Source organism: Anolis carolinensis, unplaced genomic scaffold, assembly GCF_035594765.1.
Source record: "Anolis carolinensis isolate JA03-04 unplaced genomic scaffold, rAnoCar3.1.pri scaffold_10, whole genome shotgun sequence".
Lineage (NCBI taxonomy): Eukaryota > Metazoa > Chordata > Lepidosauria > Squamata > Dactyloidae > Anolis > Anolis carolinensis.
Window position 1 is genome coordinate 14,655,719 of NW_026943821.1, and position 144,179 is coordinate 14,799,897.

A 144,179-nucleotide genomic window follows, 5' to 3' on the forward strand; every position below is an offset into this window, starting at 1 on the left:
ACTGCATATTTTGTTTGCTGGTGCAGATAAGTATCCCAAAGAGGTAGAAGGCTTGATTATGTTTGGGTTCATTGCTATAGATCTTATAGGGCAGGAATAAGCAGCTATTGGAAGTTTAGGGTCCCTATTAGCTTTCCCAGAAGCCCGTGAAAGGGATTTCATTGCCCACAACTGAAAACAAAATATCCCTGAGAAAGATGGCACTGAAAATACTCCTCCATATGTGCTTGAAGACCAGGGAGCAATTTCACTACATTCACTCAGCAAATCATTTTTTAGGTGCAGGAGAAAATTTGCCCAGTTCCAAGGTACAGTACTTGGAACGGAGGAGAGTACGGCCTCTCCTCCGTTGGGAGGCAGCGTGGATTCAGAGGGGCTGCAAGCTCCTCCGGATCCAAGCTCCCTCCCAACGGAGAGGCCTCTCCTCTGTTGGGAGGCAGCGTGGATTCAGAGGGGCTGCAAGCTCCTCCGGATCCAGGCTGAGTCCCAACGGAGAGGCCTGGTAATCCGAGTCATCCGGGTTGACCAAGCTGAGGTTTGCCCGTTTAACTCGGACTACCGGGGTTCTATTGTACTACCATTCAGTTGTGTTTGTAAAATTCTGACTTTAGCCTCTTATATCAACTACAGTATTTTAAGCGCACAGTCCAGAGAGTGGCAGGACTTTCCCCACCACTTTCAAGTTTTTTTTAATGTAGCTTTGTACCATACCATTTTAATACTGTGAATGGTTCAATAGCTTTTCTTCTTCTGAGATTCCTTTTTAAAATCTATCTTAAATGTTTTTGAAACACACTAAGATGTTTTGGGATATCCCAATAACTCATAACAGAAAAATATTTGAGCATTATTACTGTAATTTTGTCTAATGCTGCTGTATTAGGTATTCTGGGTTATTTGGCTGTGTGGAAGGGCCTCAAAATAAATCCATACTTCTAGAGCAGAGCTTTCCAAACATTTATTGTTGGTGACACAATTTTTTAGACATTCATCATTTCGCAACATAGTAGTTCAGTTTTATTAGTAAACTGGAAGTTAAACCAATCTGTTCTAAAAGATATGGACACATACATAAAATGTAATAACAAAATGTATGGGATGCAGACTGACTGGTCCTTTTGGATGCTCTGCCTCTTGCTTACATTCACCCAACACAGTAATTTGGAGTTGATTTCCAAAGCATGACCACTCAGGAGAAGCACAGGCCAAGAGGGAATTATGTGCCAGCAGGCCCCAGAGAAATATGCAAATTCCTATTGCAAGAAAAGTTACTTGCTCACAGCAATGGAGATATTTAATTTGGAGGTTGCTGGCACATGAAGGGAGGGAAGGTTTGTCCTCTCTGGAAGGGCGTCCCCCGTGTGATGGGGAAAGCGTTGTCGAAAGAAGCTGTACATGGGGCAACAGATTCGCACTGCTGCCCCACTCCTTTCGCTGTGATGCCAGGTGAAGCGGAACGCTGCGCCTTGCTTTTCTGATGTGATCCTATGAGATACCTCCTCAGAAGCCACATTGAATTCAATGAGGCTTAGTTTTTATGTAAGAAAACACAGAAATGCAGCTTAAGGATGCATCTCCACTCTCCAATTAATGAAGTTTGATGTCAGATTATCTGCTATGGCTCAATGATTTGGCATTGTGGGAGTTGTAGTTTTACAAGGTCTTTCTTTTGCCAAACAAATTTTCCCCTCTACTCACTTTTTAAAATAAGGCTTTCCTTCACATTTCCAGAGAGAGGAAATGAGGAGGAGACAGGAAGAGGATGGGGGAAATGCCTTCTATTTATTTTCAGGGTTTGAGCTTTTTACAAAGAAAAAAGAGAAAAAAGGGGACAGAGGGAAGTGAAAAAGAGGCTCAAAGGACCAAAAAGGAGGAGGTCAAGGAAAGCCCCCCCCCCCCCGCCCTTGGTGAAAAAAAGGGGTCTCTCTCTCTCTCTCTCTCTCTCTCTCTGAACTCCACCCACTCAGGAACTTAACCCAATACTTGCCTCACAGTCAATCAGCTGCCACCCAGGAGATGGATGAATGGGAGAAAAGGAATAGAAGAGGAGCAAGAGGAGGAGAGCCAAGATGACACACCTAGGGACTGCAGGCAACACACTAATGTGTCGCAACACAGAGATTGGAAAGCTTTGTTCTAGGGCCTAAGTTTAGGCCCCTTCTACACTACCAAATAAAATCCAGATTACCTGCTTTGAACTGGGGCCCCTTCCACACAGCTGAATAAAATCCTACATTATCAATATCTGCATTGAACTGGAATATATGGCAGTGTTGGCTCAGATAACCCAGTTCAAAGCAGATATTGTTTTGCCACGATCGTCTGAATTATATGGCTGTGTGGAAGGGCCCTGGGTTATATGGACACACATGCCCCCTTCTACACTGTCCTCATATCCCAGGATCTGATCCCAGGTTTTCTGCTTGGATTATATGAGTCTCCACTGCCATATAATGTGGGATAAGCAGATGATCTGGGATCATAACCTGGGATATAGGGCAGTGTAGAAGGGGCCTCATATAATCCAGTCCAAAGCAGATAATCTGGATTATATAGCAGTGTAGAAGGGGCCTTAGTGACAGAACAGGGTAGAAGCTCTTGTATGTTCATATATATGATAGTTTACATGTGTCAAATCTCACAAGAGAATTATCTTCAGCAGAATGCAGTCTTTGATATATCTCAAACATTATGAGAAAATAACTGTTTTTGTCTAATTTGTTTTTAAAAAACATTTAGAGTCTGTTTGGCAGCAAACCTGTGAGTACTGAAACTACTTTATGTATTTCCTGGATTATCTTCCCCAGAATCTGATAATGTGTAACAGCTCCAAGTCTCTCCAGCTCTGGAATTCATACATACAATATATTGCTCCCTCGCATGCAAAGATCACTTTAGATGGTTATTACATTTAGGTATATTGGGGAAAAAAGAATGGGAATATTTCTTCCATAGGCTGATAAAAAAATATTGTGATAGGCTTTTGAAACAGAAAGATTTAAAAAACAGACCAAAGAAGCAGGGTTGTTGTATGTTTTCCAGGCTGTATGGTCATGTTCCAGAAGTGTTTCTGAAAAGTTCTTTTGCAGTCATACACATCATTATCATGATCAACAACAGCAACTTTTAACTGAATCTCACCACACCCACAAGATTCAGAATCCGCCACACTTTACAACTTTTCTTGGCAATGTCCTTTTATGTAGTCATCACGTTATGTCTTATAGACTGAATTTGACATTACAAGAGGCAGAATCATAGAAGCTGCTTTATATGGTCACTGTAGACTCATATAATGTAGTTTAATGTAATGCAATTTGGGACTGCATTATATGGTAGTGCAGATGAGGCCTTAGGGCTCTTCTGAGGTAAAGGTAAAGGTTTTCCCCTGACATTAAGTCAAGTCATGTCTGTCTCTGGGGGTTGTTGCTCTTCTCCATTTCTAGGCCGAAGAGCCGGCATTGTCTGTTGACACCTCCATGGTCATGTGGCTTGATTGACTGCATGGAGGACCGTTACAGTGTAGGGCCCCTCTACACTGGCTAAAATGCAACACGAACTGGCATTACAAATGTTCATCCTGCATTTTTTGGCCACACCTTATTGGCGGGGTATGGCCATAAATACCCCCTATACTGATACGCTGTCAGCATGGATAGATATAGCCAGTAGCACTCTTCCATCCCCGTGCCCTGTTTTGCCTCCAGAATTAAGGAAAAGCTTCCTTCCCTTCTTCAGAGGCTCTGCCCCCCCTGGCTGTGCATCAGCAATAAGTGACATGAAACGTTGCAGCAGGATGTCCACTACTGTAAAACTCCCACCCCGTCTGGACATCCCACCTCCCTGAGTAGCCTGCGTCCAGGGATATGGGCCTTCCATCTCCAATTGCAGCCTCCACAGTCTTCTTTGCACAAGCAAAATCTTTCTAAGATTCCTTACTGGTCAAAATAAAATGGTCAGTGTCTGGAGCCTGCAGTGTTAAAAGGTGTATCTGATGAGTCTAAGGCCCCTTCCACACAGCTGAATAAGATCTCAGATTATCTGTTTGTACTGGACTATATGGCAGTGTGGACTCAGATATCCCAGTTCAAAGCAGATATTGTGGGATTTTCTGCCTTGATATTCTGGGTTATATGGTTGTGTGGAAGGACCCTAAGGCATTAGCTGTCTTATATAGTCTAGTATAGACCATAATGCTAAAGATAATTCTGAAAACCTTGTGAACAGGAGATAACATAATGAACCAAGTTTTTTTTACTGAACATTAAAAATGAAACATCTAGGGTGGCAGTATGACTGTGAGTATTGAAATTGCTTTATGTGTTTTCTGGATTATTTAACAGATCCACATCTCCCCAGCATCTAGAATTCAGACATATAATATCCCTCAGGGCCCTTCCAGACAGCCATTTATCCCAGAATATCAAGGCAGAAAATCCCACAATATCTGCTTTGAACTGGGTTATCTGAGTCCACACTCAGATAATGTGGGATTTTCTGCCTTGATATTCTAGGATAAAGGGCTGTGTGGAAGGACCCTAAGACCCCCTTTACACTACCATATAAAATCCAGATTATCTGGGCTGTGTGGAAGGATGCTCAGCATGCAGAGATCAATTTAGATAGTTCTTAGGGGGGGGGAGAGGGGAGAGAGGGGGGAGGGGGAGAGGATCTACACTGGGGGGGGGGGGAGGATGGAAGAATAGGAATGTTTCTTTTTTAACATGGAGAGAGGGAATTTTTCCGCTGTATCTTACATCCCAAATCCCAAAAGGTTGAGATTTTTATTCTCAGCAGAGTAAAATTGGAATTCCTTATCAGTCAGAATAAAAAGAGAGTGTCTAAGGCCCCTTCCACACAGCTGAATAAAATCCCACATTATCTGCTTTGAAGTGGAATATATGGCAGTGTGGACTCAGATAACCCAGTTCAAAGCAGATATTGTGGGATTTTCTGCCTTGATATTCTGGGATAAAGGGCTGTGTGGAAGGACCCTAAGACCCCCTTTACACTACCATATAAAATCCAGATTATCTGCTTTGAACTGGATTAAAATCAGTTTTAACCATAAAGGGCCATAAAACAGCTCCCAGGAATTTCTTCAAAACCTTCAGTTTCAAAACATTTGAACTTTTCCCCACCTCCCTTCCTGACAAAAGCCCCTTTCCTTGCTTTCCGTGCCACCAAATGCCCCCCCCCCCCCCGCCCCAACTTCCTTGCTTCCAAAATCCTATTTCCCTCCCACCGCTCAGAAGTTTTGAAACTGAAGGTTTTGAAGAAAATCCTTTTATGGTCATTTATGGTTAAAAATGATTTTAAGTAGTGTGTCAACTTTTAATTGATTTTTCAGTATTGATTTGACACATTTTAATATTGTGAAGCATTTAATTCTATTTATTCTACACTTTTCCTCCTTTTTCCTGTATTGATTTATAATTCTGGGAGAAATGTGTTATATCAGTACACATTTAATATAATGATCAAATCGTTTGCTCTGCTTGCAACAAAGAGATAAGAATTATATTCCTGCTTGACCAAATGATTTCTTGCTTTCTCTTATAGGTTGGCCAGCCTGACATGGGAGTAAGTATTTGTTTCAGAAAGTGTGATGAAATAATTATTTCCCCTTCCTTTTCCATTCTTCCTCCTTTTCTGTTTCTTCTTTTTCCTCTGTGGGTCCTTCCACACAGCCATATAATCCAGAATATCAAGGCAAATAATACACAATATCTGCTTTCAACTGGATTATCTGAATCCACACTACTATGTAATCCAGTTCAATGTGGATTTTATACAGCTGTGTAGAAGGGGCTACGTCGTCTTCTTTGAAATTTAAGGCAGGGTTAGAGAGTACTGTTAAACCCTACTTGCTAAATGGTTTGTATGTCCTTGTATTTGTTGTTAGAGTCATTAATATTATCAATATTACAGTTAGTGATAAGGTGTTATTCCCAATAGACATAATGGGTCTACTGGGCAATCTCTGTATACTTTCCTTGATTTGGAAAGCAGCTTTTCCACTCCATTCTCATTCTTCCCAGAAACATATCTACTGTATTTACTGTTTCATGAGCTCAGTAAAAAACATAACGTGCCCATGGAAGATGGAGGAGGAATAGTGCTCATTCATACCATTTCTCTAGGTTTCATTATAGTAGTGCCAAATTGTATTTAATGTTACAATTTAGAATCAGCCAGGATAGAGGCTCTTGCATACTTCTGTTCAGCAGAATCCAATCTTTGACGTATCTCAAACAATATTAAAAAATAACACATTTCTTCTAATTTGTTTTTTTTTAAAAAAATAGGGTGCGCTTGGAGGCGTAACTGTGAGTATTCAAAATGCTTCATTGAAAAAACACAACAAGGATGGAGGCCGAATAGTGCTCACTCATACCATTTTTCTAGGTTTCATTATAGTAGTGTCAAATTGTATTTAATACTACAGTTTAGAATCAGCAGGATAGAGGCTCTTGCATACCTCTGTTCAGCAGAATCCAATCTTTGACGTATCTCAAACAATATTAAAAAATAACACATTACTTCTAATTTGTTTTTTTTAAATAGGGTGCGCTTGGAGGCGTAACTGTGAGTATTCAAAATGCTTCAGTGAAAAAAACATAACAAGGATGGAGGCCGAATAGTGCTCACTCATACCATTTTTCTAGGTTTCATTATAGTAGTGTCAAATTGTATTTACTACTACAGTTTAGAATCAGCAGTATAAAGTCTCTTGCATACCTCTGTTCAGCAGAATCCAATATTTGCTGTATCTCAAACATTATTAAAAAATAACACAGTTCTTCTAATTTGTTTTTTTTTAAAAAAAAATAGGGTGCACTTAGAGGCGTAACTGTGAGTATTGAAAATGCTTCATGTGTTTCCTTGGTCATCTTCCCCAGAATCTCGTAGTTACCATGCAACAGATCCAAATTTCCTGAAGTAGATTATATTGCAGTGTGGACTCAAGATAATACAGTTCAAAGCAGATACTGTGGATTATCTGCCTTGGCATTCTGGGTTATATAGGTGTGTGGAGGGGCCTTGAGTCTACACTGCCATATAATCCAGTTCCAATCAGATAATCTGTATTTTATAGGCGGTGTGGATCAGGCCTAAATGCACTCTGCCTGTGCCCTGGGTGCCATTTTGGCTGAGGGAGTTGCTAGGACACAAAGTGAGTGGGGCCTAAAAGCAATGGGCGGGCAGGGGAGGGGCTAAAGGCAGCAGAGCCTACCTTTCTAACTGGCAGTTAGGGGGAGAAAGGCTCTTCCTCATCCTCTGTAATTTGGACTATTTTTCTAGGTTTTTTATTGCAAGACATACCTTGGATGACTATGTCTTTTGTGGCCAAATCTGGTGTAATTGGGTTCAGTGGTTTTGCTGTTTACTCCATAATAAAGCGCCACATTACATTTATATATATATCTATATATATAAAAGGGTAATGAAATTTCGGCCTAGGACAAAACAACAAAAGTGCACATCCCAGAAACACTAAACTTGGCAGCACAACCCCTCATCCATGCCTCTACTTTCATAACCAAAACGAAAAGAAAAATAAAGTCCTAATTAGAGGGAGAGGAATAATTGTTTTTATCCAATTGCTGCCAGTTAGAAGGCTAAGCTCCACCCACTTGGTCTGCTGTCAGTTAGAAGGCTATGCTCCACCCACTTGGTCTCCTAGCAATCCACTCAACCCAGGGCCACTTCAATCAGGCCTCTTCCACACTGCCTATAAAATACAGATTATCTGATTTCAACTGGATTATATGGCAATGTAGTCTCAAGATGAGCACCAACCCCCAGAGTCGGACACGACTGAACTTAATGTCAGGGGAAAACCTTTACCCTTTACCTTAACTACCACCAATTCCTCAATACTTTATTTCCCATACCACCATACTTCGCCACAGCAACGCGTGGCCGGGCACAGCTATATATATAACAAATTCTTGTTCAAATTGCTGTACATTAGAAAAAAAACTGCACGTTATGAATTTTTCACCAGAGGTTTTGTTTTCATCATTTTGCAGAATGCTAAATTAAAGGCCAATTGATTTCTTATATTTAAAGGCTTTTTTAATCCAAAATTTTACTGTAACACTATTTTAATGTCTTTGAATATTGCTGTATTAGATAGAGGAGGAAATGGGTTCAAAGGCCACTATAAGAGCTGTGGCAGTTAAAGTGGCATCAAACCACATTAATACTACAATGTCAAGCCAGCCAGAGTAGAATCCCTTGCATGCTTCCATTCAACAAAATGCAAACTTTGACATGGGTCAAACATTATGAGAATGTTTCCTTTTTCTTTTAAATATACAGGATATGGCTGCTAATCTGATGGTGAGTATTGAATTTACTTTCTGTATTTCCTAGATTATCTTCTCTATAATTTGGCAGTCTAGTGTGTAATAGATCCACGTCTCCTCAGCATCTGGAATTTAGGCAATAGTGCCTCTTGGATCATGATGCTGGGGAAAAAGGAAGGAAAAAGGAAGAGAGGCCGACCAAGGGCGAGATGGATGGACAGTATAATTGAAGTGACTGGCTCGACCTTGAAGGAACTGGGGGCGGCAACGGCTGACAGGGAGCTCTGGCGTGGACTGGTCCATGAGGTCACGAAGAGTCGAAAATGACTGAACGAGTGAGACGACGTCAACGACCTCTTGGATAGTCCTTCGTTTGGAAATAAATGAAAAAGAAAGAAAGAAAGGGACTGTTAATCTTGGAAAGTAGGCAGATTGGCAGCTGGATGTACACAGTGTTGTGTGATAAGAAATGTCCTGCTTTGATGCCAGTTTGTGTCATTCAAAAGCCTTTCTTCCTGCCTCCCTTGTCACCAAAAACTTTCCCCATCTCCGCCAAAAGCCTTTTCCTTCCTCCTTTGCTGCCAAAAGTCTTTTCCCCATCTCCCTTGCTAACAAAAGCCCTTTTCCTTGCTTCCCTTGCCACCAAATGCTTCCCCCGCCCTGCTTTCCTTGCTGCCAAAAACCTTTTTTCCTCACCTCCCTCAGCATTCAGATGCCCCTCCCCCCGACCTTCCTTGCTTCCAAAATCCTATTTCCCTCCCACCGCTCAGAGAGTGCTTTAATTGTGGTTTTCCTACATAAGCAGGCAAAAACCATTTTATTCTGACAGGTTTTCAAACTGAAGGTTTTGAAGAAAATCCTGGGAAATGTTTTTATGGCCCTTTATGGATAAAACTGATTTTAAGTAGTGTTTCAACTTTTAATTGTTTTTTCACTTAGTATTGATTTGACACATTTTAATATTGTTAAGTGTTTAATTCTATTTATTCTACACTTTCCTCCTTTTTCCTGTATGAAATGTGTTATATCAGTACACATTTAATATAATGATCAAATGGTTTGCTCTGCTTGCAACAAAGTTAAAAATTATATTCCTGCTTGACCAAATGATTTCTTGCTTTCTCTTATAGGGTGGCATTCCTGTTGTGGGAGTAAGTATTTGCTTCAGAAAGTGTGATGAAATAATTATTTCCCCTCCCTTTTCTATTCTTCCTCCTTTTCTATTTCTTCTTCTTCCTCTGTGTATTCTTCCACACAGCCATATGATCCGGAATATCAAGGCAGATAATATAATACCAAGGTCCCCCTGAGGGAAAAGAGCGGTATATAAATAAATAAATAAACAAATAAATAATACATAATATCTGCTTTCAACTGGATTATCTGAATCCACACTACCATATAATCCAGTTCAATGTGGATTTTATACAGCTGTGTGGAAGGGGCCTATGTCGTCTTCTTTGAAATTTAAGGCAGGGTTAGAGAATCCTGTGAATCCCTCCATGCAAAATGATTTGTATGTCCTTGTATTTGTTGTTAGAGTCATTGATATTATCAATACTCCAGTTAGCAGTAAGGTGTTATTCCCAATAGACATAATGGGTCTACTGGGCAATCTCTCTATACCCTCCTTGATTTGGAAGGCATATTTTCTACTCCATTCTCATTTGTCTCAGAAACATATCAACAGTATTTACTGTTTCATGAGCTTAGTGAAAAAACATGATGAGGATGGAGGCGGAATAGTGCTCACTCATACCATTTTTCTAGGTTTCATTAGAATCAGCAGGATAGAGGCTCTTGCTTACCTCTGTTCAGCAGAATCCAATCATTGATGTATTTCAAACAATATTTTAAAAACACTGTTCTTCTAATTTGTTTTTTTTTAATAGTGTGTGCTTGATGAGTTTTGAAAATGCTTCATGTGTTTCCTTGATCATCTTCCCCAGAATCTCGTAGTTAGCATGCAACAGGTCCAAATTTCCTCACTGGACATATGATGGCCCTTGGCATGCAAATGTCACTTTGGATAGGCCTTACCTTTAGAATTAAAGGGAAGAAAGAATAGGAATATTTCTAGCCATATCTAGCCAGGTTTTACAGGTAATACTTTTCCTCCTCCTAAGGTTGCTTTTCAGGACTTATCTTAGATTATTATTTTTTTTTTTTGGGGGGGGGGGATAGTTTGTGGCAATGATTCAGCATCACAACTGGAAGGATTTGGAGTTTATTATTGATTTGGCTATGATTTTACATTTCTGTTTAATAAAAAGAGGATGATAATGGACAACCCATGGGTTCCCATTTTGAGACAACTAAAAAAAGGCACACAGAGAGGGAAAGCTTTTTTCCTCAACCTGTTAAGGCAATTAGAAAAGCAGAGATTTGTGAGTAAAGGAGCTTTAAAGAACTTCTGATGAGACTCAGGCTGGATCTACACTGCCCTATATCCCACAGTCTGATCCTAGATTATCTGATTTGAACTGGATTATATGAATCTACACTGCCAGATAATCTGGGATCAGATCTTGGGATATTGAGAAGTGTAGATCCATCCCCAGCCTCACATCCTTTTGCTCTCTACCTAGTACAAAACCAATGAGAAAAATACAGTCTTTTATAAACATAAAATGTCATCATTAAAAATATTCTCACTTAATTTTATGTTAATTTCCTATTATCTGAATTATTCCTGATGAATATGCAGAGTGGGTTGTTCTATACTGATATAACAGCATTACTGTTGCAAAGCTTTTATGTAAAGATTACAAATTCTTGTTCAAATTGCTGTACACTAGAAAAAAGACTGCATGTTAGGAATTTTTCACTCGGGGTTTTTGTTTTTCCATTTTACAGAATGCTAAATTAAAGGCCAATTGATTTCCTATATTTGAAGGCTTTTTTAACTCAAAATTTTACTGTAACACTATTTTAATGTCTTTGAATATTGCTGTATTAGATAAAGGAGGAAATGAGCTCAAAGGCCACTATAAGAGCCATGGCAGTTAAAGTGGCGTCAAACCACATTAATACTACAGTGTAGAGCTATCAGAATAGAATCTCTTGCATACTTCCGTTCAACAAAATGCAATCTTTGACATGTGTCAAACATTATAAGAAAATAACAGGTTTCCCTTTTCTTTTAAATATTCAGGAGCTGGCTGGTTCTACGCTTGTGAGTATTGAATTTACTTTCTGTATTTCCTAGATTGTCTTCTCTATAATTTGGCAGGCTTGTGTGTAAACGATCCACGTCTCCTCGGCATCTGGAATTTAATCACATAGTGCCTCTTAGATAGTCCTTTTGGAAATAAATGGGAAGAAAAAGAAAGGGACTGTTAATCATGGAATGTAGGCAGTTTGGCAGCTTGATGTGCACAGTGTTGTGTGATAAGAAATGTCCTGCTTTGATGCAGTTTGTGTCTTTCATGTAATAATCTCCCAAATGTTGCCATGTTTAACGAATGGTAATGTATTCAAGTCTTCCTGTGTTAGATATTGTGGGAAATGGGTTCAATATGACTTCATACTGCTAGAGACTGAGGGCCCATCCAGACAGGCCCAAAACCGAGACCTGTCTGGGTTTTTATTGCGGGCGTCCAAATGATGCCCCGCTAAAAACGAATTAATTCGGGTATAACCTCAGTTATTCCAAATTAATTAAATAAATACCCATGGCAGTTATAGTGGTGTGAACCTGCACTAGTATGGCAGTGTAGAGCCACCCAAGTAAACCTATGAGCAGAAACATACACAGTCAAAGTGTTGGCCCTCTGCCCTGAACACTTTACCAAACTGAAAATCTTTTCTTACACGGTTTCCCTTCAATTAGCCCCATTCCCCATGTCTCCTTAGAGTCATATCTAAGGCTGGATCTACACTGCCCTTTAACCATAATCTTATCCCAGATTGTCTTTTTATCCCAGATTATCTGGCAGTGTAGACTCATATAGTCCAGTTCTGAGCAGAAAATGTAGATTATTTGCTTTGATAATCCAGATGATATGACAGTGTAGATCCATCTTTAGTGTTAATGTGTTTTGGGGCAAGGAATTGATTTCTTCTTAACAGCTTCTTAAGTATTGTGCACATTTGGTGGTGCTATGCCAAGATTAAGCCATTGTTACAATACCCAGGAGGATCCATTGCCCTTACGATGGTTCAGCATCAGTCCAGAAGTATAACATCTTTAAGAAGATTATTTTGTGCAAACTAAGTAAACTTAAACTCAAGAAAAAACTGATCACATCAACAGTATAGCTTTGCTTATAATGTTTGATAGAAAAAATTTTCTAGAGGAAATTATTTTATGAACTTCAGTTTTAAGTATTTTAGTTTTTCAAATATAATAATTTCCCCTTTTTGGTTTATAATCTTGACACAATAATTGCAAGCACTTAAATGCTTTCTGTACTTCCTGACTTGTCCATGGTTCAGTCAAAGGAGTGCTTTGGGGAATTCTTTCACTTTCATTGCATAGATTCCACTTTTATTGGGCTAGACCTTCCGCAAAGGCCAGTCCAGGGATAATGGATGATGTATTTGTAGCAATGCATTTAAACTTCACAAGAAAATAATGTTTTTTATTTCTTTTTAAATTTAGCGTACTGTTAGTGCTCTGCCTGTAAGTACTGAAACCTGACTGTGAATTTCCTACATTATCTTCTCTATCATTTAGGAGTGAGGCAATGCAATGTAGTGGTTTGAGTGTTGGACCAAAACACTGGGAGGCCAGAGGTCATATTAACATTCAGCCTTGGAAACATACTGGCTGACTTTGGAGAGACCATACTGTCTTAGCCTCAGAAAAGAAAAAAAAAACCAAATCTCTGATCAAATCTTGCCAAAGAAGCCTAACCATAAATAACGAATGACCGGACTGCACACAAGATCCTACAGGCCTCTCCAGCCTCTGCAATAATAACATATAATATCCTGAGACCTGAAAATGTCACTGTGGGTCATTTTTATCTTTAGAAAAAATGGGAAGAATGTGAATATTGTTTTTCTTTAATCAGCCAGATCCATTCAATCAGATGTGTACAATGCAGAATTATAGCAGTTTGACATCACATGAACTGACATGACTCAATGCTATGGAATTCTGGGCTTTGTATTTTCGGAGATATTTACCCTTCTCTGTCAGAGAGCTCTAGCATCACAACAAACTGTAGGATTCCAAAGGATTGAGCAATGACAGTTAAAGTAGTGTTAAACTGCTATTATTTGCCAGCATGGATAGGCATTTAGAGGCATTAGCAGAACGTTGGTGAACTAATCATTTTTTCTCTAAGGGCGTGTTCCATCCCTTGGCATGACATCTTCAGTGTTAAAGCTACTTCAGTTAGCGATGCCCAACTGATGGCTTATTGTTTTAATGAATCAGCTGTACAAATACACGTGGTTAGGTCTTCACTGTGATATAATGCAGTTTGGAACTGTTTTGTATGGTCAGTGTGGGCCCATATAATGCAGCTTATCTACATTGAACTGTGTGATAATGTAGGAGTTTATATCAGGAGAGACTTGAGAAACTGCAAGTCACTTCTGGTGACAGGCTTTCTTTTTATCCTATGTCCTAAATCTCAGCCCAAAATAAGTCATTTTTATTCCATTTCCTATTCGCGGAGCTCAGTGAAAAAATAATGTGCACATGGAGGAGGAATAGGTTGTCCAATATCATTTCCCCAAATTTCAATCAGAAATACATGACATATCTCAGCTACATAATATTTTTCTCTATTAATGCTTAGTTAAGTAGAATTTTTTAAAAAAAATAATGTCATTGCAAGTTTGAAAAGAAAACAATTCAGGAATAGCAAGAATGAGGGATAATGTGGGAAAGAAGGGGAATCCCACCCCTAATCTCACCTCAGTGCCGTCATGTTGGTGCAGTAGCAGCAGTGACTCATCACACAAGGCAAATGATGGGACTTTTTGTTGGTCTGACAACTGTTGATGGTTTTCTCCCATCCACAATGAGGGATTGGTTAGCACACCATCAGTGCAGTGGCATACGATAATACAAATTTTGGGAGAGGGTTCTGTTTTAATGCCATATTGCCTCTCATGCAATAAAGTCCCAAATCTGGTAAGGTTTAATAGGTGATAGCTTTTCGTCCTCTTCAGATTTCTTTTCATAATCCAACTCAGGGCCCATCCACACAGCCATATAACCCAGGATATCAAGGCAGAAAATCCCACAATATCTGCTTTGAACTGGACTATATTGCAGTGTGTACTCAGATAACCCAGTTCAAAGCAGATATTGTGGGATTTCCTGCCTTGGCAGTGGCGTGTTTCTCTCCCTGGCTCTTTTCGACTCCAGGAAGGCAGTGGCCTGCTTTCCTCGGGCCCAGAGAAGAGAGAGAAACATGCTGCTGTCAAGCACACTTGGCAGTAGCGTGGTGAAGTAAAGGTTGCTTATCTGTAACCATGTTTCTCCGAGTGGTCACCTGTGAAATTTGCACATCCCCACCCATCCTCCCCGCTTTTGTCATGCCTCGGTTCTTCAAGCTGCCACTCGTGGCAGAGGAACTGAGGCAGTAGCCTTTCCCACTGGCTATATATACTCTATGGAGAAAGTGGGCGGGGCTACCGCCGTTTTGTACTATAAGAGCTTTCTAGAAGATTCCAAAGCTGTCTGCGCAGGCACAGTAAATACTTGATGTCTGTTCTTAACCCATAAGACTGCTACCGCCCAGCCTGAAATCTAGCATTTGTAGCACTGCGTGGCCTAGCTGCCGTATTATAATTATTACCAAAGTTCCTACAGTAGTATGGAAAAGTTGGCTGTCAGCACATCTTCTGTTGGCCATGAGGCTGAACTGTGTAACCATACTTATGCGCAGCCTGACGTATCTCCTGTCCATGTTTCAGTTTATCATCAGTTTCTGGGTTAAAAGGGCCATCATCATGCATGGGCAGATCTTCAGCTAAGGCCCAGCTTTCCTCAAATAGGATTGACGACCGAAGCCAGGCATGGTGGTTTAAAAGCCTCCAAAGAAGGAGCCTCCACCACTGTCCGGGGGAGAGAGTTCCACAGTTAGAAAGTTCTTCCTGATGTTCAGGTGGAATCTCCTTTCCTGTAGTTTGAAGAAATTGTTCTGTGTGCTAGTCTGCAGGGTAGCAGCAAACAAGCTTGCTCCTCCTCCCTATGACTTCCCCTCACATATTTGTACATGGCTATCATGTCTCCTCTCTGCCTTCTCTTCTGCAGGCTAAACATCCCCAGCTCTTAAGCCACTCCTCATAGGGCTTATTCTCTAGACTCTTAATCATTTTGGTCGCCCTCCTCTGGCCAAATTCCAGCTTGCAAACATCTCCCTTCAACTGCATTGCCCAGAATTGGACACAGTGTGATTCCAGGTGTGGTCTGACCAAGGCAGAATAGAGGGGTAGCATGACTTCCCTGGATCTAGACGCTATATCCCTATTTGTGCAAGCCAGAATCCCATTGGCTTTTTTCCCCACCGCATCACATTGTAGGCTCATGTTTCACTTGTTGTCCATGAGGACTCCAAGGTCTTTTTCACATGTACTGCTGTTGAGTCAGGCATCGCCCATTCTGTATCTTTGCATTTTGTTTTTTCTGCCTAAGTGAAGCATCTTGCATTTGTCCCAGTTGAACTTTATTTTGTTAGTTTCGACCCATCTCTCTAATCCGTCAAGATCATTTTGAATTCTACTCCTGTCTTCTGGAGTGTTTGCTATAAAAGGTCATCATTAAAAATATTCTCACTTAGTCTTATGTTAATTTCCTATTGTCTGAATTATTCCTGAAGAATATGCAGAGTGGGTTGTTCTATACTGATATAACAGCATTACTGTTGCAAAGCTTTTATGTAAAGACTAGCTGTGCCCGGCCACGCATTGCTGTGTCTTATGGGAATTATTTGTTGGCCAGGTGGAATAGCAGTGAATAGCCTTGCAGCCTCAAAGCCTGGCTGTTTTCTGGAGTAGCTGGAGTAGCACTCTCAGTCAAAGAGCTTCTTTGAAGCCTGGCTACTTCCTTTGTAGGGGAATCATTGTTTGGGCAGCTTGAATTGCACAGAATAGTATTGCAGCTTAAAAGCGTGGCCGCTTTCTACATAGGGCATCCTTAGGCCAGGTTAAATGGGACGGAGTAGCCTCGTGACTTCAAAGCCTGGGGTTTTTCACCTAGGGGAAATCTTGGTTGGCCAGGCTGAATAGCATTGAATAGCCTTGCTGCTTGTAAGCCTGGCCATTTTCTACCTTGCAGAATCCTTAGTTGGCCAGTTTGAATAGCAATTAATAGTCTCGGTGTGGCAGGTATGAATGCTGCAGTTAGCCACCTTGATTAGCATTTAATGGCCTTGCAGCTTCAAAGCCTGTCTGCTTCTTGCCTGGAGGAATCCTTTGTTGGGAGGTGTCAGCTGGCTCTGATTGTTTCCTTTTTGGGATTCCCAATTTCCCGGCTTTTTTGCTCTTTATTTATTGTCCTGGATTTAGAGATTATATCATTCTGTATTATTATACCACAGTAATTATTACATATTATATTTGTAATCTTATATTATCTGCTTAGAACTGGATTATATGAGGCCCCTTCTACACAGATGTATAAAATCCACATTGAAGTAGATTATATTGCAGTGTGGACTCAAGATAATCCAGTTCAAAGCAGATACTGTGGATTATCTGCCTTGGCATTCTGGGTTATATAGGTGTGTGGAGGGGCCTTGAGTCTACACTGCCATATAATCCAGTTCAAATCAGATAATCTGTATTTTATAGGCAGTGTGGATCAGGCCTAAATGCACTCTGTGCCCTGGCCGCCATTTTGGCTGAGGGAGTTGCTAGGGCATGAAGGGGGTGGGGCCTAAAGGCAACGGGCAGGCAGGGGAGGGGCTAAAGGCAGCAGAGCCTAGCTTTCTAACTGGCAGTTAGGGGGAGAAAACCTTTTCCTCATCCTCTGTAATTTGGACTATTTTCCTAGGGTTTTTTGATTGAAAGACATACTATGACTATGTCTTTTGTGGCCAAATTTGGTGTGATTGGGTTCAGTTTTTTTGCTGTTTACTCCATAATAAAACGCCACATTACACACACACACACACACACACACACACAACAAATTCTTGTTCAAATTGCTGTACATTAGAAAAAAAAATTGCACGTTATGAATTTTTCACCCAGAGGTTTTGTTTTCTTCATTTTGCAGAATGCTAAATTAAAGGCCAATTGATTTCTTATATTTGAAGGCTTTTTTAATCCAAAATTTTACTGTAACACTATTTTAATGTCTTTGAATATTGCTGTATTAGATAGAGGAGAAAATGGGTTCAAAGGCCACTATAAGAGCTGTGGCAGTTAAAGTGGCATCAAACCACATTAATACTACAATGTCAAGCCAGCCAGAGTAGAATCCCTTGCATGCTTCCATTCAACAAAATGCAATCTTTGACATGTGTCAAACATTATGAGAATGTTTCCTTTTCCTTTTAAATATGCAGGATATGGCTGTTAATCTGATGGTGAGTATTGAATTTACTTTCTGTATTTCCTAGATTATCTTCTCTATAATTTGGCAGTCTAGTGTGTAATAGATCCATGTCTCCTCAGCATCTGGAATTTAGGCAATAGTGCCTCTTGGATCATGATGCTGGGGAAAAAGGAAGGAAAAAGGAAGAGAGGCCGACCAAGGGCGAGATGGATGGACAGTATAATTGAAGTGACTGGCTCGACCTTGAAGGAACTGGGGGCGGCAACGGCTGACAGGGAGCTCTGGCGTGGACTGGTCCATGAGGTCACGAAGAGTCGAAAATGACTGAACGAGTGAGACGACGTCAACGACCTCTTGGATAGTCCTTCGTTTGGAAATAAATGAAAAAGAAAGAAAGAAAGGGACTGTTAATCTTGGAAAGTAGGCAGATTGGCAGCTGGATGTACACAGTGTTGTGTGATAAGAAATGTCCTGCTTTGATGCCAGTTTGTGTCATTCAAAAGCCTTTCTTCCTGCCTCCCTTGTCACCAAAAACTTTCCCCATCTCCGCCAAAAGCCTTTTCCTTCCTCCTTTGCTGCCAAAAGTCTTTTCCCCATCTCCCTTGCTAACAAAAGCCCTTTTCCTTGCTTCCCTTGCCACCAAATGCTTCCCCCGCCCTGCTTTCCTTGCTGCCAAAAACCTTTTTTCCTCACCTCCCTCAGCATTCAGATGCCCCTCCCCCCGACCTTCCTTGCTTCCAAAATCCTATTTCCCTCCCACCGCTCAGAGAGTGCTTTAATTGTGGTTTTCCTACATAAGCAGGCAAAAACCATTTTATTCTGACAGGTTTTCAAACTGAAGGTTTTGAAGAAAATCCTGGGAAATGTTTTTATGGCCCTTTATGGATAAAACTGATTTTAAGTAGTGTTTCAACTTTTAATTGTTTTTTCACTTAGTATTGATTTGACACATTTTAATATTGTTAAGTGTTTAATTCTATTTATTCTACACTTTCCTCCTTTTTCCTGTATGAAATGTGTTATATCAGTACACATTTAATATAATGATCAAATGGTTTGCTCTGCTTGCAACAAAGTTAAAAATTATATTCCTGCTTGACCAAATGATTTCTTGCTTTCTCTTATAGGGTGGCATTCCTGTTGTGGGAGTAAGTATTTGCTTCAGAAAGTGTGATGAAATAATTATTTCCCCTCCCTTTTCTATTCTTCCTCCTTTTCTATTTCTTCTTCTTCCTCTGTGTATTCTTCCACACAGCCATATGATCCGGAATATCAAGGCAGATAATATAATACCAAGGTCCCCCTGAGGGAAAAGAGCGGTATATAAATAAATAAATAAACAAATAAATAATACATAATATCTGCTTTCAACTGGATTATCTGAATCCACACTACCATATAATCCAGTTCAATGTGGATTTTATACAGCTGTGTGGAAGGGGCCTATGTCGTCTTCTTTGAAATTTAAGGCAGGGTTAGAGAATCCTGTGAATCCCTCCATGCAAAATGATTTGTATGTCCTTGTATTTGTTGTTAGAGTCATTGATATTATCAATACTCCAGTTAGCAGTAAGGTGTTATTCCCACTAGACATAATGGGTCTACTGGGCAATCTCTCTATACCCTCCTTGATTTGGAAGGCATATTTTCTACTCCATTCTCATTTGTCTCAGAAACATATCAACAGTATTTACTGTTTCATGAGCTTAGTGAAAAAACATGATGAGGATGGAGGCGGAATAGTGCTCACTCATACTATTTTTCTAGGTTTCATTATAGTAGTGGCAAATTGTATTTAATACTACAGTTTGGAATCAGCCAGGATAGATGCTCTTGCATACCTCTGTTCAGCAGAATCCAATCATTGATGTATCTCAAACATTATTAAAAAATAACACATTTCTTCTAATTTGTTTTTTTTTAAAATAGAGTGTGTTTGATGAGTTTTGAAAATGCTTCATGCTTCATGTGTTTCCTTGAAGGGCTGGGTTGTGGCCCAGGCTGGTGAGCAGCCTGCTGCAATAAATCACTCTGACCATGAGGTAATGAGTTTGGGGCCAGCCCGTGGCGGAGTGAGCACTCGTAAATTAAAAAATAAAAAATAGCCCCTGCTCATTGCTGACCTAGCAACCTGAAAGATAGTTTCATCTATCAAGTAGGAAATAAGGTACCACTTATAAAGTGGGGAGGCAAATTTAACTAATTTACAATGTTGGAATGAGGAAGTGCCATCAGAGTGGATGATGAAGCAGCTACTCCCCCTGTGGCCAGAATCGAACATCCCACCAGGAGAAGGTTAAATTTCCTCTGCATCTGTCCCTGTCTCGGTTCTATGTGTATATGGGCATTGAATGTTTGCCCTATATGTATATAATGTGATCCGCCCTGAGTCCCCTTCGGGGTGAGAGGGGCGAAATATAAATACTGTAAATAAATAAATAAATAAATAAAATTTCCTTGATCATCTTCCCCAGAATCTCGTAGTTAGCCTGCAACAGGTCCAAATTTCCTCACTGGACATATGCTGGCCCTTGGCTTGCAAATGTCACTTTGGATAGGCCTTAACTTTAGAATTAAAGGGAAGAAAGAATAGGAATATTTCTAGCCATATCTAGCCAGGTTTTACAGGTAATACTTTTCCTCTTCCTAAGGTTGCTTTTCAGGACCTATCTCGGATTATTTATTTATTTATTTATTGGGGGGGGGGAGTAATTTGTGGCAATGATTCCACATCACAACTGAAAGGATTTGGAGTTTATTATTGATTTGGCTGTGATTTTACATTTCTGTTTAATAAAAAGAGGATGAGAATGGACAACCCATGGGTTCCCATTTGGAGACAACTAAAAAGGGCACAGAGAGAGGGAAAGCTGTTTTCTCAACTTGTCAAGGCAATTAGAAAAGCAGAGATTTGTGAGTAAAGGAGCTTTAAAGAACTTCTAATGAGACTCAGGCTGGATCTACACTGCCCTATACCCCACAATCTGATCCTAGATTATCTGATTTGAACTGGATTATATGAATCTACACTGCCAGATAATCTGGGATCAGATCTTGGGATATAGAGAAGTGTAAATCCAGCCCCAGCCTCACATTCTTTTGCTCTCTACCTAGTACAAAACCAATGAGAAAAATACAGATTTGTATATACATAAAAGATCATCATTAAAATATTCTCACTTAATATGATGAATATGCAGAGTGGGTTGTTCTATACTGATATAACAGCATTACTTATGTAAGGGTTACAAATTCTTGTTCAAATTGCTGTACAGTAGAAAAAACCCTGCACGTTAGGAATTTTTCACCCAGAGGTTTTGTTTTCTTCATTTTGCAGAATGCTAAATCAAAGGCCAATAGATTTCCTATATTAGAAGGCTTTTTAAACTCAAAAATGTACTTTAACACTATTTTAATGTTTTTGAATATTAGATAGAGGAGGAAATGGGTTCAAAGGCCACTATAAGAGCCGTGGCAGTTAAAGTGGCATCAAACCACATTAATACTACAATTTTGAGCCAGCCAGAGTAGAATCTCATGCATACTTGTTCAACAAAATGCAGTCTTTGACATGTGTCAAACATTATGAGAAAATAACAGGTTTCCTTTTTCTTTTAAATATTCAGGGTATGACTAGTGGTCTAATGGTGAGTATTGAATTTACTTTCTGTATTTCTAGATTATCTTCTTTATAATTTGGCAGTCTTGTGTGTAATAAGTCTATATCTCCTCAGCATCTGGAATTTAGGCACATAGTGCCTCTTGGATAGTCCTTCATTTGGAAATAAAGTCTTTACACTTCTCCAACAAAGAATGCTGTGCTTCACCAAGCTACACCTCTCAGGAGTCTTTTGCATTGAACCATGGCAGTTAAAGTGGTGTCAAACTACATTGACAACCTTATCATTCTAAAGCAGTGTTTCTCAAACAGTCATCCTCCAGGTGTTTTGGACTTTAGCTTCCAGAAATCCCAGCCACCTTACCATCTATTAGGAATTGTGGGAGCTGACATCCACAATATCTGGAGGAGCACAGTTTGAGAAACTCTGTACTAGAGTATGGATCCACTTTAAATCCGGTTTCTGCGTCCTGCAGAATTCTGTGGTTTGTATTTTAGCAAGGCCCAAGATCTCTCTGGCTGAGCAGTTTAAAGGTCTTCCCCTAAACTACAAACTTCAGAATCCTGCAGGTGGCAGAAACTTGATTTAATGTTTAGAGAGTTTCTCAAACTGTCCTCTAGTGTGATGAAATCTAATTTAGATGGTGCTATGCTAAACATGAGCAATTGTCACAATAACCAGCAGGATCTGTTGGCATATGACAATTCAGCATCTTGCCAGAAGTTTTACATCCTTAAGAAGTTTATTTTGTGCCAATACAGTAAAATTATGTCAAGAAAGAACTAATCACATCTACATTATTTTCTTCTTCTTGGTGCTAATGATCATTGCAGCAATGCTCATTGCTAATAATTTTGAATAGAAATACAGTACTTGCAATTTCTCTAGATTTTCAAGTTGATAAGGCCTACAGTTGCTATGCACAAAGACTATGAATGCTGGTTTCTTTTGTATTAATATTGTTGTACTTGAGTTAATATTGATCAGCATAACCCAACAGACATGTTGAGTCTACTTTGATTTGGAAAGTAGCTTTTTCAAAACTAAATCCTTTTATTGTATTCTCTGAGGAGTTCAGTGAATTATGAATGTGCACATGAAGGAGGAATAGGGTTGGTCTATGCCATTTTTCTATCTCAGGTGTGTTTCTAATTAAACTAAGCCTTTAACTGTCTCATAGGATAGTATTTAGCATAATAAACAAGAGAAAACAACCAGTGATATTATGATAGATTGTTGCAGTTCTTTCTTCTAAAGATAACAAATTAAACACTAATCAGATATAAAAGAATAGTGAATAGGTATCCAGCTGAAATATATTAAGCATCTCAGGCCCTTTTTACACTGCCATATAATCCAGATTATCAAATCAGATAATCCAGATTATCTGCTTTGAACTGTATTATATGAGTCTTCACTGCCCTATAATCCAGTTCAGAGAAGATAATCTAGATTTTATATGACAGTGTAGAAAGGGCCTCAGCTATGGAATGTAGAGCAAATGTATATATTCTTTGATTAAAGTGATTGTGGCTGGATCTACACTGCAATAGAATCCAGATTATCAAAGCAAATAATCCACATAATCTGCTTTGAACTGGATTATATGAGTCTACACTGTTATAACCAATGATCATAGCTAATGATTATTGATAGAAAAACATATAATTAACTTTCTCTTTTTTCAAACAAGTCAGATGCTTGAAAAATCTTGCACTGAAAACACTAAAGAGATTTTTTTTACTTGCTTTTTGAGTATTGAGCTCAACTGAATTATATTGGGGATCTCAGCCTTAGAACAGAGATGAAATGTATGTATTGTGTGGTTGATTTGGAAAGTGTCGTGAAATATTTCTTTCTTTTTCTCCTTCTCCTTTGAAATGTAGGGAGGAGTAAGACCTGGTGGAGAAGTGAGTATTCCCAATCCATACTGGCACAATGGTTTATAACCCCTTTTATTTGTTATCACTGTCATTAGTGTCATTGGTATAATTAGTATGCAAGATAACATTACCCACATTAACCAAAACAGTCATAATGGATCTAATCAGCAGTCTGAGGCCCCTTCTACACTGCCATATAAAATCCAGATGATCTGATTTGAACTGGATTATATGGCAGTGTAGACTCATATAATTCAGACCCCTTCTACACTGTCATATAATCTAGGTTATGAAAGTAGATAATCCACATTATCTGCTTTGAAGTGGATTATATGAGTGCCCTTTTTGCCCTTGGAAGGTAGCTTTTCTACATTATGGTTTTTCTAAAAAACCAAACTCATTTACTCTCTGAGGAGCTCAGGTCCCATCTACACTGACATAAAAATATTATTTGCTTTGAACTTGGTTATATGGCAGTGTAGTATAATCCAGTTCAAATAAAATAATCTGAATTATATGGCAGTATAGATCCAGTGTCAGTAAAAACCAGGATTCTGGGGTAGTCTTCACTCCCTTCTTTGCCTTTGCTTTATGAAGGTGAATAATGCCTCGAATGAAGCCCCTTCTTCACTGCAATATCAACCAGATTACCAAAGCACATAATCCACATTATTTGCTTTGAACTAGATTATATGAGTCTACATTGCCATATAATCTGGTTCAAAGTACTGTAGACAACCTAGATTTTATATGGCAGTATAGAAGGGGCCTGAGCAATGCAAATGAACTGATAAGAAAATTTGATGTTATGGAAAACCAAGAGAAAGGGGACTCCCTGGATGGACACCTCCTCTTATGGACCTATTGTTGGCTTCAGATATTTTCTTTTCCTCTCCTGGCCCACCCCCAGGTAAAATTAGGATGAGAATGGTTGGGATTAGGAAATGGACTCAGAAGAAGAATAACTGTTCATTTCTTTCTTTTAGATGTCCTACAGCTATGAAATGCAAGTGAGTGTTTATTTGTCTTTGTTTGTGTGTTGTCCCATCTGTTTCCCAGCATTATATTGAAGATGGCTTACAGTCATGATTTTGAAACATGACTAAAAGCTATTCATGTAACAGTTAAAAGACAATTAGACTGCAAAACCGTTTAAAAGCACAAGTAAAAAAAAAAGAGCTGCCCTTCATCTGCTCAGAAAGCATCTTCGAGTCTGGGGGCTTTTATAGTGGTTGCAGCAAACTCTGGCTCCTTTTACACTGCCAAATAAAATCCAGATTATCTGCTTTGAACTGGATTATATGGCAGTATAGCATCATATAATTGTTTATATATTTCCTGAATTATCCATGGCTATGCTTGGTTGTGTTAGCCTAGATCTACACTGACCGATATCCCAGGATCCGATCCCAGATTATCAGTTTAGAATTGAATTATATAAATCTACACAGCCAGATAAACTAGGATAAACAGATAATCTGAGATCAGATCCTGGGATATACAGCACTGTAAATCCAGCCCAATAGAGGTCTGGAAATAAACCAAATAAGTCTTACTCTTCAGTCAGTTCTCTGCCTTTGCTTCAAGAAAGTCACTAATGGCTTGTTTTCTTTGCTCTCTTCTATGTTGTTCATCAGCCTCCACAAACAGTGAGTATTATGAATGGATTGATAAGAAACTCTTGATGTTGTGGGAAACCAAGAAGAGAAAAGGTGCCCCCTGGCCTTGGATTCAGATAATTTCTTTTCAAGCCCCAGACCATTTGCAGCTGGGAGAATGGCTGGGAATGGCACTGGGGCTGGATCTACACTGCCATATAATTCATTTATCAAAAGCAGATAATCCACTGCTTTGACCTGGATTGTATGAGTCTACCTCCATGTAATCCAGTTCAAATCAGATAATTTGGATTATCTGATTTGATAATCTGGATTATATGGCAGTGTGGTTTTCTTTGGGCATTGAATGGCTGCCATATGTTGGAAACAACCCTGAATCCCTTCGTGGAGATAGGGCGGTCTATAATTAATATTATTATTATTAATGTAGATCCAGCCTAAGAAGAGTGATAACTGCTCGTTTCTTTGTCCGGGCCAATCACAAGTGACATTTAAAAATATTCTGAATGATAACTGTTAATTTTAAGAAATCTCTGTCTTAACCTGCTGACTCAAAAAGTTGCTCTGGGAACAGGTGAGGGAATGGATATCCATTTTGAATTGAGAGTTATATATAAAATGGGGAAATACACCAAAGCCCTGGAATCCTGGGAGGTATCTTAAATTCACTGTCTGCCTCTCCTTCAAGAAGGAGAATAGTGACTTCTATCTGTATTCTCTTTTTTAGGGCGATAGAACAGTCACAGTAAGTATTGCTATTGAATTGACATGAGAAAGATCTTTGAGTTGAAGGAATGGGGCTAGTCTACACTGCCATATAATCCAGTTCAGTGCAACTACATTCTGAAACTATCATATGGCAGTGTAAATCCAGTCCGGGTGTCCCATTATAAACATAAAAAGGGCAAATATGTTGCAGTCCTGGGAGATGTTTTAAATTCATTGACTGCCTCTTCTTTAAGCTCCTTCTGTCTCTGTACTCGATTATTAGTGAATCAAGGATTAGTTGGAATTGCACACTTTTGTCTTTCAGGAGACTGAATGCTGATTGTTGCTTTTAGTTTACCCACAAGTATTTCTAATCATTTTTAAAAAGCAACACATCTGTGTATAATTAAGGAACACATATTTGATTTAATTACTTTCACCATCCTTCACAGGTTCTTCATAGATTTCAGACTCTGTTTCTTCTAATGAATGTGAAAAGCCTCATGTTTGAAAATGGATACATGGTTGTTGTGTGTTTTCTGGGCTGGATACATGCCTTCGTAACACATTTCATAAAACACAAACTGATTTTACATTGTGGAGCCTGGAAATCAGTCTATCCACGGGAGACCTGGTTTAAGTGGGGTCACACAAAGAATGAATCTTTGCGTAAATGCAAACGAATTATGTTAGGTAACTGTTTTGTATTCACTGTAGTTGCTTAGTTGTGATTTTGCCATTGCCATGATTGGAACTCAGCCTTATTTGTAGCAGTTGCAAGGGCTATTATGTGACTGATCACAGTATAGATGAACAAGTGAGGGATTGGGTGTCCATCTTGAACTGAGAATGATACATAAAATACATACATAAAATTTCACCTCTGTGGTTGATTAGTGAACCAGCGAAAAGTGGAAAGGCTGCTTCTTGGTCAGGTTCCTTCTTTTGTTTGCCTTTTCTTGGACTCAGATAATTTTTTCCTGCTCCCGACCACTTGCAGCTAGAATTGAGGGAGGCATAGTTGATATTAGAAAATTGAATTAGAAGAGGAATAACTGTTCATTTCTCTCTTTTAGTATACATACACTTACACAACTCCAGTGAGTATTTATTTCTTTTTGTTTTTTGTATGTATTATCCCATCTGTTTCCTAGCATAGGATTGAAGATGGTTTACATTTTAGAGTCATCTGGTGCGATGTAGTGATTTGAGTATCCAGCTAAGACACTGGAAACCAGAGTTCAAATCCTCACTCAACCATGTGCTTTCCCCCCCACAGTGTTACTCAAGGAAAAAAAATAAATGGTACAAACAAAACACCATTTATTGGCTGATAGTGAAGGCCAGCCCCAGATGCAAGCTTGTAGTGTCTACTGGGCATGGAAATTATGGTGTTCATCACTCACTGCCTGGAGTAATGATATCCAGAGCAATGAGATGATGTGAAAATGAGCAGAAAGTTGACTCCTCATAGCTCAGGATATTCCAGGTGCCAAGTGACAAAAATCACAATTTTCATGCCTGCCAGGCACAGAAAACGCCAGATCAAGGGAAGCAAGGGAAGTGTTATCTACAGTCTTTGAGCTCCTCAAGCCTAGCGAAAATGGGATGTCGGTGTATCCTGCAGTGCCCACTTCCCAAATAGGAAGACACTCATTTGATAGTGTACACATGCTTGATATTGTGGTTTACTCTGGAGTTTTGGGGAAGCTCCTGAGTATCCTACAATTCCTGCTAATGCCGCTTAAAGCTGCATTTTTCCACATCAGTCCATGGGTTGTGCTACCACCATGGCACAAATTTGGTCCCCCCTTTGCACTGAACATGCCAGTGAAGATGCACCCTAGGTTGTGTATCTGGATGCACATTCAGTGAACATAGTGAATGGATTAATAAGAAAAAAATGCTGAGGAAAACCAAGAAGAGAAAGGGTCCTCCCTGGGTGTCCATTTCTTTTGTCAGCTTTTTTTTGGATTTGGAATTTTTTTTTCCTGACCCAACCTCCCCCCAGCTAGAATTAAGAGAATGGCTGTGATTTTGAAATGGAATAAGAAGAGAAATAATTGCTCATTTCTCTCTTTTAGGAAGGGGAAGTTATTCAACTGCCAGTAAGTATTCACCTGTATTAACTTGAGTCTAATGCACCACCGAATTTAATGTGCACCTCAATGTGCACTAAAAAAAATTCACTGATGAATATAATGCACAACAGCATAATATTAATAATACTGATAATACTACTACTACTAATAATAAAACTTTATTTATATCCTGCCACCATCTCCCCGTGGGGACTAGGGGCAGCTTACATGGGGCAAGGCCCGAACAGCATAGTTGAGCAAAAACAACATAAATACAATTCGCAATATACAAAAGGTGCACTCTTTGTAATTTGGTCATTTCATTTGCTGCCTGCTTAGAGTTCCCTCTTTTAAAAAATTGTGTTGGAACACCAAAGCTTTCAGCAATGGAAAAGAAACCTTGGGGTGCATCTATGCTGTAAAGTGAATCCACTTTAACTGCCTTGGTTCAGTGCTATAGAATCATGGGGCTTTAGTTTGAGAAGACCTTGAGCCTTCTCTGCCAAAGAGTGCAGATGCCTTATCACACTACAAATCCCAGGATTACATAGCATTGAGCTGTGACAATTAAATTACAGATGACATCCCTCAAATAGAAATTCCAGTTGCTTCTGAAGCAGCTTCCTCAATTGCTTTGGCTCAAAACTAAGATTACACTATTACGTGAAGGTACACAAGCATGTAGTGTGGAATACTACATACTTGGGTCATTTTTACCTTTAAACATTAATGACATTCCCTGAAATCTGAAGTTTGGGAAGATCATGTTCAATGTAGATAAGCTATTAGTAGAATATTGGTCCACTCATCTTTTTCAGTGAAGGCTTGTTCCATCCTTTGAAATGAAGTCTTCAGTATTAATGCTACTTCACATAATAATGGCCAGCTGAAGCTTTATTGTTTTAATTAGTGTTATACAGTACATATATAAAAGTACACACCTAAACCAGTACACTTCCTCAATTCGTAAACTTTCAGTTTGGCATTCCTAATTCATGATCATTAATACCAATGGCTCTAATTAGACAGGATGGTAGTAGAATCCCACCCGGGGGAGCACAGATGAGCTCCCTCTATCAGCTCCAGCTTCATGCAGGGACATGAGAGAAGCCTCCCACAAGGATGATAAAAACATCAAAACATCCAGGCGTCCCCTGGGCAACGTCCTTGCAGATGGCCAATTCTCTCACACCAGAAGTGACTTGCAGTTTCTCAAGTCGCTCCTGATACGAAAAAAAGTAGAATATTAACTTCTTTTGTGTTAAGTCATCTACAGTATTTGATTTATCCTCTCTTTTTGTTTTCCAAACACCTGGTCTATTTTTGAAACAGTTCATAAATCTGGAAATCTTGCATGGAAAATACTTTTTTTTTTGCAGAATACTGTATATGTATGTCAGAGTCACATTTACCTTTCTAAACACTAGCAATGTTTAAACAATTCTGCATCTGTATGCTTGCCCACAATGCCCTGCCTCATGCACAGAAGAAGAATTGCTTAAAGCCACAGACAATGTGGTTGCTGCTACCCGTTTTTGGTCAAAAATTATTTAGCCACTTGTTCTCCCTCTGTTTTATCAGTTTTATACTTATTTATTTATTTATTTATTTACAGCATTTATTTATGCAATGCTTTTGATATGAAATAAATAAATAAATAAATAAATAAATAAATAAATAAATAAAACACTAGCAATTATTTTTGTTGTTTGTTGGAGATGGTGGCTGTTCCTAGATTCTTGATTCAAGACCCTTTTGAATTAGGAAGCACTAATTGCCTATTTTTGTATTTCAGTCTGGAACCAGTATGCCTGCCGTCATGGTGAGTATTGGAAATGCAAATGGGCAGAGGACTTTCTTATGGAAGTCCTCCTTATGGCTTACTTACTTTTTATTTCATTTCATTTTGTATGTCTATTTAATGTTATGGTTTTCATTTGATGTGCAACTCAAAAAAATCTGAAGTCTTGAAAGAGTGGTGACGGCATACAGAGCATTGGCCACTAATTTTGTGGACTGTGGCTGATTCAAGATTTAGAAATAGGTAGGGCAGTCTTATTAGTATTTACAGTGCAATATTCAAGTTAGCAATGCCTAAGCCAATTAGCCATTACTAATGTAGGACAGCTGTACACAATCCACACATCCCAGGTCCGATTCATTGTAGTGAATATCTGATCAGCCCCAGAATGGTTTAGACCACCAATCTCTTGGCTGCTATGGAGTTTGTTATTCTCATCGCAGCAGCAGGTGGCTTTATATGGAATGTATTGGTTGCTTTTCACCTGGAGTGACATCAGCTAGAGCGCCAGAGTGACATTGAATGGGAAAAGAGGGAGAGAAGAAATTACCCCCTCCTCTTCCCCTTCCCTTCTCCAGTCACCTCATTTTTGCAGCCAGCATAACTTCAGGGATGAGTGACAAGCATGATCTATGTCTCACCCACTGACTGCCATGATGAGATGAACAGGGATTATGACTATGAGTAACATGCCATCCAGTGTCCCCAGGTTACCCAAACCCATAGAATACAGGATGGCCATGTCAAGGCTCCATTGAGGTGACCTTTGCTTATGTTAACCTGGATCATTTCCATTTATTGTTGAGCTGCCATAGCACTAAACAATTCGTAGCCCTTTACATGAAATAATCAGTGTAGATATGTCTATAGTACCATGAATGCCAATGGTTCAACTCTGAGTTTGACTGTAATTAGAAGAGGAGTAACTGCTCATTTCTGTCTTTGAGACATTGCCTGTGAGTATTTACTTGTTTTTGTTCATTTGTGTATTATCCCATCTATTTCCCAGTATAGGACTGGAGATGGTCTTAATCTGGAGACTATCCATATTTAAATTGTTTAAATTAAACAATTCTTGAATTAGCCATGGCTAGGTTTGGTTCAACCCCTGCGGGAGTGCTAAATGCACCAGTGAACAAACAAAAATGAAACATGATGAAATTAACTGGCTGACAGTGAAAGCCAATTATCATCATCATCATCATTTCTACTCTTTCTCCACATTGAGACTCAAGATGGCTAACAATTAACACACTTATATTTTGATGAAAATGAAAACTGACAGATATTGTGGAAAACCAAGAAGAGAAAAGGTGCTTTCTTTGTGCCCCCTCCTCTTGTCTGCCTTTTCTTGGATTCAGATATTTTATTTTCCTGCACCAGCCAAAATGCAGCTGGAATTAGGGGGAAAACAGTTGGGAGTTGTCTGAAATTACTTGTCTACCTCACCTTCAAAAAGGGAATAATTATTTATATCTTTATTCTCTCTTCCGGGCTAATGAAGTGAGTACAGTGTTGCTAATGAATGGATAAGAAAGATCTTTGACTTGCCATTATCTGTCTGCCTTTTCTTGTATTCAGATATTTTTTTCACTACCCCAGTACTCAGTCCCTTTCTTAATCCCAGAATTAGAGTTAGGATGACTGGGATTAAGAAATGGACTAAGTAGAGGAAAGATTTTCATTTCTCTTTTAGAAACATCAAAAGGTATTTGTTCTTTCACCTTTGATAGTTAGTTTATTATCCTATATGTCTTCCAACATAGGACCAAAGATTATTTACAGTCATTAAAACAAAGTACCGCTAAAAGCAATTAGACAAATTGCAACCATGTTAAAAAACCACAAGCCAAGAAAGAAAGAAAGAAAGAAAGAAAGAAAGAAAGAAAGAAAGAAAGAAAGAAAGAAAGAGCATCTGCTTGCCTGCTAAATGTTCTAAATATTTTATTAAATGCAGGAATTGAACAAATGCCTATTTCATTAGAAATGGTACCAACCAGTGGAAGTTTCTGGCTGGAGCCTGGTTAAAGTATCTGTCCAATTTAATGTTTCTGCCAATCAATCTCTCTCTCTCTCTCTCTCTCTCTCTCTCTCTCTCTCCCTCTCCCTCTCCCTCTCCCTCTCCCTCTCCCTCTCCCTCTCCCTCTCCCTCTCTCTCTCTCTGACTGTCTGTCCCTTTCGTCCTTCAGGTTCTTTTATTATACCTGAAATGCTTATTTCTCTGTTTTGAGATTCTAAATCGATTGATACAATTTTTCCGTTTTACTCCCTAAAAATCTGAGCAGACATAGGATATTTGCTTGGTTTCATGCCCCTTAACCCTCCTCTCTTTCAGTCATTCTGCAGCTAGATCTACATTGCCATATAATCCAGATCATCAAATCAGATAATCCACATTATATGCTTTGGACTGGATTATATGAGTCTACACTGCCATATAATCCTGTTCAAAGCAGAGAATTTGGATTTTATATCACTGTGTGGATGGGGCCATGTTCTCATATTCTCCCAGACCCCATCTACACTACCATATACAATCTACATTATCTGCTTTGAACTGGATTATATGACGATGGAAAGGACAATGTGGATTATCTGATTAGATAATCTGGGTTATATGGCAGTGTATATCCAACCCCAATGCTTGCCCAGGTCCAGCATGCTATGGATGAAAAAGCTAAAGTGCTCAGTAACCCTATACTTTTTGTCTTCAACGTATCCTTAAAAATCCTTAAAGTGGTGACAATGATAATTCTGTTCTCCATGTAATAGATGGTGCTCCTCACTTTCTTTACTAGATAATAACTGAAGTGAGGAATTTACTTTAGTCTAAGGGAGGAGGGGAATCCAGTGGGAGAAATAAATTCAGAAATATGTCTCTATTTTGTATTTTCTTTAATAAAAGGATCACATAGGTACACAACAAAAAGTGTCTAACCATTGTTCTAATTCTTTTCTCAAATAGGAAACACGAAAAAAGAGATCTCCAGTAAGTGCACTAGCTTTCTTAATATTCAAAGATATTTGGATTAATCCTATTTTTTTCTCAGGGAAAGCAAAATTAAGAAGTGGGGCTACATTTACTTCTGGCATACCATTTTGAAGCACTGGAGCATCAGGCCTGGAAAACTACAATATTTTTGGGAAAGACTTGAGAGCTGTCACCCCATGTATATGCCATCCTTTCTTATATTCTGAAAAAGTGTATCAAATTAAAAGTTTCCCATGTCATGCTTCTCTATTGGATCATTAACACTAGACCAAATAATGTTGCTAGGAAAGTGCCATCCCTCTTCCAAAGATTTCAAGAAGAAAATCTGAGACTGGAAGGCTGCAGTGATGTCCCAATGGACATGCCCTGGTGCTGTCATTAAGTATCTAGCCATGCCTTTACATTGCCTGATGGTCTCTAAAGGGACTCCGATGGGGCTCCATTTCTGTGCACATATGAAACAGAGCCAAAAGACCATCTTATGAGGTCCTCAGACTGATAGGACAGTTTCTTCTCAGTCTAGGAGGATACAAGTAAAATATCTGAGAAAGGATGGCCCTGGTAACGCCACAGTAGGTGGGCCCAGATGCTGTTGTAAAGCATTTAATGAAATGCAGGAAGAAAATATCCTGAAGTCACAGAGTCTTCAAGAGAGAGATTAACTACACATTTCCCTTTTTCAGAGTGCTAGCAGTAGCTTCATGAGCTGACCCATGTAAGGTTGCTAGGGCAGTTCCTTCTCAGTCTCAAACATTTCAAGCCCAACATCTGGGAAGGGATGGTCCTAGTAACGTCCCAGCAAGTGTGCCCTGTTGCTGTTGCAAAGTATCAAATAAGGCAGGGAACGGGTGTCTGCTGGTGGGTGAGCATGAAATGGAATGAAGAAAATATCCTGGAATCACAGAGTCTGTGAGAGAGAATAACTAGACAGCTTTTTTTTTTTTTGTAAGAGTGCTAGAATATTGCTAGCTCCCTTGGACTCAAAAGTTTTTGTCATCAACCTTTAATACCTATTCTGTTGTCTGGCTGCCTCTTCTTCATTTCTTCACTCTCAAGCAGTTTTGTCTTTCCCTGTTCTATCTGTGGGGTCTCTGCTTGGTGATGTTGGATTTGTCTCCCTTGGATAGCTTGGGCTTGACCCTGTTGAGGCTGGAATTTTTTCTCTTAGAGAACATTGGATGTGGGCCAACTCCTTGGCGTTGGTCTGAGGCAAACAGTCAGCAGCCTTACCTGGGCCCTGCCAGGGGAAATGCTATCTCCATATTGGGAAGGACCAAAGGAAGATAATCTCCTGCAACTTCCTGGGTGGCTAGTCTTCTTTTTAGCCTAGGGAGTGCCTCTCCAGATGTTCCATTCCCATCTGTATAAGTGAATCACTTATGAAGCAAAGATGGGTAGTAATTGTATCTATTTGTCTTTCAGGATGCGGAACCTATCATTGACGTGAGTATCGCTAATCATTTGACAAGGGTCTCCTTCCAATGCACAATGAGAGGTCACTACCGTGCCCCATTTACCCTCCCCAACTTTTTTGTGAAGGACAATCCTTGCATTTATTTTCGTGACATCATTATAGTCTGGTCTTAAGGGGAGAGCTTCTAATGTTATGTCCAGACATCCAGAATATACATTTTCCAATCTTTTCCAAAGAGCGAGCCATCCTTTTAGGAACAGTTGAAAGTAAAACCAAGATGTCCTTGTTGTGTGTGGTAGACACATGCACAGACCCTGAGGGACCACCTCACTCCCTACAAACCCCAGAGATCCCTCCGTTCTGAGAACCAAGACCTACTGGAAGTCCCCAGTTTTAAGACTTTGCATCTAACTGCAACTAGATGCAGAGCCTTTTCAGTAGTGGCGCCATCTCTTTAGAACACCTTGCCACCTGAAGTTCTTGCCTTGCGGGAATTGTTGGCCTTCCGCAGGGCATGTAAGACACACCTGTTTTGACAGGCTTTTGAGTTCTGTTGTTGATGTTTTAAAAAGTGCTTTTAGGATGTTTTTAAAGATGTTTTTAAGATGTTCTTTAAATTGTTGATTTTAGCCGGTTTTTGTAAGCCGCTCCGAGCCCTAGGGGAGTGGTGGCATATAAGTTTGTAAAATAAATAAATAAATAAATAAATAAGCACACATGGTTGTTTTTCTTCCCTTCTGACCAGCAGGGAGAGTCGGGAGTTTCATAATTGAGAAATACCCGCTAAGTGGTTTTGTCAGTGGGGAAAAAAATGTGCAGTGTGAGCAACAATCTCCTTTTCTCCAAATCATCCAACTAACTCTCCTTCCTAGTGGATAGCTAGTCTTCTTTTTAGTCTGTGATGTTCTTGCTGATGGTTAATTTCCTGTCCATCTCAATGAGTGACTGAGGAAGCAAAAATGAATAAGAAATTGCCCTTTTGTTTTTCAGCTTGTTAACGGTCTCCTTGGTGGTGTAAGTATTGGTAATCGTTTGGAGGGGGGCTCATTTCTGTGCATAATAGGAGAACACTGGTCTCCCCCAAGGGCCTTCCCCAGCTTTAGTGATGAAGGGCATCTTTTTACTACTGTTTTTGGGACATCTATGCAGCAGGGTCTAGTGGCCGAGGTTTGAATGTTAAACTCACACATTCAGAATATGTGTTTCTCCAACAAAAAAAAGTGAACTGAAAGAAATTCCTGTCATTGATGGGAGTGGTGTGCACAAAAACGTAAGAACACAAATAATCAATCACACCTTGCATTTGTTCTTCCATTGTCACCAAAAGGTGAAGTCAGGCATTTAAAGATTGAGGAATGTCCGCTAAAGATTTTCGTCACAGGAGAAATGAGTAATGCGAGCAAGAATGTCCTTTCTTCCAAAGCTTTTAAAAAGCTTGCTTCCTGAAGTGTGACGAAGTTGACAGTGAAGCGGAAAGGGGGATCCTCATGGATGATGACATGTTGTCTTCCGCTTTGTTTTGCAGATCTTTAATTATGCCCCTTAAAAACACAAGTAAACACTAGGAATTTGCTAAGGGTTATTCTGTCAACGTGGTTTCACGCCCTTCAACTCTCTCCCAGCACGCCGAGAGTGCTGTTTCCCAATTGTGCCCATGTCTGTCCAGGTCTTGAAGGCTGCGGGAGAAAAGGCTAAAGTGCCTTGTCCTTTTTCCTTTCCACACATTGTGTTAATGCCATAGCCCTTTTTCCTTTCCACACATTGTGTTAATGCCATCCCCCCCACACACATAAACACAATTTGAGTATTTTCAGTATGTGGGCCAGAGGATAGATGGTGCCCCTGAGTCAGCTAGCTTTTTCCATCTTAGATAAGAAATAAAATGGGGATCCTTTTGTGATCCAAGGGGTGGAAGTTCAGTGGCAGAAAGAAAGAAGACCGTGTTCTAACATTTCTTTTGATCTTTCTCATCTGATATAAACAAAGAAAATGATTAAATATCTAACCATTGTCTAACTCTTTTTTTCCCATAGCGTAAAAAGAGATCTGCAGTAAGTACTTCTCTGCGTGGCCTTTCGCTTCTTTTTTTTTTCCGATTTAGTGATATTTGGATGAGTGCTGTTCCCTTTCTTCTGGGAAAGCAAGATCAACAGAAGGCAAAGCACTTATTGTGGCTGTATTCATAATGAGCCCTGGCACCTCATTTGGGGGAGCTGGTGTATCCTAGACAAAATCCCACAATATTTCTAGGGAAGACTTCAGAGGTCACAGTCCATTTATATGCTATCTTTTTCTGCATTCCGGAAAAGCGTGTCTGATCTAATCCATTGTTATATCCCTTGCTTCAACATTGGATCTTAAGTTTCATGAGCTGACCCACATAAGGTTGCTAGAGCAGTTCTTTCTTAGTCTCAAAGATTTCAAGCCTAACATCTGGGAAGGGATGGTCCTGGTAAGGTCCCAGCAAGTGGGCCCTGATGCTGATGGAAAGCATCGAATAAGGCAGGGAAGGGGTGTCTGTGGTGGCTGAGCATTAAATGGAAAGAAGAAAATATCCTGGAATCACAGAGTCTTTGAGAGAGGGGATAGCTAGACAGCCTTCTTTGTCAAAGTGCCAGAGGCTGCCTTTTAATGCCAATGAATGTTGCTATGTTACAATGAATGTTTAATAGCTATTCTGTTGTCTGGCTGCCTCTTCTTCATTTCTTCACTCTCAAGCAGTTTGGTCTTTCCCTGTTCTATCTGTGGGGTCTCTGCTTGGTGATGTTGGATTTGTTTCCCTTGTATAGCTTGGGCTTGACCCTGTTGAGGCTGGATTTTTTTCTCTTAGAGAATAATGGAAGTGGACCAAGGTTTGTTGCATGTTTTCTGGGCTGTATGGCCATGTTCTAGAAGTATTCTCTTCTGATGTTTTGCCCACATCTATGGCAGGCATCCTCAGAGATTGTGAGGTATGGAGAAACTAAACAAGGAAGGTTTATATATATCTGTGGAGAGTCCAGGGTGAGAGAAAGCTCTTGTCAGGTGGAGGCCAGCGTGAATATTGTAGTTAATCACCTTAATTAGCATTGAATAGCTTATGCTAATGGCTTCTTCCTGCCTGGAGAGCATCCTTTGTTAGCTGCCCCTGTTTCCCATGTCTGGAACTCCTCTGTTTTCAGAGTGTTGCTTCTTATTTACTGTTCTGATTTTTGAATTTTTTAATACTGGTAACCAGATTTTGTTTATTTTCATGGTTTCCTCGTTTCTGCTGAAGTTGTCCACATGCTTGTGAATGTCAATGGCTTCTCCATGTAGTCTGACATGATAGTTGTTGGAATGGTCAAGCATTTCGGTGTTCTCAAATAATATAATGTGTCCAGGTTGGTTCATCAGGTGCTCTGCTATGGCTGATTTCTTTGGTTGAGTTAGTCTGCAGTGCCTTTCATGATCTTTGACTCGTGTTTGGGCTCTGCGTTTGGTGGTCCCTATGTAGACTTGTCAATAGCTGCATGGTATACGGTAGACTCCTGCTGAGGTGAGAGGATCCCTCTTGTCCTTCGCTGACAGTAGCATTTGTTGAATTTTCTTTGTGGGTCTGTAGATCGTTTGTAGATTGTGTTTCTTCATCAATTTGCCTATGCGGTCAGTGGTTCCCTTGATGTATGGTAAGAACACCTTTCCTCTGGGTGGATCTTTGTCTTTACTCTCCTGGCTTGCTTGGACCAACTCCTTGGCCTTGGTCTGAGGCAAACAGTCAGCAGCCTTCCCTGTGCCCTGCCAGGGGGAAATGCTATCTCCATATTGGGAAGGACCAAAGGAAGATAATCTGCAACTTCCTGGGTGGCTAGTCTTCTTTTTAGTCTAGCAAGTACCTCTCCAACTGTTCCGTCCCCATCTGTATCTGTGAATCACTTAGGAAGCAAAGATGGGTAGTAATTGTACCTATTTGTATTTCAGGATGCGGAACCTATCCTTAGTGTGAGTATCGCGATCAATTTAAAAGGGTCTCCTTTTGATGCACAATGAGAGGGCACTACTGCGCCCCAATTACCCTCCCCACCTTTTTTATGAAGGACAATCCTTGCATTTGTTTTTGTGACATCATTACAACCTGGTTTTAAGGGGAGAGCTTCGAATGTTATCTCCAGACATCCAGAATATACATTTTCCAATCTTTTCCAAAAAGTGAACCATCCTTTTAGGAACAGTGGAAAGTAAAACCAAGGTGTCCTTGTTGTGTGTGGTAGACACATGCACAGACCCATAAGCACACATGGTTGTTTTTCTTCTCTTCTGTCTAGCAGGGAGAGTCAGGAGTTTCATAATTGAGAAATACCCGCTAAGTGGTTTTGTCAGTGGGGAAAAAAATGTGCAGTGTGAGCAACAATCTCCTTTTCTCCAAATCATCCAACTAACTCTCCTTCCTAGTGGATAGCTTGTCTTCTTTTTAGTCTGTGATGTTCTTGCTAATGGTTAATTTCCTGTCCACCTCAATAACTGACTGAAGAAGCAAAAATGAGTAAAAAATTGCCCTTTTGTTTTTCAGCTTGTTAATGGTCTGCTTGGTGTAAGTATTGGTAATCGTTTGGAGGGGGGCTCAATTCTGTGCATAATAGGAGAACACTGCTCTCCCCCAAGGGCCCTCCCCAGCTTTAGTGGTGAAGGGCATCTTTTTACTACTGTTTTTGGGCCATCTATGCAGCAGGGTCTAGTGGTCAAGGTTTGAATGTTAAACTCACGCACTCAGAAAATGTATTTTTCCAACTGTTCTAAAAACCGAATAGACATTTTAAAGTGAACTGAAAGAAATACTTGTCATTGAAGGGAGTGGGGTGCACAAACACGTAAGAACACAAATAATCAAACACACCTTGCATTTTTTGTCCCATTGTCACCAAAAGGTAATGTCGGGCATTTAAAGATTGAGGAATGTCCACTAAAGGTTTTTGTCACAGGAGAAATGTGCAATGCGAACAAGAATGTCCTTTCTTCCAAAGCTTTTAAAAAGCTTGCTTCCTGAAGTGTGACAAAGTTAGTGAAGTGGAAAGGGGGATCCTCAGAGATGACAATATGGTGTGTCCCTCTTTGTTTTGCAAACCTTTAGTTATGCCCCTTAAAAAAACAAGTAAACACTGGAAATTTGCTAAGGTTTATTCCATCAACATGGTTCCATGCCCTTCAACTCTCTCCCAGCACTCCGAGAGTGCTGTTTCCCAATTGTGCCCATGACTTTGTGTCCAGGTTTTGAAGGCTGCGGGAGAAATAGCTGAAGTGCCCTGTCCTTTTCCCTTTCCACACATTGTGCTAATGCCATAGTCCCCCCCCCCCCCCCGCCCCATAAACACAAGTTGAGTATTATCAGTATGTGAGCCAGAGGATAGATGGTGCCCCTGAGTCAGCTAGCTTTTTCCATCTTAGATAAGAAATAAAAGGGGGATCCTTTTGTGATCCAAGGGAAGAAGTTCAGTGGTAGGAAGACAGAAGGCCATTTTCTAACATTTCTTTTAATCTTTCTCATTTTATATAAACAAAGAAAATTAATAAACGTCTAACCATTGTCTAATTCTTTTTTCCAATAGCGTAAAAAGAGATCTGCAGTAAGTACTTCTCTGGGTGGCCTTTCACCACTTCTTATTCTTCCTCCTCCTCCTCCTCCTCCTCCTCCTCCTCCTCCTCCTCCTCCTCCTCCTCCTCCTTCTCCTCCTCCTCCTCCTCCTCCTCCTCCTCCTCTTCTTCTTCTTTTGATTTAGAGATATTTAGATGAATGCTGTTCCCTTTCTTCTGGGAAAGTAAGATCAACAGAAGGCAAAGCACTTATTGGGGCTGTATTCATAATGAGCCCTGGCACCCCATTTCGGGGAGCTGGTGTATCCTAGACGAAGTCCTACAATATTTCTAGGAAAGACTTCAGAGGTCAAAATCCATTTATATGCGATCTTTTCCTGCATTCTGGAAAAGCGTGTCTGATCCAATCCATTGTTGTATCCCTTGCTTCAACATGGGATCTTAAGTTTCATGAGCTGACCACCATAAGGTTGCTACTGGAGTTCCTTCTCAGTCTAAGATTTCAAGCCCAACATCTGGGAAGGGATGTTCTTGGTAAGGTCCCAGCAAGTGGGCCCTAATGCTGTTGGAAAGCATTGAATAAGGCAGGGAAAGGGTGTCTGTGGTAGCTGAGCATGAGATGGAATGAAGAAAATATCCTGGAATCACAGAGTCTTTGAGCGAGGGGATAGCTAGACAGCCTTTTTTGTCAAAGTTCCAGAGGCTGCCTTTTGATGCCAATGAATGTTGCTAGCTCCCTTGAGCTCAAAAGCTTTTGTCATCAACCTTTAACACCTATTTGCTAGTCTGGCTGCCTCTTCTTCGTTTCTTCACTCTCAAGCAGTTTGCTCTTTCCCTGTTCTATCTCTGGGGTCTCTGCTTGGAGATGTCGGATTTGTCTCCCTTGGATAGCTGGGCTCGACCTTCCTGTTGAGGCTGGATTTTTCTCTCTTAGAGAACAATAGAAGTGGGCCAACTCCTTGGCTTTGGTCTGATGCAAATGGTCAACAGCCTTCCCTGGGCCCTTCAGTGGGAAATGCTATCTCCATATTGGGAAGGACCAAAGGAAGATAATCTCCTGCAACTTCCTGGGTGGCTAGTCTTCTTTTTAGCCTAGGAAGTGCCTCTCCAGCTGTTCCATCCCCATCTGTATAAGTGAATCACTTATGAAGCAAAGATGGGTAGTAACTGTATATATTTGTTTTTCAGGATGCGGAACCTATCATGGACGTGAGTATCGCTAATCATTTGACAAGGGTCTCCTTACAATGCACAATGAGAGGGCACTACTGTGCCCCATTTACCCTCCCCACCTTTTTTGTGAAGGACAATCCTTGTATTTATTTTCGTGACATCATTAAAGCCTGGTCTTAAGGGGAAAACTTCGAATGTTATGTCCAGACATCCAGAATATACATTTTCCAATCTTTTCCAAAAAGTGAACCATCCTTTTAGGAACAGTTGATAGAAAAACCAAGGTGTCCTTGTTGTGTGTGGTAGACACACGCACAGACCCATAAGCACACATGGTTGTTTTTCTTCCCTTCTGACCAGCAGGGAGAGTCGGGAGTTTCATAATTGAGAAATACCCACTAAGTGGTTTTGTCAGTGGAAAAAAAAGTGCAGTGTGAGCAACAATTTCCTTTTCTCCAAATCATCCAACTAACTCTCCTTCCTAGTGGATAGCTAGTCTTCTTTTTAGTCTGTGATGTTCTTGCCAATGGTTAATTTCATGTCCACCTCAATAACTGACTGAAGAAGCAAAAATGAGTAAAAAATTGCCCTTTTGTTTTTCAGCTTGTTTCAAGTCTGCTTGGTGTAAGTATTGGTAATCGTTTGGAGGGGGTCTCATTTCTGTGCATAATAGGAGAACACTGCTCTCCCCCAAGGGCCCTCCCCAGCTTTAGTGGTGAAGGGCATCTTTTTACTACTGTTTTTAGGCCATCTATGCAGCAGGGTCTAGCAGCCGAGGTTTGAATGTTAAACTCACGCATTCAGAATATGTATTTTTCCAACAGTTCTAAAAACTGAATAGACATTTTAAAGTGAACTGAAAGAAATTCTTGTCATTGATGGGAGTGGCGTGCCCAAACACGTAAGAACACAAATAATCAAACAAACCTTGCATTTGTTCTTCCGTTGTCACCAAAAGGTATAGCCAGGCATTTAAAGTTTGAGGAATGTCCGCTAAAGGTTTTTGTCACAGGAGAAATGTGTAATGCGAGCAAGAATGTCCTTTCTTCCAAAGCTTTTAAAAAGTTAGCTTCCTGAAGTGTGACAAAATCGATAGTGAAGCAGAAAGGGGGATCCTCAGGGATGACGGTATGGTGTCTTCCACTTTGTTTTGCAAACCTTTAATTATGCCCCTTAAAAACACAAGTAAACACTGGGAATTTGCTAAGGTTTATTCTGTGAACGTGGTTTCATGCCCTTCAACTCTCTCGCAGCACTCCGAGAGCGCTGTTGCCCAATTGTGCCCATGTCTGTCCAGGTCAAAAGTGGCAGAAAGAAAGAAGGCTGTGTTCTAACATTTCTTTTAATCTTTCTCATCTGATATAAACAAAGAAAATTAATAAAGGTCTAACCATTGTCTAACTCTTTTTTCCAATAGCGTAAAAAGAGATCTGCAGTAAGTACTTCTCTGGGTGGTCTTTCACTTCTTATTTTGATTTAGTATTATTTGGATGCGTACTGTCCCCTTTCTTCTGAGAAAGCAAGATCAACAGAAGGCAAAGCACTTATTGGGGCTGTATTCATAATGAGCCCTGGCACCCCATTTCGGGGAGCTGGTGTATCCTAGACTAAGTCCCACAATATTTCTAGGAAAGACTTCAGAGGTCAAAATCTATTTCTATGCCATCTTTTTCTGCATTCTGGAAAAGCGTGTTTGATCTAATCCATTGTTGTATCCCTTGCTTCAACATTGGATCTTTAGTTTCATGTGCTGACCCACATAAGGTTGCCAGAGCCGTTTCTTTCTCAGTCTCAAAGATTTCAAGCCCAACATCTGGGAAGGGATGGTCCTGGTAAGGTCCCAGCAAGTGGGCCCTGATGCTGTTGGAAAGCATCGAATAAGGCAGAGAAAGGGTGTCTGTGGTGGCTGAGCATGAAATGGAATGAAGAAAATATCCTGGAATCACAGAGTCTTTGAGAGAGGGGATAGCTAGACAGTCTTCTTTGTCAAAGTGCCAGAGCCTACCTTTTAATGCCAATGAATGTTGCTAGCTCCCTTGGACTCAAAAGCTTTTGTCATCAACCTTTAACACCTATTTGCTAGTCTGGCTGCCTCTTCTTCATTTCTTCACTCTCAAGCAGTTTGGTCTTTCCCTGTTCTATCTGTGGGGTCTCTGCTTGGTGATGTTGGATTTGTCTCCCTTGGATAGCTTGTGCTTAACCTTCCTGTTGAGGCTGGAATTTTTTCTCTTAGAGAACTTTGGATGTGGGCCAACTCCTTGGCGTTGGTCTGAGGCAAACGGTCAGCAGCCTTCCCTGGGCCCTGCCAGGGGAAATGCTATCTCCATATTGGGAAGGAGCAAAGGAAGATAATCTCCTGCAACTTCCTGGGTGGCTAGTCTTCTTTTTAGCCTAGGAAGTACCTCTCCAGATGTTCCATCCCCATCTGTATAAGTGAATCACTTATGAAGCAAAGATGGGTAGTAATTGTACCTATTTGTATTTCAGGATGCGGAACCTATCCTTAGTGTGAGTATCGCGATCAATTTAAAAGGGTCTCCTTTTGATGCACAATGAGAGGGCACTACTGCGCCCCAATTACCCTCCCCACCTTTTTTATGAAGGACAATCCTTGCATTTGTTTTTGTGACATCATTACAGCCTGGTTTTAAGGGGAGAGCTTCGAATGTTATCTCCAGACATCCAGAATATACATTTTCCAATCTTTTCCAAAAAGTGAACCATCCTTTTAGGAACAGTGGAAAGTAAAACCAAGGTGTCCTTGTTGTGTGTGGTAGACACATGCACAGACCCATAAGCACACATGGTTGTTTTTCTTCTCTTCTGTCTAGCAGGGAGAGTCGGGAGTTTCATAATTGAGAAATTCCCGCTAAGTGGTTTTGTCAGTGGGGAAAAAAATGTGCAGTGTGAGCAACAATCTCCTTTTCTCCAAATCATCCAACTAACTCTCCTTCCTAGTGGATAGCTTGTCTTCTTTTTAGTCTGTGATGTTCTTGCTAATGGTTAATTTCCTGTCCACCTCAATAACTGACTGAATAAGCAAAAATGAGTAAAAAAAATGCCCTTTTGTTTTTCAGCTTGTTTCAGGTCTGCTTGGTGTAAGTATTGGTAATCGTTTGGAGGGGGGCTCATTTCTGTGCATAATAGGTGAACACTGCTCTCTCCCAAGGGCCCTCCCCAGCTTTAGTGGTGAAGGGCATCTTTTCACTACTGTTTTTAGGCCATCTATGCAGCAGGGTCTAGCAGCCGAGGTTTGAATTTTAAACCCACACATTAAAAATATGTATTTTTCCAACTTTTCAAAAAACTGAATAGACATTGTAAAGTGAACTGAAAGAAATTCTTGTCATTGATGGGAGTGGCGTGCACAAACACGTAAGAACACCAATAATCAAACAAACCTTGCATTTGTTCTTCCATTGTCAACAAAAGGTACAGTCAAGCATTTAAACATTGAGGAATGTTTGCTAAAGGTTTTTGTCATAGGAGAAATGTGTAATGCGAGCAAGAATGTCCTTTCTTCCAAAGCTTCCTGAAGTGTGACAAAGTTGAAAGGGGGATCCTCAGGGATGACGACATGGTGTCTTCCACTTTGTTTTGCAAACCTTTAATTATGCCCCTTAAAAGCACAAGTAAACACTGGGAATTTGCTAAGGTTTATTCCATCAATGTGGTTCCATGCCCTTCAACTCTCTCCCAGCATTCTGAGAGTGCTGTTTCCCAATTGTGCCCATGTCTGTCCAAGTCTTGAAGGCTGTGGGAGAAAAAGCTGAAGTGTCTTGTCCTTTTTCCTTTCCACACATTGTGCTAACACCATAGCCCCCTCCCACTACACACATAAACACAACTTGAGCATTTTCAGTATGTGAGCAAGACGATAGATGGTGCCCCTGAGTCAGCTAGCTTTTTCCATCTTAGATAAGAAATAAAATGGGGCTCCTATTGTGGTCCAAGGGGCAGAAGTTCAGTGGTAGAAAGAAAGAAGGCCCGCTTCTAACATTTCTTTTAATCTTTCTCATCTGATATAAACAAAGTAAATTATTAAATATCTAACCATTGTCTAACTCTTTTTTCCAATAGCGTAAAAAGAGATCTGCAGTAAGTACTTCTCTGGGTGGCCTTTCACTACTACTACTACTACTACTACTACTTCTTCTTCTTCTTCTTCTTCTTCTTCTTCTTCTTCTTCTTCGATTTAGTGATATTGGATGAGTGTTGTTCCCTTTCTTCTGGGAAAGCAAGATCAACAGAAGGCAAAGCACTTATTAGGGCTGTATTCATAATGAGCCCTGGCAACCCATTTGGGGGAGCTGGTGTATCCTAGACTAAATCCCACAGTATTTCTAGGAAAGGCTTCAGAGGTCAAAATCCATTTATATGCCATCTTTTTCTGCATTCTGGAAAAGCGTGTCTGATCTAATCCATTGTTATATCCCTTGCTTCAACAGTGGATCTTTAGTTTCATGACCTGACCCTCCAGCTGTTCCATCCCCTTCTGTATCTGTGAATCACTTATGAAGCAAAGATGGGTAGTAATTGTACCTATTTGTCTTTCAGGATGCGGAACCTATCCTTAGTGTGAGTATCGCCGATCAATTTAAAAGGGTCTCCTTTCGATGCACAATGAGAGGGCACTACTGCGCCCCAATTACCCTCCCCACCTTTTTTATGAAGGACAATCCTTGCATTTGTTTTTGTGACATCATTACAGCCTGGTTTTAAGGGGAGAGCTTCGAATGTTATCTCCAGACATCCAGAATATACATTTTCCAATCTTTTCCAAAAAGCGAACCATACTTTTAGGTGCAATTGAAAGTAAAACCAAGGTGTCCTTGTTGTGTGTGGTAGACACATGCACAGACCCATAAGCACACATGGTTGTTTTTCTTCCCTTCTGACTAGCAGGGAGAATTGGTTGTTTCATAATGAAGAAATACCCGCTAAGTGGTTTTGTCAGTGGGAAAAAATGTGCAGTGTGAGCAACAAGTTCCTTTTCTCCAAATCTCCAACTAACTCTCCTTCCTAGTGGATAGCTAGTCTTATTTTTAGTCTTTGATGTCCTGTCCAACTCAATGACTGACTGAGGAAGCAATGATGAGTAGTAATTTGCCCTTTTGTTTTTCAGCTTGTTTCTGGTCTCCTTGGTGGTGTAAGTATTGGTGATCCTTTGGAGGGGGCCTCATTGCTGTGCATCATAGGAGAACACTGCTCTTTCCCAATGACCCTTCCCGGCTTTGGTGTAGAAGGATAGCCTTTTACTAGGTTTTTTTTTGGGCCATCTATGCATCAGGGTCTAGCAGCCGAGCTTTGAATATTAAACTCACACTTTGAGAATATGTGTTTTTCCAACTGTTCTAAATACTGTATAGACATTTTTAAGTGAACTGAAAGAAATTCTTGTCATTGATGGAAGTGGTGTGCACAAACACGTAAGAACACATATAATCAAACACACCTTACATTTGTTCTTCCATTGTAACCACAAGGTAAAGTCAGGCATTTAAATATTGAGGAATGTCCGCTAAAGGTTTTTATCACCAGGAGAAATGTGTAATGCGAGCAAAAATGTCCTTTCTTCCAAAGCTTTTAAAAAGCTAGCTTCTTGAAGTGTGAGAAAGTTGATAGTGAAGCGGAAAGGGGGGGATCCTCAGGGATGACGACATGGTGTTTCCTGTCTTTTTTTTTTTTTTGCAAGCCTTTAATTATGCCCCTTAAAATCACAATAAACACTGGGAATTTGCCAAGGTTTATTCCATCTACATGGTTCCATGCCCTTCAACTCTCTCCCAGTACTTGGAGAGTGCTGTTTCCCAATTGTGCTCATGTCTGTCCAGGTTCACACATTGTGCTAATGCCATAGCCCTCTCCCCCCACACACATAAACACAATTTGAGTATTATCAGTATGTGGGCCAGAGGATAGATGGTGCCCCTGAATCAGCTAGCTTTTTCCATCTTAGATAAGAAATAAAATGGGGATTCTATTGTGATTTTGGGGGCGGAAGTTCAGTGGCAGAAAAATAGAAGGCCATGTTCTAACATTTCTTTTAATCTTTCTCATCTGGTATAAACAAAGAAAATTAATAAATGTCTAACCATTGTCTAACTCTTTTCTCCAACAGCGTAAAAAGAGAGCAGTAAGTACTTTTCTGGGTGGTCTTCCCTTTTTTTTGTTAGATTTAGTGATATTTAGATGAGTGCTCTTCTCTTTCTTCTGGGAAAGCAAGATAAACAGAAGGTAGAGCACTTATTAGGGCTGTATTCATAATGAGGTCTGGCACCCTATTTGGTGATGTGTCCTAGACGAAATCCCACAATATTTCTAGGAAACACTTCAGTGCTCGCACTCCATTTACATGCCTTTTTTTTTTTTTTGCATTCTGGAAAAGTGTGTCTCATCTAATACATTGTTGTATCCCTTGCTTCTCCATTGGATCTTTAACTTCAAGAGCTGACCCATGTAAGGTTGCTAGGGCAGTTCCTTCTCAGTCCCAAAGATTTCAAGCCTAACATCTAGGAAGGGAATAACTAGATATCATTTTTTTGAAGTGCTAAGGGTAGCCTTCTTCATTCTCAAGGGGTTTTTCCCCCCCGTTCTATTCAATAGTCCCTCTGCTTGGTGGTAGTGGGTTTGTGTCCCTTGGACAGCTTGGGTTGATATTCTTATTCAGGGGGTATTTCTCTCTATCTCCCATTGATTCTAATAATATGCCATTATATTCTGCATTAAAGATTCAATAAGGTAAGGTTAAAGGTAAAGGTTTTTCCCCTGACATTAAGTCTTGTCATGTCCAATTCTGGGGTTTGGTGTTCATCTCCATTTCTAAGCCAAAGAGCCAGTATTGTCCATAGACACCCCCAAGGTCATGTGGCCGGCATGACTGCATGGAGCACCATTACCTTCCCGCCGGAGCAGTATCTATTGATCTACTCACATTTGCATGTTTTTGAACTGCTAGGTTGGCAGAAGCTGGGGCTAACAGCAGGTGCTCACCCCACTTCCCAGATTCCAACCTGTGACCTTTCAGTCCACAAGTTCAGCAGCTCAGTTCTTTAATATGCTGTGCCATCAGGAGCTCCAAAGATTCAATACACATTTTTTAACCCTGTGCTTCTTTTTTTTTTTTTGCTCTTTAGCATTCCCCATTTAAGGTTGATAGAACAGTTCCATCTCAGTTACCAAGATTCAAACACAAAATTTGTGAACGGACCACCCTAACAATGTCCCAGTGAGGAGAGATATACACTTTCCCTCATATAGGAATTTTCAAGATATTGCTCTTGCTTCAAAGGGTTGCTACTCATATTTCCAGGACTGCATGGTTTTTGTTGTTGTTGGGGTTTTTTTTGGGATTTTTTTTGGGGGGGGGGGTTGGGGGGGGGGAGGCTGGTTATTGTAGAAGAAATATTGCTGATTGGGACTCCAGCTTCCATACGTTGTTTGTTCCCCTTATAAAACCTTATTTGCCATCCTTTGTGAAGTAATCATTCCCCACTTTTGTATTACAAAAATATTAGTAATAGTATTTACTATTCAGCAGTCATTTGAAACAGAAATTTTTCTGAGGGGATCCTCCCCACAGGTTCTATGCTGAACTGCCCTCTTTCCTTGTGATCCTAACATTATAAATCCATGCTAAAACTATTTTGGCTAGAAAAAGTGTGCAATATGAGCAACAGCCTGCCTCCTTTTGTCACCCCTTTACATTATTCAGATAGGACATTATGATTCCGCTTGAATTGCTTTAGCAACAACTTACAGAATTGTGTTTTTTGTAATTTGATGATGGAGTGCCGTGCTCAGGATGTGAATTCTCAATGCTTTTCTTAAAAATGCAAATTTTATTTATCTGGATGGCATCAATGCAGTTCAATGGAATCATGGTGTTATATTTGTTTTGTTCGAAAGACTACACAAAGATGCTTTGCTTGAGAATATCATGCCAAGATTTTGCCTTTGGTTGAAACAAAATATAGCCCAAATGTTCAAATTCTATAGATTTTTCAGGGGTTTCTCCTTTTTAACCCAGATCCAAATCTTTTCCAAAAATATATTTTACTGCTTACCATGAAGTTACCACCACACTCTGAGACAGAGAGTTCCACTGTTGAACAGCTCATATGGTCAGGGAATTCTTTCTAATGTTCAGGTGGAATCTTCTTTCCTGTAATTTGAAGCTATTGCTCTGAGTCCTAATTTCCAGGGCAGCAGACACAAACATGCTCCCTCTTTCTTATGGCATCCTTTCACATCTTTATACATGGCTATCATGTTTTCACCCATACTCTCGCATTTGACAAGTTTCCACCTTCCTGAAAAATAATTTTCGGTCTTTGGCCCAAAAGGAGATCATACAGTAATTTCACACTGTTGCAGGAAGTGCTGGCATACATGCTTGTGTCTCCTTGGGCAAACAAAATTCTAAGACATTCAGACTGCCTTTAAGCAGTCAGTGCATGAATGGATGAGTGTCAATGAATTCTGAGATGCTGAACAGTAGTGTTTGAGAAGTACCTTAAAAGTAAGAGGAGTCCAAATTGGAAAACAGAAGAATATTTACTGAGCTTTAGATATGCACACTGGCATTGTCTGATATTTGAAATCTTTGATATTTGAGCCAATGTATCTTGTATGTTGGACATACAAGAAGAACTTCGTCTAGGCCAATTACAAGAGATATTTAAATATTTTCTTTAAAAGAATATTTAAACTTAAAGAATTCAGCGTTTTAAGTTACTGACTATAAAAGCCTGCTTCAGGATGAAGTGAGGGAATGGATCTCGTGCTCCTTCCTCTGTCCAATCTAAAATTTGGGCAAGGATTACTGAGATTAGGAAATAAAATGAGAGAAATCCCCACTTATTTCTTTGTCGGTGCCAAGCACAAGAGATCTTTCAAGATTTTCTTAACAAGAATAATAGACTTTTCAAAATCTTTGGCTTAACATACTGATTATAAAAAGTCTCTTTCAGGAACAAGTGAGGGAATAAGTTTAATCTTGAACTGACAATGATACATAAAATGGACAAACACAACAGAGTCCTGGGATCTGGGGAGTAGTTTGAAATTAATTGTCTATCTCTTCTTTAATAAGTAGATTAATTATATCTTTATTTTTATTCTAGGTTGGTAAAATAGTTGATGAAGTGAGTATTTGCTAATGAATTGATATAATTAATTTGGGGCTTGCTCTTATGGAAAACCAAGCAGAGAAAGAGTGTTCCTTGGGTGCCCTGCTCCTTTTCTCTGCCCATTCTCAGCATCATTCATTTTCCTTCCCTGCACCTGCTCCGGCCTCTGTCCAAGCAAAAACTGGAGCAAGGGTTATTGAGATTGAGAAATAAAATAAGAGAAATCACTACTCATTTCTTTGTCAGTGCCAAGCATAAGAGATCTTTCAAAATTTCCTTAACAAGAATAATAAACTTTTCAAAATCTTTGACTTAACATGTTGATTATAAAATTCTATTTCAGGAACAAGTGAGATTATGAGTGTTCAATCTGAACTGACAATGATACATAAAATGAAGAAGGCGGGGCCAGGAAGACATCTTTCCACCATGTCTCCTGTATCAATTTAATGATATAATAATATATAATATTATTATACTATACTAATATTATAATATATTGTATATACATGTAATATTAATAATAATATTATGATGTAATACAATGTAATAATAATTATAATTCACTATAATAATTGTATATTTATATTACATGCAATATTACTAATAATATTGCAATATAGTCGTATAATATAATATATTGTATGCATATACTCTTGTAAACCGCCCTGAGTCCCCTTCGGGGTGAGAAGGGTGGGATATAAATGTCGCTAATAAATAAATAATAATAAATAAAATGGACAAACACAACAGAGTCCTGGGATCTGGGGAATAGTTTGAAATTAATTGTCTATCTCTTCTTCAATAAGTAAATTAATTATTTATATCCTTATTTTCTGTTCTAGCTTGGTAACATTCAAGAAGTGGTGAGTAATTACTAATGAATTGATATGATTAATTTGGGGCTTGATCTTATAGAAAGCCAAGCAGAGAAAGGCTGTTCCTTATGTGCCCTGCTCCTTTTTCAGCATCTTTCCATTCTCAGCATCATTCATTGTGCTTCCCTACACCACCTTCTGCTTTTGCCTCAGCTAAAATCAGATCAGGAGTGACAGGAATAAAAAATAAATAAAGAGAAATAGCCACTCATTTCTTTGTTGGTGCCAAGCACAAGAGATCTTTCAAGATTTTCTTAACAAGAATAATAAACTTTTCAAAATCTTTGACTTAACATGTTGATTATAAAATTCTATTTCAGGAACAAGTGAGAGTATGAGTACTCAATCTGAACTGACAATGATACATAAAATGGACAAACACAACAGAGTCCGGGATCCGGGGAGTAGTTTGAAATTAATTGTTTATTTCTTCTTTAATAAGTAGATTACTTATTTATGTCTTTATTTTCTCTTCTAGCATGCCGTCATTCCAGTATCAGTGAGTAATTGCTAATGAATTGATATGATTAATTTGGGGTGTGATCCTATAGAAAACCAAGCAGAAAAAGAGTGTTCGTTATGTGCCCTGCTCCTTTTCTTTGCCATTCTCAGCATCATTCATTGTCCTTCCCTACACCTTCTTCTTCAGGGGTGACAGGAATAAAAAAAAGAGAGAGAAATAGCCACTCATTTCTTTGTTGGTGCCAAGCACAAGAGATCGTTCAATATTTTCTTAACAAGAACAATAAACTTTTCAAAATCTTTGACTTAAGATGTTGATTATAAAATTCTATTTCAGGAACAAGTGAGAGTATGAGTGTTCAATCTGAACTGACAACGATATGAATGGATGCAGACAATGATGAATGGATGCGGAGGCTGTCGATAGGATCATGACTGCAACTAGGCCGACCACCTGCTCCCTTGATCCGTGTCCCTCCTGGCTAGTAAAATCTTGCCTGGAGGGATTATGTGAACCTCTGTTGAATATAATAAATAGCTCCTTTGAGCAAGGAGTTTTTCCAGAGGGTTTAAAAGAGGCGATGGTATCTCTCCTGCTAAAGAAACCAGACTTAGATTGTTTGGTTCCCTCTAGCTACCGCCCAGTCTCGAATCTTCTATTTCTGGGCAAGGTAGTTGAGAGGGCAGCAGCAAAACAGTTGCAGCAGTTCCTCAATGACACAGCCGGACTTGATCCCTTCCAGTCCAGCTTCCGTAGGGGGCAAGGGACGGAGACTGTGCTAGTTGCCATCACAGATCAGCTTCGCTGCCAAAGGGATCAAGGCGGATCAGCGCTGCTCGTGTTATTGGATTTCACAGCAGCATTTGATACAGTCGATCACAATCTATTGACCCACCGCCTAGCTATGACGGGGGTTGGGGGATACCCCTTAAATGGGTGTCCTCCTTCCTCCAGAATCAGGGACAGCAGGTGGTGAGGGGAGGGATGGTTTCCAAGTGGTCTCTGCTAATTTGAGGGGTCCCACAGGGAGCTATTCTCTCTCCTCTATTATTTAACATCTATATGCGACTGCTTGCCCGACTGGTGCGGAGCTTTGGGCTCAAGTGCCACCAGTATGCTGATGACACACAGCTCATTCTGAGCATGGAGGGCCGGCCGGACTCCGTACCCGATAGTTTCCATCAGTGCCTTGAGGCCGTTACTGAATGGTTGCGTGCCAGCAGGTTGAGGGTGAATCCAGCGAAGACGGAGATCCTTTGGCTGGGCCATCCGGGTGGGAGGGAGATCCAGCTGCCTACCCTGGATGGCAAGACACTACGTCCGTCATCTTCTGTAAAAAGTCTTGGTGTCTTATTAGACCCTCTGCTCACAATGGAGGCCCAGGTCTCTGCTGTGAGCAGATCTGCATTTTTCCATCTACGTCAGGCTAGGCCACTGGCTCCCTACCTATCTAGGAACGACCTGGCTACAGTGATCCAGGCAACGGTCATCTCGAGGCTCGACTACTGTAACGCCCTCTACATTGGCCTTCCTCTGTCAGTGATCCGGAAACTGAAGCTGGTGCAAAATGCGGCGGCTCGTCTTCTCGCTGGGGTGCCGGCGAGGTGGCGTATCACTCCAATTCTACAACAGCTGCACTGGCTACCGATTGAGTACCGGATTACTTTCAAGATACTGCTACTAACCTTTAAGGCCTTACATGGTTTGGGGCCGGCGTACCTGAGGGCCCGCTTATCCCCCTACCAACCCCAGAGATTACTTCTGTCCGAAGACCAAAATTTGCTTAAAGTCCCTAACATACGGACTTATCATTTGTCTTCTACTAGGCAGAGAGCCTTTTCGATTGTAGCCCCTCATTTATGGAATGCCTTGCTAGTTGAAACTCGAACTATCCGAGACCTACTTGCCTTTCGGAAAGCCTGCAAAACCTTGCTCTTCCGACAAGCTTTCGATGGGTGAAAAACTCAGGGTTATGTCTGTTTTTATTGTTGTTTTTATTGTTGTTTTTATTGTTTTATTGTTATTTTAAAGCTAAGTGTATTGTTTTAATTTATTTCTGTAAACTGCTCTGAGCCAAACTGGGAGTACAAGTCTAATATTCAAATTCAAATTAAAATAAAATGGACAAACACAACAGAGTCTGGGATTCGGGGAGTAGTTTGAAATTAATTGTTTATTTCTTCTTTAATAAGTAGATTAATTATTTATACCTTTATTTTCTCTTCTAGCTTGATGTCGTTCCAGTAGCAGTGAGTAATTGCTAATGAATTGATATGATTAATTTGGGGTGTGATCCTATAGAAAACCAAGCAGAAAAAGAGTGTTCATTATGTGCCCTGCTCCTTTTCTTTGCCATTCTCAGTATCATTCATTGTCCATCTCTACACCTTCTTCTGCTTCTGCTTCAGCTAAAATCAGATCAGGGATGACAGGAATCAAAACTACAAAGTAAGAGAAATAGCCACTCATTTCTTTGTTGGTACCAAGCACAATTAATATTTAAAGGTTTTCTTAAAAAGAAAAATAATCTTTGCAAATTCTTTGACTTATTATGCTGGTTATAAAATCTTCAGGAACAAATGAGGGAATGAGTGTCTATCTTGACCTGACAATAATATATAAAGATCCTGGGAGTAGTTTGAAAATAATTGGCTATCTCTTCTTTAATAAGTAGATTAATTATTTATATCTTTATTTTCTCTTCTAGCTTGATTTAATAGGGGTGAGCAATTGCTAATGAAATGATGTGATTAATTTGGGGATGGATCTTATGGAAAACCAATTAGAGAGAGTGTGTTCCTTGGGTCCCCTGCGCCTTTCTCCCTGCCCTGAAGGCTTGCAGAAGAGATACCTATTTTGGTTGAAATGTGACCATCCAATGAGTTTTGATCGAATTGAAAGTGCATTATTGGTCATCCTTCTTCCCTTTCTTTCATATCTTTGCATGCATGGGTACTGAATCCTTTGCCAAACAGAAATGCAAGGCATTCTGACACTCTTTGAGCATTCAGTGCATTTATATATAAAAATATAATAAAACTGTATTTGTATATTGCTCTACCTCCCCAAAGGGACTCAGGGCAATTTCCAGCATAGATAAAATATTCAATTACCAACACAAAAACATACAACACAATCATAATATAACATCAATATAATTACTATTAATACAACATACTCATATAAAATTCAACCAGTTCAATACTGATCAATTGGGTGAAAATTCAACATGGACAAAATACAGAGGGGGCCTAGACAGTTAGTTATAAGGCTGAGCGAGGGCTAGTGCAACAAGATAACATAGAGATGGGGGTGGGTAAAGTGCAAACTGGTGGCCAGGATAGAGCCTGTGATTTCCAAACTCAGGATCTGTTGAGCAGCTTTAAGAGGGTTAGTCTAGTGGGTGACTCTGGACAAATTCTCAGATGCTGAAAGATGATGTTTCAGGACTACCTTAGGCATAATCTACACTACTATATAAAATCCAGACTATCTGCTTTGAAGTGGATTATATGGCAGTGCAGACTCATATAAACCAGTTCAAAGCAGATAACACAAACAGTCATAGTCTGATATATTTTTCATGGTAGTTACAATACATGAAAATTTAATAATACAGTAGAGTCTCACTTATCCAAGCTAAACTGGCCAGCAGAAGCTTGGATAAGCGAATATGTTGGATAATAAGGAGGGATTAAGGAAAAGCCTATTAAACATCAAATTAGGTTATGATTTTACAAATTAAGCGCCAAAACATCATGTTATACAACAAATTTGACAGAAAAAGTAGTTCAATACACAGTAATGTTATGTTGTAATTACTGTATTTACAAATTTAGCACCAAAATATCATGATATATTGAAAACATTGACTACAAAAATGGCTTGGATTATCCAGAAGCTTGGATAAGCAAGGCTTGGATAAGTGAGACTCTACTGTAGTTGTAATTGTTTACAAATGAGCCAGAATGTTAGAAATGCAACAACAACTTTGTCTGGGCCAAACAAAAGTCATATTTAAGTATTTTATTAACAAGAACAATGAACTTAAATAAATCTCTGGTCGGGGCAAACAAATGTGGTAATACTGTGGTATAATAAAACAGAACAATACAATCTCTAAAATCAGAACACTAAATAAAGAACAACACTCTGAAAACAGGGGAATTCCACACAGGAAACAATCAGGCCAGCTAACACCTCCCAACAAAAAATTCACTCAGAGAGGAAGCAGCTAGGCTTTAAGGCTGCAAGGCCATTACATGCTAATCATTTTGCCTAAATGCAGCATTCATACTTGCCTCCAACAAACAAAAAAAAGCAATCAGAAATATTGTATATTCACAAGCTTTAGGAAATAATATCTCCTGATGGCGCAGCATGTTAAAGCGCTGAGCTGCTGAACTTCTGGACTGAAAGGTCACAGGTTTGAATTGGCGGAGCGGAGAGAGCCCCCACTGTTAGCCCCAGCTTCTGCCAACCCTAAAGTTCAAAAACATGCAAATGTGAGTAGATGAATAGGTACTGCTCTGGTGGGAAGGTAACAGCGCTCCATGCAGTCATGCCACATGACCTTGGAGGAGTCTACGGACAACGCCAGCTCTTCGGCTTAGAAATGGACATGAGCACCAACCCCCAGAGTCAGACACGACTGGACTTAATGTCAGGGGAAAACCTTTACCCTTTACCTTAATTACCACCAATTCCTCAATACTTTATTTCCCATACCACCATACTTCGCCACAGCAAAGCGTGGCCAGGCACAGCTAGTTAATATTTAAATGTTTTGTTAACAAAATATATATACTTTTCAAATTCTTTGGCTTAATATGCTGGTTATAATAGTCTTCTTCAGGAACAAGTGAGGGAATGAGAGTCCATCTTGAACTGATGATGATAGGTAAAATGGACAAACACACTGGAGTCCTGGTATCCGGGGAGTAGTTTGAAATTTTTCTTTAATAAGTAGATTAATTATTTGTATCTTTATTTTCTATTCTAGGTTGATGGAGCTCTAGACAAAGTGAGTATTTGCTAATGAATTGATATGATTAATTTGGGGCTTGATCTTATGGAAAACCAAGCAGAGAAAGAATGTTCCTTATGTGCCCTGTTCCTTTTCTTTGCCTATTCTCAGCATCATTCACTGTACTTCCCTGCACCTTCTCCTGCTTCTGCCTTATCTAAAATCAGATCAGGAATGACAAGGATCAAAAAAAGAAAATAAGAGAAGTAACACTCATTTCTTTGTTTATGCAAAGCACAATTAATATCTAAAGGTTTTGTTAACAAAATATATAAACTTTTCAAATTCTTTGACTTTGACTTAATATGCTGGTTATAAAATTCTTTTTCAGGAACAAGTGAGAGTATGAGTGTCCAATCTGAACTGACAATGATGCATAAAATGGGCAAAAACCTAAGAGTCCTTGGAATCCTGAAGTAGTTTGAAATTAATTGTTTCTCTCTTCTTTAATAAGTAGATTAATTATTTGTATCTTTATTTTCTATTCTAGGTTGGTAAACTTCTAGGCGAAGTGAGTGTTTGCTAATAAATTGATATGACTAATTTGGGGCTTGATCTTATGGAAAACTAAGTAGAGAGAGAGTGTTCCTTATATGCCTTGCTCCTTTTCTTTGCCCATTCTTAGCATCATTCATTGTTCTTCCCTGCACCGTCTCCTGCTTCTGCCTCAACTAAAATCAGTTCAGGGATGACAGGAATAAAAAAACAAAAAAAGAGAGTAATAACCACTCATGTCTTTGTTGCACAAGCACAATTAATATTTAAAGGTTTTGTTAACAAGAAAAATAAACTTTTCAAATAGTTGGCTTAATATACTGATTATAAAATTCTGTTTCAAGAACAAGTGAGAGTATGAGTTCCAATCTGAACTGACAATCTCTATATATAAAAGAGTGATGGCATCAGGGCAGCGGACAAAACAACAAAACTACAGGCCCCCCAACCTCGAAATTTGACAACACAACCCATCATTCACGGCTCTAGGTTGATACAACAAAAAGAAAAGAAAAATAAAGTCCTAATTACAGGGAGAGGAATAATAGTTTTTATCCAATTGCTGCCAGTTTGAAGGCTAAGCTCCGCCCACTTGGTCTCCTAGCAAGCTCCTCAGCCCAGGGGACAGGCACAGTTAGGCCTCACTTAGGCCTCTTCCACAGATTATCAGATTTGAACTGGATTATATGGCAGTGTAGACTCAAGGCCCTTCCACACAGCTAGATAACCCATTTAGAATCTTATATTATCTGCTTTGCACTGGATTATCTTGAGTCCACACTGCCATATAATCCACTTCAGTGTGCATACTAAACATAAAGACAACCATACAACAGACATTCAATACCACCACTACCTCAACAATTTCTCACCAACACCACCAGACAACTCCACAGCAATGCGTGGCCGGGCACAGCTAGTGATGCATAAAATGGACAAAAACCTTAGAGTCCTGGAAACCCTGAAGTAGTTTGAAATTAATTGTTTATCTCTTCTTTAATAAGTAGATTAATTATTTATATCTTTATTTTCTATTCTAGGTTGGTGGAACTCTAGGCTGAGTGAGTATTTGCTAATGAATTGATATGAATAATTTGTGGGTTGATCTTATGGAAAACTAAGTAGCGAAAGAGTGTTACTTGGATTTCCCACTCCTTTTTTCTCAAAAATGTTATTTCCCTCATCCTCTCCTTGTCCCTTTCGACTAACAAGAACAATAACTGCTTTTTTCATTGTATTTGCTATTCACAAGAGACCTTTAAAAGTTTTCTTAATGAGAATAATGAACTTTTCAACATACATGCAATAACTTGCTGACTGCAAAGTCTGCTTCACAGACATGCAAGTGAATGAGCGTTCATCTTAAACTGATAATGTAGATTAAATTGGCAAATACATTAGTCCTAGAATCCTGTGAGTAGCTTGAAATTAATTGTTTGCCTCCTATTTGAGAAATAGATTAATGATTTATGTCTTTATTCTCTGTTCTAAGTTGGTGAAATTCTAGGAGTGAGTTTTTGCTAATGATTTCATATGAATAATTTTGGGGTTGATCTTATGTAATCCAAGCAGTGTTCTTTGGGTGTCCTACTCCCTTGTTCTGCTTATTCTCACTGTCATAAATTTTCCTTCCCTGATACGCTGCCTGTTTCTACTCAAGCTAAAACTGGAATGTGTCTAGAGGAGGGCAACTAAAATGATCAAGGGTTTGGAGAATAAGCCCTATGAGGAGTGGATTAAAGAGCTAGGCATGTTTAGCCTGCAGAAGAGAAGCCTTGTATAAATATGTGAGGGGAAATCATAGGGAGCAGGGAGAAAGCTTCTGCTGCCCTGGAGACTAGGACACGGAACAATGGCTTCAAACTACAGGAAAGGAGATTCCAGCTGCAGATTCCACTTAACTGTGAGAGAGCTGTTCAGCAGTGGAACTCTCTGCTCTGGAGTGTGGTGGAGGCTCCTTCTTTGGAGGCTTTTAAAGAAAGGCTAGATGGCAATCTGTCGGGGGTGCTTTGAATGTGATTTTCCTGCTTCTTGGCAGGGGGTTGGACTAGATGGCCCGCGAGGTTTCTTCCAACTCTAGGATTCTACAGCAACAATGGAAGTAACAGGTGTCCATCTTGAATTGTTAATTCTCCATAAAATGGGCAAATACACTGGAGCCCTGGAATCCTGGGAGGTGTCTGAAATCAATTATCTGTCTCTCCTTTCATGAGGTGAATTAATGGCTTGTAACTTTATTCTCTATTCTAGCTTGTTGGAGTTGTGGGCAGAGTGATTTTTGCTAATAAATTAATAAGAATGACATTTGACTTGATATTATGAAAAACCAAGTTAAGAAAAATGAGCTTACTTGGGCAGACTGCTTTTTTCCTACCTATTCTTGGAAGGAGGATTTCCCTGCTCTGACTAAGCCTCTCCAACTAAAATTACGGCAGAGAAGGAGTGGGTTAGGAAATAAAATAAGAAGAGAAATAACTGTTCATTTCCCTATTTCAGGCATGAAACATTGGAAGAACCGATATTGCGGTGAGTATCATCATTATCTATATATAAAAATGGGCAATGGTGCCCCCCCCCCCACCACTAAACAACAAAAGTACAAACCCTAGAACCTAGAAATTTGGCAACACAATCCACCATCCTTGCCCCTAGGTTCCGGCAACAAAAAGAAAAGAAAAATAAAGTCCTAATTAGAGGGAGAGGAATAATTGTTTTTAGCCAATTGCTGCCAGTTAGAAGGCTAAGCTCTGCCCACTTGGTCTCCTAGCAACCCACTCAGCCCAGGGGACAGGCAGAGTCAGGCTTCACTTAGGCCTCTTCCACACTGCCTATCAAATACAGATTATCTGATTTTAACTGGATTATATGGCAGTGTAGACTCAAGGCCCTTCCACACAGCTATATAACCCATTTAGAATCTTATATTATCTGCTTTGAACTGGATTATCCTGAGTCCACACTGCCATATAATCCACTTCAGTGTGCATTTTATCCAGCTGTGTAGAAGGGGCCTCATATAATCCAGTTCTAAGCAGATAATATAAGATTATAAATATACAGTAGAGTCTCACTTATCCAACATAAACAGGCCGGCAGAATGTTGGATAAGTGAATATGTTGGATAATAAGGAGAGATTAAGGAAAAGCCTATTAAACATCAAATTAGGTTATGATTTTACAAATTAAGCACCAAAACTTCATGTTATACAACAAATTTGACAGAAAAAGTAGTTCAATATGCAGTAATGTTATGTTGTAATTACTGTATTTACGAATTTAGCACCAAAATATCACGATATATTGGAAACATTGACTACAAAAATGGCTTGGATTATCCAGAGGCTTGGATAAGCGAGGCTTGGATTAGTGAGACTCTACTGTAGTAATTACTGTATTTACAAATTTACCACCAAAATATCACAATGAATTTAAAACACTGACTACAAAAACATTGACTACTAAAAGGCAGACTGCGTTGGATAATCCAGAACATTGGATAAGCGAATATTGGATAAGTGAGATTCTATTGTAATATGAAATAATGACTGTGGTAGAATAATACAGAACAATATAATCCCTAAAACCAAGACAGTAAATAAAGAGCAACACTCTGAAAGCAGGGAAATTGGAAATTCCACAAAGGAAACAATCAGGGCCAGCCAACACCTCCCAAGAAAGGTTTCTTCCAGAAAGGAAGCTGAGAAGAGAGTGAAACAGTGTATTACCAAAGTCATTATCATTATTATTATTATTATTATGTTGCTGTGAACCATGAAAATGAATACAATCTGGCTCCAAGTATTCAAAAACACTAAAATCAGAATGTGGTATAATAAAACAGAACAATACAATCTCTAAAATCAGAACACTAAATAAAGAACAACACTCTGAAAACAGGGGAATTCCACACAGGAATCAATCAGGGCCAGCTAACACCTCCCAACAAAGTATTCCCATCACCAAAGTCTGGCAAATCCTCTGTTTTCTGAGGGCCACAGACAGTAGAAGCACATAAAATATTGCAAAGAACACCACTCTGAAAACAAGGGAATTCCAGACAGGAAACAATCAGGGCCAGCTAACACCTCCCAACAAAAAATTCACTCAGAGAGGAAAAAGCTAGGCTTTAAAGCTGCAAGGCTATTACATGCTAATCATTTTGCCTAACTGCAGCATTCATACTTGCCTCCAACAGACAAAAAAAAAAACAATCAGAAATATTGTATATTCACAAGTTTTAGGAAATAACATCCCCTGATGGTGCAGCGTGTTAAAACGCTGAGCTCCTGAACTTCTGGACCGAAAGGTCACAGGTTTGAACTGGCACAGCTAGTGACATATAAAACACTTTTTTCTTTTGTTTTTTCTAGTGAACACCCAAGTGGACACATAGGCCTTGATTTGCACCTTCCCACCTGCACACATATACCCTAAGATGTTTCTTTTGGTTGCAGTTTGTCATCCACTGAAGTGTTCATTTAGATCTCGGGCAGAATATACTTTCCTCCCCCTTCCTTTCGTCTCACTCATTTCGTCTGAGAAAATTAATAATACATTCTACCTCAGATGTTCAGTTTCTCAAACCTCAAATGTTAAGGATAAAGGAGGCCAAAATTTCATTGAAGAGTACTGAACATTGTGTTCGCTATGGATGCTTGCGGATGAATTCTCAGATACTGAAAGTATCCATTAAGAGATAACAAAGATAGGAAAATAGAAGAGGCTCATTAAGCCTATAGAAATTTGCACACACAGATGTACAAAAATATGGTTGTTGTATGATATATTCCTGAAGGATTTTACACCAAATAAAATTTGAGGCATGACCATAAAGTACCACAAGTTGGACATGTAGTTAATATGCAAAACTGATTTCAAATGGCCAGCCACAAGATATATTTAGCTTTTGCTGGATCCTACCCAAATTTTTAAGACAACAAAGATAAATGTTGTGCTCCTTAGTTTCTTGGGATATATTTGTCCTAACTGATGTTGTTTTTTTTCCATCTTCCTAGCATCAAAAAGAATCTGACTCGGACCACGTTGGACCACGTTAACAGATGTTTCCTGCTCTTCTGCATTCTTCACTGCCACCTCAAGCCAATCAAATGAAAATCCAGAATCAGAAATCATAAAGTGTAGTTTAGATAAATTCTGTTAAATTGATTTTGTTCCATTTTGTAATGGAGAGTTGAATATAATAAGAACTCTCCTATTACTATCATGGAGGATGGCAGACGCTTTGCAAAAATAAAATAAAATAGCAACTGCACTTATGATATTTCTGTGTTTGCTTTCAAACTCACTCGTGAAGGAGGCTAATTGTTACTGCTGGGATTGGTTCCAACCGCATGTAAGTGAGGCGACAACAATCTTGTGCTGCTAAAGTTAATGCAGATGGCACTGGAATCTAAGTAGTCACTGAGTGCCTCTGCAAAAATACAGACTGCAGTAATGCTTCATTGATTCTCCCTTAGGTAGGTATTTCATGCCCACTTAAGGATGGAGTCCATCTTTTCAGGCTAGATAATTTACCCCCCAGTCTGAAGTTCTAATCCCATGCATATCAGAGTATACTTGATGCACATAGTGACATGGGGCCCATTGAATTTACAAAATTACAGCATTATGGTTCCACCTTAATTGCCTTGGCAAATTCCTCTGGAATCTTGAGAGGTGTAGTTTGGTGATTCACTAAAGCACTCCGGCTGACATTTCTAATTTCCTGGCCTAAGCCACAATTTCCAGAATTCCACATAGCATGAAAGTGTTGTATAAGTAAGGTTGCATTCATTAGGATTAGTTGAATAATAGAAATAACAATACAGATTTTTTTAAAAGGTGCTTCCACAAACTGAGATCTGAAGTGAAGAAGAAGGCATTCAACCCCATGTTCAGAACAGAGTGTGTGATGTGTCAGTCCTTGGAAGCTATAGGTCACAATGAATGCTCGCACAGGTAGTTCCATGGAAACGCTTTATTGAAAACCTTCTTGCCAAGACGAGCACAAAGCTGTTACTAATCAACTTCCGCCCGGACCCTAGTATATCCTACTACTCCCCCCCAGCCCCCTTCCACATTCACACTTGTCTGTCGATAGTCCTTTCCCAGGTTTGAAAACCAGATCATGGCCATAAATCAATCCTCCTAGCCAGATGGTTCTTATCATTTAGGTTATCTCCACCCCAATTGCTTTTGGCAGGATGGAAATAGTTCAGCTAGTGTGAATGCTGGGCGATCACATCCTGACATGACTCCTCCCTCCGCGAAGATGACCCTGTGGAGAGAGGTAAAGGGAAATAAAAGCAAAAAACAAGACAAAACAAACAATAAAAAATATGAGAATCAGTTAGGGCCCGGGTTTGTGGGGGAATCAACTGTGAAACAGTTTTACCAGTCTTGGGACCTTAACATGTTCAGCCGACACCCACTCGGGATGTAAGGCCTTTGAAATCCACTGGACCAAGTAGGACAATTTCCCACAAGACTTCTTGGAGTCTAGAATGTCTTTGATCTCAAAATGGGTATGCGCCCCCACCATGATGGGAGTAGGGTCTGAATCTGTCTTATTCCATTTGTGGGTGGTACACGCCGGCTTCAGCAGGCTAACAAGAAATACAGGGTGTACTTTGTGCCAATTATGAGGTAACTGTAGTCTTACCGCCACAGGGTTTATCACGGCTGAGATAGGAAACGGCCCAATGTATCATGGGCTCAGTTTCCATGATGGTTGGGTGGATTTCAGGTGTTTGGTTGACAGATACACTAATTTTCCCACCTTAAAGTCCAGGTGTGCTGCTTTCTTTTTATCCGCATGTTTTTTGTAATCCATCTTAGCCGAATGCAGTGCATTTTGAATCGAAGGCCAAGAGGCAGCAATCTTCTCCCTCCAGTCTCCTGGCTTTGCGTCGGCGGGTGGGTCCTTAAGTAATGCTGGAAATGGTGGGAAATCCCTACCCTCTACAACCTTAAACTGTGAGACTCCAGTGGAGGCGTGGTCCGAATTATCAATGCAGTATTCTGTAAAGGGAAGAAGCGAGGCCGATTAATTTTGTTGCTATGTGCTATAGCAACGGAGAAACTGATGAAGGGTCTTCTGGATCCATTCTGTGGCTCCGTCTGTCTCGGGATGGAAAGCTATGCTTAGGGCCCTTTCAGTTCTTAAAAGCCCCAGGAAGGATTTCCAAATGCTGGGTGATCACATCCTGATGTATGTACTTCATACAACATGAAACTATACATACATTTCTGCTAAGATACACAAAACCACCAAATTCATCCTCACTGAAGTTCTGATTTTTCCACTGCCAAGCTCATACCATTCCAGTTCCCTGGGAATCATTCATCCCACTTCAAGGATGTTTGTAGACATCTTTGCCAACATTTTCCAAGGGCTTGAGGAGGGATGAATCACTCTTTGTATACACATGCTTCTTTGATCAAGCACATCCACATATATCTGTACACAGAGTTCTATTCTTTCCTGGTTTTTGATCTGTGCACATACGGAATACTTTTTTTCTTTGTGGAACTGACAAAGGCATAGAAGTTTATCAGTTTCCTACTGCATATTGTGTTCTAGTCCAAGAAGTGTGCACTAACTAAATTTCTAGAAACAACAACACATGAGGGTATAAACTGTATCTAATATCTCTTCAAAATTCACAAGGAAATTGTTTGTTTGGGTCTCAGTCCCACTGCAAACTCATACAATCAGATATCAACCAAAGACAAGATGACAATATTGATAGCACTCAAAGAAGTGCAACAAAATTGGAGCTGGGAATTTTGCATATGTCCACCCCTTCAAAATGGTATGCAAAATGGTATGCAATGTAACAGGATGCCAGGACAGAAGTAGGGAAAGAAACCCACAATACGTAAGAGTCACACTTATTCCTTACGAATTAATAGAGTGAACAGAGCACATGGAAAGCTATCTAAAAAGCAAGATGAATACCACAATTATAAAACAATTGCTTAATGGTCACTATCTTGAAAATGCTAACTCTATATCACTAATCTATCCCTGTGTCTCAGTTCTACCTGAGAATGCTATCCCAAGGCCCATGCTAAAGTAAAATTTAACTGGTAGTCAATTTAGCTCTTGTTCTCAGAAGGTAGTGTGAGTGAGCACTGAGCAGTATATCTTAATGCTTTAACTTCAAGCCATAAAATGTCTTGAACTAGACCAAGAAACAAACAGCGGGTTTTAAAACAACATTACCTTCAAATGTCTCCATGGTCTTTCCCCTCTTATGTGTTTAGACCTTGTGACAACAAGTCAGTGGTCTCTACCGAAAGGGTTTGATACTGCTATGGAGCTTTGCTCCCTGCCTCCCCAATATTAATTCTTTCCCCAGCAAAGAACCTCAACATGGTAGACAGATGTCTTGATCCATATCAACTATCAGTTAAAACATTTTAAATTTCCACTGAGATAAGGGTGCAAGGGCTTTCATTTCCCCATGTAAGACAAATCCACCTTCTTACTCTGCACTGCAATAAGAATAGCTCACAATAGTATACTGCTGTTCTGAAAATGCAACTCCTCCAGATGCAATGGGGGCCTAAATACTTTAAAGACACCAGATCCTGTGTGATCTTGGAGGCTAAACAGGGTCAGACCTAGTTGGTACTTGAATAGGAGACTACTAAGAAATGTCAAATCCTGCAGGCTACATTTCAGAGAAAGGCTTCTGAATATTCCTTGCCATACAAAAATCCTTTGAAATTCATGTGGATTTTCAAAGTTACAAAATTACTTAAAAGTTATGTGCACTTGTGTACACACCAACATGCACCAAATATACTACAGCTCAGCAGTAATCAGGGAAACCACACCATTAGCTCTGCTAACCTAAAATAAGTAAATGTAGCACGTTTAATTGGTAAACCCTGGCACTTTTACAATGGTGTCCACATTTCAGGGAGAAAAAGATCTCACTCTTATCCTAGGATCACCTCTGCTTACAATATTCCACACAATTCCTGGCATATCAACTTCACCTCCTTTCTATCATGTGTTGGTGTTCTTCAGAAAGGAAGGAGGAACTACAATAAATGTACTGAATGTCTATGGAGCTTGGTTGATGTGAACGATTTGTGAAAATCTTATGTTAGATATCATTCAAGAATGACGTCCGTTTATAATTGATTGACTCCTTTGAGAGTCCGAATACATCAACAAGACGCAATAACCCTCCACTGATTTTCTTTCAACCAGTGAAGACTGTTATGCAGATATAAATACCATTCATTGCTCTTGATTGTTGTGAATCAATTGGTTATTGTGTGAAAACAGTACCATTTTTGAATAACCGGTGCTCACTGGTTACATGAAAGGGTTTATCTCTAGATTTGCACACACTTTCAAAGCAATGGCCCTAACCAAGAATACAAAAAAGAAAGATGTTTTGCCAGAAACATTTCACATGTGGCAATGGGTAGTTCTCCCTTGCCAAGAATGTCATTCTTTTTCTCTGGCAACTAATACATGCTACATATGCTGCCAATTCACAGTGACCATAAAGTATAGTTTTCCTGAACAAGTGAAGCACAAATATAAAAAGGCAAAATAACTGTATTCTGTTGGGTTCATAAACATAAGCATATGTTTGCAGGCCTTTGGTTAAGATTGCCCATCCCCATCATAATCATAACTATATTCCTCGACCTTTCTTGCATTGGTCACACTTCTGGTTACTTTAGCTCATGGCTCCTCTCATCCCAAATTGATCTCAAACAAATCTGTAGCACTTTATCTATGTTTTGAGTTTACAACCTATGATGTGCACTTTGCTAATCTACTATTACAACCTCACTGTTTTTAAATTGTATGTGTTTAATAAGTGTGTTTTTATTCTTTTTGGTTAATGTGCAAATATTACAATTGGTGCATGTTATTGTTAATTGATGTATTGTATATTGTTATTGTTTTATATTTGATATTTCTGTGAGCCGCCATGAGTCCCCTCCGGGGGAGATGGTAGCGGGGTACAAATAAACTACTTCTTCTTCTTCTTCCTCCTCTTCTTCTTCTTCTTCTTCTTCTTCTTCTTCTTCTTATTATTATTATTATTATTATTATTATTATTTCATATCTGGTTGTGCTTTTTTTAGTCATTATGCATTCAATTTATGGTGGTGAAAGCAGAATTCCACACTTCACAGGAATTTCAATCCTATTGTAAGTCCAAACTAGGACAAAACAGGGGGTAAATTGCATTAACCTATGTATTGCCTTACCGTTCAACAATTTAGTCTATGGTCTGCTTGTTGGAACTAACCAGCAAGTTCTTGCCATGCAGTTACCCAATTTTGGATGGTACATAGCTAGCTATCCATCAGTACCTTCAATGTGCCTGTTACTGATATTAGAGCAGGGGTCCCCAAATTAAGGCCCGGGGGCCCATCGAAGCCATTTATCCAGCCCCCACGGCACAAGGGCAGAAGGGGGTTGGGCTAAATGACCCAAGGGGTCACTTCTTCTCTTACAACCATTATTATTATTACATTATTATTATTATTATTATTATTATTATTATTATTATTATTATTATTATTATTAACATTGAGGCTGGATGGCCATATGTCAGGGATGCTTTGCTTGTGCTTTTGGTGCACAGAGGCAGATGGGGGTTGGACTAAATGTCCCAAGGGGTCTCTTCCAACCCTCTTTATTATTATTTTATTATGACACAGAAAACAAGATAGATATGCTGGATTTCATATCACAAAATCACAAGTCAAACACTTCCCAAGTGTCTAGGACTGTGTGGTGTATTTTCGGATGATGCGTGCAGATCCTAGTAGGGTGGCCTTTAGCAGTTGGCAGATCGTAATTTCGTCAATGTCTATTGTTTCCAAATGCCAGCTGAGATCTTTTGGCACGGCACCCAGTGTGCCGATCACCACTGGGACCACCTGCACTGGTTTCTGCCAGAGTCTTTGAAGTTCAATCTTCTTCTTCTTCTTCTTCTTCTTCTTCTTCTTCTTCCTATTAACATTGAGGTTGGGTGGTCATCCATCAGGGGTGCTTTGCTTGTGCTTTCGGTGCACAAAGGCAGAAGGGGATTCAACTCAATGGCCCACAGGGTCTCTTCCAACCCTCTTTTTATTGTTGTTGTTGTTGTTGTTGTTGTTGTTGTTGTTGTTGTTATTTATTGCTCAGTGGCCAACTATAGTCTGGCCCTCCAACGGTCCGAAGGATCGTGAACTGGCCCCCTGTTTAAAAAGTTTGGGGACCCCTGTATTAGAGAATCATCTCTATCAATTTATTTTTTGTATTTCTGCATCTTAGAGCAGAAATCCTCCGGATGTTGTTGGGCTACAACTTCTAGCATCCTTCACCACTGGCCATGCTAACTAAGATTGATGGAACTTGCTGCTCAGCAACATTTGGAGAGCTGTCTGAGTTGCATCTGTTTTAGAGGGATAATAATGATCTTTCAGGAATAATTTCCTCATCTATACCAAGAAGTCATCCCTTTATACTGATTGTGTGGTCTTTTGACATCATTTCAATATATTTTCAGATTGTAGCAATCTACCTATTGAAAGATAAGCTAGGAATGGGTTTGGTGTTGACCTTTTTTGGCCACTTGAGGTGCTCCTAATGGACCTGAGTAGATCAAAATTATTAGTGTGGCTACAAAATGGGTATGGTTTGGTTTTCTGGCATGTCTATGGGCTTTTTAAAAAAATCCAGAGCTGAAGACATCTTCTTCAAAATGCCATCCTATATCTTCAACACTGAAATGCTAGTGAAGAACATTGGGCAGAGGTTCACACTGTCATTCAGCAAAACAAGTAATTTATTTTCAGAATGGTGCAATGAGGAAGAATTGCAAGTGATGCTCCTTCCAATTGTTGTAGACTTGCTTTTTGGTATGAGACAACTGGACAATTATCCTGCAATGCCCCAATTGCCAGCAGAGCAAACCTCTATTGCTCACTGCCACAAGAAAACAAGAGATATGGCTTCCAGTATTTTAAAGGCCAATCTTGAGAGATTTGTTGTAGTAGAAAAACAAAGTGCTCACTATCTTAATCACCTATCTGCTCCATCGCTTTCTTCAGAGCATATATCTGGGAAAAATCCGGTTGATCTGCTTGAGAACCTCATTGATACAGAATAATTCACTTTGTTCCTTCAGCACCAAGTTGGTCCTTCTTTGAGAATCAACCATTGCTTTTTGACATAATGACAGTGACGATAAAGCTGACCTCATTGGCACAAATGACTGATCCTCTGGAGACCTGGTTCACTTACACTCAGATTTTTAGATAAATACACACCATAAATACTGAAGCAGAAAGTTTTCAGTCTTCACACTCGTGCCTTGTATTGTATGAAGAAAAAGCCAAGATGATTCTCCAGGTTGTGTCCACTCTGCTTCTCATCTCATTCTTTGGCCCAAAGGAAAGCAGATCGGTAAGAACAGTTTTATTATTTTTAGATTTGCTTTGAAAGTAGAACTGTTTTATCTTTCCAGAACATTTAACAAGAACCCATTCAGTGAACAGTGGAAGGAGGAATGCAAGTAAGAGAAAGTGCATCTATATTGTAGAATTAATGCAGTTTGACAGCACTTTAATTGCCATGCCTCAATGCTATGGAATCCTGGGAGTTGTAGTTTGATGAGGCACTAGCACTTTTTTGGAAAGAGAAAGCTAAAGACCTTATAAAATGACAGTGCCCGTGATTCAATGCCATTGAATTGTGGCAGTTAAAGTGGTGTCAAACTAAACTACTTCTACTATGTAGATACACTCCAAATTGAAATAGGATTCAAGATATGAACTAATCCCTGTCTGTCTCTCTTTTCTCTTAAATGCAGGCTCCTACTGTTGGTTTGCATGACTGGGAACAATGGGTAAGAACTGCAATTTTTCCATGCACTGGAAGAGTAGAGCCCATTCCATACTATTTTAGAATGGTCTGAAAATGCTTGACCTTCTATTCTTTCGTAGATTAATGGTGATGGTGCTGGACTTGCCGAAGAAAGAGTGAGTATGGTATTTCATATTAGATTTATGTGTAAATGTGTAATTCATATTAGATGTATGCGTAAATGTAGTTCCTCCCCATGGAGTACCAATTGGGAAACCCACAAGGGGACACAAAGTAGCAGTCCCTTGCTAAGATTTGTAATTTTCAATAGGACATTGTTGCAGTTCATGTCAAGAAAAGGAAAAGTGTATAACTTTATTCTTAGCTATTTTGTTTCTTAATTCGGTACTGTTCCATTATTCGGACAGATGCCAAAATGGGGCGCCAGACAGAGAAGGGCAATCCATTTTAGGGGGCGGGGGGCAGGTTGAAGGAGGAAAACAATTTCTCCGTTTTCACTGGTTACTCCCCCTCCCCACTTCGTACTTCATCAATGAGGGTTTCTACGACAGCGACATGGGTGGGGAGAATAACAGGAAAACAAGGGGAATTTTTTTTACTCCTTCAAACATTCATCCACCCCAGAAAATGGACTATCCTTTCTCTGGCCTTCTTTTGGCCTCCGCCCGGATAATGGAACAATATCCTTAATTCAATATGGTAACCCCGCCCCCAAAAAACATGAAAGAGTAATGTTTTGCTTTTCTATGTAGGGTTCTGGCACTGGGTGTAGGACTATTAATGTGAGTATCTACACTGCTTTTTGTTTCATTTCTGTTGCTAGATTGCCTCTTTTCATTTTTAATAGTAGATAGATGAGACTTAAGTGACAGGTGACCCATTTTGCAAGTCCAAAATTGATTCCTTCTGTGCATCGCCATTTGACTATTTCTCCTTTTCTCTCCAAATCCTGTTTCTTTTTGTTTAGGATAGCTAAGGGTGCATCTACACCGTAGAATTAATGTAGTTTGACACCCATTTTAAGTACCATCAGTCAATGCTATGGAACCATGGGAGCTGTAGTTGACAAAGTGTCAAATAATGCTGGTGCCTCACCAAATCTAAGTTCCCATGATTTCAAACCATTGAGTCATGGCAGTTAAAGTGGCATCAAACTCTATTAACTCCACAGTGTAGATGCACATTAAGATATCCCATACAGCATATCCTATAATGGCAATTTACAGAATAGGTGAGTAAATCTTTGCTTCTGAAATCCACATGTATGGGTCCTTTGGAGGCTTCATCTCAAGAAGGGAGGTGGACCAGCACTGTGCATAGTTTGAACAGCTGATTCTCAATCATGCTCCAATTCTTAAATAGAGATATACATTCAAAATGTTGGTTGGCATACAGGAGGTGGCAGTAGTAGGAATAAAATAGCCATAAGGTGAATGCCTGGGGCAAAGACAAAGAGTGGAGTCACCAGGACAGAAAACCACCCTTCACCTTCCAAGCTTTCTTTCACAATGAAATTGATTTCCTCTATTTTCTTCTCACTACTATTGCAAGAAGACATTTCAATAGTGTATCCTTCTCACCCTATATTCCAGCCTGAGACTCCTTGTAGAATCATAGAATCCTAGAGTTGGAAGTGACCTCATGGGCCATCCAGTCCAAATTCCTGCCAAGAAGCAGGACAATCACATTCAAAGCACCCCTGACATATGGCCATCCAGCATCTGTTTAAAAGCCTCCCATGGTTCCTTCAAAGAAGGAGCCTCCACCACACTCTGAGGCAGAGAGTTCCACTGCTGAACAGCTCTCACAGTGAGGAAGTTCTTCCTAATGTTCAGGTGGAATCTCCTTTCCTGTAGTTTGAAGCTATGTCCTAGTCTGCAGGGCAGCAGAAAACAAGCTTGCTCCCTCTTCCCTATGACTTCCCTTCACGTATTTGTATATGGCTATCATGTCTCCTCTAAGCCTTCTCTTCTGCAGGATAAACATGCCCAGCTCTTTAAGCCACTCCTCATAGGGCTTGTTCTCCAGACCCTTGGTCATTTTAGTCACCCACTGTAAAGATGTGGAGGTGGAGGTTATTTTTATTAATTATATTATATTTATAACTATATCCGTTGCCACCAGTTATTGAAGATGTTTTTATTTAAAAGCTGCCACCAATTTATAGAGGTTTTATAATGCTGCCACCAAATTACAAAGGGGATCATCAACTGTTGCCACCACTTTTGGAATACGTAGCCACTGGCTACTTAGAGAGGACACTTTTAAATTTTCTTCTTTCTTCTTGTTTATTCTTGATGTGTGTATGTATAGCAGAGACTGAGATGTTTGAGAGAACAACAAGTTTATTCAGGCACAAGCTTAATGGATACAATTCTCACTTAGCGGCACTTTCCTTAAAAATTACAATAAGAGAATGAGGTGATTCAAGCTTCCTAAAATTCCACTTCAATCACAGAATATCTGTTCCTAGTCAGGAGACAGACTACGTTAAAATAAGTCACCAAACTTATTTTATCCCTGATCCCCTAACTTAGGATCAGCCTTCCCTGAGCTTCACCAGAGCCCAGACTACCTAAAATAAGCCACTAAACTTATTTTAGAATGGACTCAAATTTCCTCATTTGAGCCACCCTGATCCTCCAACTGAGAATCAGACTTCCCTGTGGTTCGCTGACCACAGACACTCTGATTGACTTTCCCTCCAAATTCTGTAACTGAAATATTAACCCTTTTTTTAAACACAGTTAAACATGACTTTTAAAAAAACAATTAAACATGACATCTGTAAACTAAAAAATCCACACTTCTTTACACCCTCCTCTAGACACATTCCAGCTTGTCAACATCAATTGTGGTGCCCAGAATTGGACACAGTATTCCAGGTGTGGTCTGACCCTGACATTATACTCCTATTTTTGCAGGCCTATAGAATCTTGTACATAGTCTTCTACACACAATCCTCCACCCATAATCAAATCCCCAAATGTCAACCCTGCAAACGTGGAGGGACAACTGTACTTGCTTCATTTCTGTAATATTACTGGCTGTCAAGGAAACATTTGCTGTTCTAAGAAAATAATATCTTGATTTCAATGTCTTGGTTTCAATTTCAGATTATTAATTACATGATGGTACCTGAAGAAGTGAGTATGGCATATCCAATATGGTGGTCTTTTACTATTTCTACCTCTGCTACTTTCATTGTCATCACTGTTTGTTTACATTAATATACATGGCAATTTACCAGTAAAAGAACTCAAGCTTGGAAACCTTGGGTTCCAATGCACAAACCACTGTACCATGCTGGCTCTCCTTTTCACAAATAGATACAAAAGAAAAGTATAATAATGCAGTCCCTCCTCTCTTTCTGAGTATTGTTTGAATTTTGCTTGTTTTTTAAAAAAGTACTAAATATGTGCATTCTTTTATAGCACATTTAAGGATGACTTCTTTCCTGATCACATTCATCTACAGCATATTGTCTATAATTCTATTAGAGCATTTCTTTCCTCTGTATTGAGAATACTCAAGTTTCTTGCTTACAATAAAAATATAAGAACAATTAGTAACAGTACATTTCTGTGTTTCAGGGTGGAGTCCCGACTGATAATTTTCTGGTGCGTATTACTGAGAATTTTATATGGAAATGACACTTTCTTGAATTTATCATATGAATTATTTTTTAAAGGTAATTGTGTGCTATTACTTCAGAGGATCTTTCTTCCCAATATGCAGAATCAATCCTAATTCTTTGTTCCTTTTTGTTGGTAATACTTCATGCATATATTTTGGGTAGTTCTTAATATAAGCGGAAAAACACAAAATAACAGTGCTGCATTTCAAAGTAGATTTTTTTGGGAATGTTGCTGTAAATTTAGATTGAGAATTTCAACCATTTTAAATGAAGAACTCTTTAGCTTCTTATTTAATGGAACATGCAAAAACAGGTTCAGGAACCTCACAGATATTGAAAGGAACACATAGTGCAAGTTCTTTCATTGGGTTAAGTAGGATAGATCTTCACATGAGGATTTTCTACATATTTTTTGGGAATAAATAAATATATGTTCTTATTTTAATCATAAAGTAGAGCAATGCACATAAGAGTGACATGGGGTTGTTGTATGTTTTCCGGGCTGTATGGCCATGTTCCAGAAGTATTCCAGAATACTTCTGGAACATGGCCATACAGCCCGGAAAACATACAACAACCCTGTGATCCCGGCCATGAAAGCCTTCGACAACACAAGAGTGACATGGTTGGTTTGGCTTTGCTTGTATCCATATTCTCCCTCACTTCACCAGCACCCCAGATAGGTGTGCACTATTCAAGGATATACCACTAGAACCACCAAACAAGCTCAAGGTCCATTTGTAGGAGAATGCAGGGTTATCAGTAAGCAAACAAATAACCACTCGCACATATAAGATGCCAATGGGATTCTGGATATATTATTCTGGCATGGGCACCTCTGTGGGTATTAAGGATGCATCATCTGTTTACCCAACAAAGGTCATTGCTAAACATTCCCTGTCTTTATTTCAGGTTTCTCTGAAAGATTTCATTGGTAATGCCTTGTCACAGGTGAGTGTAGCTTCCTTCCTTCCTTCCTTCCTTCCTTCCTTCCTTCCTTCCTTCCTTCCTTCCTTCCTTCCTTCCTTCCTTCCTTCCTTCCTTCCTTCCTTCCTTCCTTCCACAGTGAGAAGGACCCACTTCAAGCAGCACATTTTGGCCACCGTAAAAGGGCAGCAAACTATTTGTTCAGTACTGTGCTAATTCATAGATTATTTTTTTAATCCACTGATTCGACCATCAAAAAATGGTAATACGAGAACAGTGATAAAACGAGAACAATTCCCAAAATAAAACCTTGATTTTGTATAGAGGACATTTTACTTAGCCATTGTATTCAATGGGACTTGAGTACCCATGGATTTTTGTATCCATCTCCTGGAACAAGCTCAAAACAAGAGCTCAATGTTTAGATTATTTGCCAGTGCTGTTGTTCTAAGTGGAAAGGATACTTTAAACCATACCAAAAACATTTCAGTAGTTACAATATTTTTTGTGCTTACCATCCTGGCCCCAAATATGTGAAGCATCAGAAGAGATGTGTTTTGTTTTTCTTACTCTTTACTTTACTGTTTTGTATGCCTCATATGACCATGCGCCTAAGGTGCCCTGCAGGTCTTTGGCAAAGTTCTTCAATTGTGGAGGTTGAGGATCTTATATGTAACAGAAAACAGAGACCCAACAGTGTATCTGAGAGGGTAGTGCCACAAGTACCATACCAAATTCTAAGGTTTCTTTTTTAAAGCAGAATTTGCAAGTATTGTCGAAGGCTTTCATGGCCAGAATCACTGCCTCCGGAATGATTGGAGGCAAGTGTGAATGTTGAAATTGGCCACCTTGATTAGCATAGAAGCTGCAAGGCTTTTCAGTGCTAATCAAGGTGGCCAATTGCAACATTCACACTTGCCTCCAACAGATAAGAGTTCTTTCTTCCACCCCCAGCATTCCAAACATATATAAATCCCATTTGCCTAGTTTCCAAGAGAGCTCACAACCTCTGAGGATGCCTGTCACAGATGTGGGCAAAACGTCAGGAGAGAATGCTTCTGGCACATTGGCCATACATCCCGGAAAACTCACAGCAACCCAATTTGCAGGTACAATAGAGTCTCACTTATTTAAGCTAAACGGGCCGGCAGAACCTTGGATAAGCAAATATCTTGGATAATAAGGAGGGATTAAGGAAAAGCCTATTAAACATCAAATTAGATTATGATTTTACAAATTAAGCACCAAAACATCATGTTATACAGCAAATTTGACAGAAAAAGGAGTTCAATCCGCCGTAATGTTATGTTGTAATTACTGTATTTAGGAATTTAGCACCAAAATATCATGATATATTGAAAACATTGATTACAAAAATGGGCCCGGGCTGTGGCGCAGGCTGGAGAGCAGCTACAATTAATCACTGCAATGAATCACTCTGACCAGGAGGTCATGAGTTCGAGGCCCGCTCGGAGCCTATGTTTGTTTGTCTTTGTTCTATGTTAAAAGGCATTGAATGTTTGCCTATATGTGTAATGTGATCCGCCCTGAGTCCCCTTCGGGGTGAGAAGGGCGGAATATAAATGCTGTAAATAAATAAATAAATAAATAAATACAAAAATGGCTTGGATAATCCAGAACCTTGGATAAGCGAGTCTTGGATAAGTGAGACTCTACTGTATTTCACATATGTGAAAATTATCATCTTTCCATGAGCTATTATTTTTTTTCCTGAAAAATAACTGGGCTGTCCGCACAGAAAATGTTATGTCAAGAGTTACACTTCCGTTTTGATTTTCTGCTACAAGTTATTTAGAGACAGGCTAAGAGCCAGACAAGACCAGAGTCTGAATTGCCAAACTGGACTAAAAACCAAATTGAAGGCTTTGTACACACATCTCTTCTACCTATTTATTTGCAAACTAGGCATATCTTTATTGTCTTTCATTCTCTCTTTTAAATAGGATGTATCATTGATGGGGTATGGCAACAGTTTTATTAACTTCGGGAATCTAAAATAAAGGATGTGTTGGGACAATCTGTACTTGGGGACCGGGTTCAAGTGTTGGAAACTTCTGGGCTCAAATCCAAGGATATAGATCAGGCATGGACAAACTTTGGTCCTCCCTCCAGGTGTTTTGGACTTCAACTCCCACCATTCCTAACAGCCTCAGGCCCCTTCCTTTTCCCCCTCAGCCGCTTAAGCGGCTGAGGGGGAAAAGGAAAGGGCCTGAGGCTGTTAGGAATGGTGGGAGTTGAAGTCCAAAACACCTGGAGGGAAGGCCAAAGTTTACCCATGCCTGGTATAGATGCTACACTTCATCTTAACATCCTTCATTCAAGCTGGAGATCTGATTGCCCATCCTGTTGGTATTGCACTAACTATTTTGTTTTCTCTCCTAAATATAGAAACTTCGAAGGAAGAGAGACACCTCAGTATGTATACGCATTTCTTTGTCATTTTCTTCACCTTTGATTTTAATATTCAGATTGATCTTGGGTATTTTTTTTCCTGGAAAAATGAGTGTGAAATATGGTACATTATTCTGGTACTGGGTGAACAAGGCACTATGCAGCCTTCTGGCAATGTATAGAGCAGCTGCTTAGTTAGTCTTTTTTTTTCCTTTGGAGGGAGAGGCTTTCTATATACAGTAGAGTCTCACTTATCCAACATAAACGGGCTGGCAGAACGTTGGATAAGTGAATATGTTGGATAATAAGGCGGGATTAAGGAAAAGCCTATTAAACATCAAATTAGGTTATGATTTTAGAATTGAAGCACCAAAACATCATGTTATACAACAAATTTGACAGAAAAAGTAGTTCAATACGCAGTAATGATATGTAGTAATTACTGTATTTACAAATTTAGCACCAAAATATCACTATATATTGAAAACATTGACTACAAAAATGCGTTGGATAATCCAGAACGTTGGATAAGTGAGACTCTACTGTAATGGCATTCTAGTTTTGCTATGCCTTCCCAGTGGAAATATATAGATAGAGATAGATAGATAGATAGATAGATTTTTTTTAAAAAAATTAATTGGTTTGCATGACTTATTTATTTGTTTTGCAGTTTTATTGTTATTAAATTGTATCTATCAACCCATTTAAAGAGCTGAGCTGCTGAACTTGCAGAGCAAAAGGTCCCAGGTTCAAATCCCGGGAGCAGAATGAGCGCCCACTATTAGCCCTAGCTCCTGCCAACCTAGCAGTTCGAAAACATGCAAATGTGAGTAGATCAATAGGTACCGCTCCTGCGGAAGGTAACGGCGCTCCATGCAGTCATGCCAGCCACATGACCTTGGAGGTGTCTATGGACAACACCGGCTTCAGCTTAGAAATGGAGATGAGCACCAACCCCCAGAGTCGGTCACGATTGGACTTAACATCAGGGGAAACCTTTACCTTTACCTATCATCCTATTTAAATATTTTTTTTCCCTTTGTGGAAGGTTTACTCATTTTTTAAACAAATGGATAACGAGAGAGAGAGAGATAAAGAGAGAATGATAACCATAGCACAACTCTATTGCTCATTTCTACCCCAAGCCAAGGAAGTCTCCGGAGTCCTGAACCAGTGCTTGATAGCTATGACGAACTGGATGAGGGCTAACAAACTGAAACTTAATCCAGACAAGACAGAGGTCCTCCTGGTCAGTTGCAAAGCTGATCGGGGTATAGGGTGGCAACCTGTGCTCAACGGGGTTACACCACCCCGAGGACATAGGTCTGCAGTCTGGACATGGACTCAGTGCTGACACTTGAAGCTCTGGTGTTGGCGGTGTCCGGGAAGGCCTTCACACAATTAAAACTTGTGCACCAGCTGTGAGCGCACCTCGAAAAACAAGACTTGGTCCATGCCCTGGTTACATCTCATATGGATTACTACAATGCAATCTACTTGGGTCTGCCTCTGAAGATGGCCCAGAAATTTCAATTAGTACAAAGATTGGCAGCCAGACTGCTTACAGACGCGGGTTGTAGGGAACATACTACTCCCCTCTTAAAGCAGCTCCATTGGTTACCAATATGTTTTTGGGCCCAATTCAAAGTGCAGGTTATTACCTACAAAGCCCTATACGGCTCGGGCCCTGCCTATTTACGTGACTACATCTCTCTCTATGAAACTTGCCCGGACTTTAAGATCAGCAGGAGAGGCCCTCCTCTCGATCCCACCTCCTTCACAAGTGAGGTTGGTGAGGATGAGGGAGAGGGCCTTCTTGATAGTGGCTTCCCGGCCCTGGAATGCTCTCCCTAAAGAAATAAGACAAGCACCCAAACTTGTTAACTTTCAGGAAAGAGCTAAAGGCTATTTAAGCAAGCCTTTGCGAATAGCTTGACTGTATTGGAATCCATCAGACAGGATTTGGAATAACCACGGGATCATTAATTATAACCCTGGATAGCTTGATAGCAGGAATGGTTGGTTAAGTGATGATACAGTAGAGTTTCACTTATCCAATATTCACTTATCCAACATTCTGGATTATCCAACGCATTCTGCCTTTTAGTAGTCAATGTTTTTGTAGTCAATCTTTTCAATACATTGTGATGTTTCGGTGCTAAATTTGTAAACACAGTAATTACTACATAACATTGCTGTGTATTGAACTGCTTTGTTGTAAAACATGATGTTTTCGTGCTTAATTTGTAAAATCATAATGTAATTTGATGTTTAATAGGTTTTTCCTTAATCCCTCCTTATTATCCAACATATTCGCTTGTCCAATGTTCCGCCGGCCTATTTATGTTGGATAAGTGAGACTCTACTGTATATACCCAGACAAATTGCTCTTAAATGGTTATTTATTAATACTTATGATATTATAAATTTCACTAAATGATAATTGGTTATTATTATTGTTGTTTATAGATGACACTATAGGTTATTGGGTGCTGTTCTTAGTTCAAATTGTTGTTTTATATACTCATAGTTTTATCTTGTATTGTACTGTCTGCTTATTTTATGAGTTGTTTTAGGCACCTTGTGCCATATGTAAGCCATCCCGAGTTCCTTTGGGGAGATGGAGGCGGGGTACAAAATAAAGTTGTTGTTGTTATTATTATTATTATTATTATTATTATTATTATTATTATTATTATTATTACATATTATTATTAATGTATTGTATTATTACTTGTAAGCCACCCCGAGTGCCTCCGGGGAGAGGGGGCAGGGTATAAATAAATAAAATTTTTATTATGACACAGCAAACAAGATAGATATGCTGGATTTCGTATCACAAAATCACAAGTCGAACACTTCCCAAGTGTCTAGGACTGTGTGATGTATTTTCGGATGATGTGCGCAGATTCCAATAGGGTGGCCTTTTGCAGTTGGCAGATCGTAATTTTATCAATGTCTATTGTTTCCAAATGCCGGCTGAGATCTTTTGGCACGGCACCCAGTGTACCCATCACCACCGGGATTATTATTATTATTTTAAGAATTCACCCATGTTTGTTATTATTCTGTAATATCCTAATCTGAACGAGAAAGTAACTGCAGAATTTTACATTTCAGGATGATGATGCACAGGTTGTGAGTATTGTTCCTAACTTTGTATATGGAATTCTTTCACTAATGTCGAGAATGTAAGATAGTTAATTAATTGAATGGCTTCAATGGTGCCACAAGGCTTGGTGTCATCTCTATGGATGGAAGGGAGAGAAGGTGAAACAAAGATAAACTGTGCAAATGTGTTTTGAGGATCTGATGGGCATCTGAATTTCTGCAAGGAGCAGGAGAGAAATCCAGGTGAGAGGGAAGAAACAGAAGGAGGAGGATAGATGGCTGTCTATTCAGCATTGTCCACCTCTCTCCCATTCCCCATGGCGGGCGTCACCCCATTTAATGATGTGAAACCCACAATCATCCACACAACCCTAGTGATGCCGCTCTCTATCTGATTGTAGCCTGTAGGCTTCCATAGTCACCCAAATGCAACATTTGTACAATTCTATGTGGAAGTCTTGATCTTAAACATCCCGAGCTATGTTCACCTATGCTGAAATATGAACTCATATCACAATAAGCAAGCATAATTTTCAGTTAGTAACAGTACATTATCAGATTTTCAGATGAAAGCCTAGACATAGGTTTAATGTGCTTATGATCTATCTAACATATGGTGCATCTACACTGTAGAATTAATGCAGTTTGACACCACTTTACTTGATATGGCTTAGTTCTATGGAATCAAGAGAACCATAGTTTTACAAGATATTTAGAATTCTTTGCCAGGTAATGCTGGTTCTCGCCAAACTACAACTCTACAACTCCCATGATTCCATACTTTTGAGCCATGGCAGTTAAAGTGGTGTCAAGCTGCATTAACTCTATAGTGTAGAGGTACCTTTAGTTTGTGATGTGTACAGAAGAGATGCTCAGATATGGATGAATAAATTGGTGTCTCCCTGGCCTTTAAACAGAGAGATGATGATAAGTAGCTAGAGTGGAATCAAAGTGCTATAACTTCATAGCAAGCCTTCGAGTAGTGGCTGTGCAATAAGTTTACTTGAAATCGTGCAATTGACTCATGGTTTTGGATGCTATGTCTCAACATTGTATTTAGATTTGTTTTTATGTATAATTTTAATTTTAATGTAACTTTTTAATGTTTTATGTTGTAGGCACTACGTAGTGCCATTTGTAAGCCACCTTGAAGTCTCCCCAGGGGTTGAGAAAGGCGGGATATAAATATGGTAAATAAATAGTAAATAAATAGTGATATAGTACCCTCTATATTTTTAGGAGCCTGATGCTGCTGATGAGGTGAGTTTTTACCACTGCCAGTGATTACTTTACATTCATTGATATGGGAATGACAGTTATTTTATACCAGTTAGAAAAATATATACAGAAAAAGTAAGCTGGAGTTTCTGTCCTGCATGTTTACTTTCGTGTTTGGATACATCTATCTGATATAGGCTTCTAATGGCATTGCCATTCCATGGCAGTAGAATTGTATAAGTCCAGGAGGCAAGAGGCTATGCTGAGTAAATGTGCTAAATGAGTGTTGGACAGTAGCAGTAGTAGGGATGAGACAACCAGAGGATTGATGTGTTGTCGAAGGCTTTCATGACTGAAATCATTAGGTTCCTGTAAGTTTTTCAGGCTGTATGACTATGTTCCAGACGCATTCTCTCCTGACGTTTCACCACATCTATGGCAGGCATCCTTAGAGGTTGTGAGATCTGTTGGAAACTAGTCAAGTGGGTTTATATATCTGTGGAATATCCAGGGTGGGAGAAAGAACTCTTGTCTCTCATAGGTATCTATCTGTGTGTGTGTGTAGGTTTTCTGTAAACTGTGTGGCCCAATTGTTGATTGGGTTTGCGGATGACTACGAGATCTAGAAATGGCAGTTTTCCTATGTTTTCTTTTTCCACTGTGAATTGGATGTTTGGGTGGATGCTGTTGAGGTGGTCCAGGAACTTGTTTAGTTCTTTTTCTCATGGCTCCAAATGGTGAAGGTGTCATCCACATATCTGAACCATATTGAGGGCTTTTTGTTGCTGTTTCCAGGACTTGTTTTTCTAAGTGTTCCATGTAGAAATTTGCTATGATCAGGCTGAGAGGGCTCCCCATGGCTAATCTGTCTTTTTGTGTTGTCGAAGGCTTTCATGGCCGGGATCACAGGGTTGTTGTATGTCTTTCGGGCTGTGTGGCCATGTTCCAGAAGTATTCTCTCCTGACGTTTCGCCCACATCTATGGCAGGCATCCTCAGAGGTTGTGAGGTATGGATAAACTAAGTAAGGAAAGGAAAGAATATATATCTGTGTAGAGTCCAGGGTGTGGCAAGAGTCCTTTGCCACTGGGAAGCCAGCATTAATGTTTCAGTTAATCACCCTAATTAGCATTGGAAAGGTTTTGTCTCTTGCCTGGGGGCATCCTTTGTTCAGTCATTAGCTGTCCTCTGCCCTCAGAGTGTTGGTTCCCATCTACTGTTTTGTACTGTCTTTTTGTTTATAGAATTAATTGTCCCACTGGAAGTAGCTTATGGTGAAACAGGGCTGTGATGTCTTCTGTAACCAAGGTGGTCAACTGCAACAGTCACTTGCCTCAAACAGACAAGAGTTCTTTCTTCCACCCTTGATATTTGAACCTGTTGAAACCATTCTGTCCTCACCACTGAATGTATGTGGTTCCCAAGTGGTAAATGAAATTAGTTCCTATAGCTTAAAAAAAAAGAATATATGGGAAAATCTGGGAGGTTTTGTATTAATAAAAACCAAACTTGACCTATTGTTCTGAATTAGTAATTTGGTTTCATTTTTTTAAAAGAAAGAATAAGAAATAACAATTCACTCCCATCTCTTTAGGATACTGCTGACAGCACTGTGGTATATTGATCATTTCCAATTAACTGATGTAGAACTGGCTGGTATGGCATGTATTGCAGGAAAAATCATACACAAAAAGGACAGGATAAAAAATAAAGCACGGCCTACTCTTTTTCACTGACAGATAATTGGGAAATGTTTCTAAGCCAAGGTGTGATCCTAGGAACATTTGCTGATTCACAGAATGAGATGGTCACAGCTTCCATATAATTTGCTGGTGGTGGTTCTGCATGCTCAAACATCCTAAAACAGTGGTACTCAACTTGTGGGACTCCAGGTGTTTTGGCCTACAACTCCCAGAAATCCCAGCCAGTTTACCAGTTTACAATCCGGGGACCTTAGGTTGAGAACCACTGATTTAATGCAACCTTGTCCAAAAATTATTGTTCACTTCTGTTTTGTTTTTTAAGGATGGGGCTGATGATCTCAATGAGGTGAGTGTGTACCAGAATCGGTTGTTATTTCAAATTACACTATGTAACAAAATTTGGAAAAAAAAATGTTCCTGGTTTGAAAGTGTTCTTTCCTGTTTAATTGTGTAGTAGTCCCTTTGAAAGTAGTTTCATACACCAGAAACTTTGTTTTTGTGGCTGCCACGTGTTGAATTATTCATTGAAAATCTATAGCAAAATGTGCTGCAGGATGTCCCACAAAAACAAAGTTTTTGCAGTTTAATAAACCTTTTATATGTTTTTATGATAGAACCAATTAGGAAATGACATGTGTAACCCAGGAACAAAATTGTGTTACATAGTAGGCTTGTGTATTTGTATAGAAACACTATCATTTTCTGTTTGTTTCATTCGTAAGCCCCCCGTTTTTGTTTTGTGCACCTCCTGAAACAGGTGCCTTTCTGAATGGGTGTTTTTGTTCCATATATAAAAAAACCCCCAAACCTCAGTTTCAGGGCTAGAGGGGTGAAAATTGCCACACATGGAGGGCAAATCTACCACTTTTAGCCCACTAGAGTAAGAGATGTGGAGGAGGAAGAGGAGTGGGGCTAGAGACACCTTCCTTGAATGTTTGATGTTAGACGATCCTTTGGGAGGCTTCTCTCATCTTTCTGCATGGTGAGCTAGAACTGACAGACACGAGCTCACCCCACTCCCCAGATTCGAACTGGTGACCGTTATTTATTTATTTATTTGCTACATTTATATGCCGGCCTTCTCACCCCGAAGGGGACTCAGAGCGGCTTACAAATTAAATTTACATACAATATTATATTATTAGCATAGTACAATACCGGTAATAAATTACTATATTGTACTGTATCAATATATTGTAATATTATTAGTAATATTACATGTAAAATATAATATATAATTAATATTATTATATCGTATTATTAGTATTAGTATTATTTCAGTCAGCAGTCCTACTGACACAAGGATTTAACCCATTGCACCACCGGGGACTCTACCAGATATAGATGTGAAAACTAAATGGTGTATTAAATGGTGAATTCTGTTCTGTCCTCACTACTTAATATATCTCGTCCCCAAGTGGTGATTGACATTGGTAGCTATAGCTTAGAACAGAGGAGATATGGGGAAATCTGGGAGAGTCTCTATCAGGTTTCATGTAGTAAAAACCAGACTTTGCCTGTTGTTCTGAACTAGTGATTTGTTTTTATTTTATTTTATTTTTAAAGAATAAGGAATAACTGTTTGCTCTTGTTTCTTTAGGCTGCTGCTGCTGACAGCACACTGAATGTGAGTACCAAGCCTTTTCAGTGAATTGATGTAGAATTGGTTGGTATAATATGTATATATTGCAGAAAAAAATCATATACAAAAAAGGCAGGGTGAAAAAGTAAATGATGATCTGCCCTTTTATCATTGACAGATAAATGGCAAATGTTTTACAAGGAACATTTACTGATTTCCAGAATTTGAAATCACAGCTGCTGTATAATTTGCTGGTAGTTATAGAGACCACTGCAACTGTTCCTTAATGAAGACTTTGTTTCTATTTGAAACAAAGAAAAAATAATAATTGTTCTCTTCTGTTTTGTTTTCTAAGGATGCGACTCGTGCTCCCCCAGTGGTGAGTGTGTACCAGAATCAGTTATTATTTCTAATTATTCAGTAGGTTTTTTTGTATCATGTCAGAAGCAACTTGAGAATATACTGCAAGTTGCTTCTGGTGTGAGAGAATTGGCCATCAGCAGAGACGTTGCCCAGGGGACGCCCAGATGTGTTAGCTGGGAGGCTTCTCTCATGTCCCTGCAAGCTAGAGCTGACAGATGGGAGCTCACCCTGTCTCCTGGATTTGAAGTGACAACCTTCAGATCAGCAGTTGAGCCGGCATAAAGGGCTTAAGCTATTGCACGGGTATTTCTTTGGATGAAAATAAACCAGAGTAGTTCACAGAAGATAGCTAAGGATTCATCTGCACTGTGGAATTAATGCAGCTTGACAACGCTTTAGCTGCCATGGCTGAATGGTATAGAATTACATGAATTACAGGAGTCACTAGCACTCTTTGTCAGAAAAAGCTGAAAACTTTATAAAGCCACAACACATGATTCTGTAGTATTGAGCCATAAAACTTAAAGTGGTTTCAAATTGCACTAATTCTACAGAAAGCCATGGTAGTAAACGTAGAACAGTATAGTGTGATATTGTGCTTACAGAGCTGGGCATGTTTAGCCTGCAGAAGAGAAGGCTGAGGGGAGTCATGATGATGGCCATGTATCAAGATGTGAGGGAAAATCATAGGGAAGAGGGAGCAAGCTTGTTTTCTGCTGCCCTGGAGATTACTGAATAGTTCTCACAGTTGGGAAGTTCTTCCTAATGTTCCGATAGAATCTCCTTTCCTGTAGTTTGAAGCTGTTGTTCCATGTCCTAGGGCAGCAGAAAACAAGCTTGCTCACTCCTCCCTCCCTCACATCTTGATACATGACCCTCGTCATGTCTCCTCTCAGCCTTCTCCTCTGCAAACTAAACATGGCCAGTTCTTTAAGCCGCTCCTCATAGGGCTTGTTCTCCAGATCCTTGATGATTTTAGTTGCACATTCCAGTTGTCAACATCTCCCTTAAACTGCAGTGCCCAAAATTGGACACAGTATTCCAGGTATGATCTGACCAAGGCAAAATAAAGGGGTAGCATGACTTCCCTGGATTTAGACCAGTAGTCCTCAACCTGTGGATGCCCAGATATTTTGACCTTATTTATTTATTTATTTATTTATTTATTTCAATTATTTATACCCCGCCCTTCTCACCTGAGGGGACTCAGGGCGGCTTACAAGTGGCAATTGATGTCGTTACACCGTTATACAATGAACTAAAACGTTAAAACAGTTAAAACAGTCATAAAATACAATATACAAAGTTTAAAACAATGCAAACTCCCAGAAACCCTAATAGCTGGTAAACTGACTGGGATTTCAGGGAGTTGTAGGCCAAAACACTTGGGGACCCACAGGTTGAGAACCACTGATTTAGACACTATATTTCTATTTATGCAGGCCAAAACCCCATTGGCCTTTTAAGCTGCCGCATCACATTGTTGGCTCATGTTTAACTTGTTGTCCACAAGGACTCCAAGATCTTTTTCACACATACTGCTTTCGAACCATGACTGAAGCCTTTTTTGCAAGCTCTTGATTAACAACTTAAATGCATTGTTGAAGGCTTTCATGGCCGGGATCACAGGGTTGTTGTATGTTTGCCGGGCTGTATGACCATGTTCTAGAAGTATTCTCTCCTGACGTTTCACCCACATTTATGACAGGTATCCTCAGATATTCAGTTGTGGAATCTCAAAATCCCCTGAAGTCTTCCAATCAAAAAATCAAGCTCTTCCCACTTTTAAATGAAGGATCTGTTACATTCTGATTGTGTTTTGTTTTCAAAATGAATTAACCTTCATTTCTCTGTTTATAGAATGACTCGGAGACAGCTGATGTGAGTATATATTATTATTCATGAGTACTTGATTGCTTACAGGAACATCTAGGACTGAGCTTATTACACCTATCCTAAAGTCACTCCACTGGCTGCCAAATAGTTTCCCGGCAAAGTATGAGGCGTTGGTTTTGATCTTTAAAGCCCAATATGGTTTGGGTCCAGGTTACCTAAAGGATTGCCTTCTCCCGTACAATCTGCCCCAAACACTTTCGTCTTCTGGGGAGTGTCTGCTCCAACCCGCCAGAACTCGACTGGCCACTGTCACCCAGATAATGTTTTTGAATTAATTGAAAGAAAATAGAACACTTTCCTACAATAGATTCAGCATTTGGAGACACTTTACTGAATACGTGAAATGTAGTTTAACATCCTGGTTGGCCTTTTGAAAGTTTGAGCTAAAGTCTAGAGTGAATACACTGCCCTATGAACATGGAAAACAGACACTACAAAAGTCAAAGGAATGAATGGCTGAACCCTTGCTTGCAAGCTCTCAATTGGCATCTTAAACCCAAATGAGTAATCTCATAATCCCTTGAAAACATCTAATAACAAAATCAAGCTTCTTCCACTTTTGAATGAAGTATCTGTGAAATTTTGATTTGTTTTCTTTTCACAATGAATGAACATTCAATTCTCTGTTTTTAGGAGGTGACAGACACAGCTGATGTGAGTATATATTATTGTTAATGAGTACTTCTAATTAATTGAAAGAAAGTAGCCAAGGTGCTGAAAACTAGCATCCAATAGGTTCAGCATCTTGGGAACCCCTTCGAATTTCAGACAAAATGTCAAAGCAATCAATAAGTGTGTTGTCGAAGGCTTTCATGGCCGGGATCACAGGGTTGTTGTATGTCTTTCGGGCTGTGTGGCCATGTTCCAGAAGCATTCTCTCCTGACGTTTCGCCCACATCTATGGCAGGCATCCTCAGAGGTTGTGAGGTAACACACACACACCTCACAACCTCTGAGGATGCCTGCCATAGATGTGGGCGAAACGTCAGGAGAGAATGCTTCTGGAACATGGCCACACAGCCCGAAAGACATACAACAACCCAATCAATAAGTGCCCCCTTGTTTGAGGAAACTTTTCTCTGGTCTCTAGATAGGGAAATCCAAAATAACCACATATTCTCTCAAGGACATCTAATTATAAGATTGTCATTTCCTATCTTCTGAATGAGACTTCTCTTAGCTATCTGTTTTCTTTTCAAAAGGAATTATGGGAAAATTAGGGAGGGTCTCCCAATCTCTGTCAGGTTTTGTGTTAATAAAAACCAGACTTGACCTACTGTTCTGAATTAGTGATTTGTTTTCATTTTTTTTAAAGAAAAGAAAGAATAAGAAATAACAATTCACTCCTGTCTCTTTAGGATGCTGCTAACAGTGAGGTTGATGTGAGTATTGAGCATTTCCAATGAACTGGTGTAGAACTGGCTTGTATAGCATGTATTGCAGGGAAAAATCATATACAAAAAAGCAGGCTAAAAAAAAATAAAGCATGACCTACTCTTTCTCGCTGACAGATAATTGGGAAATGTTTCTAAGCCAAGGTGTGATCCTTTCTATTTACAAGGAACATTTGCTGATTCACAGCATGTGATGGTCACAGCTGCTATATAATTTGCTGGTGGTGGTTCTACATGCTCAAACATGCTTAAACATTGGTTCTTAACCTGTGGGACTCCAGGTGTTTTGACCTACAACTCCCAGAAATCCCAGCCAGTTTACCTGCTGTTAGCCTGGATGGCCATCTGTCAGGGGTGCTTTGAATGCCATTTCCTGCTTCTTGGCAGGGAGTTGGACTGGATGGCCTAGGAGGTCTCTTCCATCTCTATGATTCTATGAAATGGTGTATTAAATGGTGAACTCCGTTAATATACGTCGTCCCCAAGTGGTGAATAAAATTGGTAGCTATAGCTTAGAACAGAGGAATCTGGGAGAGTCTCTCAATCTCTGTAAGGTTTAGTGTAGTAAAAATCAGACTTCAGCCACTGTTCTGAATGATTTCTTTTCATTTTGTTTTTTTTAAAAAGAAATAACTGTTTGCTCTCATATCTTTAGGATACTGCTATTGAAAGCACAGCAGATGTGAGTACCGAGCCTTTTCTGTGAACTGATGTAGAACTGGTTGGTATAGTATGTGTGTATTGCAGGAAAAAAATCATATACAAAAAAAGGCAGGGTGAAAAAGGAAATTATTATCTGCCTTTTTCTCATTGATAGAGAACAGGCAAATGTTTACAAGGACCATTTGATAACTTCCAAAATTTGAAATCACAGTTGCTGTATAAATTGCTGGTAGTTCTGCATGCTCAAAGATACTAAAGAGACTACTGAAACTGTTCCTTAATGAAGGCTTTGTTTCTATTTGAAACAAAGAAAAAATAATAATTGTTCTCTTCTGTTTTGTTTTCTAAGGATGCAGCTGATGCTTCCACAGCGGTGAGTGTGTACTAGAATCAGTTATTATTTCTAATTATTCAGTAAGCCAAAGGTTGCTATTGTGTACTGTTTTTAAAGGGCATATGTAGAAAGAGCATTCCTCTGGATGAAAAGAAACCAAGGTAGGTTAAGAAAATTCATCTGCACTGTAGAATTGACAACGCTTTAGCTGCCATGGCTGAATGCTATGGAATTACAGGAGTCACTAGCACTCTTTCTCAAAAAAAAAGAGAAAAAAAAGAAAAGAAAAAAAAGCTGAAAACTTTGTAAAGCCACAACATCCATGATTCTGTAGCATTGAGCCATAACAGTTAAAGTGGTGTCAAATTGCACTAATTCTACAGTGTAGATGCAGCCTGTGATTATTAGGACAAGATCACACTACACTTTTAAAGCACAGCTATTCAATTTAAACTGTTATGGCTTCTCCTATGGAAGCAATCAATAAGTGCCCCCTCGTTTGAGGAAACTTTCCTCTGGTCTCTAGATAGGAAAATCCAAAATAACCACATATTCCCTCAAATACTTCTCATTATAAAATCAATCATTTCCTATCTTCTGAATGAGACTTCTGTTACCTGTCTGTTTTTTTCAAAAGTAATTAGTATCCATATCTCTCTTTTTAGGCTGCTGCAGGAGTAATTGGTGTAAGTATACATTACTGCTAATTAGTAGTTCCAGTTAATTGAAGTACCAAGGTCTCGTAGACTGGAACACAACAGGTTCAGCACCTTGGAAAATTGCTTTGAATTTCACATATTTTTGTCATCTAAGAAGCGTCTTGTCGCCCCATTGAGAGCATTGTTTTGCCTACATAAAGATCAACACTTTATGTTGGGGCCGGGCTGTGGTGCAGGCTGGTGAACAGCCTGCTGCAATAAATCTGACCATGAGGTCATGTGTTCGAGGTCAGCCCGTGGCGGGGTGAGCACCCGTCAATTAAAAATAAAAAAAATAGCCCTTGCTCGTTGCTGAACTAGCAACCCGAAAAATAGTTGCATCTATCAAGTAGGAAATAAGGTACCACTTATAAAGTAGGGAGGCAAATTTAGCTAATTTACGACGTTGGAATGAGGAAGTGCCGTCAGAGTGGATGATGAAGCAACTGTTCCCCCCTGTGGCCAGAATCGAACATCCCCTCAGGAGAAGGTTAAATTGCCTCTGAGTCTGTCTGTGTCTGTCTCGGTTCTATGTATGGGCATTGAATGTTTGCCCTATATGTATATAATGTGATCCGCCCTGAGTCCCCTACGGGGTGAGAAGGGCGGAATATAAATACTGTAAATAAATAAATAAATAAACACTTGGAGAATCACATTTATTAGTAGCATACATAGCAATCATAGCATCCTTCAGATATTATTACATATTCCAGTGCTCCAAGCCAGCCCAGTTAATTGTGAGAAATAGACTTGGACAGAAAATTCTTTTATTCCTCAGCATTGTATCCTCTTATTTTGTTTTCTGATAATTTACTATTTCCCCACCTTTCTGGACAAGTGAGCTGTGGTTTTTCTTACATAGGAGGAATAAAAGTTTTAGGCTACCTTACAGGGAAAAGAGTTGAACTGCTGTGTCCTCTAGAAATAGTGATAATAACTTGAAATGTTATGCATGAGGGATTTGTTAAATGTCTGCTTTATTTTCAAAGGAATTAACATTTATTTATTTATATTTTAGAGTGGAACAAAGTAATTAGGGGTGAGTATTTATTACTCTGTCTTCCCATTGATAGAGCCATTTTGTTACCAACACTTGAATCATAATTGTCATTAGTATACATAAGGCATAATAATCCTGCTACCTCCCCTTATTTTTGGATTGCAAGTCCCAGTACTAGCCAGCCAGCATAGCTAATAGTAAGGAATATTCTTGTATGGCTACTTTTTGCATTCCTCAATACTGGCTGTTGCAAATCCATTTACTTTGTAAATAAGTGAGCTCTGGTTTTTCTCAGATGGAAGGAATACAAGTCCATTTCTCCTATTTCAGGACACAGCTGCTGCAGGATAAAACTGCTGTCTCCTTGAGCCCCATAATTCCTCTAAGGCATCTAACAATAAACCCAAGCTTTTTTCTATCTTGTGGATGAGAAATTTGTTAGAAATGTTTTCTTTTTAAATGAAATTAACATTCACTTCTCTATTTTTAGGGTGCTACCAGCCTGTTTTGTGTAAGTATACATTACTGCTGATGAATACTTCCAATTAACTGAAAGAAGCTAACCAAGGTGCCAAATGCTGGTACCCAATAGATTCAGCACCTTGGAGAACACCTTTGAATTTTATACATTCTTTGACCACTAAGCATTCCCTTCTTTACAGAGACTGATCATCTCTCCTTCTCCCCACTGATACTGATGTTTTGATCAACACTTCTGGAATCATTAATAGCCCGGAATAGTTATTGTTTTCGAATATAATTCCCAGAAGTGAAATGTGCTGAACTCTGACATTCTTTCTTCTATCTTTCTATGAATTTATGCCCTGCCTTTCTCCTGGGAAGGGACCCAATGCAACTGATTTAATTATTTTAAGGTATAGCACCCATAGGAGCCAGCAGTGGGTTAAACCGCTGAGCTGCTGAACTTGCAGACCGAAAGATCGGTGGTTCAAATCCGGGGAGTGGAGTGATCTCCCGCTATTAGTTCTAGCTTCTGCCAACCTAGCAGTTAAAAACATGCAAATGTGAGTAGATCAATCAATACCGCTTCAGCGGGAAGGTAACAGCACTCCATGCAGTCATGCCAGCCACATGACCTAGGTGTCTATGGACAACGCCGGCTCTTCGGCTTAGAAATGGAGATGAGCACCACCAACCAGAGTTGGACACGACAAGACTTAATGTCAGGAAAACTTTTACCTTTACCTTTACTATAAAGGTAAAGGTAAAGGTTTCTCCTGACGTTAAGTCCAGTCATACTGATATAACACAGAAATCTATATATAGTGTAGAGAAAGGTTGTCCTATTACACACAGTATATAATAGAAACGAAGTAGCAAACATATAATAAACAAAGGCACATAAGATTTAAACAAATATAAACTATTTCACAGCATTATAGCAAACATTGCATTCATGTTTATATATTTTCCAAAGTAACCAATGAAAGAGTTCATAAACTGAGGTTAACACTTTCATTGGTTACTTTGGAAAATATATAAACATGAATGCAATGTTTGCTATAATGCTGTGAAATAGTTTATATTTGTTTAAATCTTATGTGCCTTTGTTTATTATATGTTTGCTACTTCGTTTCTATTATATACTGTGTGTAATAGGACAACCTTTCTCTACACGTTAAGTCCAGTCATGTCTGACTCTGGGGGTTGGTGCTCATTTCCATTTCTAAGCCAAAGAGCTGGCGTTGTCTGTAGACACCTCCAAGGTCATGTGGCCAGCATGACTGCATGGAGCGCCGTTACCTTCCCGCTGGAGCAGTACCTATTGGTCTACTCACATTGGCATGTTTTCAAACTGCTAGGTCGGCAGGAGCTACTCCCAGGGTTTGAACCTGGGACCTTTCGGTCTGCAAGTTCAGCAGCTCAGTGCTTTAATGCTCTTCGCCACCGGGGCTCCTTTACGTTTACTATATCACCCATAATTGTTGCAGTCCCCCAAAAGGCATCACTCTTAAGCTCTATCTTTAAGGCCTTCAGTATACCTATCTTTCATCTGAAGTATAGGAACTAATCTCAATAAATGAATTACTTCTACATTGATAGATTAAGTGCCTTCAGATCTAAGTCACTAAAAATATTTCTGCTCCCTTATTATTTTCCCCCTTATTATTAGGATGATAAATAAGAGTGCACTCTGAAGGCCGTGCACCATGTTGATGAAGCACTCTGAAGATCCTGCACCATGTTCCTGTCCTGATGCATTTCTACTCTGCCACTTTTCACTCCAATGAAATCACACCAAGAATTTTTTTTCAAAATATAGTAGTGCAATGTTTTTTCTGTAAAAATAACTGATTATGTTTACTTTACAATGGGACCAGAAGAAGAAGGTCTCATTTCTACTCCAGATAATGGCAAAAAGCTTTGAAAATAAAATACAGATGGCTCTTCCCATAACATTGTATTTTTGTTTCTAACAGTCTAAGACAGATATTGGATTAAATTTAATTTAATTACCAGTTGCAAACAAAATAGGCTCATTGAATCAATATAATTGACTGATCAAGGAATAATCAGGGAAAGTCAAGGGAGTAGGGCCACTGGAAAAGGTTAGAGCATTTTCAATTTGGATTTTACTCAATGCTGGGTTGTTACACTATCCATAAAACAAACAAGGTATTAACTCCCTTAAGTGGATTTTCATTAATATTGGGTTGATATATCATCTTTTCACTGATCCTCTCTCTCCCCCTCCCCCCCCCCCCAACCCTGTGATAGGCTCACCTTAAAGGCATACAACAATAACAAATTTAATTTGTCCTCAGACCCAAACAATAGAGAAAGGAAAACTAAAAAGTAGAAGAGGGAGGGAAGAGAAGGGAAGTACAATGGTTATAAATGTGGATAGGTATTAGGGCTGTGCAAATTATTGTTAGTTGATTTTCTGCCATGAAGACTGGGAACACAATATGCATCTATATGTGAATTCTTTTGCAATACATACACACACACACACACACACACACACACACACACACACACACACACACATATATATATATATATATATATATATATATATATATATATATATATACTAGCTGTGCCCGGCCACGCGTTGCTGTGGCGAAGTATGGTGGTATGGGAAATAAAGTATTGAGGAATTGGTGGTAGTTAAGGTAAAGAGTAAAGGTTTCCCCCTGACATTAAGTCCAGTCATGTCTGACTCTGGGGGTTGGTGCTCATCTCCATTTCAAAGCCGAAGAGCCGGTGTTGTCTGTAGACTCCTCCAAGGTCATGTGGCCGGCATGACTACATGGAGTGCCATTACCTTACTGCCAGAGCAGTACCTATTCATCTACTCTCATTTGCATGTTTTCGAACTTCTGGGTTGGCAGAAGCTGGGGCTAACAGTGGGGGCTCTCTCCGCTCCCCCAATTCAAACCTGTGGCCTTTCGGTCCAGAAATTCAGCAGCTCAGCGCTTTAACACGCTGCGCCATCAGGGGATATTATTTCCTAAAGGTTGTGAATATACAATATTTCTGATTTTTTTTGGTCTGTTGGAGGCAAGTATGAATGCTGCAATTACGGAAAATGATTAGCTTTAAAGCCTGGCTGTTTCCTCCCTAAGTGGGAGGCTTAGCCTTGTAACTGGCAGCAATTGGATAAAAACAATTATTCCTCTCCCTCTAATTAGGACTTTATTTTTCTTTTCTTTTTGTTGTATCAACCTAGAGCCGTGGATGATGGGTTGTGTTGTCAAATTTCGAGGTTGGGGGGCCTGTAGTTTTGTGGTTTTGTCCACTGCCCTGATGCCATCACTCTTTTATATATATTTAGATATATATATATTACTGTTAACTGGCATTGTTTTAGCTTCTTGCGGGAGCACGATTATGGCTTCTGCTCAGTATCATTGGAGTCTATCGCTCCGAGGGTACTATTGTGTGCTTGCGTTGCTTTTTGTCATGGCCTTGGGCCCGTACAATAAACTATTTTGATTGATTGATGTTGTCAAAAATGGCCCATAGAAAGAAACACTGTGTTTATCTTCCCACTCTTTGTGATAATTTAACGCTTCTGAACAGATGAGTTCTGCTTCTTGTTTGGTTCAAGACATACATGTTCATCTTCTTGCATCAGCCATAATGTAGTGTGTGCAACTGATGGTGCATCAAGCCAGTGGATGATAATCCTTTGCTGGCACATCTCCTTGTTCCTCTTTGCCTGGCAGTTGGTGAGATCCCTGTGGTCATGTTGTTGCTTATCAGTTTTTTTTTTCATGTCAAGAGCAACCGGAGTTGCTTCTGGAGTGAGAGAATTGGCCGTCTGCAAGGACGTTGCCCAGGGGATGCCCGGATGTTTTGATGTTTTTACCATCCTTGTGGGAGGCTTCTCTCATGTCCCCGCATGGAGCTGGAGCTGATAGAGGGAGCTCATCCACACTCTCCCCAGGTGGGATTCGAACCTGGCAGCTTTCAGGTCAGCAACCCAACCTTCAAGTCACTTAGTCCACTACGCCATCTGGGGGCTCCTGCTTATCAGTGGAAAAGGGGGGGGGGAATTCAGATGAAGAAGGAGCTGGTCACAGTACAGAGGAGGGAAGAAACAAGTGTGCACTCACACATGGAGTCCATCCTCCATTACCTTTCCCTCAGGCCAGAGACCAACTGTGCCTTCTACAGTTGTATTTCTTCTCCCTTTTCCCCTCCCTTCCTGTCCATACTGCTAAGAAGGTACAGGGGGTAACTCTGCTTGTACTTGACAGCTGTCAGAGAGGAGTTTCAGATGGGATATGAGACATCTTGAGAGTATCAAAACTTTGAACAATTTTTTGTTTAAAAGACTTCCTTTTTCCTTTGCTCTTTTTGTTTTTGAGACATAACAAATTTTTTTTATATATATTTTCAGATTCCACCTGCACCAGTGAGTATATGTTAACACCATTTGTAATTATCAGCTTTGGAAAAACTGCCTCCATTAGCAATAGGAAAACAACTTCCTCTACAATCCAGTTGGTTTTTTTTTTTTTTTGGTCTGAGAGAAGAAGAGAAGTTTGAGTTTCTATAGGAGCCTCTCTACTATTGCCTGTAGAAAAACCTTTGGTATTTGCAAATTGCAATGCCAATAACCTTCAGCTGAGTCCCAGTCCCTTGATTTCTTTTTCCTTAGATTTCTCACATTGTGGAAAAATGTAGTACAGTAGAGTCTCACTTATCCAAGCCTCGCTTCTCCAAGCCTCTGGATAATCCAAGCCATTTTTGTAGTCAATGTTTTCAATATATCGTGATATTTTGGTGCTAAATTCATAAATACAGTAATTACTAGGTAGCATTACTGTGTATTGAACTACTTTTTCTGTCCAATTTGTTGTATAACATGAAGTTTTGGTGCTTAATTTGTAAAATCATAACCTAATTTGATGTTTAATAGGCTTTTCCTTAATCCCTCCTTATTATCTAAGTTATTCGCTTATCTAAGCTTCTGCTGGCCCGTTTAGCTTGGATAAGCGAGGCTCTACTGTATTGTCAAAGCTAGAAAACTGTTATGGTTGAGCCTTCTGGCTCCGGTACTAGGAGACGGGGTCGTAAGACTCCTCGAGAGTCAGACTCTTTTGAGGAGCGTGAAAGGAAACGGCTCCGGGACTTATTTGCAGAACCAACAGATGAAGACTCATTTGAGGGTTTTACCGAGGGAATGGAGGAAGAGATGGTTAGCTCAGAGGAGGATGACATGGAGTGGACTCGTGTGAGGGAGGATTTGGTGTCACCGGCAATGATAGCATGGGAGGCGATTGGCGGGTTGCAGGATCAGACCCATGGACGGGCTGGAGGGATGGAGCGGGATCCACAGCTGGGGATGCTGTGGGGCGTAGTCAAAGGTGTTTTAGCTCTGATGAGGATGATGATGATGAGGCACCTGGAATTAGGATAGCAGCTGACAGCGATGAGGAGTTATGAACTGGGATAAAATGGGGTTTAGGATCAATGGCTAATTGCGTTGGGCAAGGTAATCTGACGAACGCTTGGGCTCTTGTTGGGGAACTTCCTGAAGACGGGTGTGATTCGTTGCTGGATACGTAAGTTACCAAGGACACTGGGCATAGACAGCGGGAGGAACTGTGTGGGGTTTTTCTGTGCAAATTGTGTTTAATCTTGATAGCTTGGACCTCCGTCGTCTTTTTGACGGACATTAATTACCTACTCTGGATTGACGCTGGACTGACTGACTGACTACGACCTTGGACTATCCCTTCTGTGGCTATCGGTGGAACTTGTGGAACTTTAGACGTCTGCGCTTGGCTTTCGACCTTGGACCGGATTGGGACCCTGCTGACCGCCGTTACCCTGATTGATGTGCCTGGACCCGGATTTCGCTCGTTGCACGGAGGAGTAAACAGCCTGAGTTACTCATCTGTAGCTTTTGAGTAGCAGAGAGGAATCTGCTGCCAGTTTTTTGTGTTCATTTTGACCTCTGTTTACCAACTTTTGTTTGTTTAAATTGCCAGGCTGAAGTAAGCACTTTTGATTTAATCCGGATTAAACTCCTGTTTAATCCGGTTTATTCTTTCGAACCGTTTTAATTCAAACGGAGCTGTTTCTGTTACTTTTCACACTGAAGACAAATGTTTGCCTAGTCCTTTGTTTCCTACGGGCATTTTTTAGTTCTGTAACCTCAATAAACTGTGTTGTTCTCTATTTGGTGGCGTTCTGTCTTTGACAAAAACATTTCAAGGGTAGCCTTTCTGGCATAGAGCAAATACAGTAACACACAAAATTAATTTTTCTGCATCGGTGTATCTGTGCCCCAACCTATAACTCTACACACAATAACAGCCACCTACAGTAGTTGGGACCTCAAAGTCCACAACTTATTTCGTTATTACAGCTAAAAAACAGAGTTGGCAGCCACACATGGGCCCTGGAGCACATCATTGGACAGCCCAAACTTCCACACTGAGGAAAACCCGCGATTAAGGGGGTTTAAAAATCCACTTAAATGTAGGATTTTGTCTCCACACCCCTCCCAAAACCCAGGCTTGTCTCGATGCCCTCCTGTTAACTTACGGTGTCATGCTGCTCTGGCAAGCCTCCTGGCATGTAGAAATGATGCACCAGGAGAGGGGGGGGGGTCAGTCCCCACAATTCTGGGCTCACAGTTGAGTTCTGTGAGCCCAGAGAACTAAGAGGACACCTAACCCCTCCTCAACATCCCCCCCCCCCCAGAGCCTTAAAAGTAAAAAACTTTTTGCTGGGCCGCCATTACACGGATCCTACAAGCCTCCTGACACACCAGGAGATGTGGTGGCAGGAGTGATTTTGCCGATACTCAGTCCCCATTGGCCCCATACCCCATTAGATCTGGGCCTTTCAGGAAGGCCTGGGTTTAATGAGGTATATAATGAATTTGGGACAAAGCAAGGTTTTTCTGCTTTGTCCCGAATTAATTCATTTTACCAGAGGCGTCGTTTGGATGCCTCTAGTAAAAGCCTGATAGACTCCACATTTTGGGACCTGTCTGGATGGGCCCTGACTGAATCCATGGGGAGATGTATGTTACTTGAAGTGAAATCTGAGTATTGAAATGGAATTCTCAGCTTTTCAAGTCTTCTTCTTTCTCCAATAATTCAACATTTGTCCACAATACTAGAAAAATAATGAATTTTGTTCTCTTAGTTAGAGTGTATCTACACTGTAGAACCAGTACAGCTTGACACCACTTGAACTGCCATGGGCAATGGAATTAGGGGCGTTGTAGTTTGGTTTTATTATCATGTCAGAAACAACTTGAGAACATACTGCAAGTCGCTTCTGGTGTAAGAGAATTGGTCATCTACAGAGACATTGCCCAGAGGATGGCCAGATGTGTTACCATCCTACTGGACGGCTTCTATCATGTCCCCGCAAGTTAGAGCTGACAGACGGGAGCTCACCCCATCTCGCGGATTCAAACCGGCAACCCTCACCAGTCCAGCCGACACAAAGGTTTAACCCATTGCACCACGGCAGATCCTTTAGTTTTGTGAGACACCAGCATTCTGGCAAAAAAGGCAACAGACCCTGTAAAACTACAGTTCCCATGAATTATATATAGCATTGAACCATGGCAGTTCAAGTGGTGTGAGACTCCAATAATTCTACACTGTAAGTACAACTTCTCTGTCAAATGTGCTTCGTTTCTTAAATGTAATGGATAACCGACCCCCCCCCCCCCCCCCGAAACTAACCAAGATGAAAATGTTGGTAACGTAAGTGTTCGTGGACCTAAATTTATAGTGGCATGGCATCACTATAGCTTTTAAAGTTTAATTCTTTGATTCCCATGGACAAAAAAATACTGAGCTTTACCTGCCCACAATCTGTCACAAATCCATGGCTCAAATGCTGTTAACCTTAAAGAGATTTTTCAAAGTACTCTGCAACTTTAGGTACCATGGAATAAAATCAGGATAACCTGTTTTATCCTATGTTAAAGGCTGAAAGTTCCTGGCCACTTTCTGGACACACAGGAGTGACTTCTCAGCCAGTTTGGGATACGTAGCCCAGTATAGTACCCTATACTAACACAAAGAGTCATAAAATATGGAAATACCATTAGCAACTTCCCAGACTATCCTCCTGGTTCTCTTTTTATTTTCATCTCCCTCTCCCTTTGTTCTCATTTTCTATCATTGGCCCCATCTACAATGACAATTTAATGTACTTTGAAGTTAGGTTCAAACCACAGCATCTACACAGCAAATAGTCACAAAGACATGAGCACAAATTTTTCTCGACTTTAAAAATCAATCATTTGCTCAGGGAATACTATAGAACAGAGTTTCCTCAAATTGCATTCCTCCAGATGTTTTGGATGTCAGCTCCCACAATTCCAAACTGCTGGGATTTCTGGGAGGTGAAGTCCAAAACACCTAGAGAAACACACTTTGAGAAATGCTGCTATAGAAGGTAGCATGGGTATTTGATATCAACACATTGTCAGTGACCCTCCCATTTGCTAAAGCCAATTTCTGATTACACCGAGAAAGGGGGGGGGGTATCTTCAGAACATTTTTGATATATGTTGTCGAAGGCATTCATGGCTGGGATCACAGGGTTGTCGTATGTTTTCCAGGCTGTATGGCCATGTTCAATCTTCACATATCGGCCATAATGTAGTGTGTGCAACTGATGGTGCATCAAGCCAGTGGATGATAATCTTTTGCTGGCACATTTCCTTGTTCCTTTTTGCCCGGCAGTTGGTGAGACCCCAGTGGGCATGTTGTTGCTTATCAGTGGAAAAGGGGAAGCGGGGAATTCAGCATTAAGAGTATCAAACCTTTGAACATCTTTTGGTTTTCTAGGACTTTCTTTTTCCTTTGCTCTTTTTGTTTTTGAGACACAACAAATAATGTTTTTTTTTTATATTTACAGTTTCAAGGTCTATCAGTGAGTATATGTTTACACCATTTGTACTTATCAGCTTTGGAAAAACTGTCTCTATTAGCAATAGGAAAACAACTTCCTCTACAATCCAGTTTATTTGGTCTGAGTGAAGCAGAGAATTTTGAGTTTCTATAGGAGCCTCGCTACGATTGCTTGTAGAGAAACCTTTGGTATTTGCCAAATGCAATACCAATAGCCTTCAGCTGAGTCCCAGTCCCTTGATTTCTTTTTCCTTAGATTTCTCTCATTGTGGAAAAAAATGTACTATTTTCAAAACCAGAAAACATTTCAAGGATAGCCTTTCTGGCCATAGAGCAAAATACAATAACACACAAAATCCACAAAAAAGACATATATTTAAGGGACCAGTCAAAAATGCACAAAACACATGATGCTAGCTTTCCCATCCCCACTGGGAACTTCATCAGGCAAAAGTGTTAAATATATCAGCGTACGATAAATGCTGTATACTATGAGATAATAGAAGTAGAAAGTGCATTTGTGTGGCTACAAGTGGAATTCTCAGTCTTTCATGTCTTCTTCTTTCTCCAATAATTTAAAATTTGTCCACAATTCTAGAAAAATAATGGATTTTGTTCTCTTAGTTAGAGTGCATCTACACTGTAGAACCAGTACAGCTTGACACCAGTTGAACTGCCATGGGTCAATGCTATGGAATTAGGGGAGTTGTAGTTTGGTTTTATTATCATGTCAGAAGCGACTTGAAAATATGTTGCAAGAAGCTTCTGGTGTAAGAGAATTGGTCATCTACAGAAATATTGCCCAGGGGACACCTGGATGTGTTGCCAACCTGCTGGGAGGCTTCTATCATGTCCTTGCAAGCTACAGCTGACCGACAGGAGCTCACCCCATCTCGCGGATTTGACCCGTCAACCCTCACCAGTCCAGCCATCACAAAGGTTTAACCCATTGCACCACGGCAGCTCCTTTAGTTTGGTGAGACACCAGCACTCTGGTAAAAAAAGGCAAAAGACCCTGTAAAACTACAGTTCCCATGAATCTATAGCATTGAACCATGGCAGTTCAAGAGGTGTCAGACTGCAATAATTCTACAGTGTAGGTGCACCTTCTGTGTCAAATGTGCTTCATTATCTCAAATTTAATAGATAACCGACCCCCGAAACTAACCAAGATGAAAATGTTGGTAAAGTAAGTGTTCGTGGACCTATATTTATAGTGGCATGGCATCACTAATGTACTTTGAAGTAAGCTTCATACTGCAGCATCTACACGGCAAATAGCCACAAAAGTGAACCACACAGACATGAGCAGAGATCTTTCTCTGACTTTAAAAATCAAGCATTTACTAGTTGAGAGTCAATCAACCTTTGAAATCTTTCTGTTTAAAGGATTTCCTTTTGCTTTTTGCTGTTTGTTTTGAAGGATGACAAATAACGGATACCTTTTTTAAATTTTTCAGGAACTAGGTGGTGGACAAGGGGTGAGTATATGCCACAACTATTTGCAATTGATAACTGTGGAAAAAGCTGTGATTTTTCTCACATGGAATGCATCGCAACCCTAAAACTGTATAGATTTCCAAAAATACACAAAAATAAATTCTTTGAACATTTGAGGACATTGACACTCCCAATGGTGCTGATGGTGATCTTAAACTCACAGGATTACATTTTGCAAATATGTTTTTGTTGTTATTTAAAAGATTATGGAGGGACATCTAGAAAGGTAGGGGTCAGTGCTCTCGTGGGCCATGTAGGCTCTGGGAAACAGGTGGCCATCTACATGGACTGATTTGCCACATTTGACACATTGCTGCTTTGGGCCGGCCTCAGGTTCTGCCGAGGTGTTTCCCCCTCTCTGCTCCCAAACCAGGGCAGTGGTGGAGCGGAGCCTTGAAGGTCCAGTTGGAATGGACTTGGTTCAGCCTCCAGAAAGGACACCTTTACTCCAAGGAACCTTCAACTTTTGGTAGCATTGTATAAAATCAGGATAACCTGTTTTATCCTGTGTTTAAGGCTGAAAGTTCCTGGCCACATTCTGGACAGACAGGAGTGACATCTGGACCAATTTGGGATACGTAGTCAGTGTATACTAACCCAAAGCATCATCAAATATGGAAATACCATTATCAACTTCCCAGACTGCCCTCACAATTCTATTTTAATTTTCTTCTCCCTCTGCCTTTGTTTTCATATTCTGTCATTGGCCCCATCTACATTGACAATGTAATCTACTTTGAAGTTAGCTTCAAACCGGAGCATCTACACAGCAAATAGCCACAAAAGTGAGCCACATAGACATGAGCCCAGATTTTTCTCTGACTTTAAAAATCAATAATTTCCTCGGGGAATTATAGTATAAAGGTTCCTCAAACAGTGCTCCTCCAGAAGTTTTCGACTTCATCTCCCACAATTTCTAACTGCTGATAAGCTGGCCGGGTTTTCTGGGAACTGAAGTCTGAAACACCTTGAGGAACACAGTTCGAGAAACACTCCTATAGAAGGTTGCATGGGTATCTGATATCAACACTTTGGCAATGCCCCTCCCATTTGCTAAAACCAATTTCTGATCACACCAAGAAAGGGGTGGCTTTAGCCTGATGTATTTTATAATATGATTTTTATGTAATTTTTTGTCTGTCCTATATGTGAAAGACCTATGGTCTAAGCATTAAGGTAAAGGTAAAGGTTTCCCCTGACTTTAAGTCCAGTCGTGACCGACTCTGGGGGTTGGTGCTCATCTCCATTTCTAAGCCAAAGAGCCGGCGTTGTCCATAGACATCTCCAAGGTCACGTGGCCAGCATGACTGCATGGAGCGCCGTTACCTACTCGCCGGAGTGGTACCTATTGATCTACTCACATTTGCATGTTTTTGAACTGCTAGGCTGGCAGGAGCTGGGGCTAACAGCAGGCACTCATTCCGCTCCCGGGATTTGAACCTGGGACCTTTTGGTCTGCAAGTTCAGCAGCTCAGCGCTTTAACACACTGTGCCACAAGGGCCCCCCCTAAGCATTAAATAAACTATCTGTTTATCTATATATAATACCAGTTTGAAACTGCACTAAATGGTCAGTGGAGATACTGCCTTAGTTTTTCCATCCATACACTCTTACTGTTTCCAACATGCACACACTATGAACCTTTCCTTGGCAGAGATGAATATATCTAATATAATGCCTCCCACCCATATCACCATCAGGAGAAATATAATCAGGAGCAAGGTTTACCTTCTTTGTTCCAAATAAATTCACTTTTACCAAAGTTGTCGTTTGGATATATTTCACTTGTTTTCTTATTTCTAGGGCAAATAAGAAGACACAATCCTGAAGATTCTGAACTATGATGGGGAAGGCTACCTAATCTAATGCATTATGTACTCTCTTGTGCAAAGAATCAAATAACAGAAAATTACAAAATGTAATGTTACAATCTAGCTATTTCTGTAACACAAAGTGAAATTGTTTTCTTAGTAGTAGAGGACTGGAGACAATTCATTTCTCCATTCCTTTCTCATTGATTGCAAACATTAAACCCAAAATAAAATATAAGTGGCATTTATATTGACATGGTTTATTTTTATTAAAGGTTCCAAACAGACCGAATTTGACACTGGCAGCCTGTCAATTTCTGCCAGTCTAGTTCCATTAAATGGTGACAAACTACATGGAATCTACAGAGCAACATGGACTCCCCAGCGGGACCATGGGAGATGCATGGAAACCATGCAGCTATTGATGCACAGCCAGAGTATAGACATTGTGTAAGAAGGCACACCACTTTTAAAAATACTTATGCTGGGAAAAGTGGGGATTATTCCAATCCAACTAATAATAATAATAATAATAATAATAATAATAATAATAATAATAATAATTTTATTCTTGTATCCCGCCCCATCTCCCCGTAGGGACTCGGGGCGGCTCACATGGGGCCTTGCCCAACATCACAATATAAAAACAAATCAAAACACATAAATTTACAACAATAAATCAACAATATCAGTAAAACCATCATAAAAACAATATTGCAGGAAAACGCGTTAAAAACAGATATAAAACACAAGTCTAGGCCAAAGGGCGAATGTGTCAAATTGGGGGGAGGTAGTTACGTAATTGACATAGTCATTAAAGTACTAGAAATGACAATAATGACAATAAGAAGGCGAATCAGTGGGTCTATTATTATGTAGGCAGACAACTTGAACCAACAGAATTCACTGATCAAAGGCTTTCCGGTAAAGCCAGGTTTTCAGGTTCTTCCGGAAGGAGAGGAGGGTGGGGGCCAGCCTAATCTCCCTAGGGAGCAAGTTCCAAAGCTGGGGGGCCACGACAGAGAAGGCCCTCTCTCTCGTCCCCACCAACCGCGCCTGCGAGGGTGAATGAACAGAATTCTACCTTATTACATTCAAATGTCATTTCTAGTCCTAATTAGTAGGGTTGAGCAAATTGTTTGTATGCTTGTTAAATTCATATCTAATTTGGCTCTAAAGCTCTAAAGTTCCGACTCACCTGCTCACTGCCTTCCCAATATTAAGAATTTGAATCAAAAGGCACCTTCGTTTCTTCTGTCTCGGATGTCTTCGGATATAGCGGTGACCAAGCCCCACTGTTGGCATGCCTCTCAGCCAATCAGGGCTGACGGAAGAGGGAGGGAGAGGCGGGGGCATCAGTCTTGTAGCCTTTTCAAATAAAATATTGTTTTGAAAAACTTTGAAAATTCTGAAAAAAATCAGTGGATGGGTGAGACATTATGAAACTTGATAGGTAAAGAGTGATAAAAAAATCTTCTCCCATTGTAGCAAATTTCACCCCAGTAGCTTTAAAAATGAGGGAGAACGGAGCCTCTGAATTTTCCCCATTTATTTAATGGGAAGCGAGAAGCCACATGCCTGCACTAAACTACATTTCCCAAAAAGCATTGGGCCAGGGCAGAAGTTTCCCCATAGTAAGGGTAACAGAGTATTCCCAGATGACCTACTTCCTCTCTCCTCTTAACATTCCCCACCCACTTTTGTCCTCACTTGAACATCTTGACCAAACTTTCATATGTGAATTCTTGGAAGGTATGAGAAGTTTAGAGAGAGGGAGAAAGAAGGAAGAAAGGGAGGGAGGGAGAGGTTTGAGAGCTGGACTCCAATTGTGGCTTGATTCCCCACTCAGCAATGGAAACCCATTGTCAGCTCTTGAAAGCTATCGGACTCAAACAGGCTCACACAGGCAGCTCCGTGGAAACGCTTTATTGAGGACCTTCTTTTCAAGATGAAAACAAGCTGAAACTGACGTGTTCCCACCAAACCCTGAGTATATCCACTTCCAACCTCCCCCCCCCCCCCCCCCCCACATTCACATGTATCTGTTAAATGACCCTTTTCCCAGGCTTGAAAAACCAGAGCTGGCCATAAAACCCGTCTCTGGCCAGATGGCCCTTATCATTTAGATTATCTCCCACCCCCTATTGCTCTGGCAGGACGTGGAGAGTACAGTTGTTATGAATGCTGGGCTATCACGTCCTGACACCCATTGGGTGATCTTGGGTAAGTCACACACTCTCAGCCCCAGAACAGATTGCTTTCTGCGTGGATGCTAATTTAATAAATCTACAACACCATAAAACCTTCCAGCAGCGTGTGGAAGAATGAGGAAGTACTCCATCAAGGAGATTCCATCAGAACATTAGGAAGAACGTCCTCATTGTGCGAGCTGTTGAGCAGTGGAATTATCTGCCCCAGAGTGTGGCGGAGGCTCCTTCTTTGGAGCTTTTAAGCAGAGGCTGGATGGCCACCTGTCGGGGGTGCTTTGAATGTGATTTTCCTGCTTCTTGGCAGAGGGTTGGACTGGATGGCCCGTGAGATCTCTTCAAACTCTATGATTCTATGATTCTATGACTCGGTGTCCCAAGTGGACGGTAAAGCGGCAGCTCCCGATGCGGCTGAAGCCTGGGCAGAGAGGCTGCAGAGGAAGCTGGACAAGGAGAGGGCCCTCCGAGAGCAGGTAGTCTGCCCCGGGTTAGTTACAGCAGCAGCAGCAAACAGGGCACCCTTTCCTCCCTCTTTTCCTTCCATCCATTCCTCACTCCACGTTTTGTGAACAGGGAGGCTCACTCTTGCAGAACAGCCCCTTCTCTTCCTCTTCCTCCTCCTTTTCAGTGCTATATATACCCAGGAGTAAAAATGCTCCAAGCTTGGCTTGGTTTATATGGGGCTCTTAAGCCCAATGCAGGAGTTTGGTTGAAAACACTCATATCAGAAGGTATTCTGAAGATATTCCGAGGATGGGCTTCAACGCTTCAAATTGGAAGGTTAATTCGGAAGCGCCAAACCACCTCAGAACCCTGTTCGAATGTATTACAATTAACAAATTTATTACAATTAACGACAATTCCGATTAATTTTCCCATGACTACTACTTCTTGCATTCCTCAACACTGGCTTTTGCATGTCCGAGCTGTGGTTTTCCTCAGAGAGAAGTCCATTTCTCCTATTTCAGGCCACTGCTGCTATAGGTTAAGGTAAAGGTTTTCCCCTGGCATTAAGTTCAGTCGTGACCGACTCTGGGGGTTGGTGCTCATCTCCATTTTTAAGCCAAAGAGCCGACGTTGTCCGTAGACACCTCCAAGGTCATGTGGCCGGCATGACTGCATGGAGTGCCGTTACCTTCCCACCGGAGTGGTACCTATTGATCTACTCACATTTGCATGTTTTCGAACTGCTAGGTTGGCAGGAGCTGGGGCTAACAGCAGGCACTTATTCCGCTCCCGGGATTTGAACCTGGGACCTTTCAGTTTGCAAGTTCAGCAGCTCAGCGCTTTAACACACTGTGCCACCACCAGGGACCCCACTGCTGCTATAAGCAGGATTAAACTGCTGTCTCTTTGGGCATTTGAATATAAAAATCTGGAAGAGTCCCAGAATCCCCCTGAGGCAGGCATGGGCAAACTTTGGCCCTCCAGGTGTTTTGGACTTCTACTTAAGTGGCTGTGGGGGGGGGGGAAAGGAAGGGGCCTGAAGCTGTTAGGAATTGCGGGAATTGAAGTCCAAAACACCTGGAAGGCCAAAGTTTGCCCATGCCTTCTCTAAGACATCTAAGAATAAAACCAATTTTTCTTCTATCTTGTGGATGAGGAATTTGTTAGAAATGTTTTCTTTTCCTTTTAAAAGAAATTAACATTCACTTCTCTATTTTTAGGGTGCTACCAGTCTGTTTTTTGTAAGTATATATTACTGCTGATGAATACTTCCAATTAACTGAAAGAAGCTAACCAAGGTGCCAAATACTGGTTCCTAATAGATTCAGCACCTTGGAGAGCACCTTTGCATTTTATACATTCTTTGACCACTAAGCATTCCCTTCTTTACAGAGACTGGTAATCTCCTTTTCTCCCCATTGATATTGATGTTTCGATCAACACTTCTTGAATCATTAAAAGCCCGGAATAGTTTCTGTTTTCAAATATGATTCCCAGAAGTGAAAGGTGCTGAACGTCATAGTGGAAAAGAGTGGCTATTTCAAGCACTAGTTGTATGGAATTTTTTCAAACTCTGAAATTCTTTCTCATATCTTTCTATGAATTTACGCCCTGCCTTTTTCCTGGGAAGGGACCCAATGCAACTGATTTATTTATTTTAAGGTATAGCACCCATAATTGCTGCAGTCCCCGAAAAGATATTACTCTTAAACTCTATGTTTAAGGCTTTCAGTATAGCTGTCCTTCATCTGCAGTACAAGAACTAATCTCAGTAAATGAACTAGTTCTACATTGACAGATTAGGTTCCTTCAAATCTAAGTCAATAAAAATATTTCTGCTCCCTTATTATTTCCCCCCTTATTTTTAGCATGACAAATAAGACCGCACTCTGAACATCCTGCACCATGTTGATGAAGCACTCTGAAGATCCAACACCACGTTCCTGTCCTGATGCATTTCTACTTTGCCACTTTTCACACCAATGAAATCATACAAAGAAAAAATTATCAAAATATAGCAGTGAAATGTTTTTGCTGTAAGAATAACAGATTATGTTTATTTTAGCATGGGACCAGAAGAAGAGGGTCCCATTTCAACTCCAGAGAATGGAAAAAAGCTTTGCAAATAAAATACAGATGGCTATTCCCATAACATTATGTGTTCATTTTTAACAGTCTAAGACAGATATTAGATTAAATTTTAGGCTCATTGAATCAATAGAATTGACTGAACAAGGAATAATCATGGAAAGTCAACGGGGTAGGGCCACTGGAAGAGGTTAGGGCATTTTTAATTTGTATTTTACTCAATGTTGGGTTGTTATACTATCCATAAAACAAACAAGGTATTAACTCCCTTAAGTGGATTTTCATTAATATTGGGTTGATATATCATCTTTTCACTGATCCCCCCAAACCCTGTAATAGGCTCAACTTAAAGGCATACAACAATAACAAATTTAATTTGTCGAATTAACTCCAACAAAGACATTGCTACCACCAACTAACTGCTTCAAACTCCAGCTATTTATGCTGATTTTGCAGCTTTTCTATCACAATCACCTCCCACCCTCTCCAGGCTATTAAAAAAATGACTATTGCTGGAATTGCAGTTTGTTTTGAAGTAATAATAAAAGTTAAAGAAATTACAAAGAAGTGGAAGTGAGGGAAAGCATGAGTACAAGGTAATGCAGAAATACAGATGTGATACCCAGACTCTGCCATTCCTAGGCCATTTTGTTCACCTCGGTTACTTGAACCACAGATGAGGGTTTCTGTTCCTGGCCTACACACAAAGGAGGTGGTTGAGGTGTACACCAAAATGTTAATCACTTGCTATTTTCTGCCACAGATTAGGGGCAAGCGTCCACTTTGCTCCTATCTCCCACCATGTCCTCCACCCAGGTCTAATGTCCCTCTGCAAGCTAAACAGGCACTGAGTCTTGCCAAAATCCGAGAGATGGATATCAACCCAGTAAGGTTTAGATATTACCAGTAGTGTTGGTGAGGTGCACGTAGAGTTCATACCTTCAGCCAAAGCCTCTATGTATGGCCCTGTGAACTTTGTTTTGGCTTCACAAGCCCTTTGGCATCACCACTGCCAGGCCACTTGAGACCGGTATGGTTGCAGCCATACCGTATGGGTGCGAGGCAATGCCTACTAATCTTATGGAAGTCAGCCAATGCCTGCCAGGACAATGCATGCCTTTGACAGGCCAAGATATTTTATCGACGTGGATAACCAACAACATCAGGAAGGAAACCATTCCACAATTCAAACAGCAGTAGATACAAACTGTCTCAATGGAGGCCCTTCCTGCCTTCCCATTGAACAGTGGCCAAGTGTAGGCCATGGGGATTCCACAGGTCTGTCACTCAGCCCCAGTGGACGTAGTTGTGCCCACATGTTGGGCCCAGCCTTCTAAGCACCAATGGATCTGCATCTGAAAAACATACACTACAATAACAACGAAACAAGGTGAACGATAAATGAAAGGCTTTGGCTAAAGTCAAAGTAGTAGTCGGCTGCTGCTGGATTAGGCTAGGTTATTGTCCAAATTTGCTATTGTTTCAAATTAATTGGGCTGGGGCTCTTTGGGGAGGGAAGAAGGGCCCATGGTTCCTTTGGAATATTGATTATCTCTCTGGTTGGCCTTGAATGGCCTTCTCTTGGTGCAAATACTGGCAGAGTGTCCTCCATTACATAAATGCTGAAATTTGCAAGCTGTGTGGAGCACCCTCCTTGGGATGAATACTCTCAACACAAGACAGGTTGTTGTTGTTGTTCCTGTTGTTGGGGGGCTGTTGTATGAAAGTTCTGCATGGTATAACCCACTGTCAGCCTTTTCATCCCAAACCGACTGGGCTGGGGTCATAACCTCCATCCAAAGTTGATTATCTATAAGAACCCAACGTAACGTGGGATACTGGGCTGCATAAAACCTAAAGCACTTATAATAAAGCATCAAAGCGTTGCCCGCAAAATTAACATATGCCGAGTATATAATATTGAGATATTGGAAAAGAAGTAAGCCCTTGTCAGGTAGGTCTTTACAAGCACATCCGCATATATCATAAAGCAGGTAAATCATTTGGCCTAGTTCTGATCTACCTTTCTCTTTTTAATTTTTTTCTTGGTGCTTCTTTGTCCGAATCCTCTTTCTTCTTTTTTTTTCTAACTCTCTAAAATAAAGGGAAAATATATCAATATATTTATTTCCAAAAAATTAGAATATTTTCTGTGCCAGGTGAGCACCAGAGGACATGGTGATCATCCTGCGAGGGGCTGGTAGAGGCCAATTAGTTATGACCCAGTATTGGTGGGTGGATTCAGCTGATGAAGCCATGGCTGAAGCAGTCATGCCTACTGTCAAGCTATGTTGATAACTGATAGGAGTGGCGCTAACTAAAGCTTGGGAATCACTGGAAAGAGGCTGGCTAAGTCCCTCTCCTATGAATCCAACTGACCCCTTGGCCAGGTGTATGTGTCATCATTACCTGTTGTCTGTGTGGGATTCCTAGGATGTTGTGTCTGAGACTGGGGTTCCACTGCAAGTAGGCTCCATGGTCCCTGGCATTCAGCAGGTTGAGGCAAGAGTGTTCAGTTTCTGCAACACTTCTTGAGCCAACATTGATGGTCTCCACTGTAATGTCATCTTCAACTGAGGCAGAAATATTGGAGGGGGGGGGGAATAGGCACTTTGCCGGCACTTTCTTAGCCAGGCCCTTGCCCTTGGGACCCCCACTGTTCTTTTTAGATGCCATTCTATAGAAACAAAAACAAACCATGTTATTGATAAGTGCCACCAATGACTGCTGTTATAATAATAATAATAATAATAATAATAATAATAATAATAATTATTATTATTATTATTATTATTATTATTATTATTATTTTATTTTTATACCCCACCCCATCTCCCCGAAGGGACTCGGAGCGGCTTACATGGGGCCATGCCCAATCCACAACAATAAAACAAAGCAATAAAACAGATAATAACAATAAATACAAGCCATGAAAATCACATTCAAGGACAAAAGGTAAAATCTTGGATAAAATCTAGAGAAAACCTGGGCCAGGATGCTAGTTTGTCAAAATCATCAGGAGGGGAGAATTATCCAAATTGTCATCGCCTTCAAGATGCTGGAAGAGGCGTAAATACGGGACTATTATTGGAGATGCAAGAGGTCAGACTTACTGGATCAATTATCGAAGGCCTGCTGGAAGAGCCATGTTTTCGGGTTCTTTCTAAAGAAAAGGAGGGTAGGGGCCTGCCTGATCTCCCTAGGGAGCAAGTTCCAGAGCCGGGGGGCCATGACGGAGAAGGCCCTCTCCCTAGTTCCCACCAACCGTGACTGCGAGGGTGGTGGGAGCGAGAGGAGGGCCTCCCCCGACAAGTGAAGATATCGTGTAGGTTCATAGGGGGAAATACGGTCGCGAAGGTAGGTGGGTCCCAAACTGTTTAGGGCTTTGTAGGTAATGACCTGCACCTTGAATTGGGCTCGGAAAATAAACGGCAGCCAATGGAGCTCCTTGAACAGGGGAGTAGAATGCGCCCTGTAATTTGCTCCAGTTAGAAACCTGGCTGCCGCACGTTGTACTAGTTGCAGTTTCCGGGCCATCTTCAAAGGCAGCCCCACGTAGAGTGCGTTGCAATAATCCAGTCTAGAGGTAACTAAGGCATGGACCACCATGGTCAGATCAGACTTCTTGAGGTATGGTCGCAGCTGGCACACAAGTTTTAGTTGTGCAAAGGCCCTCCCGGCCATGGCCGACACCTGGGCCTCAAGCGTCAGCCCTGAATCCAGGAGGACCCCCAAACTGCGGACCTGCGCCTTCAGGGGGAGTGTGACCCCGTCAAGCACAGGTTGCCACCCTATATCCCGATCGGACGTACGACTGACCTGGAGGACCTCTGTCTTGTTAGGATTAAATCTCAGCTTGTTCGCCCTCATCCAGGCCAACACAGCGGCCAGACACTGGTTCAGTATCCCAGGGGCTTCCTTGGATTTAGGTGGAAAAGAGTAGTAGAGTTGGGTGTCATCCGCATAGAGATAGCACCGAACTCCAAAACTCTGGATGACCTCACCCAACGGTTTCATGTAGATGTTAAAAAGCATGGGTGACAAAACAGAACCTTGCGGGACCCCACGGATCAATGGCCAGGGGTCCAAGCAGGAGTCCCTCAGCTTCACCAACTGAGAGCGACCCTCCAGGAAGGACTGAAGCCACTGCAGAGCAGAACCCCCAAGACCCATCCCAGAGAGTCGACCCAGAAGGATACCATGGTCGATGGTATTGAAAGCCGCTATTGTCCAGGATGTCTAGTAATACCATAGCAGGTGCAATGTATAAAACATATGGCTGTTGTAATTGATATATAGTAAATCAGAAATACCATGTACCATATAAATCCTTATTAATCGAAATAGCCCCAATAGATGGTCATCCATCCTCTGTTTAAAAGCCTCCAAAGCAGAGAGTCCCACTCTTGAATCTTCTTTCCTGTAATTTAAACCCATTGCTCTGAGTCCTAGTCTCTAGAAAACAAACGTGCTCCTTCTTCCTTACAACATCCTTTCAATATTTAAACAAGGCTATCATGTCTTCTCTTAACTTTCACATATGTAAGCTAAAAATACCCAGCTCTTTACATTCCTTGAATGTTATTTGGAATTTATTCCACTTGGCGTATCTAAAATAGTGGTTCCAAATATGGCAGTCCAATTACCCATTCAGTGAAACCGGTTCCTTCCAAATACGTTCTAAGCTTCATTGTAGTGTCAGTGTAAATGTGCCCTAAGATTGCATTCCAAAGCTTTTTCCATTGCAACAGAAAGGAGAATTGTTATTTGTTTCTGCCAGAAATCTAGTACATTACACATTGTACAGACCTGGAAAACATAATATGATCAATTTGGAAAATATGTTTAAATAAAATAATACATTTTACTTTTTATCCACCAGGTTGGTCCTGTCCTTTGGAGTCAATAATTGCTTTGACGCAATGAGGATGGCAATAAATTAACTTGACCACATTGCGGAAATGATTGATTCCCCTCAACAGGTCTACCGTCTTGAATTTTCTGGATAAAGGAAAGCCTTAAATACAGAGGTCCTGAGTCCGCAGCATTAACACTGGTGACAAGGAAGCCAAGATGAAGTTCCAAATTGTGGCTGCTCTCCTTCTCATCTCTCTGTTTGGTCCACAGGAAGGCGAAATGGTAAGATCATTTTCTTCACTAAACATTTTCCCTAAATAGTAAAACTTTTCTAAAACTAGAAAAACTATGGGCAGAGGAAACAGGGGCATACACTGCTTTCTCAGACTAGATGTGAGGATTCAGTTTGAATTTACAAGCTGCTTTCTCTAATAAGTTCTAATCTAATAATGAAAAGCAGCTCTGCACCTTTTGGAGGGACATCTTTATTTTGTGCTCAAGTTAGTTGCACAGAACTAGTGAAAGCAGATTTTGCCAGTCTTGTTTGTTCAACAGTCTACTAGATTTTCTGTTAACCATAATTGCTGACCATCCCTTTGATATTGCATTAACTATAGGTGTACTTTTCTTAGATAATAAACTCTTTTTATGTCCATCCAATGCTATTTGTCTACTACTGAACTAGAATTTTTTAGCAGCATCCATGCTGAAAATCAGACAGTGCGGTATCTATTCAATAGAGGTGTGCAATTATTTTGTTAGTCCTACTCTACGTAGGTCAGATCAAATTTGTTAAATTTGTATTTACAGGGTGATACCCGACACGTGGGTGTGACCCATGCCAAAAACTTAAGAATCGAAACTTATGCAATACTTTTTCATTTGCATTTTGTAAAACCTTAAAGCCTCCCAAAGTCACTTTCATTTTCAGCACAAGGAAGCAAAATCAAAACCAAACAGGCTGCCTTTCCTCTTTAAATTAATGGCTTCTCGCCATTAAGTTGAGGGAAGCAGCAGGGAGAAAGCAGAGTTTGCTGGGAAAGAAAGCACAGAATTCTGGGAAATGTAGTTTGGGAAGACAAGGAGCCCCGTGGCAGAGAATACAAAAGGCCTTGCCCTAAACTATATTTCCCAGAATTCTGCTCAACATCAGAATGTCCCAGTGAGGATAATGGAGAGCTATTTTCCCTCCGTAGCAGCACCCAGCAAAAGAGGTCTACAATGTATGCACTTTTGGGTGGTTTCATTTCATATGTGCATATTAATATGAGTTTGGATAAAAGTTTTCAGGCACATGTTAAACAAATCTTTTTTTGTAATGTGACAAACTATTCCCATTGTTTTCATGTTATTTCTGCCTAATTTTATGTTCAAGAGCGAGTATCTAGAACCCATTAATTTTATATATTGTTTTGGTCTTTCTTTAACAGAAATTCAGAAAGAAGAGAGCTCCTGTGGTATGTATATTATTTCTTGGCTTTTAAAATAATGAAATACCTGAACATCCTGACAAGATTGTAATTGATTTATTTTCTGGGAATTAATCTTGAAAAAAAACCCTACATAAATATTATTTTTTCCTCTTATTTAAATTTTCCCTTCAAAACCTTTATTCTTTGTGAAAGCATCTTAAGAACACACAATTTAACTGAATACTGAAATACACTCTGTATTTAATTATCTTCATCTTCTCCGCCTCCCTTTTCAGCCTTTGTCATGTCAAACTTTGAATTGTAAGAATTCACAATCAGATAGTTGGATGACTTCTTGCTCTTCTCCTTCTCCTTCATAAATCTCCACTGTTGAAACACTTGTAAGAGTCAGGCCTTTACTGCTGTTTTTTTTACCCTGAGATCAGACTGGGTTAAATGGTTTACCATAGATTAAAGTAAATTAAAGGGAAAGTAAACGTTTTCCCTTGACATTAAGTCTAGTCAGGTCCGACTCTGTGGGTTGGTGCTCATCTCCATTTCTAAGCCGAAGAGCCGGCGTTGTCCGTAGATGCCTCCAAGGTCATGTGGCCAGCATGGTTGCATGGAGCACTATTACCTTCTTGCCAGAGCGGTACCAATTTGGTTTATTCACATTTGCACGTTTTCGAACTGGGGCTAACAACGGAAGCTTATCCCGCACTGCGGATTTGAACCGCCGACATTTGGTCAGCAAGTTCTGCAGCTCAGTGGTTTAACCCGCTGCTCCACTGCGGCCCCAAAAGTGAATTAACTGGCAGTGTAAATGCAGTCAAAATGAAAAGAGGGTGAAACAAATGCGGAACTACCTTTAAATAGGCTTCGTTCCAGCCCCATTTTCCTGTATCATGGCACATGATGGCACGATTTCCCTCATTTCCCGCTCACCTTCCAACACATCATTTTGATGCATCAGTAGCTTTCCACGGAGGGGCTTGAGCATGAAGCCAGGCTCCTCATAGGTTTCTGCGGGAAATAGGAACTGCGAAGGGAGGGTGGGGGTGCCATCCCAATTCTTTGGGCTCCAGGAACCTGAAGAAACAGGATTGCTGTGGGGATTAACCTCTGGGGTCGCAACAGCAGTCTTGGGAGTCAATCCCACAGGGCCAACACCTGGAAAGATCCTTACATTAATAATAATAATAATAATAATAATAATAATAATAATAATAATAATAATAATAATAATTTTATTTTTATGCTCTGCCTCCAGCTCCCCTAGAGGACTCGGGCTGGCTTACATGGGGACAAGCCCGGATTAATTACAATCATTGAAACGATTTTTTTCTACTCCAGAAGCGACTTGCAGTTTCTCAAGTCGCTCCTGACATGAGAAAAATTGAAACAATAAAAACAGATCACAAAAATGCATTTAAACACATTAAACATTAAAAACAGTAATATCAACATGACCTAATCTACAAACCAAAGCAAAAAATTGTAAAAATGAACTGGGCCAAAGTGTTGCAAGTTGATAGGAGACGTGGGATGAGGCAGACGTTAAGATTGTTTCTAACTGTTGGGAGAAGATAAAGTGCATCAAATATGTAATCGTCACTAGACGAGAACCTGACATGAGGAGAGTGTTCACTCTCTGAAAGCCTGCTGGAAAACCAGGTTTTTAAGCTTTTCCTAAAGACTAAGAGGGTCCTGAACCATTTAGGACTTTGTAGGTGATGACCTGTACCTCGAACTGGGTCTGGATCTCTCCAGGTGTTTTATTAATCCAGATTAAACAGGGAAATTTACTCTGGATTAATTTGAGTTTATCTGAGGTGCAATTTAGATGTCTTAGATAAATCTGGGAGAAGTCCTGCATTTTAGGCCTGTCTGATGCATACTGAGTTTTCAGTAATAAATATAGAAACCGTCATTAATTGTCCAATTTTACATTTTCAGCTTGAACCCATTAAATCCGTAAGTAATACTGTTTATTTTAAATTGAATATCTTTTCATTTTTTTCTGAGTAATATAATTTATTTGACTGATGCACAACAGTACATCGGCTTCCATACGAATGGATGATTTATATTCCGTTTTCACGATTATTCATGTAGTGTAGATTTGCTCTCTAAGGACATGAAGCATAACCATTTTTCTGAAATGTAAATAAACATTCATGGCCACAAAAAGTAAAACAGTATATTCTAATATGATCACTTTGCTGCTCAATTACTTTGTTAGTTCACATTCTTAACAGCAGGGATATAGGGTTGTTGTATGTCTTTCGGGCTGTGTGGCCATGTTCCAGAAGCATTCTCTCCTGACGTTTCGCCCACATCTATGGCAGGCATCCTCAGAGGTTGTGAGGTATGGAGAAAACTAAGCAAAGAGGTTAATCTGTGGAAAGTCTAGGGTGAGAGAGGTCAGTATGAATGTTGTGTAGTTAATCACTTTAATTAGCATTGAAAAGCTTATCTGCTGTCTTCTTCCTGCCTCTGGGGCATCCTTTGTTTAGAGTCGTTAACTGCCCTTGGTTGATTCATGTCTGGAAATCCTCTGTTTTCAGAGTATTGCTTTTTATTTATTGTTCTGATTTTTGAGTTTTGTAATAAATCAGAACAGTAAATAAAAAGCAATACTCTGAAAACAGAGGATTTCCAGACATGAATCAACCAAGGGCAGTTAACGACTCTAAACAAAGGATGCCCCAGAGGCAGGAAGAAGACAGCAGATAAGCTTTTCAATGCTAATTAAAGTGATTAACTACACAACATTCATACTGACCTCTCTCACCCTAGACTTTCCACAGATATATATTAACCTCTTTGCTTAGTTTTCTCCATACCTCACAACCTCTGAGGATGCCTGCCATAGATGTGGGCGAAACGTCAGGAGAGAATGCTTCTGGAACATGGCCACACAGCCCGAAAGACATACAACAACCCTGTGATCCCGGCCATGAAAGCCTTCGACAACACAGCAGGGATATATTTTTACAGTTTTCCCTAGATCCCACACTATTTTCCATGTTCCCATCGTTTAGAATTATAGTTTGGCAAAGTGCTTAGAAATCACTGCCAGACGAGGCCAGGAGAGAAAAAAATAGAGCTTTTTAGCAGAGAAATCTACCCACCTCTTCAAACTACAAATTCCAGGAATCCACAGGATGGAGAAATGACAGTTAAAAGGGGATTGTAGTTTTAAAACTGTGGAGTGTTGACATAGCCTTGAGGTAACATTAGATTCTAACTTTGAAAAAACTGCTGCTTCCTCAGTTACTTATTCTACTTGGTTTGCAATATTTGTACCTTAGAAAACAACTGAGCAGAAAGCAAAACAAAAATGTTATCAGAAATCCATGTCAGATAGCTAATAATGCAATATTTTGTTCCTTATAGAAGAAATGTAACTTTTTAACAGAAATGTATTTGATAACTGCTTGGTTTTTTTTAGTGTATTTGTAGTTTGAAAAACATTCTGCACAGATTTCACAGATGGCAGTTTTGCACAGAAAACAGCATTTTTTTCTGTGCAAGGTATACAAAAGAAAATAATAAATCTGTGCAAAACGTGCAAACTTTGTACAGAGAAAGTTCCCAATTTTTCTCTCCGGAAGGAGACTCAAGGTGGCTGACATTAAAAGCATTTCCATACAATTTAAAATCCAGAAATATACAAACATTAAAACAGAACCTAGAAGACCTAAGTGATATAGTAGAGGAGTATATGCCACTACTATTTGTCATTGGTAACTGTGGAAGAAGCTGTTATTTTTCTTGCATGGAATGTATCACAACCCTAAGACTGTATAGATTTCCAAAAATACAGAAACAAATTTTCTTTCAACATTTGAGGACATTGACTTTCCCAATGATCCTCATGGTGATCTTAAAGTCACACACTTACATTTTGCAAAGGTGCTTTTGTTGTCATTTAAAATTCTACTTGGTTTTTACCTATGGAAGTACCAATTCATGCTGTATTTTATCCAGCATTTTGTTTATTCATTTATGTAGCTTTTTAATGGTTCTAATGATTTATATAGTATTTTAATGGTGAATTTTTATTGTATTTTCTAATCTGTTTTATGCATTTATTTGTCTATCCTATATGTGAAAAACCTATGATTTAAGCATTAAATAAACTGTCTATTATATAATACCAGTTTGAAACTGGTATTATAGGGCCCCTAGTCTTTCCATTCATACACTCTTACTGTTTCCAGATGCACACACTATGGCACCTTTCCTTGGCAGAGATGAATATATCTGATGTAAATGCCTCTCACCCATATCATTATCAGGAGAAATATAACTTTTGAACTTATATTTTATATTACTTTAAGTTTCAGTTAGAAGAAAGTCATTTATGTTGTTGTTCAATTTATTGTAAAAAGTATTCACAGGATGAGCATGCCTTATCCAATAATTGAATCTAGAAGTGTCTTGGATTTTTAACTTTTCTGCATCTGTGTATCCCAATCTACACTGCCATTGTAATGTAAATTGAATTGGATTATATGGCAGTGTAGACTCATATAATCCAGTTCAGTGCAATTCATTCTGCATTATATGGCAGTGAAGTTGCTTCAAACTGTTAGCGGCTAGACAACAAATAGCCACAAAAGTTAGTGAAAAAAAGCCCTCAATGCACAAGAATGTTCTATAATTTGAGCAATTGGCATTAATAATAATAATAATAATAATAATAATAATAATTATTATTATTATTATTATTATTTAGAAATAAAAGGTAAAGGTTTCCCCTGATGTTAAGTCCAGTCATGTCTGACTCTGGGGGTTGGTGTTCATCTCCATTTCTAAGCCGAAGAGCTGGCGTTGTCCGTAGACACCTCCAAGGTCATTTGGCCGGCATGACTGCACGGAGCACAGAAATACATCCATATAAAGTAATTGGCATACCCTGGGGCATTAGAACATTATTGTTGTTGCTGTTATTGTTGTTATTTTATTAATGATACCCTGCTTTTCTCTCCTAAGGGAAACTCACGGCGGTTTACATTAAAAGCATTTCAATACAATTTCAAAACCACAAATATACAAACATTAAAACAAAATTAAACATCAAGGATATTTCAAATGTAACAATTAAAATTCATAAAACTGCTTTAAAAACTATGTAAAGTGATTACCACATCACCCTCTGACCTGTTTTTAAAAACCTTAAAGGATATCTGGAAGTATCTAGAATCTCCTTAAAGCTCCCACAGAGACTGGATCTACACTGCCATATAATCCAGTCCAATGCAGTTCATCTTGATTCTGAAACTCCATCATATGGCAGTGTAGATCCAGCCAGAGTTTGCTGATGGTAAAATTAATCTTTCCACCACTTTCTCAGTGAATGTGTTTTGTTGTTCTTGCTGTTATTTTTGCATTACTTTATTCCCCTATTTAAAAAACAAGTAACAAATGTTCCTTTTTGTTCTATAGGCTATTGATCCTCTTGGTGGAGTAAGTATAGATTATTGTGAATCAGCGGTGTGTGGAAGGAGACAACACCTCGCCAACCTAGACCTGTACACACAATAACAGCCACCCACAGTAGCTGGGACCACAAAATCCACAGCTTATTTAGTGATTACAGCTTTAAAAAAAAACAAGGCTGGCAGCTACTCATGGGCCGTGGAGCACATAATTGGACAGCCCACACTTCCACACTGGGAAAAAAAAACACACGATGAAGTGGGTTTTAAAAATCCACTTCAATATAGGTTTTTGTCTCCACACCCCTCCCAAAACCCAGGCTTGTCTAGATGGCCTCCCGTTAAAGTACGGGGCCTCTGTCATGCTGCTCTGGCAAACCTCCTGGCATGTAGAAATGATGCACCAGGATGTGGGAGAGGCAGCTGGGGGTCAGTCCCCACAGCCCTTTTGGTTTTTTGGGTTCCATGGGCCCAGAGAACTGAGACGACAGCCCCTCTGTCCCCAACACCCCCCCCCCCAAAACCTTAAAAGTAAAAAAGCTCTACTGGACTGCCATTATGCTGCTCCTGCAGGCCACCTTGCATGTAGAAATGATGCCCAGGAGACATGGGGGCAGGAGCGATTTTGCTGATATTCAGTCCCCACAGGCCCCATACCCCATTAGATCTGGCCCTTTCAGAAAGACCCAGGTTTAATGGGATATTTAATGAATTTGGGACAAAGCAAAGTTTACCTTCTTTGTCCCAAAACAATTCACATCTACTGGAGGCGTCATTTGGATGCCTCTGGTAAAAACCCGACAGAGACCCCGCATTTTGGGACCTGTCTGGATGGGCCCTGACTGATTCCATAGGGGAAATTTTTGCATCCATTCTGAGTCAACACATAGATAAGTCCCATTGATTCAGTGGTTCTACTCTTGCCAGTACTTCCAAGAAGAATGAGACACCTGTCAAAAATGGCTTATAGAAAATAACACTATGCTTATCTTCCCACTCTTTGTGATAATTTAACACTTCTGAACAGATGAGTTCTGCTTCTTGTTTGGTACAAGAGATACATGCTAATCTTCATGCATCAGCCATAATATAGTTCGTTATGTTCTGGGTCGAACGTATGACCATGTTTCCCCAAAAATAAGACAGTGACTTATATTAATTTTTGTTCCCAAAGATGCTCTAGGTCTTATTTTCAGGGAATGTCTTATTTTTCCATGAAGAAGAATTCACATTTATTGTTGAACAAAAGAAATGAACATTTATTATATGGTATACTGTACAGTAGTTGTCATCACAAACCAGCATAACCAGATAAACTGTGAATTCTTTCAAGAATTTCTTGTTACCATTATTTCCATGTACAACACTCTATGGTACATACATTTACCCATCCTGCATGCTCTGGTGTTCTGTTCGATGGGCATGCTTCCAAACAAAAACTTTGCTAGGTCTTACTTTCGGGAGAGGCCTTACTCAGCAAAACCTCTACTAGGTCTTATTTTCTGGGGATGTCTTATTTTAGGGCAAACAGGGTATGTGTTATATGCTAGCCTGGGGAAGGTTTGCTTTTTGCTCTTTTTTGTTTTTGAGACATAACAAATATTTTTTTTTATTTTCAGATTTCAGGTGTTCTACCAGTGAGTATTTGTTAACACCATTTGTAATTAACAGCTTTGGAAAAAATGTCTTCATTAGCAATAGGGAAAACAACTTCTTCTACAATTCCGTTTTTTCTGTCTGAGCGAAGCAGAGAATTTTGGTCCAAAATAATCCCTTGGTTTAGGTGGCCAAGGGGCGGTGACATGCATAAGCTGGATGATGCTCGTAAAAGAGTTAACTGGGCAATGCAGAATATATATAAGGGAGGTATGGGATGATACATCCAACATGACATATCACATAACAATTTAGAGTACTGTTGAGCCGAAGGGATTCATCTGTCTGATATGGGCAATGCACAGTTGCTGGCCCAGTTGCAGAGGGACACCCGAGCTGCTTTGGAGAGCCTGGTGTGGGACAGGGACAAAGCAGGCGCCTGCACCTATCTGTGGCGGAAAAGCAGCAGAGGAGTGGAAATCGGTGCACAACCAAAGCAAACATCTTAGATCCAGCCAGGAGCTGTAACCCTCCTCCATGTGGTAAAACAGTCGGAGTCAGGAGGAGCACAAAAGGCTTATGAAACTGATAATATGACTTCAATAATTCTAGGAACAAAATTGTCTGCATCGTTCCCCTTACCAAGTTCAGTGTTAACTTCACTATCAAGTTTATTGTCAAGGTCTGGCCCAAGTTTATTACTGTATATACTCGAGTATAAGCCTAGTTTTTCAGCCCTTTTTTAGGGCTGAAAAAGCTCCCCTCAGCTTATACTCGAGTGAGGGTTCTGGCTGGCCTCTATTCAGGTCGGCTTATACTTGAATATATAGGTATTCAGTTAGACAGTCTTATCTTATTAAAGTCTTATTATCTTAAATTATTATTATTATTTATTATTTATTAGTAACATTTATATCCCGCCCTTCTCACCCCGAAGGGGACTCAGGGTGGTTTACAAGTATATATACATACAGTGTATTATATTATACGACTTAATAGTAATATTGCATGTAATATAAATAATTAGTTTTATATAAATATTCAAAAACTTTTAACCTACTGATGCCTCAAACAATGCAATTTTATTAATATCTATTTTTATTTTGGAATTTGACCCGTAGCTGCTGCATTTCCCGCCCTCGTCTTATACTTGAGTCAATAAGTTTTCCCAGTTTTTGTGGTAAAATTAGGTGCCTCAGCTTATATTTGGGTCAGCTTATACTCGAGTATCTATGGAATGTGTTATATGCCAGCCTGAGGAAGGTACAATTTTAGAGTTTTAATTTGGTAACATTAATAAAAGTTGCTCTTAGTTAACCCATACCCCTGTGTTGCCTCTTCATTTGCAGGGGTTGCGTGGCAATGATCATCGTTTGTTTAAAGGACTTCCTTATTCCTTCCTCTTTTTTGTTTTTGAAACATAACAAATAATGGTTATATTTTTTTATATTTTCAGGATGCAGATTCTCTTCCAGTGAGTATATGTTAACACCATTTGTAATTAGCAGCTTTGGAAAAACTGTCACCATTAGCAATAGGAGAAAATATTTCTTCTACAATCCAATTATTTTCTGTATGTGAACCAGAGAATTTTGATTTTCTATAGGAGCCTCTCTACTATTGGTCTTTGCCAAATGCAATGCCAATAAAAAACATGTTGCTGTAGGTTGACACCTTCAGCTGAGTCCCAGTCCCTTGATTTCTTTTTCCTTAGGTTTCTTATATTGTGGCTAAAATACAGTCTTGTCAAAGCCAGAAAACATTTCAAGGGTAGCCTTTCTGGCCATAGAGCAAAATACAATAACACACAATATCCACAACAAATATATACATTGTAATGGTTCTAATGATTTATATAGTATTTCAACAGTAATTTTTACTGTATTTTATAAGCTGGTTTGTATATATTTATTTGTCTGTCCTATATGATCTAAACATTAAATAAACTATCTAATTATCTATATAATACCAGTTTGAAACTGCACTAAATGGTCAGTGGAGGTAGGGCCTTAGTCTTTCAATCCATACACTCTTACTGTTTCCAGCATGCACACACTATGGCACCTTTCCTTGGCGGAGATGAATATATCTAATGTAAATGCCTCCCACCCACAAATATTTGATCATCTTTTGGTTTAAATGACTTTCTTTTTCATTTGCTCTTTGTTGTTTTTGAGACATAAGAAATAATGTTTTTTCGATATTTTTTTCAGATTCCAGGATTAACCGTGAGTATATATTAACCCCATTTGTAATTAGCAGTCCAATTATTTTCTGTCTGAGTGAAGCAGAGAATTTTGAGTTGGTCCAAAATAATCCCTTGGCAAAAGTGTCCAGGGGGGGCACGTAAAAGGGTTAACCAGCAATGTGGAAGATATGTAAGGGAGATATGGGATCGTACATCCAATACGACATATTGATCTTACGGGATTCATTTTTCTGATATGGGCAATGTGTAAATTCTGTCCCAGTTGCAAAGGGATGCCTGAGCTGCTTTGGAGAGCCTGCTGTGGACAGGGACAAAGCAGACGCCTGCCTCTATCTGTGGCGGAAACACAATACGAGAATGGAAATCGGTGCACAACCAAAGTGCCAATTTTAGATCCAGCCAGGAGCTGTAAACCTCCTCCATGTAGTAAAATAATCGGAGGGAGGGGGGAGCACAAAAGGCTTACGAAACTGATAATATGACATTAATATTCTGGAAACAGAATTGCCCGCATCGTTCCCATTACCAAGTTCAATTATAAGTTCACTATCAAGCTTATTGTCAAGGTCTGTCCCAAGTTTATTATGTGTTATATGCCAGGCTGGGGAAGGTACAATTTTAGAGTTTTAGCTTGGTAACATTAATAAAAGTTGCCCTTAGTTATCCCATACCCCTGAGTTGCCTCTTCATTTGCAGGGCTTGCGTGGCAGAACAGTGTTTGTTTAAAGGACTTCCTTATTCCTTTACTTTTTGCTCTTTTTTGTTTTTGAAACATAACAAATAATGGTTATATTTTTTATATTTTCAGGGTGCAGGAGATCTACCGGTGAGATGAGTCAACACAAAGATAAATTCCATTGATTCAGTGGGTCTACTCTTGCCAGTATTCCGCATACTATGCCACATACTATGGCACCTTTCCTTGATGGAGATGAATATATCTAATGTAAATGCCTCCCACCCATGTCATCACCAGGAGAAATATACCTTTCAATACAATTTCAAAACCACAAATATACAAACATTAAAAAAGTAAACATCAATGGTATTTAAAAAATAACAATTAAATTCCATAAAACTGCTTTAAAAACAATTTAAAGCTATAACGACAGCACCCCCTGACTTGATCTTAAACATTTTAAAGGATATCTGGAAGGATCGGGAATATCCTTAAAGCTCCCACAGAGATTGGATCTACACTTCCATATAATCCAGTCCAATGGAGTTCATCTTCATTCTGAAACTCCATCATATGGCAGTGTAGATCCAGCCAGAGTTTGCTGATGGTAAAATTAATATTTCCACCATTTTCTCAGTGAACGTGTTTTCTTGTTGTTGCTGTTATTTTTGCATTACTTTATTCCCCTATTTAAAGAGCAAGTAACTAATGTTCCATTTTATCCTATAGCTTCCTCCTGGTCTTCCTATAGAAATAAGTATATATTATTGTGAATGAGCAGTGAGTGCAAGGAGACAACACCTCCCCAACCTAGACCTTTACACACAATAATAGCCACCCACAGTAGCTGGGACCATAAAGCCCTCAACTTATTTATTGATTACTGCTAAAAAAAAAAAAAAAAAACAGGGCTGGCAGCCACACATGGGCTGTGGAACATCTCATTGGACAGCGCAAGCTTCCACTCTGGGGAAAAACCCGCGATGAAGAGGGACTAAAAAAAAACCCATTTCAAAGTAGGTTTTTGTCACCACGCCCCTCCCAAAACCCAGGCTTGTCTAGATGACCTCCTGTTAACTTCCGGAGCCTCTGACAAGCTTCCTGGCATGTAGAAATGATGCACCAGGAGGTTTGGGAGGGGGGGGGCAGCCGGGGGTCAGTCCCAAAAGCTCTTATGGTTTTTTGGGTTCTGTGAGCCCAGAGAACTGAGAAGACAACCACACACCCCCTTGCACCCCCCCCAAGAGCCTTAAAAGTAAAAATAAAAAAGCTTTACTGGGCCACCATTACACTGCTCCTGCAGGCCTCCTGGCATGTAGAAACGATGCCCCAGGAGATGTGGGGGCAGGAGCGATTTTGCCGATAGTCAGTCCCCACAGGCTCGATACCCCATTAGATCTGGCCCTTTCAAGAAGACCCAGGTTTAATGGGGGTATTTAATGAATTTGTGACAAAGCAATGTCCTGAAATAATTCACTTTTACCAGAGGTGTCTGATATGGGCAATGCACAATTTCTGGCCCAGTTGCAGAGGAGCACCCGAGCTGCTTTGGAGAGCCTGGTGTGGGGTAGAGACAAAGCAGGCGCCTGCCTCTATCTGTGGTAGTAAAGCAGCAGAGGAGTAGAAATCGGTGCATAACCCAAAGCGCCCATTTTAGATCTAGCCAGTAGCTGTAACCCTCCTCTATGTGGAAAAATAATCTGAGGGTGGAGGAGAACAAAAGGCTTAGGAAACTGATAATATGACATCAATAATTATGGAAACAGAAGTTCAGTGTTAAGTTCACTATCAAGTATATTGTCAAGTTCTAGGCCAAATTTATTATGTGTTACATGCCAGCCTGGGAAAGGTTGAAGTTTAAAGTATTCATTAGTTAACAGTAATAAAAGTTGCCCTTAGTTAACCCATACCCCTGTGTTGCTTGTGTGGCAATGAACATCTTTTTGTTTAAGGGACTTCGTTATTCCTTTGCTTTTTGCTCTTATTTTGCTTTTGTGACATAACAAATAATGGTTTGTTCGGTTTTTTTTTCACATTTTCAGCCTCCAGTTGATCTACCAGTGAGTATATGTTAACACCATTTGTAATTAGCAGCTTTGGAAAAAACAAGTTGCTGTAGGTGGAAACCTTCAGCTGAGTCCCAGTCCCTTGGTTTCTTTTTCCTTAGATTTCTCACATTGTGGCTAAAATGTAGTATTTTTAAAGCCAGAAAACATTTCAAGAATAGCCTTTCTGGCCACAGAGCAAAATACACACAAAATCTACAAAAAAGACATACATTTAAGGGACCAGCCAAAAATGCACAAAACACATGATGCTACCATTCACATCCCCACTGGGAACTTCATCAGGCAAAGGTGTTAAATCCCACCCATGTCATCTTCAGGAGAAATATAACTTTTGAATTTATATTTTACATTACTTTATGTTTCAGTTAGAAGAAAATCATTTATGTTGTTGTTTAATTTATTGTAAAAGGTATTCACAGGATGAGCATGCCTTATCCAATAATTGAATCCAGAGGTGTTTTAGATTCTTTTAATTTTTCTGCATCTGTGTATATGTGCCCAATCTACACTGCCATTGTAATGCAGATTGAATTGGATTAATCCATATAATCCAGTTCAATGCAATTCAGTCAGCATTATATGGGAGTGAAGTTGCATGAAACTATAACAGCAAAACAACAAATATCCACAAAAGTGTGTGGAAAAAAGCCCTCAGTGCACAACATTGCTCTATAATTTGAGCAATTTCCATTACTACTACTACTACTACTACTACTACTACTACTACTATTATTATTATTATTATTAATAAAAAGTAAGAAATACATCCATATAAAGTAACTGGCATACCCTGCGGCCTTAAAAAATTATTGTTGTTGTGGTTGCTGCTGCTGCTGCTGCTGCTGCTGTTGTTGTTGTTGTTGTTGTTGTTGTTATTGTTATTAATGATTACCTGCTTTTCTCTCCAGAAGAAAACTCAGAGTGGTTTACATTAAAAGCCTTTCAATACAATTTCAAAACCACAAATATACAAACATTAAAACAAAATTAAAACATCAGTGGTATTTAAAAAGTAACAATTAAAATCCATAAAACTGCTTTAAAAACTTTTTAAAGCTATAATGACAGCACCCCTGACTTGATCTTAAACATTTTAAAGGATATCTGGAAGTGTCTAGAATCTTCTTAAATATACCACAGAGACTGCATCTACACTGCCATATAATCCAGTCCAATGCAGTTCATCTTTATTTTGAAACTCCATCAAATGGCAGTGTAGATCCAGCCAGGGTTTGCTGATGGTTAAGTTAATCTTTCCACCATTTTCTCAGTGAACGTGTTTTGTTGTTGCTGCTGTTATTTTTGCATTATGTTTCCCCCCTATTTAAAGAGCAAGTAACCAATGTTGCTTTTTCTGCTATAGGGTCCTCCTGCTCTTCCTATAGAAGTAAGTATATATTATTGTGAATCAGCAGTGTGTGCAAGGAGACAACACCTCCCCAACCTAGACCTTTACACACAATAATAGTAGCTGGGACCATAAAGCCCTCAACTTATTTAGTGATTACTGCTAAAAAAAACAGGGCTGGCAGCCACACATGGGCTGTGGAACATCTCATTGGACAGCGCAAGCTTCCACTCTGGGGAAAAACCCACGATGAAGAGGGATTAAAAACCCCATTTCAAAGTAGGTTTTTGTCACCACACCCCTCCCAAAACCCAGGCTTGTCTAGATGACCTCCTGTTAACTTCCGGAGCCTCTGACAAGCTTCCTGGCATGTAGAAATGATGCACCAGGAGGTTTGGGAGGGGGGGGGCAGCCGGGGGTCAGTCCCAAAAGCTCTTATGGTTTTTTGGGTTCTGTGAGCCCAGAGAACTGAGAAGACAACCACACACCCCCTTGCACCCCCCCCAAGAGCCTTAAAAGTAAAAATAAAAAAGCTTTACTGGGCCACCATTACACTGCTCCTGCAGGCCTCCTGGCATGTAGAAACGATGCCCCAGGAGATGTGGGGGCAGGAGCGATTTTGCCGATAGTCAGTCCCCACAGGCTCGATACCCCATTAGATCTGGCCCTTTCAAGAAGACCCAGGTTTAATGGGGTATTTAATGAATTTGTGACAAAGCAATGTCCTGAAATAATTCACTTTTACCAGAGGTGTCTGATATGGGCAATGCACAATTTCTGGCCCAGTTGCAGAGGAGCACCCGAGCTGCTTTGGAGAGCCTGGTGTGGGGTAGGGACAAAGCAGGCGCCTGCCTCTATCTGTGGTAGTAAAGCAGCAGAGGAGTAGAAATCGGTGCATAACCCAAAGCGCCCATTTTAGATCTAGCCAGTAGCTGTAACCCTCCTCTATGTGGAAAAATAATCTGAGGGTGGAGGAGAACAAAAGGCTTAGGAAACTGATAATATGACATCAATAATTATGGAAACAGAAGTTCAGTGTTAAGTTCACTATCAAGTATATTGTCAAGTTCTAGGCCAAATTTATTATGTGTTACATGCCAGCCTGGGAAAGGTTGAAGTTTAAAGTATTCATTAGTTAACAGTAATAAAAGTTGCCCTTAGTTAACCCATACCCCTGTGTTGCTTGTGTGGCAATGAACATCTTTTTGTTTAAGGGACTTCGTTATTCCTTTGCTTTTTGCTCTTATTTTGCTTTTGTGACATAACAAATAATGGTTTGTTCGGTTTTTTTTTTCACATTTTCAGCCTCCAGTTGATCTACCAGTGAGTATATGTTAACACCATTTGTAATTAGCAGCTTTGGAAAAAACAAGTTGCTGTAGGTGGAAACCTTCAGCTGAGTCCCAGTCCCTTGGTTTCTTTTTCCTTAGATTTCTCACATTGTGGCTAAAATGTAGTATTTTTAAAGCCAGAAAACATTTCAAGAATAGCCTTTCTGGCCACAGAGCAAAATACACACAAAATCTACAAAAAAGACATACATTTAAGGGACCAGCCAAAAATGCACAAAACACATGATGCTACCATTCACATCCCCACTGGGAACTTCATCAGGCAAAGGTGTTAAATCCCACCCATGTCATCTTCAGGAGAAATATAACTTTTGAATTTATATTTTACATTACTTTATGTTTCAGTTAGAAGAAAATCATTTATGTTGTTGTTTAATTTATTGTAAAAGGTATTCACAGGATGAGCATGCCTTATCCAATAATTGAATCCAGAGGTGTTTTAGATTCTTTTAATTTTTCTGCATCTGTGTATATGTGCCCAATCTACACTGCCATTGTAATGCAGATTGAATTGGATTAATCCATATAATCCAGTTCAATGCAATTCAGTCAGCATTATATGGGAGTGAAGTTGCATGAAACTATAACAGCAAAACAACAAATATCCACAAAAGTGTGTGGAAAAAAGCCCTCAGTGCACAACATTGCTCTATAATTTGAGCAATTTCCATTATTACTACTACTACTACTACTACTACTACTACTATTATTATTATTATTATTATTAATAAAAAGTAAGAAATACATCCATATAAAGTAACTGGCATACCCTGCGGCCTTAAAAAATTATTGTTGTTGTGGTTGCTGCTGCTGCTGCTGCTGCTGCTGCTGTTGTTGTTGTTGTTGTTGTTGTTGTTGTTGTTGTTGTTATTAATGATTACCTGCTTTTCTCTCCAGAAGAAAACTCAGAGTGGTTTACATTAAAAGCCTTTCAATACAATTTCAAAACCACAAATATACAAACATTAAAACAAAATTAAAACATCAGTGGTATTTAAAAAGTAACAATTAAAATCCATAAAACTGCTTTAAAAACTTTTTAAAGCTATAATGACAGCACCCCTGACTTGATCTTAAACATTTTAAAGGATATCTGGAAGTGTCTAGAATCTTCTTAAATATACCACAGAGACTGCATCTACACTGCCATATAATCCAGTCCAATGCAGTTCATCTTTATTTTGAAACTCCATCAAATGGCAGTGTAGATCCAGCCAGGGTTTGCTGATGGTTAAGTTAATCTTTCCACCATTTTCTCAGTGAACGTGTTTTGTTGTTGCTGCTGTTATTTTTGCATTATGTTTCCCCCCTATTTAAAGAGCAAGTAACCAATGTTGCTTTTTCTGCTATAGGGTCCTCCTGCTCTTCCTATAGAAGTAAGTATATATTATTGTGAATCAGCAGTGTGTGCAAGGAGACAACACCTCCCCAACCTAGACCTTTACACACAATAATAGTAGCTGGGACCATAAAGCCCTCAACTTATTTAGTGATTACTGCTAAAAAAAACAGGGCTGGCAGCCACACATGGGCTGTGGAACATCTCATTGGACAGCGCAAGCTTCCACTCTGGGGAAAAACCCACGATGAAGAGGGATTAAAAACCCCATTTCAAAGTAGGTTTTTGTCACCACACCCCTCCCAAAACCCAGGCTTGTCTAGATGACCTCCTGTTAACTTCCGGAGCCTCTGACAAGCTTCCTGGCATGTAGAAATGATGCACCAGGAGGTTTGGGAGGGGGGGGGCAGCCGGGGGTCAGTCCCAAAAGCTCTTATGGTTTTTTGGGTTCTGTGAGCCCAGAGAACTGAGAAGACAACCACACACCCCCTTGCACCCCCCCCCAAGAGCCTTAAAAGTAAAAATAAAAAAGCTTTACTGGGCCACCATTACACTGCTCCTGCAGGCCTCCTGGCATGTAGAAACGATGCCCCAGGAGATGTGGGGGCAGGAGCGATTTTGCCGATAGTCAGTCCCCACAGGCTCGATACCCCATTAGATCTGGCCCTTTCAAGAAGACCCAGGTTTAATGGGGTATTTAATGAATTTGTGACAAAGCAATGTCCTGAAATAATTCACTTTTACCAGAGGTGTCTGATATGGGCAATGCACAATTTCTGGCCCAGTTGCAGAGGAGCACCCGAGCTGCTTTGGAGAGCCTGGTGTGGGGTAGGGACAAAGCAGGCGCCTGCCTCTATCTGTGGTAGTAAAGCAGCAGAGGAGTAGAAATCGGTGCATAACCCAAAGCGCCCATTTTAGATCTAGCCAGTAGCTGTAACCCTCCTCTATGTGGAAAAATAATCTGAGGGTGGAGGAGAACAAAAGGCTTAGGAAACTGATAATATGACATCAATAATTATGGAAACAGAAGTTAAGTGTTAAGTTCACTATCAAGTATATTGTCAAGTTCTAGGCCAAATTTATTATGTGTTACATGCCAGCCTGGGAAAGGTTGAAGTTTAAAGTATTCATTAGTTAACAGTAATAAAAGTTGCCCTTAGTTAACCCATACCCCTGTGTTGCTTGTGTGGCAATGAACATCTTTTTGTTTAAGGGACTTCGTTATTCCTTTGCTTTTTGCTCTTATTTTGCTTTTGTGACATAACAAATAATGGTTTGTTTGTTTTTTTTTCACATTTTCAGGCTCCAGTTAATCTACCAGTGAGTATATGTTAACACCATTTGTAATTAGCAGCTTTGGAAAAAACAAGTTGCTGTAGGTGGAAACCTTCAGCTGAGTCCCAGTCCCTTGGTTTCTTTTTCCTTAGATTTCTCACATTGTGGCTAAAATGTAGTATTTTTAAAGCCAGAAAACATTTCAAGGATAGCCTTTCTGGCCATAGAGCAAAATGCAATAACACACAAAATCTACAAAAAAGACATACATTTAAGGGACAAGCCAAAAATGCACAAAACACACGATGCTACCTTTCACATACTTCATCAGGCAAATGTGTTAAATCTATCAGCATATGATAACTGTTGTATACTATGAAAAATAGAAGTAGAAAGAGTATTTGTGTGGCTACAAATGGAATTCTCAGTTTTTCATGTCTTCTTCTTTCTTCAATAATACAACATTTGTTTCCAGTTCTAGAAAAATAATGGACTTTGTTGTCTTAGTTAGAGTGCATCTACACTGTAGAACCAGTACAGCTTGACACCACTTGAACGGCCATGGGTCAATGGAATTAGGGGAATTGTAGTTTGGTTTTATTATCATGTCAGAAGTGACTTGAGAACATACTGCAAGTCGCTTCTGGTGTAAGAGAATTGGCTATCTAGAGAGACATTGCCCAGGGGACAGCCGGATGTGTTACCATCCTGCTGGGAGGCTTCTCTCATGTCCCCGCAAGCTAGAGCTGACAGACTGGAGCTCACCCCATCTTGTGGATTCGAACTGACAACCTTCAGGTCAGCAGTGCAGGCTAAAGACTCTGTAAACTAAGGTTCCCATGAATCTATAGCATTGAACCATGGCAGTTGAAGTGGTGTCAAATTGCAGTAATTCCACAGAGTAGGTTCACCTTCTGTGTCAAACATGCTTCGTTATCTCAAATTTAATGGATAACCAGCCTCCCAGAAACTAACCGAGAGGAAGATGTTGGTAACATAAGTGTTCATGGACCTTAATTTCTAGTGGTACAGCTTTTAAGGTTTAATTCTTTGATCCCCATGGATTAAAAATACTGAGTTTTACCTACTCACAATGTGCCACAAATCTATGGCTTAAATGCTATTAATCTTAGTTCATTGGAGAGATTTTTCAAAGTATCTTTCACTTGTTTTCTTCTTTCTAGGTCAAATAAGAAGACACGACCCTGAAGCTTCTGAACCATGATGGGGAAGGCTACCCATTCTAATGCATTATGTACTCTCTTGTACAAACAAATCAAATAACAGAAAATCACAAAATGCAATGTTACAATCTAGTTATTTCTGTAACACAAAATGAAATTGTTTTCTTAGTAGTGGAGGACTGGGGACAATTAATTACTCCATTCCTATCTCATTGATTTAACCCACAATAAAATACAAGTGGCATTTATCTTGGCATTGTTTATTTTTATTAAAGGTTTCAAACAGATTCGGTTTGATACTGGCAGCCTGTCAATTTCTGCCATTTTAGAACCTCTGGTGAGTTAAACCTTTGACCTGCTGAACTTGCTGACTGAAAGGTTGGCAGTTCAAATCCAGGGAGCAGGGTGAGCTCCTGCTAGTAGCCCCAGCTTCTGCCAACCTAGCAGTTCAAGGACTCCCACCCAGATAATGAACAGAATTCTACCTTATTCATTCAAATGTAATTTCTAGTCCTCACTAGAATAGCCCTATCTAATAATCTGGCATTTTAATTTACCAGTAAGTATCAACAATTGAAAACAGGTAAAGGTCATTGATTATTAGTGTTGTATGAACGGGAATTCAAACCCTGGTATCCAAAGTCATATTTCAACACTCAAACAACTACATCATGCTGGCTTTCAGCTTCAAGTATCTGTGCCCTCCCAATGTTTCAAAGTGCATCTTCACAATGGTCTTAGTATCCATGGTTTATTGGACTTGAAGCAGGCCAATGTCTGAGATCCACCCCCCCCCCCTTTAAAAAGATGTCACTTTCTACATTTATCAAAACTGTCAAAGATTTCTACAGCATGTTTGTGCTTCCAATCATAATGAATCTTTATTAATATTTTCATGAAACATTTTTCTGGATGGAAAAGAAGTAGAAAATTCTAATTAGAAATCCAAATTAAAAATCAGTTCATTTTTCTGCCATCAATGCAGGATTTACTAATGTTGTATGCTGTATTATCTTGAAGTAAAATAGCCACAGATAATTTTGCAAACTTTAGAGCTGAAAGAAAACAGATGCAACTGTTATTGGCTTGAGAAGCCACTTTATCCGGATTGGGAGCTGCGGGGTATTTTTCAAAACTTTGGAGAACTTTGTGCAAAAGAGGGAGAGAGAAAGGGAAGCCAAGGGAAACTTCTGTGGCTTCCTCCTCTCCTTTTTCTCCTCCTACTCCTTCTTTCCTTCCTTCCCTCCTTCCTTCCTTGACTCCTCGATGGCAGTGGGGCTGAGATCCTTGGAGGCAGTGTGCCGCAAGACTTGGAGCCTTTAGGAGCAAACCAATGCCGCTGAAGCCTGAGCATAAAGGTTGCAGAGGGAGCTGGACAAGGAGAGGGCTCTCCGAGAGCAGGTAGTCGGCCCCGGGTTGGTTACAGCAGCAGCAGCAAACAGGGCATCCTTTCCTCCCTCTTTTCCTTCTCACCCATTCCTCACTCCACATTTTGCGCACAGGGAGACACACTCTTGCAAAACAGCCCCTTCTTTTCCTCCTCTTTTGATGCTATATCCAGGAGTGAAAATGCTCCAGGCTTGGCTTGGTTTATATCGGGCTCTTAAGCCCAATAGAGGAGATTGGTTGAAAACACTTATATCAGAAGGTATTCAGAAGGTATTACGAAGATGGGCTCCAACACTTCAAATGGGAAGATTAATTCAGAAGCGCTAAACCACTTCGGAACCCTGTTCGAATGTATTACGATTAACGAATTTATTATGATTAACAACGATTCTGATTAATCCGCTCATGCCTACTACTTCTTGCATTCCCCAACACTGGCTTTTGCAAGTCCAAGCTGTGGTTTTCCTCAGATAGAAGGGATTTTTTTTTTCGTGTCAGGAGCAACTTGAGAAACTGCAAGCAGGTTCTGGTGTGAGAGAATTGGCCGTAGAGCAAACCATGAGTATGTTCCAATATCCCAAAGTCAAGATACCCTAACAAATATAGTCCAAGGTATAAACCAAAATCCTAGAATTGGTCCATCAGACAAGGTCCAGGGAATTATGCAAGGTCTCAAGACTACAACTCCAACAAAAAAAATTGTTACCATCAACAAACTGCTTCAAACTCTAGCTATTTATGCTGATTTCGCAGCTGTTCTCCTTACACAATCACTTCCCATCCTCTCCAGGCTATTAAAAATGACTATTCTGGGATTTCCGGTTTGTTTTGAAGTAATAATAAAAGTTAAAGAAATTACAAAGAAGTGGAAGTGAGGGAAAGCATGAGTACAAGGTAATGCAGAAGTACAGATGTGATACCCAGACTCTCCCCGTTCTTAGGCTATTTTGTTCACCCTCACCTCCGTTACTTGAACCACAGATGAGGGTTTTTGTTCCTGGCCTACACACAAAGGAGGTGCCTGAGGTGTACACCAAAATGTTAATCACTAGCTATTTTCTGCCACATATTAGGGGCAAGTGTCCGCTTTGACCATATCTCCCACCATGTCCTCCACCCAGCTCAAATGTCCCTTTGCAAGCTAAACAGGTTCTGGGTGTTGCCAAAATCGGAGAAATAGATATCAACCCAGTAAGGTTTAGCTATTACCGGTAGTGTTGGTGAGGTGCACATAGAGTTCATACCTTCAGTCAAAGCCTATATGTATGGCCCTGTGAATTTTGTTTTGGCTCCACAAGCCCTTTTACACCGCCAGGCCACTTGAGACTGGTATGGTTGCAGCCATACCGTATGGGTGTGAGGCAATGCCTCCTAATCTTATGGAAGTCAGCCAATGTCTGCCAAGACAATGCATGCCTTTGACAGGCCAAGGTATTTCGTTAACGTGGATAACCAACAACATCAGGAGGGAAACCACTCCACAATGTAAACAGCAGTAGATACAAACTGTCTCAATGGAGGCCCTGCCTGTCTTCCCATTGAACAGTGGCCAAGTGTTGGCCATGGGGATTCCAGAGGTCTGTCACTCAGCCCCAGTGGACGTAGCTGTGTCCGCAGGTCAGGCCCAGCCTTCTAAGCACCAACGAAACTGTATCTGTTCTCTTGGTGCAATTCTGGTGGAGTGTCCTCCATTACATAAATGCTGAAATTTGCAAGCTGTGCGGAGCACCCTCCTTGGGATGAATACTCCCAACACAACACAGGTTGTTGTTGTTGTTCCTGTTGTTGGGGGGCTGTTGTATGAAAGTTCTGCATGGTATGACCGCTGTCGGCCTTTCCACCATTAACCGACTGGGCTGGAGTCATAACCTCCATCCAAAGTTGCTTGTCTATAAGATCCCAACGTAACGTGGGATACCGGGCTGCATATGCTGAGTATATAATATTGACATTTTGGAAAAGAGAGTAAGCTCTTGCCAGGTAGGCCTTTACAAGCACATCCGCATATATCACTCTTGAATCTTCTTTCCTGTAATTTGAACCCATTGCTTTGAGTTCTAGTCTCTAGAAAGCAGATGGCCTCCTTCTTCCTTACAACATCCTTTCAATATTTAAACAAGGCTATCATGTCTTCTCTTAACTTTCACATATGTAAGCTAAAATACCCAGCTCTTTACGCAGCTCCTTGAGTGTTATTTGGAATTCATTCCACTTGGCGTATCTAAAATAGTGGTTCCGAATATGGCAGTTCAATTACCCGTTCAGTGAAACTGGTTCGTTCCAAATACGTTCTAAGCTGCATTGTAGTGTCAATGTAAATGTGCCCTAAGATTGCATTCCAAAACTTTTTCCATTGCAACAGAAAGGAGAATTGTTATTTGTTTCTGCCAGAAATCTAGTACAGTACACATTTTACAGGTTTGGAAAACATTATATGATCAATTTGGAAAATATGTTTAAATAAATAATACATTTTAATTTTTAAGCACCAGGTTGGTCCTGTCCTTTGGAGTCAACGATTGCTTTGACGCAATGAGAATGGCAATAAATTAACTTGCCCACATTGCAGAAATGATTGATTCCACTCAACAGGTCTACTGTCTTGAATTTTCTGGATAAAGGAAAGCCTGAAATACAGAGGTCCTGAGTCCCCAGCATTCACACCGGTGACAAGGAAGCCAAGATGAAGTTCCAAATTGTGGCTGCTCTCCTTCTCCTCTCTCTGTTTGGTCCACAGGAAGGCGAAATGGTAAGATCATTTTCTTCACTAAACATTTCCCCTGAATAGTAAAACTTCAAGAAGACAGCCAATGGGCAGAGGAAACAGGAGCGTACATTCCTTTCTCAGACTAGATGTGAGATGGTTTGGATTCAGAAGCTGTTTTCTCTAATGAGATCTAATCTATTCATGGAAGGCAGTTTTGCACCTTTTGGAGGGACGTCTTCCATTTCTAAATGGGTTTCATTTTGTGCTCAAGTTAGTTGCACAGAACTAGTGAAAACAGATTTTGCCAGTCTTGTTTGCTCAACAGTCTACTAGATTTTCTGTGAACCATAATTGCTGACCATCCCTTTGATATTGCATCCCTTTGTCCATCCCATGCTATTTTCTCTTTGTCTACTACTGAACTAGAATTATTTAGCAGGATCCATGCTGAAAATCAGACATCACGGTATTTATTCAATAGTGGTGTGCAATGTCTTTGTTAGTCCTACTCCACATAAGTCAGATCAAATTTGTTAAATTCGTACTTACAGGGCGATACCCAACACACTTGAGAATTGAACCTTACGCAATACACAGAAAAGCACAGAATTCTGGGAAATGTAGTTTGGGAAGACAAGGAGCCCCGTGGCAGAGAATTCAAAAGGCCTTGCCCTAAACTATATTTCCCAGAATTCTTCTCAACATCAGAAAACCCCAATGAGGATAGGGGAGAGCTATTTTCCCTCCATAGCAAAAGAGGTCTACAATGTATGCACTTTTGGGTGGTTTCATTTCATATGTGCCTATTAATATGAATTTTGGATAAGTTTTCAGGCACATGTTAAACAAATCTTTTTTTGTAATGTGACAAACTATTCCCATTGTTTCCATGTTATTTCTGCCTAATTTTATGTTCAAGAGCAAGTACCTAGAACCCATTAATTTTGTATATTGTTTTGGTCTTTCTTTAACAGAAATTCAGAAAGAAGAGAGCTCCTGAGGTATGTATATTATTTCTTGGATTTTAAAATAATGAAATACCTGATCATCCTGACAAGATCATAATTGATTTATTTTCTGGGAATTAATCTTGAAAAAAAAAAACCCCTACATAAATATTATTTTTTCCTCTTATTTAAATTTTCCCTTCAAAACCTTTATTCTTTGGGAAAGCATCTTAAGAACACACAATTTAACTGAATACTGAAATACACTCTGTATTTAATCATCTTCATCTTCTCCGCCTCCCTTTTCAGCCTTTGTCATGTCAAACTTTGAGTTGTAAGAACTCACAATCAGATAGTTGGATGACTTCTTGCTCTTCTCCTTCTCCTTCATAAATCTCCACTGTTGAAACACTTGTAAGAGTCAAGCCTTTACTGCTGTTTTTTTTTTACCCTGAGATCAGGCTGGGTTAAATGGTTTACCATAGATTAACGTAAATTAAAGGAAAAGTAAACGTTTTCCCTCGACATTAAGTCTAGTTGGGTCCGACTCTGTGGGTTGGTGCTCATCTCCATTTCTAAGCTGAAGAGCCGGCGTTGTCCGTAGATGCCTCCAAGGTCATGTGGCCAGCATGGTTGCATGGAGCACTATTACCTTCTTGCCAGAGCGGTACCAATTTGGTTTATTCACATTTGCACGTTTTCGAACTGGGGCTAACAACGGGAACTTATCCCGCACTGCGGATTTGAACCGCCGACATTTGGTCAGCAAGTTCTGCAGCACAGTGGCTTAACCCGCTGCTCCACTGCGGCCCCAAAAGTGAATTAACTGGCAGTGTAAATGCAGTCAAAATGAAAAGAGGGTGAAACAAATGCGGAACTACCTTTAAACAGGCTTCATTCCAGCCCCATTTTCCTGTATCATGGCACATGATGGCACGATTTCCCTCATTCCCCGCTCACCTTCCAACACATCATTTTGATGCATCAGTAGCTTTCCACGGAGGGGCTTGAGCATGAAGCCAGGCTCCTCATAGGTTTCTGCGGGAAATAGGAACTGCGAAGGGAGGGTGGGGGTGCCATCCCAATTCTTTGGGTCCAGGAACCTGAAGAAACAGGATTGCCATGGGGATTAACCTCTGGGATCGCAACAGCAGTCTTGGGAGTCAATCCCACAGGGCCAACACCTGGAAAGATCCTTACATTAATAATAATAATAATAATAATAATAATAATAATAATAATAATAATAATTTTATTTTTATGCCCTGCCTCCATCTCCCCTAGAGGACTCGGGCTAGCTTACATGGGGACAAGCCCGGATTAATTACAATCATTGAAACGATTTTTTTCACTCCAGAAGCGACTTGCAGTTTCTCAAGTCGCTCCTGACACGGGAAAAAATTGAAACAATAAAAATAGATCACAAAAATGCATTTAAACACATTAAACATTAAAAACAGTTATATCAACTTGACCTAATCTAAAAACCAAAGCAAAAATTGTAAAAATGAACTGGGCCAAAGTGTGCGGAGTATACAATTTAAACAAGAGAATGAAATGGGAAGCCAAAGTGCTGCAAGTTGATAGGAAACTTGGGATGAGGTAGACGTTAAGATTGTTTCTAACTGTTGGGATAAGATAAAGTGCATCAAATATGTAATGGTCACTAGACGAGAACCTAACATGAGGAGAGTGTTCACTCTCTGAAAGCCTGCTGGAAAACCAGGTTTTTAAGCTTTTCCTAAAGACTAAGAGGGTCCCGAAGTGTTTAGGACTTTGTAGGTGATGACCTGTACAACTGCTCTCATGCTCTCTAGTTCCTCTAATGCATTTCTATGTTTGGCTTCCAGCAGAAGCCAAACATGGACATTGAGACGTACTAGAAGACCTAAAAATTCCTAGAGAGGTGTTCATTTAGCAATTTATTAATGGCTTTTCACTACCAAGAGGTTATGTGCTTCTAACCCCAGCAAATGTGGAAAATATCATTCTATATCACCAGAGTGAGCAGGATATGTTTATAGAAATGGAAAAGCTCACTTAAAGGATCTAATCTTATGAAGATGAGCACCAACCCCCAGAGTCAGACATGACTAGACTTAATGTCAGGGGAAAATATTTAGCTGTACTAGTGCCATTAAATGGCAACAAACTGCATGGAATCTACACAGCAACATGGACTCTACAGTGTGGATGCATCCAGGCCATGGGAGGTTGCATGGAAACCATGCAGCTATTGATGCACAGCCAGAGTAAAGACATTGCACAAGAAGGCACACCACATTTAAAAGTACTTATGCTGGGAAAAGTGGGGGTTATTCCAACCCAGATAATGAACAGAATTCTGACTTTTGAAGGAACAGAACTGTTGCCCATTGATACAAATCATGGAAATATGACCATTTCAAGTGGATTTAGGCCCAAAGGAGGAAGTTGGAAAACTGAAACCAGCATGAGGGTTATGTCTAGGTTTGTATTGACACATACTCTAAGCAAATAGCTCTGCACATTTTTTGAAAGGAAAAAAACATTCCTGTAGAAAATGAAATTTAGCAATTGGACATAAATGCATGGGGCACTGAAATGAGCAATTCCATAACCCTCATATTCTGTCTCTGAGCCTGTCTTTCAATAAAAATTCTTGCTTGCAAGCAAAGGTTGACTTTTTTGAAAAAATCAGCTAAAAGTATGCACTATTTGTTGTCCGAACCAAAAGGTTCAACCCAATTACATCACTTCATAAAGGCATTCTATTTCAAGGTTGTACACGTATGTTCATTGTTGTATGACTTCAAATGGTTTTCAACTTAGGATGATGATAAAGGAGACCTTTCACAGGGTTTCCCGAGGCCCAGAGTGTGTGACTCCACCAAGGTCACTGAGTGGGAATTATCCATAGCCAAACGGGAATTCAGACCCTGGTCTCCTAAGTCATAGCTCAACACTCAAACAACTACATCATGCTGGCTTTCTGCTTCCTGGATCTGTGCCCTCCCAATGTTTCAAAGTGCATTTTCAACCTTCTTCACAATTGTTTTAGTGTCCATGGTTTATTGGACTTGTAGCAGGCCAATATCTGAGGTCCATGCCCCTCCTTTAAAAACATGTCAGTTTCTACATTTATCAACACAGTCAAAGATTTCTACAGCATCAAACCTCATGCAAATCAACAAGCATGTTTGTGCTTCCAATCATAATTAATCTTTATTAATATTTTCATGAAACATTATTCTGGATGAAAAAGAAGCAGAAAATTCTAATAAAAAAGCCAAATTAAAAAATCAGATCATTTGTCTGCCACTGATTCAGAATTTACTAATGTTGTATGCTGTACTCTTTTGAAGCCGAATAGCCACTGATAATTCTGCAAACTTTATAGCTGAAAAAAAAAACAGATGCAGTTGTTATTAGCTTGAGAAGTCACTTTAGTCTCCAAATTTTGCTTGTTGCAGACAGGTATGCAATTTCTGGAAAGGGTGGGATGGAGAGAAAGAAGAGAAATCTTGATTTTAAAGAAAACTAATGAAGATACAGTAGAGTCTCACTTATCCAAGCTAAACGGGCCGGCAGAAGCTTGGATAAGTGAATATCTTGTATAATAAGGAGGGATTAAGGAAAAGCCTATTAAACATCAAATTAGGTTATGATTTTATAAATTAAGCACCAAACCATCATGTTATACAACAAATTTGACAGAAAAAGTAGTTCAATACGCAGTAATGTTATGTTGTAATTACTGTATTTAAGAATTTAGTACCAAAATATCAATGAGATATTGAAAACATTGACTACAAAAATGGCTTAGATAATCCAGAAACTTGGATAAGCGAGGCTTGGATAAGTGAGACTCTACTATACATTCTTAGGATGAGCAAACAAAATTCATTAAGTTAAACCTGTTCCTACTCAGTAAGATTCCTGGATCTGACTCAAATATTTAAGACTTAATGGCATAATTTAAAACAATATAAAACCATGTTTCAGATTACACATTTTATTTTATTTGTTAATTTGTTTTGCACAGTTTAAATCAGGGTGGGCTACATGGCCTTTTGTATCCTCTGAATACCCCTTAAGAGGCCCCAGACTCACAAATTAGAAATTGGAGTCAACTTTCAAGGAATTTTCCAAAATGTGACCAAAGCCCTATCCAGAACTAGTTCAAGCACCTCCCACCCCAAGATTAGGACCCTTGATGGGCAGCACCTCTGCTTTGTCTGGATTCAGTTTCAATTTGTTTTTCATCATCCTGCCCATTATCTTCTTCCAGGTATTGATTCAGAGGAGACACACTATCCTTAGCTGAAGCTATTTTTGAAGGCATGGAGAAATATATTTGGGTGTCATCAGCATACTGATAACACGCCACCCCATGCCTATGGATAATTTCCCCCAGCGTCTTAAAGAGCATTGGGGATAGAATGGCACTTTGTGGGAAACCACACAACAGCTCCTTTGTTGAGGAGCAGTATCCCCAAGCAGCACCTCCTGAAACTTGCCTGAGAGGTACCATGAATTCTCTTTACTTCTCATCTTCATTCTGTTGGGGGGTAAAAGCACAGGTGAAGTTATTTTGTTTGTCATCCTCTTTCATATAATGAATGCATATCTTTTGCAGGCAAGAAAGAAAAATATATGAAATATTTAGAAAGCTATTTAGTCCTATGAAGTTGCTATTAGCAATGTCACTGGAAGTGAATGACACAAACATAAAGTGAATTGTGTGTGTGTGTGTGTGTGTGTGTGCGCGCGTTCAAGTCACCCATTCATCGGGCTGTGGCGCAGCTGGTTAGTAGCCAGCTGCAGTAATTCACTACTGACTGAGAAGCCAGCCTGGGTCAGAGTAAGCTCCCGACCATGAATAGTCTAGCTTGCTGTTGACCTATACAGCCCGAAGGACAGTTGCATCTGTTGAGTAGGAAATTTAGTGATGCTAATTTATCAAATTTACAACACCATAAAACCTTCCAGAAGTGTGAGGAAGAATGAGGAAGTACTCCATCAAGGATTCGGTGCCACAAGTGGACGGTGAAGCAGCAGCTCCCCCTGTGGCCGGAATTGAGCATACCCTCATGAAAGCCAGAAGCTGGAATGTTCAATTGCTTCTATATCTGTCTATATATGTCTGTCTATAGCTCCGGTGGCGAAGTGCGTTAAAGCACTGAGCTGGAGACCGAAAGATCCCAGGTTCAAATCCCGGGAGCGGCATGAGCGGCCGCTGTTAGCTCCAGTTCCTGCCAACCTAGCAGTTCGAAAACATGCCAATGTGAGTAGATCACTAGGTACCGCTCCGGCGGGAAGGTAACGGCGCTCCATGCAGTCATGCCGGCCATATGACCTTGGAGGTGTCTACGGACAACGCCGGCTCTTCGGCTTAGAAATGGAGATGAGCACCAACCCCCAGAGTCAGACATGACTGGACTTAACATCAGGGGAAATCTTTACCTTTACCTATATACGCTGTATGCCTAATAGCACTGAATGTTTGCCATATGTATCTGCATTGTGATCCGCCCTGAGTCCCCTTTGGGATGAGAAGAGTGGAATATAAATAATGTAAATAAATAAATAAATAAAACCACCCTTGTATTCCTCAGCACTTGGGATCCTTTGACAAGACTTACCAGATCTAAGGCTGCTTAGTCTGAAAGATCAGGGGAGATCTGGTGCCCTCAGTGTACTGGTCTCTTTGCCCAATTCTTCAACAAGGTGCCACCTTAATATTTCCATTGCAAGACCCCTAGCTCCACTACATCTTTGGTTGTGATGGGTTTTTGGTTGTGATGGATTTACTCTTTTTACTATCGCTACACTGGTGTTTGACAAAGTGCTTAATCTAGAGCAAATTCTGAATAACCAGAGACCTCAAAGACAGTGCTCATTCGTTTTATGGGGAAAGGGCAAGAGTCAAAACCTTCATTTGAAATTTACCTCTTGTGGCTCTTCTTTAGGTTTCTTTCCCTGCAACAAATGTCAAAAGTTTAAAAAGTCACCATTAACACTGGAGATAAAATAATAAGACTGAATAAGAGTTAAAAGACAGAATGAGGTTCCATTCTCCTCCTCCTCCTCACTTCTGAAACAGCTTGATCTGAATCAAGCACCAGCTTTCCCTCCTTCTCCTTCACCTTACTTGGCGGCTGCGCTCCCTCTTCCTCAGCTGATGAAGGTGCTTGATTCAGATCGAGCTGCTTCAGGAGTGAAGAGGAGAATCTGGATTGGGAGCTGTGGGGGTTTTTTTTGTTTGTTTTTTTTTTTTTTTGCAAAGCTTTGGAGAACTTTGTGCAAAAGAGGGAGAGAGAAAAGGAAGCCAAGGGGAACTTCTGTGGCTTCCTCCTCTCCTTTTTCTCCTCCTCCTCCTTCTTTCCTTCCCTCCTTCCTTCCTAAAGACCTAAAAGACTCATTCGTTTTATGGGGCGAGGGCAAGAGTCAAAACCTTCATTTGATTCTTACCTCTTCCGGCTCTTCTTTAGGTTTCTTTCCCTGCAATGAGTGTCAAACATTGAAAAAATCACCATTAACTCTGGAGATAAAATGAT

General features: G+C 40.0%; 5 long non-coding RNA genes across 5 annotated transcripts; 4 read left to right on the forward strand and 1 right to left on the reverse strand.

Annotated features, from left to right (window-relative positions):
* Window positions 1-24,927: 24,927 nt before the first annotated feature.
* Window positions 24,928-61,884, forward strand: LOC103279941 (uncharacterized). The gene is made up of 30 exons (XR_010000699.1): window positions 24,928-24,933; window positions 25,631-25,648; window positions 26,688-26,711; window positions 27,696-27,719; window positions 29,488-29,514; window positions 32,459-32,482; window positions 33,908-33,928; window positions 34,890-34,913; window positions 35,933-35,950; window positions 37,839-37,859; window positions 38,428-38,448; window positions 39,461-39,478; window positions 40,635-40,655; window positions 41,223-41,243; window positions 42,037-42,054; window positions 43,107-43,127; window positions 43,697-43,717; window positions 44,700-44,717; window positions 45,177-45,197; window positions 45,745-45,768; window positions 46,741-46,755; window positions 49,745-49,765; window positions 50,596-50,616; window positions 51,107-51,127; window positions 53,320-53,340; window positions 56,094-56,114; window positions 56,608-56,628; window positions 57,653-57,673; window positions 59,109-59,138; window positions 61,628-61,884. It is a non-coding gene; the product is annotated as an uncharacterized LOC103279941 (long non-coding RNA).
* A 736-nt stretch (window positions 61,885-62,620) lies between these two features.
* On the forward strand, window positions 62,621-70,257 carry LOC134293738 (uncharacterized). Its single transcript, XR_010000702.1, has 4 exons — window positions 62,621-62,901; window positions 69,455-69,490; window positions 69,588-69,623; window positions 70,221-70,257. It is a non-coding gene; the product is annotated as an uncharacterized LOC134293738 (long non-coding RNA).
* Window positions 70,258-108,935: 38,678 nt separating this feature from the next.
* On the reverse strand, window positions 108,936-115,265 carry LOC134293737 (uncharacterized). Its single transcript, XR_010000701.1, has 4 exons — window positions 115,045-115,265; window positions 112,151-112,250; window positions 110,240-110,507; window positions 108,936-109,924 (listed from the first exon to the last, which is right to left on the reverse strand). It is a non-coding gene; the product is annotated as an uncharacterized LOC134293737 (long non-coding RNA).
* Window positions 113,702-116,073, forward strand: LOC103279940 (uncharacterized). Its single transcript, XR_507066.3, has 3 exons — window positions 113,702-113,910; window positions 114,118-114,144; window positions 116,056-116,073. It is a non-coding gene; the product is annotated as an uncharacterized LOC103279940 (long non-coding RNA).
* Window positions 116,074-123,354: 7,281 nt separating this feature from the next.
* LOC134293739 (uncharacterized) lies at window positions 123,355-127,487 on the forward strand. Its single transcript, XR_010000703.1, has 4 exons — window positions 123,355-123,370; window positions 124,160-124,177; window positions 126,073-126,090; window positions 127,463-127,487. It is a non-coding gene; the product is annotated as an uncharacterized LOC134293739 (long non-coding RNA).
* The last annotated feature ends 16,692 nt before the right edge of the window (window positions 127,488-144,179 follow it).